Here is a 144,179-nt window from a genome sequence, read left to right on the forward strand (position 1 = left end):
GACGTGAGAGTTGGACTGTGAAGAAAACTGAGCACTGAATAATTGATGCTTTTGAAGTGTGATGTTGGAGAAGACTCTTGAGAGCCCCTTGGACTGCAAGGAGATCCAACCAGTCCATTCTGAAGGAGATCAGCCCTGGGTGTTCTTTGGAAGGAATGATGCTAAAGCTGAAACTCCAGGACTTTGGCCACCTCATGCAAAGAGTTGACTCATTGGAAAAGACTCTGATGCTGGGAGGGATTGGGGGCAGGAGGAGAAGGGGACGACAGAGGATGAGACGGCTGGATGGCATCACCGACTTGATGAACGTGAGTTTGAGTAAACTCCGGGAGTTGGTGATGGACAGGGAGGCCTGGCATGCTGCAATTCATGGGGTCGCAGAGAGTCGGACACGACTGAGCAACTGAACTGAACTGAATGTCATACTCAATGGTGAAGGATGAAAAGATTTTCCTCTAAGACACAGAAACAAAGCAAAGATTCCCACTTTCATAACTTCTATTCAACATAGTATTGGAAATACTATAGAGGTATTGGAAATATTAACCAGAGCAATCACATAAGGAAATGAAATACAAGGCATCTAAAGGAAGTAGGGGAAAAGTACAATTATCTCTGTTCACAGATGACATAATCTTATAGTTCAGTTCAGTTCAGTTCAGTCACACAGTCGTGTCGGACTCTTTGTGACCCCATGAATCACAGCACGCCAGGCCTCCCTGTCCATCACCAACGCCCAGAGTTCACTCAGACTCACGTCCATCGAGTCAGTGATGCCATCCAGCCATCTCATCCTCTGTCATCCCCTTCTCCTCCTGCCCCCAATCCCTCCCAGCATCAGAGTCTTTTCCAATGAGTCAACTCTTCGAATGAGGTGGCCAAAGTACTGCAGTTTCAGCTTTAGCATCATTCCTTCCAAAGAACACCCAGGGCTGATCTCCTTCAGAATGGACTGGTTGGATCTCCTTGCAGTCCAAGGGACTCTCAAGAGTCTTCTCCAACACCACACTTCAAAGGCATCAATTCTTCGGTGCTCAGCTTTCTTCACAGTCCAACTCTCACATCCATACATGACCAATGGAAAAACCATAGCCTTGACTAGACGGACCTTTGTTGGCAAAGTAATGTCTCTGCTTTTGAATATGCTATCTAGGTTGGTCATAACTTTCCTTCCAAGGAGTAAGTGTCTTTTAAGTTCATGGCTGCAGTCATCATCTGCAGTGATTTTAGAGCCCCAAAAAATAAAGTCTGGCACTGTTTCCACTGTTTCCCCATCTATTTCCCATGAAGTGATGGGACCAGATGCCATGATCTTCATTTTCTGAATGTTGAGCTTTAAGCCAACTTTTTCACTCTCCTCTTTCACTTTCATCAAGAGGCTTTTTAGTTCCTCTTCACTTTCTGCCATAAGGGTGATGTCATCTGCATATCTGAGGTTATTGGTATTTCTCCCAGCAATCTTGATTCCAGCTTGTGCCTCTTCCAGCCCAGCGTTTCTCATGATGTACTCTGCATATAAGTTAAATAAGCATGGTGACAATATACAGCCTTGACGTACTCCTTTTCCTATTTGGAACCAGTCTTTTGTTCCATGTCCAGTTCTAACTGTTGCTTCCTGACCTGCATACAAATTTCTTAAGAGGCAGGTCAGGTGGTCTGGTTTTCCCATCTCTTGAAGAATTTTCCATAGTTTATTGTGATCCACACAGTCAAAGGCTTTGGCATAGTCAATAAAGCAGAAATATATGTTTTTCTGGAACTCTCTTGCTTTTTCTAGAAAATTCTAAATATTACGCACTAATACTACTTCTAAATATTACTAATACCTAATACTTAATATTACACTGTTTGAACTTATACACAGATTCAACAGAGCTGCAGGACACAAAATCAATATACAAAATCAGTTGCATTTCTATAGACTAACAATGGGCAATATGAAAGGAAAATTAATAAAACAATCTCTTTTAAAATAGCACCAAAATGGTTGCCCGGCTAGCTCAGTCGGTAGAGCATGAGACTCTTAAAATAGCACCAAAAAGAATAAAATAACTAGGAATAAACTTAACAAAAAAGGTGAATTATTTACACACTGAAAACTACAAAACACTGCTGAAAGAAATTAAATATTTAAACAAATGAAAATGCACGTTCAAAGATAGGAAAACTTAATATTGTTAAAATATCCTTACCACCCAAAGAAATCTACAGATTCAATGCAAAGTCTATCAAAATCTTAACAATTTTTTTGCAAAAACGAAAATGTCTATCCAAAATCTCAAGGAACTCCAAGTAGTCAAAACAATCTTTTTAAAATTCTTTAAAAAAAGAATAAAGTTATAAACCTCACACTTCCTGATTGCAATACATATTACAACTATAGTATTCAAAACTGTAGTACTGGCATAATAGCAGACCAACGGAATATAACAGAGATCCCAGAAATAAACCCTCATATGTGTGGTCAAATTAATTTCAAAAAGGGAGCCAGGACTACACAATGGGGAAATAACTGCATCTTCATAAATGGTCCTGGGAAATCCAAATATCCACATGCAAAAGAACAATGATGGACGCGTCCGTACCTTACACAATAAACAAAAATGAACTCAATGTGAATCAAACTTTAAGAGCTAAAACTATAAAACCCCTATTAGAGTTTTTACATAAGAGTAAAGTGTCATGATATTTGGCAATGATTTCTTGGCTATAAGCACTGACAACAAAAGAAAAAATACATATGGTGGACTTCATCAAAATTAAAAACTTTGTGCATCAGAGGGCACTACCCACAGAGTGGAAAAGCAACTCATGGAATGAGAGGAAATATGTGCAAATCATATACCTTATAAGAGGTTAGAACCCAGAACACATAAAGAAGTACAACTCAAAAACAACCACAAAATATCCCACTAAAAATTTGAGAAAGGAGACTTCCAATGTTCATGAAAAACTTCAATTAATTTCAGTGCTAATTGAAAAATTAGCATCTCTCTTTGGATCCATAAGAGAGGTGGGTTCAAAGCTAAACTCTGTCCCCAAAATTAGAGAGATAGGCAGATAAAAAGAATCAAAGTGTACTGCAGCAGAAACTCACAAACGGAAACTGTGGTGAGAACCAGTGTGAAGAAGTGCAGGGACAGGAACAAAAACCTTTGCTATAATTAGTTAATTGCTAGAGACTTGTGTGGACAACTCTAGAGTTAAAAACTTCAGGGGGATCCAGTCATAGAGGGGCTCCCACACTTGTGAGTTTTACCTCCAGGAGAACCACCAGGTTCTTACAGTAAATAATGGAGAGAAATTCTTTCATGCTTCCAGCAGGGGATGCCTTAATAAAACCTTCCCTCAGGAGAAACAAGTTAGCCGGAGTTGAACCTGCTGGGGTTTAGCAGAGCTCAAGGGACCTGGAGGAAGAGAAACACCCAACTCCAGACCATTTGAGCCATTCTTTCCCAAATAAGGGGTGAAGATGGTGGGGAGAATTCAGAAACATTTATGAATTCATAGTCCAGGTACTGGAGAAGGCAATGGCACCCCAATCCAGTACTCTTGCTTGGAAAATCCCGTTGGCGGAGGAGCCTGGTAGACCGCAGTCTGTGGGGTCGCTAAGAGTCAGACACGGCCGAGCGACTTCACTTTCACTTTTCACTTTCATGCATTGGAGAAGGAAATGGCAACCCACTCCACTGTTCTTGCCTGGAGAATCCCAGGGATGGGGGAGCCTGGTGGGCTGCAGTCTATGGGGTCGCACAGAGTCGGACACGACTGAAGTGACTCAGCAGCAGCAGTCCAGGTACATAGTCTCACTAAAACACTGGAACATAATTGTAGGACTACAGAATGTTTTCCCTCCTCCTCTCATACCTTACCACCGTATTACTAAAGACCTACCACAGCAGTTTTTTTATCCAGTACATCATGTCTGGCCATCAAGAAAAGGTTAAGGTATACTCAAAGGTAAAAAACACAATTTGAAGAGACAGTGCAAGTATGATAACCAGACATAACAGGGTTGTCAGAATTATCAGACTGGAAATTTTAATCAACTATAACTAATATGCTAAGGGCTATAATTGATAAAGTAGACAGCATGCAAGAAAAGATGGGCATGTAAACAAAAAGATGAAAATTCTAAGAAAAAAAATTTTAAATGCTAGATACTAAAAACACTAACAGAAACTAACAAAAATGCCTTTGGTGGGCTGGATCCAGATGAGGTAAGAATCTCTGAGCTTGAGGATATATCGATAGAAATCCTCAAAACTGAAAAGTAAAGAGAACAAAGATCGAAAAGAACAGAATATCCAGGGACTGTGGGACAACTACAAAAGTTGTAGCATGACATATAATGAGAATACCAGAAGAAGGAGAAAGAGAACAAAAGAACAAAAGAAATATTTGAAAGAACAGTAATTGAGACTTTCTTAAAATTAGTGTCAGACAGCAAACCATAGATCCAGAGAGCTCTGAGAACACCAAACAGGGTACATGCCCAAAACAAAAACAACAAACAAAAAACTACACATGAGTATATCATTTTCAAACTACAGAAAATCAAAGAAAGAACCTAGGGGTGAGGGGGAATCTTACCTTATGAAGATAATCATTACATCCAACTTCTCAGAAAGCAGGCAACCAAGAAAACAGTGAAGTGAAATACTAAGTGTTGACAGAAAACAAAAAATCTAGACCTAGAATTTTGTACACTGCAAAACTATTCTTCAAAAGTGAAGGGAAAATAAAGACTTTCTCAGACAAACAAAAATTAAGAGGATTTGTTGACAGTCAACATGCTTTCCAAGAAATATTAAAAGAAATTCTCTTGAGAAAAAGGAAATACTATATGTCAGAAACTCAAATCTGCATAAAGTAAGAAAGAACATCAAAAAAGGGATTAGTGAAGGTAATTTTTAAATCATTTTTCTTATTTAATTGATTTATGAAAAAAATTCAAAATAATAATAGCAAAAATGCATTCAATTATGGATGCTTACATATATTTAACATATACATGCTATGTATGCTTAGTCACAAGTGAAATGAATGAAAGCAATAATACAAGGAAGGGAAGGGGGAAATTAAGATTAATTTATTATTATTTTAAGTACTTACACTACCTGTGAGGTGATAAATTGTTATTTGAAAGTAAAGTTGGATTGACTATAAATGTATATTGCAAACTCTAGGGTAATCACTACAAATTATTGAAAAATAAATATAACTAATATGCTAAGAAAGCAGAATCACATGATCATCTCAACAGATGCACAAAAACTATTTGATGAAATTCAATATCCATTTATGATATTAAAAAAAACTCAACAAACTGAGTACAGATGGAATGAACGTGCCTTAACATATTAAAGGCCAATATGATAAGCCCATAGCTAACATCACACTCAATAATGAAAATGTTCAAAATGTTACCTCTAAAATCAAGACTAAAATGGGGTTGCCCACTCTCACCACTTTTATTCAAAATAGTACTGTGAGTCCTAGCCAGAACAAGTAAGCTATAAAAAATAAAAATAAATAAATAAAAGGCATCAAAATGAAAAAGGAAGAAATTAAACTGTATTTATTTGCAGATAATATGACACAGAAAACCCTAAAGACTTCACTTAAAAATTGTTGGAGTTAATAAATGAATTCAGTAAAGTTGCATGATACAAAATTAATATTAAAAAATCAGTTGTGTTTCTATATACTAACAACAAACCATCAGAAAGAGGAATTAAGAAAATAATCCCATTTATAATTTCATCAAAGAATAAATATTTGGAATAAATTTAATCAAGGATGTGAAAGACCTATACACTGAAAACTGTAAGACATTAATAAAAGAAACTGAAGAAGACACAATAAATAGAAAAATATTCTATGTTCATGAATTGGAAGAATTAATATTGATAAAATGTCCATACCACCCAAAGCAATCTACAGTCTATGCAATCCCTATCAAAATTCCAAGGGCATTTTTCACACACACAAAAAAAATCCCCAAATGCATGAGAACACCATAAAAGACCCTGAATAGACAAAGCAATCTATAGAAAGCAGAACAAACCTGAAAGTATCACACAGCCTGATTTCAAAACTATATTACAAAGCTATACTAATCAAAACAGTGTGGTACTCACATAAAAGTAGTCACACAAATCAGTGAAACAAAATAGAGAGCCCAGAAATAAACTCACACATATATGGTCAACAAATTTATGACCAAGGGGCCAAGAACAACAATAGGGGGAAATAGTCTATGCAGTAAATGATGTTAAAAAAAAAAAAAAAAACTAGATACCCACATGCAAAAGAATGTAATTGGACTCTTATAATACACAAAAAGTAATCCAAAATAATTTAAAGCCTTAAATGTAAGACCTGAAACCACAAAACTCCTAGAAGAATACAGGGGAAAATCTCCTTGATATGGGTCTTATCAATGATTTATTGGATATGGCACCAAATGCACAGCAAACAAAAGCAAAAATAAACAAGTGGAACTACATCAAACTAAAAAGTTCCTGTAAACAAAAGAAACAATCAACAAAACGAAAAGGCAACCACACAAAATTCACAAAAAATTAACCTGAAATAGATCATTAGCTCTAAAAGAAGACATGGATAATTTTGAAATAAGTTGGCAAAATTTTTTTCAATAGGATACAAAATGCACAAATCTTAAAAGAAAAAAAAAGATAAAATTAAACTTCATCAAAATTAAAAACTCCTCCAGGGTTATGCAAAAATTCCTTAGATGTGCCTTCACTTTCCATTTCTGAAGTTCTTTGGAATTACTTGAGATTAACCCACCCAGAATGTCTAAGTCTCAGCCCTGTGCACTTGATGTGAAATTTGAGGCTGACATTTGCACTGTAACAGATGGCAATAAATTTTAAGGAAGTTAATAATACAGGCAAGGACTGCCGTTTAATTGGTTGCTTTGAGAAGAATGAATAATCCTTTTGGAATTTGTACATATAGTCATCCATGCTTAAATTTATTTTCTTCGCAAATGAATTTGTCTGCTGGTGGGTCTTTGAGGTCTTCCTCACATCTTATAGCTAGAAAGAGGGAAGCAAGGAGTTGCAGCAGGCAGGAAAAGACCCCAGAAGAAAGACGAAAAGAAGAGTGGAGACAGAGGACGGGGAAAGAGCAAATAAGTGTGATGAGACCCTTCATCACCTAACAGACCAGCAGGGGATCCACAAGGGGAAAAGGGGAAAGATGAAAATCAGTGTTTCCCAAGGAAAGGACCCCAGGCACATGGCCAAGAGGTGGGGTTCTCCCTGACTCCTGCTTATAAATGACAAGCATGTGTGCCCTGGTCTAAGGACAGAGAAAAACGAGGGACCCTTCTCAGTCGCAAGTCAGAACTCCTTGTGGACTTTGAGAATGGGAACTGTCAGCCTGCTTACCACAGTGCTAGGCAAGTAGGGCTGTGAAACTCACTACTATTCTGCAAATTCTTGGACGTTAAAACAGACAAGGAGGGCTTCCCTGGTTGTCCAGTGTCTAAGACTTTGCATTCCCAATGCAGGGGGCCAGAGTTTGATCCCTGGTCAGAGAACTAGATCCCACATGCTGCACTAGAGAGTCCATATACCACAATGAAGAGAGAAGATCGCACATGTTTCAACTAAGACCTGGTACAGCCAAATAAATAAAAATAAAAATAGACAAGGTCCCTGCCCTCAGAGACAGTCAAGCAGGGAAAGACAGATACACAAACCCACCAAGATAAGATTACAAAATCAGCACAAGTGCTAGGAGAAAAAGAAGAGGATGTTTCTATTTTGATTCACAGTGTCAGATGTTGCAAAGGTAGGGCCCCAGCAGGGAAGGAGCCTACCCTGCTGACCCAGGACTCATCTTTGGTCCCTCTCCTCTGCAGCCAAGATGTCTGGGCCAAGGCACTTCCTAGCTGGCATTACTGATCGGGAGAGAGTCAGGGGGACAGATGGCTCCCTCCCACACAGTGCCGTGAGACACTTACAGCAAAGGGGACTTGGCCAGAGGAAGACTGGGGACCAGGGCATGTTAAGTGACAAAATAAATAGCCTTCCCGCTTCTTAAACACCACAAGAAAATGTGAAAATAAAATCTTGAGAATCCACTTGGCAAAAGAAAAGAAATATTTTCACTCCTGCTCTTCTAAAGATATTTTTTTAAATGAAAGTGCAAGCCACAGAGTGAGAGAAAATACAGTATATATATTTGAAAAAGGATTAGTGTCCAGATAATGTTTTAAAGATCATGGCATCTGGTCCCATCACTTCATGGGAAATAGATGGGGCGACAGTGGAAACAGTGTCAGACTTTATTTTTGGGGGCTCCAGAATCACTGCAGATGGTGACTGCAGCCATGAAATTAAAAGACGCTTACTCCTTGGAAGGAAAGTTATGACCAACCTAGATAGCATATTGAAAAGCAGAGACATTACTTTGCCAACAAAGGTCCGTCTAGTCAAGGCTATGGTTTTTCCAGTGGTCATGTATGGATAAGGAGTTGGACTGTGAAGAAAGCTGAGTGCCGAAGAATGGATGCTTTTGAACTGTGGTGTTGGAGAAGACTCTTGAGAATCCCCTGGACTGCAAGGAGATCCAACCAGTCCATTCTAAAGGAGATCAGTTCTGGGTGTTCATTGGAAGGACTGATGCTAAAGCTGAAACTCCAATACTTTGGCCATCTGATACGAAGAGCTGACTCATTGGAAAAGACCCTGATGCTGGGAAAGATTGAGGGCAGGAGGAGAAGGGGATGACAGAGGATGAGATGGTTGGATGGCATCACCAACTGACTCAATGGACATGGGTTTGGGTGGACTCCGGGAGTTGGTGATGGACAGGGAGGCCTGGCATGCTGCGATTCATGGGGTCGCAGAGAGACAGACACGACAGAGTGACTGAACTGAATATTTTTTAAAATTCCTACAACTCAATAAAAAAACAATGCCCAATAAAAACTGAGCCAAAAAAAAAAAATGTGAGTAGACACACCACAAAAGAAGACATAAAAATAACCAATAAGCCCACAAAAAGATACTCAGTATCATTAGTCATCAAGAAAGTCCAAATTAAAATCAAAGATATCAGTGCACATTCAATAAAACAGCTAATACTAAAAAGACTGGGGACTTCTGAACTTCCACTGGCAGGGGATGGGCAGGGCGGGGGGCCGGGGTGCCGGGGCCGGGGGGCGGGGAGAGGTGGAGGTGGGGGCAGGGTCAATTCCTGGTCTGGGAACTAAGATGTCACATGCCAGTGCAGCATGGCCAAAACCAAATAAATAAAAGCAGGGCGGAATGGGGGGAGGGAAGACCGACATTACGCATCAACAGTATGGATATGGAGCAACCCAAGATTCTTATACATTGCTAATGGAAATGCAAAAAAATCTCCTTGGAATGTAGTTTGGCATTTTCCTTAAAGGCTACCTGTTATCATATGTCTCCTCGGTACCTACCTAAGAGAAACGGAAGTGCGTGCCCACGCAAAATCTTAAACAAGGAATGTTCATGACAGCTTCACTCATATTGTCTAAAAACCGGAAACAACCTAAATGCCTACCAAGAAATAAATGAATAAACAAATTAGAAAAATACAACGGAATCCAGTCAGAAACAAAATGAACACACAGGATCTATATGAGTCTCAAAACATGCTGGGAGAGGAAAGCCAGCCATGAAAGAGTACGTTATGCAGGATTCTCCTTACAGAAGCTCTAGAAATGGCAAATCACATCTTCAGTAGCGGAAAGGAGATCCGTGAACACAAGGAGGTGTGGGGTGATGTCAGTGTTCTATATCTGAGTATGGTGGCAGTGAACACCTGGGTGTAAACAGCGGCCAACGCCCGTGGAACTGCACACAGAGAAGGGATGCATGTTATTGTACAAATAGTATACCTCAATAAAGCTGGCTTTAAAAATATCTCAGGCCTGGAGACTTAAAGCATGATGCCACTGAAATAAGGAAGTCAGGAGAATTTCCTTGCTGAGATAAGAGAGTTGAAACTTGCCTCTGGCCCTACCTTCTCCTGCCAGCTCCACCCTCTGCTGGCCTTTTCTCCCAATGAGTCCAGATTTTCCAGACACCCAGACAGAGGAGTGTCTCATCCATATGATAGTCCTGCAGCCAATTCTCTAACAGTCCAGTGGTTAGGACTCTGTACTTTCACAACTGAGGGCATGGGTTCAATCCCTGGAGTTAAAGTCATATAATTCCAGTGGCACAGCCAAAAAAAAAGAAAAAAAAATAGTCTTGCAAATATGTAAAGAAAGGAAAATACTAGGTTGTAACAAGACCTAGAGTGAGGAATCAAAAGCCCCTCAGCATTAACCACCCACCACCCACCCCCAGCTGGGCAGCCTTAGTCAAGGAAGGCGCTTTACTCTGTGGCCCTTGGATTCTCGTCTGTAAAAGCCCTGGTGACTTGGAGAGGGCAGCTTGCTGGAGTGATGAGGCTGGAGCTGGACCAAGGGGACTGAGAAGGGAGGTGCAGGAGAGCACAGTGCTCTGTGTTCCCATCTCATCCAGCTTAACCACAGAACTCACAGTTCTTAATTCAGGGGATTAATACTGATGAATCCAGTCAAGAAAACAGGCCTGGGACCTCTGTGATGGGCCAGTGGCTAAGACTCTTCGCTCCCAATGCAGGGGGCTGGGGTTTGATCCCTGGTCAGAGAATTGGATTCCACATGCTTCAGTTAAGACCTGGCACAATCAAATAAATTAAATAAATAAGTCAATTCTTTTAAAAAAATAAAGAAAAGCAGACCTGTGGGCCCTTTGTCAATTGTGAAGAGCCTAGTGGCTCGAATGGTACAGAATCTGCTTGCAATGTGGGAGATCCAAGTTCAGTCTCTGGGTCAGGAAGATTCCCTGGAGACGGGAATGGTGACCCGCTATAGTATTCTTGCCTGGAGAATCCCACGGACAGAGAAGCCTGGTGGGCTGCAGTCCATGGGGTCCCAAAGAGTCAGACATGACTAACTGACTAGCACAAGCAATTGTAAGAGATTGGCATTTTGCCCCACTCCTCCTGCATTTTCTCTCTTAGCTTATTTCCTCAATGGATCTTGACAGGACAGTTTTCTCCTCCCTCGATGCGTGTGCCTGCACATGGAGCAGGCACCTTATTTCACAGGAATTCCCTTTCTAACACTCCAAGTCCTTTTCTTTGGCCCTGTTTCCTCTTTTCTGTATAATCCAGTCTATGGTGGAATTGGCAGTTTGAAGCAGCTTCGATACATTCATTGTATTCAATCATTTTAATATTCAATTTCATTCAGACCCATAAGCAGAGATGTAGCCCTTTGTGGGGGAGGGCACAACTTGACACTAAGCCTCTCAAACAGCCAGTCCTCAGCTCAGCGTTTCCCTGGCGGCAGTCATGTGAATATACCTTCCTTATCCTGCTGAACTGCTATTGCATATTTCCCTTGTATTGCACTTAGTCGCTCAGTCCTTTGCGACGCCATGGACTGCAGCACGCCAGGCTTCCCTGTCCTTCACCATGTCCCAGAGCTTGCTCAAACTTGTCCATTGAGTTGGTGATACCATCCAACCATCTCATCCTCTGTTGTCCCCTTCTCCTCCTGCCTTCAATCTTTCCCAGCATCAGGGTCTTTTCTAATGAATCAGCTCTTCGCATCAGGTGGCCAAAGTATTGGAGCTTCAACATTAGCATCAGTCCTTCCAAAGAATATTCAGGGTTGATTTCCTTTAGCATTCACTGGTTTGATCTCCTTGCAGTCCAAAGGACTCTCAAGAGTCTTCTCCAACACCACACTTCAAAAGCATCAACTCTTTGGCATTCAGCCTTCTTTAGGGTCCAACTCTCACATCCATACATGACCACTGGAAAAACCATAGCTTTGACTAGATGGACATTTGTTGGCAAAGGAATGGCTCTACTTTGTAATATGCTGTCTAGGTTTGTCATAGCTTTTCTTCCAAGGAGTAAGCATCTTTTAATTTCATAGCTATAGTCACTATCTGCACTGATTTTGGAGCCCAAGAAAATAAAGTCTGCCACTGTTTCCATGGTTTCCCCATTTATTTGCCATGAAGTGATGGGACCAGATGCCATGAACTTAGTTTTCTGAATGCTGAGTTTTAAGCCAATTTTTTCACTCCTCTTTCACCTTCATCAAGAGGCTCTTTAGTTCCTCTTTGCTTTCTGCCATAAGGGTGGTCAGTCAGTTCAGTCACTCAGTCATGTACAACTCTTTGCAACCCCCATGAACTGCAGCACGCCAGGCCTCCCTGTCCATCACCAACTCCCGGAGTTCACTCAAACTCATGTCCATCGAGTCGGTGATGCCATCCAGCCATCTCATCCTCTGTCATCCCCTTCTCCTCCTGCCCCCAATCCCTCCCAGCATCAGAGTCTTTTCCAGTGAGTCAACTCTTCGCATGAGGTGGCCAAAGTATTGGAGTTTCAGCTTTAGTATCAATCCTTCCAAAGAACACCCAGGACTGATCTCCTTTAGAATAGACTGGTTGGATCTCCTTGCAGTCCAAGGGACTCTCAAGAGTCTTCTCCAACACCACAATTCAAAAGCATCAATTCTTCGGCGCTCAGATTTCTTCACAGTCCAATTCTCACATCCATACATGACCACTGGAAAAACCATAGCCTTGACTAGATGGGTGGTATCATCTGCATATCTGAGGTTATTGATATTTTTCCTGGCAATCTTGATTCCAGCTTGTGCTTCATCCAGCCTTGCATTTTGCATGATGTACTCTGCATATAAGTTAAATAGGCAGGATGACAAGATACAGCTTTGACATACTCCTTTCCCAATTTCGAACCAGTCCATTGTTCCATAAACAGTTCTAACTGTTGTTTTTTGACCTGCATACAGATTTCTCAGGAGGCAGTTAAGGTGGTCTGGTATTCCCATCTCTTGAAGAATTTTCCACAGTTTGTTGTGATCCACACAGTCAAAGGTTTTAGTGTAGTTAATGAAGCCAGAAGCAGATGTTTTTCTGAAATTCTCTTGCTTTTTCTGTGATCCAACGCAAGTTGGCAATTGAATCTCTGGTTCCTCTGCCTTTTCTAAATCCAGCTTAAACATCTGGAAGTTCTTGGTTCACGTACTGTGGAAGCCTAGCTTGGAGAATTTTGAGCATTGCTTTGCTGGCATGTGAAATAAGTGCAATTGTGTGGTAGTTTGAACACTCTTTGGCACTACCTTTCTTTGGGATTGGAATGAAAACTGACCTTTTCCAGTCCTGCAGCCACTGCTAGAACAAAGTGAAGTTGCTCAGTCACGTCTAACTCCTTGCAACCCCATGGACTGTAGCCCACCAGGCTCCTCTATCCATGGGATTTTCCAGGCAAGAATACTAGAGTGGGTTGCCACTTCCTTCTCCAGGGGATCTTCCCAACCCAGGGATCAAACCCCAGTCTCCCACATTGCAAGCAGACTCTTTACTGTCTGAGCCACCAAATTTGCTGATATATTGAATGCAGCACTTTTACATCATCATCTTTTAGGATGAGAAATAGCTCAGCTGGAATGCTATCACCTCCACTAGCTTTGTTCATAGTGGTGCTTCATAAGACCCACTTGACTTTGGACTCCAACTAACCTAATTTTCTTTAAATCAACTTCATATCAATTTATTATTTTTTAAATATCAATTTATTTGACCACACCAGGTCTTAGTTGCAGCATGCAAGGATCTTTAGTTGCAGCATGTGTGATTTAATTCTCTGACCAGGAGTCAAACCCAGGCCATCTGCCTTGGGAACACAGAGTCCTAGCCATTTGGACAGAGAAGTCTCCAGTTTATTAGTTTTTAACTTAGTGTACTCTAAACAATAATAACCACGAAATCATGGGTATATGTGTTAATAACACATTTTCTCATTTTTCAAATAGAGCTTCCACTGTACATGCTCTGTCTAGACTGAGGTTTTTGCTTTGGGGGCTTATATTAGTCTGCTAGGGCTGCCATAACCAATTACCACAGCCTGGAAGGCTTAAACAACAGACGTGCATTTCCTCACAGTTCTGTAAGTCTGAGATCAAGTTGTTGGCGGTGCTGATTTCTCCCGAGGCCTCTCGCCTTGGTGTGTGGATGCCGCCTTCCTGTGGAACAGGGAGAGATTCTATGAGGTCAACAGCTCAAATAGTATTACCCACTGTCCTACAAACTCAGAAAGATCAGGTGAATGACTTGCCTGCGACTTCCAGGGTAGGAGAGAAGGGCACTCATGCCAGAACCCAGGTCTCTGACTCCTGGCCCAGTGCTCATGGTATGGCTCCAGTAAATAGAATAGCACAGGTCTAACAACAGTCTAAAATGTGGGGGTCTACACCGGAAAGGCCTCCTTCTCTTGCTACAGAGGGAATATATCAAAAACTGTTAGAACTGGGGACTTCCCTAGGGGTCCAGAGGCTAAGATTCCATGCTACCACTGCAGGGGGCCAGGGTTCAATCCCTGGCCAGAGAACTTGATCCCACATGTCTCAACTAAAGATCATGTGTGACAACTGAAGGAAAAAAAAAAAAAAAGATCCTGCATGCTGCAAAGAAGATTGAAGATCCTGTGTGCCACAACCAAGACCCTACACAAATAAATACATAAGCATTCAAAAAAAACAAACAAACAACTGTAAGAATTGTTTGCTCTGGAGACAGGCTACCCTGAGTTCCCTCCTAGATCCGGCCTTCACCTCCCAGGGAGCCTGAGCAAATCGCTTCATCCCTCTTCATCTCTGCTCCCGCAGCCCTGCAACATTACCTGTTGCAACAGTACCTGCTTCAAATAAGCTAATCCATGAGGAGGACTTGGCGCAGAGTATGACATATACGAAAGGCTCAGTAGGATGTAGCTATCAACTATCCTGTTATCACAGACCGACTTCATTCTCCCCAGTGGCATTCTGAGCGGTAATGCCAGGCTCTTGCCACAGGGTGGCACTCTTGTCTCTGGCCTCCGTTCTTTCCTGAGTCACAGTTAAAGCTTCATTTCTCAAAATGCCAGATTGGGCAAGGATGAAAGACACACAGAAAAAGATGAAAAAGTCTGGGTACTACAGCCAAAAGTGAAGAATCTGCTCACATCAAAAATGAAGAAACTGCTTCATTCATTTATCTCTGCTGGCTCTTACAACTATGTTCCCAAGACTGGCTGGTCCCCAAGCTTCAGAAAAGGCTGAAGGAGCTGGTAAAACTAGATGGTCCAGCCGCCCCCCGCCAAACACACACACCCCGTGGTGAGGGGTCAGGAGTCTGGCCTGGAAGGAGTCTGAGGGAAAAGGGTGACCGAAAGGGTGGCTGAAAAGGGCAACTGAAAGACACTGCCGCAGAGCAGACTCTCAGACTTTTCTTCTTCTTTTTTCCTTTTAATATTTACCTTTATTTATTTATTTGGCTGCGGGTTGAGTCTTAGCCATGGCACATGGATCTTTGTCGTGCCATGCAAGATCTTCCTTGTGGAATCTTTAGTTGCGGCATATGACTTAGTTCAGCATGCAGGATCTAGTTCCTTGACGAGGGATCGGACTCAGGTCCCCTACATCCGGAGCAGGTCCCCACTGGACCAGGAGGGAAGCCCCTCTCACAAACATTAATGCATATGCAAATCTCCTGGGGACCTTGCTAAAATGCAGGTTCTGATTCAGCTAGTCTGGGAATGGGGACCTGGAATTCTGCATTTCTAACAAGCCCATCAGTGACAGACTGTTTTCCTGGGCTCCAAAGTCACTGCAGATAGTGACTGCAGCCATGAAATTAAAAGACACTTGCTACTTGGAAGAAAAGCAATGACAAATCTAGACAGCATATTAAAAAGCAGAGCCATTCCCTTGCCAACAAAGGTCCATCTAGTCAAAGCTATGGTTTTTCCAATAGTCATGTATGCATGTGAGAGTTGGACCCTAAAGAAGGCTGAGTGCTGAGGAATTGACGCTTTTGAACTGTGGTGTTGGAGAAAACTCTTGAGAGTCCCTTGGACTTCAGGGAGATCAAACCAGTCCATCCTAAAGGAGATCAGTCCTGAATATTCTTTGGAAGGACTGATGCTGATGCTGAAACTCCAATACTTTGGCCTCCTGATGTGAAGAGCTGACTCATTAGAAAAGACCCTGATGCTGGGAAAGATTGAGGGCAAGAGGAGAAGGGGATGACAGAGGATGAGATGGTTGGATGGCATCACCGACTCAATGGACATGAGTTTGAGCAAGCGTCGGGAGACGCAGAAGGACAGGGAGGCCTCGTGTGCTGCAGTCCACAGGGTCATAAAGAGTCAGACACGACTGAGCAACTGAACAACAACAAGCTCTCAGGGGATGCCTACGTTGCTGGTCCTTGCACTGCTGAACCTTGAGTACCAAGACCCTAAAGGACCTGGCCCTTTGCCTGGAGAAGAGAGCAGCATACACTCTGAGCTCTTACTGTGTGTAAGCTCTTGATGGGTACTGATTCTTCAAGGCCTCACAGTAGCACCATGCAATCAGTACTACTGTCCCTCCTTTATGGATGAGAAACAAAAATGGTAACTCTCCCAGAGTCATAAGAGCTAATTAGCCCCAGATCCGAGGCTCGCAATACACTTTTGCTAAAGCAAAGTTTAAACGTGGCCCAGCTTTCCTCCTTCACTTTCCAGGACAAACAGGAGAGGCCACAGAGGCAGCAGAGCAGTGCAGAGCACGGATTCCGGAGCCAAACTCCCCAGACTCACAACCTCAGCTCTACCGCTTAGGAGCTGGGTGGCTTTGCCAGGTGGCCTGACCTCTCTGTGCCTCATTTTCTTCATTTCAAAACTGAGGCTAACGATAGCACCTATTTCAGGGAGTTGTTACAAGGACAAAGTGAGGCGCTTGAATAAGGTGCTGAGCAGGCACCCGGGACATGATCAGGGCTCAATGTCGCCTGTGCCCAGGTGGCTCCTCCAAAGCTGAGAGAACAGCAGGGACAACAGAGTCTCCACTTCAGGTCTTTAGGAGCTCACAGTTCAGCGGGAGCAGTGGAAGAAAGTGCTAGTGGAAGGGCCATCAGAGCACTCATGGAGTGACCCCATGTGGCACTGAAAGAGGTGGCACCCCAGCACGTCTGCGAGCAGTGTATATGAATTCACTTGCGTGCATCCTCCCCCTACAAAAAACCTTTAATACCTTGGGTGACTCCCCCCACCACCCCACCCAGCTAATCTCTGGCAGCCTTGGCCTGCAGTGGCTTAAAGCAGGATTCGATTCCTGGCCAGAGATTGAAGTCAGGCCAAGGCAGGGAGAGCACTGCATCCTAACCACGAGAACACCAGGGATCCACGGCCACGGACAAGACCATGACCCATCAGCTGTGTAGAGATGAAATTCCACGTAGAGATGGAAAGTAGTGAAACAAGTGTTTATTAGGAGGAAAAAGCGTACCCGTGGGTAGACTCACAGGGGTGGGCTCAGAGAAAGAGACTTGCCGCACCCTTGTGATAGTTTGAATCACTTGTATGGGCATTTCTTCCAGTTTCCTCTGGCCAATCATCTTGCTTTGCCTGGTCCTGAGCCTGTATTTGGTCTATCCCTGGTGGTTCAGACTGTAAGGAATCTGCCCACAATGCAGAAGACCCAGGTTCGATTCCTGGTTCGGGAAGATCTCCTGGAGAAGGGAATAGCAACCCACTCCAGTATTCTTGCCTGGAGAATCCCAAGGACAGAGGAGCCTGGTGGATTATACAATCCATGGGGTTGCAAAGAGTCAGACACGACTGAGCGACTAACACACGCAGGCTCCTCCCATGTGTGCATGGGCATCTCTTGGCCAAGACGGATTCTAGGAAAGAGGCCTATGAGTAGATTGGCATCACCTACTATGGGGTGGCACCTCCTCCCTTTTTGATCTTCAAGGAGCCTTTCTGCACTTTTGTGGTCAGGAAGGTCTCCTTGACTTTGAGAATGAAGAATATGTGGTCTTTTACCTCTTATCTGGGCAGGGCTGAGCTTTTCCTCCCTCCTGCTATTTTAGACAATCTGTCCACAGGGGATGAATTCTGGTGCGCAGCCTAGGACCCGTCTAGTTCCTGCCTCACAACAAGCCCAGAGAGAGCCTGAGATGGGGCCTGTGAATCTGCAGGAGCCTCTGTGGCATAAGCTTCTCATGGTGTGGGGTGACTGCACCGTGTGAAGACACTTGGTTTGGACCACAAGGTCCCTAAAGGCACAGCTGATACCCTATATCACGTGATCCATTCCAGTACTGGAGGAAAACCAACCTGGGATTTACTGAGGGAAGGGATCAAGGCTTGAACGTGGGCCTGTCCATTTTCAAGGGTGAGTCTAAACAGTACATTTTATTCTGATGTCATGGTTTAAACTCTGGGTAAGCTGAATGGGCTCCTTTGGGTTATTAGTTTCTTGTGTCTTCAAGAAACTGGAAATAACCTTAACGCCCATCGGCAGGGGAGTGGTGAGTGCAACCATTGTACAATGAGCAACTCTGAGCAGCTAACAAAGGCAAGGAGGTGCGGCATTATTTATTATACAATAGCCAAGATGTGGAAACAACTCAGGTGTCCATGGATGAATGGATAAAGGAGATGTGAATTTGTATGTACACAATGGAACACTATTCAGTCATTAAAAAAAAAGAAGGAAATCCTGCCATTTGACGTGGGTGGACCTTGAGGGTATTAGGTTAAGGGAAGTAAGTCAGAAAGACAAACATCATATGATCTCACTTATATGTGAAATCTAACACAGAAACAAAAACCACACCCATATCTGCAGAGCAGGGAGTGGGAGGGTGGAAAATACAGGCAGAGGGGGTTAAAAGGTACAAACTTCCAGTTATAAAATAGATGTCGTGGGGATATGGGGCTTCCCTGGTAGCTCAGACAGTATCTGCCTGTAATGCGGGATTCCCGGGTTTGATTACTGGGTCAGGAAGATCCCCTGGAGAAGGGAATGGCAACCCACTCCAGTATTCTTGTCTGGAGAATCCCAGGTGGGCTACAGTCCTTGGGGTCAAAAAGAATCAGCACAACTGAACATTTAATGCTTTCACTTTTCACAGGGGTATAATGTACAGCATGGCAACTCTAGTTAATACTGTACTGAACATATATGAAAGTTGCTAAGAGAATTAATATTAAAAGTCCTCATCACAAGAAATCTCTGTAAGGTGACGGATGTTAACTAGACTTATTGTAACTAACTTAGAGACTTATTGTAGTTAATGTATACAGATGTTGAATCATTATGTTGTACACCTGAAGCTACTATAATATGTTGGTTATACCTTAATTTAAAATTTTTCATTATTAATTAATTTTAAAAAGGAATGAAGGGCCTTGCTGTTCTGATTTACGAAGATCTCCAAGACATAGTGTCCCAGGACAATAACAAGATGCAGATTGGTATGTATAGTTTGTTATTCTTTGTGCAAAAAGGAAAGGAATAGGGTGTATTTGTATTTACTCCTGTGTGCTTTAAAAAGGAAAGATTTATATGAAACTGACAGCAATGCTTACCCATGGTGAGGGGTCACTAGACAACAGGGGACAATGGCAAGAGAGAATCCTTCCACAGAATGCTTCTTTTTAAAAATTGTGGTTTTAAAAAAAACACATATTAAAAAATAAATACATAAAAAGGAATAGATAAAAAAACACATATAAAATTCACCATCTTAAAATTTCCAAGCACAGTGGTTAGGACTGTTAAGTGTATTGACATTGCTTTGCAATGTGCTGAATACGTTTTAGTATTAATGCTTCAGAAAATTGCTGACGGCTTCCCTGGTGGCCCAGTGGTTAAAATCCTCCTGCCAGTGCAGGCGGCATGGGTTCGATCCCCGGTCTCGGAAGACCCCACAAGCCTTGGAGCAAGTAAGCTTGAGTGCCACAACTACTGAGCCTGCGCTCTAGAGCCCCAGGAGCTGCAGCCACTGAGGCCCATGCACCCTAGAGCCCGTGCTCCGCAACAAACGAGAAGCCCGCACACCACAACTAGTGAGCAGCCTGAGGAGGCCTCTCACTGCAACCAGAGAAAAGCCGGTGCAGCACTGAAAACTCAGCACGGCCATAGACACAGGAATAAATAAATCTTTTAAAACATTGTTGAACCACATACCTGTATTGCCTGTTTTAAAAACTAACTTTAAAATCATTATACCCAAATAATATGAATAAAGAAAATCACTGTATTGGGACAAGTTGAGGGAAAAGAACATGTGCCTTGAAATTAAAATGAACTGAATTCCAAGCCTCCCCCTGCCATTTACTGGTCTGGGGCAAATCAAGTAATCCTCTAAGCTTTAGATCTCCTCTTTCTTTAAAATGTACAGAAAGAAGGTGCCCACATAAAGGGCAGTTGTTGTTTAGTTACTAAGCCGTGTCAGACTCTTTTGTGACCCCGTGGACTGCAGCCCACCAGGCTCCTCTGTCCATGGGGAATCTCTAAGCAAGAATATTGAAGTGGGTTGACATTTCCTTCTCCAGGGGATCTTCCCCACACAGGAGTCAAACACGCATCTCCTGCACTGACAGGCGGATTCTTTATCACCGAGCCACCTGGGAAGCCCCTTCAAAGGGCAGTGGTGAGTTTTAAATAAAAATTCTCATAATGTCCTGGTGTACTACCTCGTAGGAAGTTTCCCATCCACAATCAGTTATTTTTTCACCATACCTGGAAGAAGCCTGGACAAAGAGGTGCCTTTCAGGCCAGTGCAGTGGTGTGCAAACTTTGGAGGACACTGCAAAGAATCATTGCAGGGGTGACTTCCGGGACCCAAACCCACTGCCCCATAATCTACGGGTGAGACCGGAACACTCCAATTCTAACGTCCGCCGCCCCCCACCCTCATTCCATCGAAATGCCAAACCCTCCCATCCCCACCACAACTCAGACCAAAGCGAGAGAACGCCTAAGGTGGAAAGCCAGTGCTCCTGGGGGCATCCCGGCCTACAGCTGCAAAACCTAACTGGACTTTGAGCTGTTTGCTCAAGTTACCACTAAGTGGAGGTGGTGGGGTGCTGGGGGTGGGGCTGGGGGGAGGGGGGCAAGAGGTGGGAGGCCCAGGCGGACTGAAATGGAGATGTCACTCTGGATGCAGAGAAGTTCCAGCCTGCTAGCTGAGGCTGCTAAGAAAGAGAGCTTTGGGGAACGATTTCAGTGCGTGTTGCCGGGGTGGGGGTTGGGGGGGTGGAGAGGGGGGTTGCCGTTTCTGTAATGCATCGCCTTCCTCTCCACTTAAAGTAGCAAAAAGAATGCACTGTCCCAATTAAATTCATTCATCATCCACTTACTGAGCTTCTGGTGCAGCTCCCCAGCTTCTCTCTCCACACGGTGGATGTGGTGGGGAACAGACCCAGTGCCCCCTTGCTTGCCTGCGGGTGCCAGGTGTAAGCGTTTATGTCAGAGAAAAGTACGGCGGGACGGGGCTGCTGCTGCTGCTGCTGCCGCCCACTTTTCTTCGGTTCCCTCCGAGGCCCGTCCCGCCGTGGGAGGCTTTTTTGCCTATCACCCGGATCTGTTTACTTTGCATTCCCTTTCGGCCTTGCCACCTGCTCCCAAAAGATCTGCGCCTCGGAATTTCCCTGGGATTTTCATCCTCTGCCTCCGCAGGAAGGGCGCTCGAAATTGGCGGTTGCACTGCGCCATAGAGACAGCAGGTGGCGCCCTGGGCTTTAGAAGACCTTGAGTACCAGCCTTTCCTAGAGAGAGCAGAGTTGCCCGGTGCGGAGGGACCTTATAAAGGAAGCCAGTGGGCATGTGAACCGTGAAGTCGGTTCCCGTTACACCGTCTCCTGGTCTAAGCTCTAGAGCTGGCAGGAGAGGGAAAGAAGGAGGCGTCGGCTGGAAGGGCGCCAACCTCCTCATTGCAGAAAAGGGGAACTCAGCACAGGGCAGGGAGGCTCAGCTGGGCCCCCAAGAGGAAGGGCAGAGCCCAGATTCCAGTTCTGGAGCTGGCTATACGACCCACCGACTGGGCTCAAAGATTTCCACTATTCGCCCATCTCTGCTTACCGGAAGGTGTGCTGGGTTCTGAACTAAGATGAGCATTTCCCACATCCAGCCCTTTACATCCCTCTTCGTGATTCTGGCCGTTATCTTCACATCACCCAAGTTATTATCTGGTTATCATCCGTCTTAAAATCAACTCACTTTTTAAAGTTAAATATAATTATACAGGAAACATTTTATTGCTATAATAACTAGAAGCCCAATATTTCTTGCCAAAACAGGACTGTAAAAATAAATACTTAACAATTATGATTACTTAGAGGTCTGGCTGTTCCCCAATGAAAATTTTTTGCCATAGCAGCAGCATCATGTTTTCCACACTTTAGGAAAAACTGAGATTCCAGCACAAGCTCTCCCAGGAATTCTGAATGAGAGGAGACAGAAGTAGGGATGGGGGAGAAGGAGGCAGGGGGAGCTGGAGAGAGAGGAAGCTACACTTTTTACCCGGATGCAGAACAAAGAGAGCCTTGATGGATAGCCCATGTCCTTCCTGCAGTGCACACATATTTCCAGAAACTGCAAGTTATTTTTTACTCTGGAAAGCTGGAGGAAAAGGGTGGAGGCCTGGCTTCCTGTGAGCCTGCCCCACCCTGGAGTTCTTATGGAAAGCAAGATAACATCTCAGGGTAAGGAGATCCTTAGAGTCGCCCAGCCAGAGTGTTAGAGTGGAATGAAGGCAGGCCTCCACCCTTCTGCTTCTGCAGAGAAGTCTCCAATATTCCAGACCTGCTCTGCCAGTTCTGTCTCTATCCGTTCCTCATGATGGAAACCAGACAAGTTCCTTCACCTAACTAAGTCTCAGATTCCTCATCTGTAAATGGGCATGATGCCTGATTCTTAGAGTTGTTTGTGGGGGCTAAATAGAATTGTTTGTGTAGAGTCAGCCAATCAACAATTTCCAGAACACCTACTATTTTAAGTGCTGAGTGCACAGCTCAGTTCCTCACGTAGGGTTAAGCATGCAAGAAGTATTTGGAAAAATAGCATATATAATATACACATAAGTTTGTGTAGTGTATCTTCCACGCCACCGCAATTTCGGCCAATCCCCTCCTCATATGTGGTCTGCATCCTCTGAGCGCCCCTCAGCACTCCCTCATGGTGGTGACAGCATCCTCCCTTCCACTACGGAGACATCAACTTCCCTCTCCTTCTCCAGGAAGACAAGCAGAGCCCACTTTAGTCATCGCTGCCTCCTCCCTCCCACCCTGTAGAACACCCTGAACATTACAGGCACTCATGTGAAGTTTGTTGTCTGAAATTCCACTGCCCATATAGCTCAGACCAGAGGTCCCACAGAGCAAACACCTTTTGTTGGGCCATTTTGTTCCGAAAGCCTAATCAGCCAGGTGTTAAACCTGATTAAGGTTGAGCACCCAGAGGCTCCCCATCCAACCCCCAACTTGGTGGCCTCCCCAGCACTTGAACCCTACAGCCCCTCCTACCTCCCACTTCCCGGGCTCAACCATGCCTCCCACAAATGGAAAATCTAATTACCAGGATGCTGAAGCCCTTGCCTCTGTGATTTGGAGACCTCATTTATCAAGGAATATTGATCATTCTCCGAAGACTTTCCATCTCATGTAAAATAAAATCCAACATCCTTCCCCGGTTCACTTGGCCCCCCATGCACCAGCCACCGCCCACCTTCTCTTCTCACCTTTACTCCCCAGCTTCAGGCACACGGGTCTTCTTGTTGCTCTGCAAACACACTAACCACTATCTCTGTCTAGAAGATAGATATCTGAAGCTCTTCTCCAGATGTCCCCATGGCACCCCCATCCATATTTCTGCTCAAATGTCAGCCTCTCCAAGAGGCCTTCCCTGTCCAGCCTGTGTGTTGTTGTTGTTCTGTCACCAAGTCGTGTCCAACTCTTTGCGACCCCATGAACTGCAACACGCCAGTCTTCCCTGTCCTTCGCTTTCTCCCTGAGTTTGCTCAAACTCATGTCCATTGAGTCGGTGATGCCATCCAACCATCTCATCCTCTGTTGTCCCCTTCTCCTCCTGCCTTCGATCTTTCCCACCATCAGGGTCTTTTCCAATGAGTGGGTTCTTCACATCAGATGGCCAAAGTAGTGGAGCTTCAGCTTCAGCATCAGTCCTTCCAATGAATATTCAGGACTGATTTCCTTTAGGATTGACTGATTTGATCTCATTGCTATCCAAGGGACTCTCAAGAGTATTCTTTAGCATCACAGTTCAAAAGTATCAATTCTTTGGCACTCAGCCTTCTTTATGGTCCAAATCTCACATCCGTACATGACTACTAGAAAAACCATAGCTGTGTAAATAGCACAAACACAGCTTCTCCTTTGCAGAATCCTTGTCACTGTCGGGAAACTCTTTTTCTCCGTTTTTATACTTCCATGTGGAGGGAGACCAGCAGACTATCTCTCTTGGCTTGTCGCCCTACCCGTCACTCCCTGTTCCCCACGGAAGGATTGAGTTGCCTGACGGATGAGTTTGGGGGAAGACACTGAGGAGGCCCGGCTCTGCCCCCTTCTTGGGGAGCCAGCCTTTCTGCAGGAAGCAAGCCCTCTTCTCTGGTCTCAGTCTCACAAAAGAGGCTTCCCACCTGCCCTGGATGGAGGGAGAAGAAGAGTAGGCTCGAGGGCATCCAGCCGCGCCAGCCACTGGACTCTGTAGTTCATGAGTAAAGCAACATCTAGACATAGCCTTCAGTCAACATTGCTAGTTATAAGCTTAAGTATCTATTGCTTTTATGTTGACCTGCCAATTGGTTGGATTTAGATGTGTTTGTTTTACCTATCACTGCACAACAAATCACCCCAAACTCAGGAGCTTAAATTAAGAATGTACTATTTTTCATGAGTCTGTGGGTTGACCAGATAGTTCTTTTGCTTCCCAGGTTGTCAGTTGGAATGATGGACCAGCTGGGAAGTCCAAAATGGCCTCACTTGCATGGTTGGTATTTGGCACTAGCCAGTAGCTGGAACTCATCTGGAGCTGTCTGCTGGGCCTGGAAGCGGGGCTGTGGGGGAGGGTCTTGGCTTTCCTCCATATAGCTGCTTGGGCTTCCTCTCAGCATGGTAACCAAATTCTAAGAAGGGCTGTTCCACAAGCAAGTGTTCAAATAGGAAGGAAGTAGAAGTCGACAATCTTTTTTTTTTTTTTTACGTATTTATTTGTTTTTAGTTTTGGTTACACTGTGTCTTTGTGGCTCTAAGCGGGCTTTCTCTAGTTGCAGTGAGTAGGGGCTCTTCTTCGTTGCAGTGCTTGAGCTTCCTATTGTGGTGGCTTCTCTTGTTGCGGTGCATGGGCTTAGTTGTCCCACAGCATGTGGAATCTTCCTGGCCCAGGGATCAAACCTGTGCCCCCTTCATTTGCAGGCAGATTCCTATCCACTGCGCCACCAAGGAAGTCTGCCAACACTCTTAAGAACTGGTCCTAGAAGCCCTGGATTATCACTCCTACTGAATTCTATGGGTCAGTGCAGTCACAGAGCCAGCCCAGAGTCTTGATGTGAAGAGCAGTCTATACATACAGTGAGGGAAGAGCCAGAATTGAAGACTGCTTACCACAGATGGGAGATGGAATATTGAGCCCGCCAAACTCCTACAGTTACTTCCCCACACAGTATCATTCAATAATTCATTCATTCATTGTCTCTTCCCTTCTACTAAGTTCATGAGAGCAGACATGTTGCTTTGTTGATTGCTGTAATCCCAGGACTCAGAACAATGCCTGACACATTGTAGGAGCTCAGTAAATATTTGCAGAATGAATGAATTAAACAGTCATTCAACTGCCCTCACCAACTACAGGAAGTTGAACAGGCCAATAAGAATTCACGAAAGAAGTGCGATTTAAGCTTGTATTTAAAGGCAGGTAGTCCTGGCAAGAACATGTTCTACAGACAGGTTGAGGAGATGCAATGATAGGAGCTGAGTTGCTCAGCCACTTGCCTGGTGGACACATGACTGACCAGAACTCTCTTGAACTCTGCTGTTCCACATTTGATACAGACAGGAGACCAAATTAAAAGGAACTCAGCGAGCTTTCATTACACTCGATGTGTGTGTGTGTGTGTGTGTGTGTGTCCCACAGGGAGTATGCAGAAGGCAGGAGGAGATGGAATCTGAATTTCCATTAGCTCAGCCCCAGAGACAGGGCTTTCCCTGAACTTGTTGTATAGCCCAGTCATTCTCATTAGAGGTACTTATGGGATTAGCACTCCCCCCCACCCCCCAACACACACACTCTTCCTCAGGCAATATATCTGGAGACACTTTTGTTGTGGTCACAAGTGAGGTGGGATGGTGCTACTGGCATCCAGTGAGTGAGGCCAGGGATGCTACCAAACATCTAATAATTCAAAGGATAGGCCCCCGCAACAAAGAATTAACTGCCCCAAATATTGACTGTGTCATTGTTGAGAAACCCTGCTGTAAAGAATGATGGGAAAATACTGTGAATTAGGAGCATCTGGGAGCTGGCAGGCAATATTTGTAGTAGCATATGGTCCAGAAATTGTGTTCCCACTTAAGATGACTGAGTTTTATAAATAACTCCTCCTCAATATTGTAGCAGTTGTAGCACATTAAATTGATGTTAAGGGAGCTTCAATAGCATAGAAAATAAAAATGCAAAGGAGTTATAGAGGCAGAAAAGTACATGATGAGAAGTAGCAGAAGCAGGAAAGAGCCCCTTGCACTTTAAAAATATATTTATTTTTATCTATTTATTGGAAGGATTGATGCTGAAGCTGAAGCTTTGGCCACCTGATGCGATGAACTGACAAATTGGAAAAGACCCTGATGCTGGGAAAGACTGAAGGCAGGAGAAGGGGACAACAGAGGATGAGATGGTTGGATGGCATCACCGACTCAGTGGACATGAGTTTGGGCAAGCTCTGGGAGTTGGTGATGGACAAGGAAGACTGGTGTGCTGCAGTCCATGGGGTTGCAAAGAGTCAGACATGACTGAGCAACTGAACTGAACTGATTATTTGGTTGCACTGGGTCTTAGATTTGGCACAGGGGATCTTCGATCTTTATTGTGGCACTTGGAATCTTTTGGGAACTTCCCTTGTGGCTCAGCCAGTAAAGAATCTGCCTGCAATGCGGGAGACCTGGGTTCAATCCCTGGGTTGGGAAGATCCCCTGGAGAAGGAAAAGGCTACCCACTCCAGTATCCTGGGCTGGACAATTCCATGGACTGTATAACCCATGGGGTCGCAAAGAGTTGGACACGACTGAGCGAGCTTCACTTCACTTTTGGAATCCTCTGGCTTTGGCATACAAACTCTCAGTTGCGGCATGTGGGATCTAGTTCCATGAGCAGGGATCAAACACAGGCCCCTGCATTGGGAACTGGAGTCTTAGCCCCTGGACAACCAGGGAAGTCCTGAAATCCTTTCATTTTAATGCCAAGATTCCACCACCAAAATCCCACTCAAATTCCCCTTCTCTGTCTCCATTCCAGTGTTCCTGGTCCAAGCCACTGTCATCTCCCTCCTAAACCCATGGCTTCCCCGCTGGCTCAGCGATAAGGAATCCGCTTGCAATGCAGGAGCCACAGGAGACATGGGTTTGATCCCTAGGAAGATCCCCTGGAGGAGGGCATTGGCAACCCACTCCAGTATTCTTGCCTGGAGAATCCCATGGACAGAGGAGCCTGGTGGGCTACAGTCATGGGGTCACAAAGAGTTGGATGCAACTGAATGACTCAGCAACTAAGCACAGCACAGCACAGCCTTATTTTACCTGTGGGTGCCCCCTGCCTCACAGCACACTCCAGCCATGAAGGGCTACTCACCATTCCTGGACTACCTCCAGCTCAATCCAGTCTCAAATCACTGCCCCCAAGAAACTGAAGGTCTGATGACACCTGGAGATGGGCATGGGCCAATCATGTCACACAAATACATGTAAAAACTGGTCCTAGTGCTGTGAGAGGGCCACAGTGACCCGGGAGTCTGGGACCAGGGGACTTGACTCATCAGAGAGACCAGTGAATGAATTATGGAACAAATCACTCCAGAACTGAGATCTGATGGATGGGCAGGAGTTAACTTGGTGGGAAAAAATGCTGGAGGAAGTAATGGCTTGTGCAAATACCCCCAGGAAGTGTAAGCTAGGCCAAGTGGAGAGAGGAGCAGAGGAGCAAGCAGATGGATCTTGCAAGTGCTGCAAATCAAGGTAAAAAATTTGAATTTCACTCTGAGCATATTGCAAAGCTCTTGTAAGGTCTTAAGCATGAGATTAACTGACGAAATTTGCTATTCGAGAAGAAACTCTAGACACAGCATCAATACTTGTAAATAATTTCTCCCAATCTTATAACAGTCATCGCTCCTGAAATTTAGAGACAGGCCAGGAAGAATTGTGAAGGAGACCCTACAACTGTCAATGGGAGAGATGACATGACTTGAACTAGCGACAAGGGAAATCAGAAACACTGAACAATTTGCCAATGTATTAAAATTTGTGTGTGGCTAAGCACAGTTGTATTCCTGTTTCTTACTCTCAAGTCCTGGGTGTTATTACACCAAAGTAAAGAACCCAGCAAGACCTGTCATCTTGAGTCTGTTTATCAGATTAGTGGGTGAACCAAGCAATATGACAGGTGTAAGTCTGTCTATTTTGACAGCATCCCGACGTAAGAAGGATCGAAACATTAGGGGGTTGGTGGGCTTCCCTGGTAGCTCAGACAGTAGAGAATCTGCCTGCAATGCAGAGACCCAAGTTCAATCCTTGGGTTGGGATGATCCCCTGGAGAAGGGAATGGCATCCCACTTCAATATTCTTGCTTGGAGAATTCCATGGACAGGGGAGCCTGGCAGGCTACAGTCAGTGGGGTCACAAAGAATCAGACATGACTGAGCAACTAACACACACACATGAGATTCTATTGTCTTCTCATGCTTACTGTCAAAGTGAAAAATATTTACAACCTAAAAGCTGAGGGTTAAGTTTCATTTGGCAGGAATATTTAGGACAGGCAGCATCTCAAGTAGCCCTGAGAGAACTGCTCTGAGGAGGCGAAGGCAGGAACCAAGTTATATAGAAGTTCTGCAACAAAGGGCAGGTAATGTGAACATCAAAAGATTGTTAATTAAAGGAAGATGCAAGAGTCGAGGCTCACTGGAATCATTTCTTTGACATGCACCTCACCTATCTGGGGTCAGTATCCTGTTTTCACATCCTGAATTTCCTCAGGGCTCACTGTAGGTCTGATGGCTTCTAGGTGGCAGGTATTCTTTCCTTCTTGAGTTCCCTCAGGGCTCACCATCAGTGGTGGCTGCAATCACTGAAGACGGTGATATCCTTGTCTACTGATATGGCAGGAAATACTTCATTTCTCATTACTTTTGCATAAGGGCAGAAAAGGGGGCCCATTGCACATAACAGCACACAGTACAGAGTCAGACTGCCTAGATTCAAATGCCTATTCCTACCACTTCACTTACCAGCTCTGTGGAACATTCCAGAATCTCTCTAGCTTTTCTTTCCTCATCTTTAAAATAAGCACGATAAAAATAGCAACCACTGCTGGAGTTTTTGGAAACCAATAAACACTCTTTCTACCCCTCTTGCGTTCAGAACTGAGAAATAAAAGCAGGTGTCAGGTAGAGATCAAAGAGTCGTCTTTACTACTGACAAAGCTGGACTGGAGGATGTGGCTGAGGTGACAATACTTCACCCAGTCACTGACATAGTGAGCAACCACAGACAGCAGACACACCCTCTCTGGGAGCCGAGATCCTTCTCGGAAAGTTGGCCATTGGTGGGGTCTGACAAGTTCTGCTCCTGCCCTGGTGGAGCATGGGCAAGCGGCACTGCGTCTGTTCTTCCACAGTCAATCCTGCTGGAGAAAAGTGGAATACACTGCCTCCCCTCCCGTGATAACGTGGCAAAGGGAAAGAAGTGATTCCCTCAACACCCTCTCATTGGTTGCTATGGAAACTAGAGAAAAACTGCTACAGCATCTGTAATGTAGAATAGAGACTCCATGAAGGTCTCTTCCCTGGTGCCAGTTGTCATGGGTGAGAGAAACCAGCCAGGTAGTCGAGGCTGACCAAGAGATGGAAGTTGTGGTTCAGAAACCGCAGGAAGCAAGGGAGTTTCTTAAAAGGGGATTTCTCTCTCTCCTTGTTCCCTATACTCAGGAAACCTTGAGAGTTCCCTAAAGGGAAATGCTGACCAGGATGGGAACTGGCAAGTCTTCTAACCAGGGAAAAAAAAAAAACAACCAAAGCTGTATCTCTGCTGATACACGAACCGAATGACTTCTGAACGGAGTCCAAATGCCCAACTTTCTTTTATGGTTGTGTGTATGCACTACTTAAGCTGTTTCAGGGTGAGTTTTGGTGGGGGAAAGGGAAGAAGCTGTAGTATGCTTTTCAAAGCAATGTCTCTCTCAGTCCTAACAAGCAATTAAGACTCACCAGCAGGGAAGTCGTTGGGAGCAAACAGGAACCACCCGGGGAAAGCCCTTTCAGATCACTGAACAATAGCAACTCCATTTAAGGTGAGGACACTGAGAAGACAGGAAATAACACGCTGTGCTGACTCCAGCTCTGAGTGCAGTCTATTTGGGAGGCCACTGCTCTCCACCTGACCTGCCTCAGCCAATCTCAGGTCATCCACCTGATGGATGAAGGTGGCGGGCTGTGCGGATACCTAGGGAAAGCCCAGGGGAGCAGGAAGTTGTGCGTCTGTTAAGCCTAGTGGCTCTCCTCCCTGTGCTGAGTCATCCTTCGGTGGGGTACCAGGGGGCCACACCTGTCTGAACTTCTGAGGCATATGGAAAACCCCAGCAGCCAGGATTCTTGAGAGGTTTTACCTTGGGTAATCCCTCTCACCAAGATCTTTCCCCTTTGGCCTTTCCAACGGCAACATGTTTAGATCCCCTTCTTTCTCCTCAAGGGGTAATCCATACAGAGCAAGGGGGCCCCCAGGCTCACTAATTCAATATGGCTGCATAATCCACACAAAGCTTTTCTGTGAAAATAGAGCCCTAAATATATTGCTAATTTAACAATAATAATAGCTAATAATGCATGCTCACTTAGGTACTATATTGATTTTCGTAACAGCAGAAGTACTGTTGCTATGCACATTGACATCTGAGAAAATGTGGGGTTAGACAAGCAATACGCTCACAGTCCCGAAGTCTCTATTATATGACAACATTTAGGACAGAGAAAGGAAACCACTTTATCTTCCACCTGGGAGCAACCCAGGTATCTAAAGCCCAAGAGGGTTTAGAGTGTTCTTGCCCACGTCCCACATTAAAAAATCACACAGGAGCCCCTAATCCCCCAGGTCTTGTACCTCTCCTTATAACACTTCCTCCTCCCCTCCCAAAAGAAAACACTGTTTTGACTTTTCCTTAATTATTCCTTTTTCAATTCTCCATACACATTATCCCCACTTTCTTCTCTTCCTGTTACCATTTTTACTGAAATAACAACGGAAAGAGGGAAAACAAAGGAAGCGGGGAGGAGGGGGAAGGAGAGGAGGAGAGAGGAGAGTGAGAGGAGGAGGGAGGAAGAGAGAACCATCTATCAACTCATGAGAAGCTGGATAACTCAATTTGCTAGAGCCCTAGGTTGGGCTTAAAAATGTCTGACAGCAAGCCAAATCCCTAGCGTGACACTGGGTCAGTCTCCCGTACTGTCTCGGGGCTCCAATTTCCCCATCTGAGAAACCATTAATTCACCAGCCACCAGGCCACTCAAAAGCCTCAGTGCTCTCACCAAAGACCACCCGGGGCCCTCTCGAGCGCCATCCTTATGCCAACAACAAACATGGCGACTGAGCGTGACGTCCACTTCTATCGCCTCCGCCCCCACGCCCACCCCCACCCCCAGGGGGTGGCGACTCTCAATGACGGCGGCGGGCGGGGCGCATGCGCGGCGGCGGGGCCCGGCCCGCGGCGGCGGCGGCGGCGGCGGCGGCGGCGGCGGCGAAGGGGCTATCTGCCCTCAGTTGCCCAGTTGCGGCGGCCGCAGCGGGATGGTGTAGCTGGCCTTTCGGCCAGGTGGCGGGGCGCGGGCCGGGGCTAGGCGGCCGAAACGGCCGACGCCGCCTGACGGGCTCGGGTGCAGCGGCAGCACGCTGAGGGGGCGTCGCCGCCGCCGGCCCCCGGCGCCGCCGCGGGAGGCCGCGCCCGCCATGGCGGCCCGGGCCGTGCTGGACGAGTTCACGGCGCCGGCCGAGAAGGCGGCGCTGCTGGAGAGGAGCCGGGGCCGCATCGAGGGCCTCTTCGGCGTGAGCCTGGCCGTGCTCGGCGCGCTCGGAGCTGAGGAACCGCTGCCCGCGCGCATCTGGCTGCAGCTCCGCGGGGCGCAGGAGGCGGTGCACAGCGCCAAGGTGAGTCCGGCCGCCGCCCCCGCGAGATCGCCTTCCCGGGCCCGGCCCCCTGCCGCGCGCGCGGCCTTGGGTTAATCGGGGGTTCCTTGGGCGCCCCACCCCCTTCTTCCCCGCGCGACCGTAGCCGGGCGCTGTTCTGAGAGCGCCGTTCCGAGCTTCGGCTCTCGAACCATGTGACCTTGGTTAGCGGTTTCATCCCAGGCGCCTCAGTTTCCCTGTGTGTAAACTGGCGTTGACGAAAGCACCTGACTCGAAGGGCTGTGGCGAGGATTCGCCTAGGCGATGTGCAGAGGCTGGCCCGGAGTGAAGGCGTCGAGAGTGTTGCCTGTTGTTCAGCCCGCGGGCTGGTGCGTAGGGCCTGCTGGCTGGGCGCGCGACCTCCGGGCCCACCACCTCAGCCACTTTTCTCTTCCCAGGCCTCCGCTACAGGGATTCTGACCCTTCGAGGGATGTCAGTCCCTTTGAGAATCTGACAAAACCATCGTAGTAGTGCAGTACTCAGAGAACATCAAAAAGAGAAGGGAATGTTTAATAATGGTGCTAAAAATAGCATGATTCCTCGTATTTTGTGTGCCACTAACATTTGTCGAATGGTTATAGCACATCAGACGTTATGTGTAATACCTCAGAAGGATTATCAGTTGCAGCCCTTAAAAAAAAAATCCAGTGAGGTAGATTTTATTATCTTCCTGTCTGTAACAGCTGGGGAAACTGAAACTTTCGGAGAGGTGACTCACCTTCTCTCTAAATCAGCATTTCAGACTTATACCTACTTTAGACATCTTCAGCTACTCCCTTCCCTCCGCAAGCCAAAATACTGCAAGAGTACATCCTCCCCTCACCCTTATCCCACCCCCACCAGCCAAGTTTCTCCAGTTTTTCCCATCAAGTAAGTGGGAGAGTCACAACTCGGACAGAGGCAGTTTGTCTCCAGAGACCTTGTTCTTGATACCATCTTCGAAATGATGAGCACTGGGGGTGGGGGGATCCTTTGTTCATGTCCTCCTTCAGAAATTTCACAATGCCCTTGAAGAATCTGATTAGCTGTAACTCTTGACTTTTCTTAGCTTAAAGAAAAAAAAAAAAACCTGGTTGCTTGCTTTTAATGTGTTTAGAGAAGATAGGACGTTTAACTGTGTGATTCTTCTCCAAGCTTAAAGCAGTGCAGATGTTGAATCAAGTTTACTTTGCTGTTCTTGATTTTTTTTAAATTACTTTACTGATTTCAGACAGCTGGTTTAACTTCTTCCCAGTCCTCTCCTGATTTTCTCCTCCAGCTACTCAGTTTCTTCCCACTCACCAGGGCTGAAAAGTTTGACATGACTAAGTCCTATTATGACTTCTGAAGTCTCTTCCATGCATTCATTCCTTTCTTTTCCATTACTTTTGCAGCAATTAAGACCTTCTTTCTTGGTATGTGCCCTTTCTATTTCATTGCCTTCCCTCTCTCCCCGCTACAACTTGCATGAGACTAATCTTCCCACAAGAAGTCTCCTATTGCCTAGCTCATTTCACTCTAAACTTTTCTGATTTACAAAACACTTATTAATCCAAGCCTACTTTATTTTTGCAGTTTTCTGCCTTAGCATCTCTCAGCTTAAAACTCAGCTGTAGTTTGACTGCTACACTGCTTTTATTGTGTACTCTGCCTGCTCCAAGTTCAGCTTCACTCATGGCTCACTGGAAAGTACTGCTTTTGCTCTGCAGAAAAGCCCTGCCAGACCCTCCCAGCTCCAGTCCTCTTGCCTGTCCCTGCTGTGCAACTCAGCATAAGCTAATTGGAAAAGGTGTGTCTTACCTTATCTTGGTAGTATGTGTCACCTGCCCGTTTATCTTTGTTATGTGTGTTGTGCATAATCCAGCCTTCCCACTTGTAAGAAATACTTTTTTTTTTCCCCCTTGAGAGTTATGGGTAAGAGTTGAATGCCGTTCTGAAAGGCTTTGTTCTCGTTAATTCGTTTTGGAGTTTGCTTTACCTTCTTTTGAGAAGAGAAGATTTGATTTTTAAAAAATTTGCTTCATTTCTAAAAACTAAGAACGAGGGACTTCCCTGGCGTCTCAGTAGTTAGCACTGTGTGTCCACTGCAGGCAGGGGCATGGGCTCATTCCTTGCCAGGGAGCTAAGATACTGCATGTTATGCAGTGCAGCCAAAAAAATTTAAGAATAGGAGAACAAACTTCAACATCTACAATATTTTAAGTTAAGCTGTGGAGGAAAAGATTTAGGGGAAGGCAGATTCAGGGGAAGGACTTTTTGAAGCTTTTTTAGCTGATATGTGTATGTGCTTAGTTCTGTCTGTCTCTTTGAGACTGTATGGACTGTAGTCTACCAGGCTCCTCTGTCCATGGGATTCTCCAGGCAAGAATACTGGGGTGGGTTGCCATTTCCTTCTCCTTGGGGCTTTTCCCGACCCAGGGCTTAGAACCCATGTCTCCTGCATCTCCTTGCATTTGCAAGCAGATTTTTTTTTTTTACCACTGAGCCACCAGGGAAGTAGAGTCTCTGATTAATTGCAACTTTCTGGGTCTCATCAAATGGTTCATGTTGTTTTCCTGCTTTAAAAATGTTAATTCACTACTCTTCAGCAAATGCTCAGGTAGAGGAGAATGTGGAGGTTTAGTTAGGGCTCCATGGAGAGGTGAGGTGTGGCCTCTGGTAGAAAGTGATAATGTTCTGGGAAGTTTTTTTTTTTTTTAATAAAGGCACATGCTCTAGGAGTGACCACTTTTGTCAAAGGGGAATTTGTTGGAGGAAGTAGCACTTGAGCTGGTCTTTGAAGAACCAGGACATTCCCAGGTAGAAATGGTTGCATGCAAGGACCTAGAAGCCAGAAAAACATGGAGTGTTTGGTTAGGAAGTGTCAAGGTGAGAGGTGAACCCTCCAGGGACCCAAATGCAGGCCAGTGGGCCTTATCAGTAGGGAGTCAGTGAGGATTTAGGGAAAGGAAGGATTTGCTTGAAACTCTGTATTTGAAGACAGTTAAGACCCAACTGTGGAGGGAACATTGTTCCAATTTAGAACTAGGCATGAATAGGTGAGGAGGTTTCACTAGGACTGGCAACTAAGTGTATGTAGGGACTGAGGGAGAGATTTGAAGCCCCAGTGCAGAAAGGATGGATGGCAGATACATTGTTTGATCTGTAGGTTGGTGGGATCAGCTTTCCCATACTTAAAACTTCGGTGCCAAGAAGTATGTTAGGTTGCCTCTTGACCTCAAGGAACCCACAGCCTAATAAGCCTAATATGGGAGATAAAGTTGGAAACATTATTAAAGAGTTGATGTGCAGTGTGTTACATTAATAGGGGAAAGGAAGGGTTGCTCTGCCCAAGGCGGTGTGAGGCCGTCAGATTTACATTTCTAAGCATTGCCTGCATCGTCAGTGTTTGTACTACTTGTTTTATGCTGCTTAGTACCACTTGCTGGTGGACAAGAGTTTAGCAGCTTTTATAGCAGTGTGACAGTACTACAGGGGCTAGAGAAGCAGTGTCTGAAGGTGAGAGGGAAACCAGAAGGGGCATTGTGCATAAGGGACCAGTGGGAGGGGACTGAGGTCCAAGGTGGCAGACATCATGGAAACAAAGGAGATTGACTTTCAGAGAGGAAGTGGAGGCACTGATACGAGCTGCCCAATTTACAAAGAAATCAAAGATGCAAAGCAGGGATGGGGTCCTTGGAGTCTGGCATTGGTGGGGAGAGATGAGGCTGAAGAGATCTCAGCTCCCGAGAGTGCAAAGAGTTAGATCCTTCCTTTAGATCAAAGAGCCCCTGGGACCAGGTGAGGAGACTGCATGGGGAAGTGGCTGGTTGGTAGGAAGGAACTGGTGAACCAGGGTGCTCGTGCACAGTGTGGGCCTGGTGATGTCTGATCTGCTCACCCAAAGGAAGCCAGATGTCTGCATTTCATAATGGGAAGTCTGTTTTAAGAGACAACTAATCTATGTTTTGAAAACCATACATGCTGTGAATTACAGCTCAATAAAAGTTCTACACCACTATATTTTTAAAGTACATATTCTGAAAAATAAAAATAAAAATCAATCTTGGATAACATGTCAGTGGACCAGGTTCAGCTTTTGGATTACATTTTTAGGACCTCTGCTTTAGATAGTAGGAGACAAGATGAATAAAGATACACATTTTTTTCCATTTGAGAAAGAGGGCATTTGAAGGCTTAGACTTCACTTTCATTTTTCACTTTCATGCATTGGAGGAGGAAATGGCAACTCACTCCAGTGTTCTTGCCTGGAGAATCCCAGGGACAGAGGAGCCTGGTGGGCTGCCGTCTATGGGGTCACAGAGTCGGACACGACTGAAGTGACTTAGCAGTGGCAGCAGCAGTACTGTCTTAGTAAAATAGGATGCCAGTTTACACCCAAAGAGGGAGGGTAAGAACCTGAAGACAGTGCAGTAAGTTAGCGTAGATGCAGTGGAACTGTTGGAAGTGCATTGGAAAGGAACAAAAAAAGTACTGGAATTGAAGTAAGGACCAGAGAAAATTAGATGGTTTGAATTTATTGTATCACTTGATCTAGAAATTCTCAAGTAGGTGATGATTTCTGGCACTCAGAATGTTGATGAAGCCAGCACATAAAGACTGCAGGAGTCTAAGGTGCAATTGAGGAAGGCTAAATGGGGCCCAGGAGAAGGCAATGGCACCCCACTCCAGTACTCTTGCCTGGAAAATCCCATGGATGGAGGAGCCTGGTAGGCTGCAGTCCATGGGGTCGCTAAGAGTCGGACACGACTGAGCGACTTCACTTTCACTTTTCACTTTCATGTATTGGAGAAGGAAATGGCAGCCCACTCCTGTGTTCTTGCCTGGAGAATCCCAGGGATGGGGGAGCCTGGTGGGCTGCCGTCTATCGGGTCGCACAGAGTTGGACACGACTGAAGTGACTTAGCATAGCATAGCAAATGGGGGCCCAAGAAGTGTTTCTGAATGATCATCTAGGACAGTCCAAGAATAATGTAAGACTTATCTTCTACTATCAGTGGACTAATAGCTTGAGACATTCAGACCAGAAAGGGGGGAGGTGAAGGCAGAAAGGACATAAAGAACTGTAAGAATCAAGGAAGGGACAGGACCTTCAACTGAGTCCCCTCCTAGACTCAGGGGATCCTGCAGGCAGAGGACAAGTTCAGTCAATGTCGAAGAATTCTAGAGGTGGTCGTTAGAGAGGCAGCTCAGAGATCAGAATCTTGGATATGGAAGATTTCTGAGGATGATTCTGAGGACCAAGGGGTGGTGCCTCAGTGGCCACGGGTAAATCGAAAGCATTCTTTTTAACTTAGAGAAAGAAATGAAAGGCTAAAGGATGATAGAGTGTGACATCTAGAGATAATGCAGTGCTGAGGGCACTGAGGTCCGTAGCAGGGAGTTGGGTGCTAGAGTTAGTTCGTGAGCTTAGGAGCCTGTCCTGGAGGTTAACACAGCAGTGATTGGAAGTAAACAGCATGGCTGCTTGTTGTATGACTTCTCCATGAGCCTTTATGGTACTGAATTTGCTACCTACAGCTGCCCATCAGTTGGTGTTATTTTAGGCATTACTTCATGGCGATGAATAGCCACCATGAAGCATAGCCAGTGACCTACCAAAACCATCAATCTGGAGGACTTATAAGGAGGGTAATTTGGAGGACTTACCAATCTTAAACACTGAAATTATTACTCAATACACCTGAGAAGCTGTGGTAAAATAAGCTTAACATCCAACCTGCTTTTAATTTGGGAGGAAAAAAAGAGAGAGTCTTATGAAGAGTTGGTGATTGTCTTCACCTGAGTTTTTGCTCACATATTTGTGGAGTAAGAGAGGAGAAAGATAAGGGTAAAGAAAATGCAATTCCAGTAGAAGTGGTGTATATTACTTCACTGACTTCAGAGGGTTAAAATGCACCCTGTGTTGTTTAATTTCCTTTTTTGTTAGAAGAATTTGGTATCTGGTTTCATGAACAGATTCTTGAACAGTAGATTTGTTCATGGAGGAAATAATCCATAGATGTAATAGTGGGTATGACAGATTTTGTTTCGATTTTACCAGAAAAGGAGGCCTTTTTGCATTTCCTGGAATGATCATTTTTAACTGACTATGGTTGTGAAAATCATCTTCTTAAGAAAAAGTGATTTGTTCATTCTCTTTTTAATGGTTAATATTTTGGGGTTATACCAGAATGTTGAAATAAGGGATACTCTCACTGCTCGTACTAGGGTCAAAGTGATTGCTTATGACTGTAGTTTCCTCTTCCTGATTTGTTTACCAGCTAGAGTATTGTAGGGTTTTAATTAAATCAGGGATATTTTGTTCGGTGAAGTTAGAAATCTTGCATTTCAAAAACAGTTATGGGGGAAGATCCTTACAGTAATTAAAGATCTGCTTTTTAAAAAATCAGTTATGTCTTATGGAAACAACATAGGAAAATCCTTTTGTTTAAAGAAACCAAATTATTTCTCTTTTTTTGGCTGCACTGGGTCTTGGTTACTTTGTATGCGCTTTCTCTAGTTGCAGTGAGTGGTGGCTTCTCTTCCTTGTCGCTGTGATGTGCCGGCTTCTCATTGCGGTGGCTTCTCGTGGAATACAGACTCTGGGTGCTCAGGCTTCAGTATTTGTGACTCGCTGGCTTAGTGGTGCACAGGCTTAGTTGCTTCTTGGCATGTGGAATCTTCCCAGACCAGGGATCAAACCTGTGTCCTCTGCCTTGGAGGAGATTCCTATCCACTGCACCACCAGGGAAGTCCAGAATAATTTCTTTTGTTAATTTAAGAGTTTCCTTTCAACTTAGAGAAAATTGTGTTCAGTTTTAGTGCTAATAGAATTAGTTATCTTAATTGATGAGTAAGAGCTGTGTGGATTCACATCTGAATTTTCTGTGTAAAAGTCAGTTGTGATTATGGCACCTTTTCTTCGAAGCTGTCTACCAGTCACCTAGGATCCATATCCATTCTTGAACCTGCGTGTTTAGTTCACAATGTGTTTCATTATTAACCGTATTTTTAGGGCATTTTTAAAATTAAGATAGTTTAGGTTAATGCTGATGGTATTATCTCTAATAGGCTGATAGATAGATCAAGATTTGGCTGAAGTGACAGAAATCTATACAAAATGGTTTAGTTTTCTTTCACACAACAAGAAACCTTAAACAATAGTTCAAGCTGAGTAGTAGTTAGGAGCTATCAGGGTCAAGGCCTCTGCAGTTCTTTTGGCCTTTCCCTTATGGTCACAAAATAACTGTGCAGCTCCAGCCACCACGTCTCTGTTTCAAGAAGGAAGAAAGAAGACACAATAGCTTTCAACAACATCCTAGCAGACTTTTCCTTATGTCTTTTGGCCAGGATGATGTCATATGGCCAATATGGAAAAGGAGCTAGGAAATGTTCAGTTTTAACTAGATACATTACTGCCCTGAACAAAATCTGGATTCTGTTGTTAAAGAAGCAGAACATGGATAGTGGTAGACAATAGGAAGGACTGCTGCATCATGTCATCTACTTCTTAAAATATGCCCTGAATCCCCAGTGTGTTTTTTAGTTTTGTTTTCATGAATAGGAATTTTTTAAGTGAGCACTTTAGTTTCATTTTTTTTTAAGTGTAATTTCTAAAGATACAAAGTGAGCACACATCAAACATTTATTTAACTTGTCTGTGAGGTAGCTAGCTGCATAGGAGAACTGGTTCAAGAATCAGAAGATATGATCAGAGGTACTGAAAAAAGAATGTTGGAATAAGACTGCTAGACTGGATACAAAACTTGTTCATATTGTACAGGATAGTGAAACTGTGATTTTGGAGGTTATCTCAGAAATCATCTGTGCCTTTATTGGACAAAAATCTGCAAGTTAATGTGTTCTTGCTTTTTTCAATATGATAGTATGTCAAAAAAACACATACTCCTAGAGCATACATACATGGGCAAACTTTTTCCATAAAGAGCCAGATAATAAATTTTCAGACTTTGTGAACCAGACAGGGTCTCTGTCTCATATTTTTCTTTGTTTTTGCTTTTTACAACCCTTTAAAAGTTAGAAACAATTCTTTGGGCCTGTACAAAAATACTTTGAAGTCTGGATTTACACTGTCCAATATGTGGCCGTTACCACATCTGGCTGTCTAATGAATGAAGTTAAATATTCATTTCCTCATTGTATTTCAGGTGCTCAATGGCCATACATAGCTAGTGGAATACCGATGTGGACAGTGCAGGTATCGAACATGTGTCACTACAGGAAGTTCTGTTGGATGGTGCTGCTCCAGCTATTAAATGACCCTTGACTGGACAGAACTGCTAGATAGCTCTCTGGTATGACATTGAAAGAGCTTGCAGCTATTCTTTTATCTTAATTCCAGAGTTTCTGTAATTTGTGTTATTTGTGCCCCTTTTAGTCATAAATAGCCTCAAGGATTACTTTTAATCACACACGTGAATGCATATACTTACAGACTAGCCTGATTGTATGTAGAGTATGGCAGGAGATATTGGCAACAGCTAAGACTAGAGAATTATCCTCTCTGGAAATTTCATAAGGAGCCTTAGGTTGCCTTTTCAGTAGCCGAGCACTTATCATTTGTTTTTGTTTTTAATTGCCCCTTTTGGCTCTTCTGTTTTAAAACTAGGAAGCAAACCTTACCAAAAAAAAATCAAGAAAATCGTTTCTGCGTATTTCACCTGTAGCCTTTATACATTTGGATGATTTCTTCTCTCCTCAAGATTCCCAAAATATGCTAGAATTTCTGGCTTACCAGGAAGGGATTTTTGTTTTTATATTGCATGTATGCCACAGTCCTTGTGTTTTAATGGTAACCTTGCCATACCTGATTAAATGAAATTTATTCTTAAATATGACCTTGTAGTTATGGCCTGGGTTGCATGATGAATTTGTCTGATTTTGCCCTAGTAGAAGGAAGGACAGATTCTTCACAGTCCTGTGCAAATAACTACATTGCCATGAAAGGTGAGGAGACTCAGTAAAAGTGGACCAAGTTTCCCTTTTGATTTGACACAGTTAATAAATGTTCGCAATTTAAGAAATTCCGAGCGCCCCAAAGAAAGGAATGGTTTTAGCATCCTTATGAGGTGAAAGAGAAATCTCTGTGATTGATTGCCTAGTGACCTTTGCGAAACAGCAAAGATAGTTTAGGTGTAGAAGACTTTCAGAGTGGTATGCTACAAAGTCACAGAAAAGAACAAATTACTCAGACATTCAGTAACATGCATGAATCTCAGAAATATTATGCCAAGTGAGAACAGTCTCACACAAAACAAGTGCATGCTAATTCTATATGTGTGACGTACTAGGCAAGGCAAGACTTAATTGTGTAATTATGGTGGGAAAAAATCAGACTAATTAGAGCAGAACAACTGGAAAAAGACATTAAATACAGACTGGGTATTAGATGATACTAAGGAATTATTATTCATCTTGTTGGGTACAATAATGACATTGTGCTTATATTAAAAAGAAAACATGTAGTGTGTGTGTTTAAACTATGCTTGGCGTCTCTCACTTGGAAATTAGCCATGTATCCAAAGAATGTCCATTAGGGAACCATTTACTGTTAGTCCAACCAGGGACTTAAAGTTAAGTAAGGATATTGGAAAGTATGCTTAAACTGACAAGTACTGAGCAACATATAACTTCTGATATATATAAAAAAGTTATAATTCAGTGTAGTTGAATATGTACATTTTTCTTCTGCATAATCAGTCTTTTCATGAAAGGAAAAAGAAAATCTTATGCATGCATTGTACTCTGCACTGGTAAAATCAGAGAAAGGACATCTGTTTTTAAGTTAGCATTAAAATGATCAAATCAGATAGATTTGTATAAGGATTTTTTTTTAGCCATGCCGTATGACCTGGATTATCTTAGTTTTCTTCCAGGGACTGAACCCAGACCGTGGCAGTGAAAGTGCTGAGTCCTAATCACTGGACCACCAGGGTTTGTTTTTCTTAAACATGAATTTATATTCTAAAAACAAATGCCTTTGGAGTTTCAGCTTCTGTGCATTTTAGGTTGTTTTTGTCGTTAAGAAGTTAACTCATTATAAGTTCAGATGTTTAGTTTCTTTATTTTCTAGGAGTAATATAGATTTATGTGAAAGCTTGTTGTTTTCTATAAACCAACTTGAACAGAAGTTCTTTAGGAATCTTTATTATCTACTTTATTAATAACTCCTGGAGATAGGAATATATTTCACATTCACACCATGAAGAAATAAATGCTTTTTCTCGTTTCAGTTCAGTTCAGTCGCTAAGTCGTGTCTGACTCTTTGCGACCCCATGAATCGCAGCATGCCAGGCCTCCCTGTCCATCACCTACTCCCGGAGTTCACTCAGACTCACGTCCATCGAGTCAGTGATGCCATCCAGCTATCTCATCCTCTGTCGTCACCTTCTCCTCCTGCCTCCAATCCCTCCCAGCATCAGAGTCTTTTCCAATGAGTCAGCTCTTTGCATGAGGTGGCCAAAGTACTGGAGTTTCAGCTTTAGCATCATTCCTTCCAAAGAACACCCAGGGCTGATCTCCTTCAGAATGGACTGGTTGGATCTCCTTGCAGTCCAAGGGACTCTCAAGAGTCTTCTCCAACACCACAGTTCAAAAGCATCAACTCTTTGGCGCTCAGCCTTCTTCACAGTCCAACTCTCACATCCATACGTGACCAATGGAAAAACCATAGCCTTGACTAGACAAACCTTTGTTGGCAAAGTAATGTCTCTGCTTTTGAATATGCTATCTAGGTTGGACATAACTTTTCTTCCAAGGAGTAAGTGTCTTTTAATTTCATGGCTGCAGTCACCATCTGCAGTGATTTTGGAGCCCAAAAAAATAAAGTCTGACACTGTTTACTGTTTCCCCATCTATTTCCCATAAAGTGATGGGACCAGATGCCATGATCTTCGTTTTCTGAATGTTGAGCTTTAAGCCAACTTTTTCACTCTCCTCTTTCACTTCCATCAAGAGGCTTTTGAGTTCCTCTTCACTTTCTGCCATAAGGGTGGTGTCATCTGCATATCTGAGGTTATTGATATTTCTCCCGGCAATCTTGATTCCAGCTTGTTTAGAGACACAGAAAACTTTTAGCTTTGGTTCCCTGATCTTAGCCACAGGTCACAAAGTAATCCAAAACCACAAAACTGGTGCAGGTTTCATAAGAGCTATTCTGTCAGTGGGCCTGAAACATGTTCTTGCACAAACAGAAGAACAAAAAGCTAAAACCAGATATTCCTGTAGTCTGTCATGCCACAAAAAGTGGCTCCCTGTTACCTCCTGACAGGTTGCCACATGATCAGATTGTAAAATCAGATTCCTACAGACTAGATTCATGTGTGAAACTGAATAGGTAGAAATGCCCAGGGGATAGTCTGCAGCCTGACAGTATTAAAGGCTAGAGATGGACATTTGGAGTTACTGCCAGAGAAGTAAAAGTTATCTTTGGAACATAAAAGAGCCTATTAGAGTATAATTGAGGGAGAGGCCCAAGATAGAACCTTATGTAATATCTGCATTTAAGGTACAGTAGGGAAAGGCAGCAAAGGATTTGGGGGGATAGTCAGAATGATAGGCTTTAGTCATTCAGGAAAGTGGTTTCAGTTTGAATGGGGGCAGAATCCAGATTTCAAGGGGTTGATGGGGAATGGGGTTTGGGATACTTTTTCAGAAAGTGTGAAGAGGAAAAGACAGAGTGGTTCTATGTATGCGCAGTTGGGCTGAAGGAAGTGGTTTTTTTTAGGATCAAGGAGACCCACGCTGGTTTGTAGACAGAGGGACATGGGTGGGTAGATGAAGGGGGAGTGACGAATCAAGGTCTAAGAAAATGGCATGACTTTGAAGGAGAAAAAAGGAGAAGGGTTTATGAAAGGTAGAATGTTTAGATGAAAGCAGAGAGGCAGTCAAAGGAATTCATACATTCCCGGCTCATTTACTAAGAGTAAGGATAGTGACAGAAATGACATTGGAGACCCAAAGAGCTTACTTGGTTAAGAGTGAAGATTAAATTGCTCAGGAGAACTGACAGTTTTGGAAGCTGTAGCATTTGAGAGACTTACAGTTGTAATGGGGGTGAGCACTAGGGTGAATGTGGCTCCTAGCACTGTCCCTAGAAGTACACTCAGAGTGAGCATGCAAGGAAGTCTTTGCAGGGCAATTCAGGTGCTCCTCCTGGGGAAGAACTTGTAGACATTTCAGAAATCAAATTGAGAAGAAAGATGGAATGGAAAGCAAATGTTGGAAATGCACTGGGAAAAATGGTTAAAATGGTTATTTTAATTCTCTAGCAGTATTATTAATGTTGCTCATCAGATAGAGACATGTTATCTTAACAGGTTAAAATGTTACCTTAACCTGTTACAGATTTGTCAGTCAGTTCAGTTGTTCAGTCGTGTTTGGACTCTTTGCTACCCATGGATTGTAGCACACCAGGCTTCCCTGTCCATCACCACTTTGCAGAGCTTGATTAAACTCATGTCCATCGAGTCCTGATGCCATCCAACCATCTCATCCTCTCTCGTCCCCTTCTCCTCCTGCCTTCAATCTTTCCCAGCATCAGGGTCTTTTCCAGTGAGTCAGCTCTTCATATCAGGTGGCTGAAGTATTGGAGCCTCAGCTTCAGCATCAGTCCTTCCAATGAATATTCAGGATTGATTTCCTTTAGGATTGACTGGTTTGATCTCCTTGCAGTCTGAGGGACTCTTGAGTCTTCTCCAACACCATAGTTCAAAAGCATCAGTTCTTCAGTGCTAAGCTTTCTTTATGGTCCAACTCTCACATCCATACATGACTACTGGAAAAACAATAGCTTTGGCTAACTAGATGGACTGCACTGTCTAGGTTTGTCATAGCTTTTCTTCCACGGAGCAAGTATCTTTTAATTTCATGGCTGCAGTCACCATCTGCAATGATTTTGGAGCCCAAGAAAATAAAGTCTCACTGTTTCCATTATTTCCCCAATTGTTTGCCATAAAGTGATGGGACTGGATGCCATGATCCTAGTTTTTTGAGTTGAGTTTTAAGACGACTTTTTCACTCCTCTTTAACTTTCATCAAGAGGCTCTTTAGTTCCTCTTTGCTTTCTGCCGTAAGGGTGGTGTCATCTGCATATCTGAGGTTATTGATGATTCTCCCGGCAATCTTGATTCCAGCTTGTGCTGCTTCCACCCTGGCATTTTGCATGATGTACTCTGCATATAGGTTGAATAAGCAGGGTGACAGTATACAGCCTTGACGTACACCTTTCCCAGTTTTGAGCCAGTCCATTGTCCATGTCCAGTTCTAACTTGTTTCTGGACCTGTGTGCAGATTTCTCAGGAGGTAGGTAAAGTAGTCTGGTATTCCTATCTCTTTAAGAGTTTTCCACAGTTTGTTGTGATGCACACAGTCAGAAGCTTTGGCGTAGTCAATAAAGCAGAAGTAGATGTTTTTCTGGAACTCTCTTGCTTTTTCAGTGATCCAGCAGATCAGTTTGATCTCTGGCAATTTGATCTCTGGTTCCTCTGCCTTTTCTAAATCCAGCTTGAACATCTGGAAGTTCGTGGTTAACATACTGTTGAAGCCTCGCTTGGAGAATTGTGAGCATTACTTTGCTAGCGTGTGAGATGAATGCAGTTGTGTGGTAGTTTGAACATTCTTTGGCATTGACTTTCTTTGGGATTGGAATGAAAACTGAACTTTTCCAGTCCTGTGACCACTGCTGAGTTTTCCAAATTTGTTGGCATACTGAGTACAGCACTTTAACAGCATCATCTTTTAGGACTTGAAATACCTCAGCTAGAATTCCATCTAGCTTTGTTTGTAATGATGCTTCCTAAGGCCCACTTGACTTCAGACTCCAGGATATCTGGCTCTAGATGAGTGATCACACCATCTTGGTGATCACACCGTCTTGGTTATCTGGGTCATTAAGATCTTTTTTTGTATAGTTCTTCTGTGTATTCTTGCCACCTTTTCTTACTATCTTCTGCTTCTGTTAGGTCCATACCGTTTCTGTCCTTTATTGTGCCCATCTTTGCATGAAATGTTCCCTTGGTATCTCTGCTTTTCTTGAAGAGATCTCTAGTCTTTCCCATTCTATTGTTTTCCTCTGTTTCTTTGCATCGATCACTCAGGAAGGCTTTCTTATCTCTCCTTGCTATTTTTTGGAACTGTGCATTCAGATGGGTATAGCTTTCCTTTTCTCTTTTGCTTTTACCTTCTCTTCTTTTCTCAGCTGTTTGTAAGGCCTCCTCAGACAACCATTTTGCCTCTTTGCATTTCTTTTTCTTGGGGTCTTGATCACTGCCTCCTGTACGGTGTCACGAACCTCTGTCCACAGTTCTTCAAGCACTCTATCAGATCTAATCCCTTGAATCTATTTGTCACTTCCACTGTATAATTATATGGGATTTGATTTAGCTCATACCTGAATGGTCTGATGTTTTTCCCTGCTTTCTTCAGTTTAAGTCTGAATTTTGCAATAAGGAGTTTATGATCTGAGCCACAATCAGCTCCTGGTCTTATGTTTGCTGACTGTATGGGGCTTCTCCATCTTCGACTGCAAAGAATATAATCAGTCTGATTTTGATATTGACCATCTGGTGGTGTCCATGTGTAGAATTATCTCTTGTGTTGTTAGAAGAAAGTGAAAGTCAGTCAGTCATGTCCAACTTTTTGTGACCCCATGGACTATACAGTCCATGGAATTTTCCAGGCCAGAATGCTGAAATAGTTTGCCATTCCCTTCTCCAGTGGACCACATTTTGTCAGAACTCTCCATCATGACCCATTAGAGATTTGTACGTATTTGTATTAAATGTTTGTTTTCCTCAAGGCATTTTAATGCTTCTAATTTACATATATTCTGTAGGAATCATGTGTCAGTGTCTAAAAATATTACTCTTCCTCCCTTCTTTTCTCTTACAGATAACATACAGCACCATTTATGCAGGAGCATCCTGAGTTACAAGAAATCTTTAGAATCCTTAAGTGTACAGCCAAAGTAGAGAACTGCTGATTGGAACGATTTTAGAGCTCTGCCTGTAGTATATTAAAGCTTCGTTGCCTGCATAGTTTCTCCTTCCTCACTGATGTGTGGTTGACTTGTGTATCTTCTGTTATATTGTGCCAGGGTACAGTTACACTCCTGGCACCTGCCAGAGTGTGTCAGCTCTGCACTCATGACAGATGATCCCACGTTGCTACGTTTTTCAACCGTTGTGTCTTCCTTATTTTTGCACCTGTGCTGTCAATTATTCGCTGTTGCGTGCTCTGCAGGTAGCACCCTATGCTGTTCCTTTTATACTTTTATTCAACCGTATGTGATTTGGGAGACAAGCTGATAAAGTCCTTCAAGTGTGTGCCCATAATAAGAGATGGTAGCTGGTGAACAGTGGTGCCAAGAACCGTTTCCCCAGGGCACACATACTCTGGAACAGCCACTTTGATCCTTTCTGTTTTTAGCTGTTGTGAGTAGCAGGGGTTGCCAGGAGCTTCTCCGATCCATGAATTGTTATGATCGAGTTAAGAAGAACTGAACTTGTAGAAAGTAGAATAATAGAAATCCATTTTGCCATATGCAAGGGAAGTTACTATTGTATATATTATTATATTATATACTCTTCCTCCCCCCCCCCTTTTTCCTTAAAAGCCTGAGTAAAGTAAAACAGTATTAACACTACAGGATGGAAGAAAACAGTTTTTGACTAACACTGAGATATTCGGATGCCAAATACAGTCAAATGGAAATGATGACTGCTTGGATCCACAGAGTCTTTCTTATCAATACAGCTGATGGCCAAACGTCTAGAATGTGATAACACTGTATGCCTGTATACATTATTTCTCACTCCTGGAGTATAAAAATCAATTGTTGCTACTTAGTAATTTCCCAAGAGTAAATTATTTATGAAAAAAAAATTGAGTCTGAATCTCAAGGATAGCTACTCATTCCTCTTGGGAAACACCCAAACAGAAAGGAGTTTTGGGTAGGTGAAGCTATCACATTAGCTCCTAGCACAGTTCTTCCTCAAGCCCATGCAGTTAGTCTTGCATTAATAGTTTTGGTTATTTGGGGATAATGTCAGACAGCTCTACTTGTATTGGCATGTCTCTGCCAGCCTTCCTAGCGCTTACACAACAGGAGCCCTCCTGAGGCCCTCTGTAATCTTGTCATACAGCATCTGAGCATGTTATACATCCACTTTTAAATTTTTGAAATAAAATTAGGAAGAAGGGAGGGTAATAAAATAATATTTGCACATGGGTAAAATAAATCAGATATTACTGAAAGTTTTTATGGTGAAGAATAGCAGTCTCTTTGTTTCTTCCCTACTCCCAACTTCCTAATGGCATCTACTGTTTTTAGCTATTTGCTCTGATGTTTACCTAAATAATTATGAATAATATACTGCTATTTCTTATCAGTATTGGACATTATTCACTTTCTTTAAGAAAAATGATGAAGCAAAAACCAGATCCATTTGCTCAGTTGCTCTGGTCTGAATATTTGTGTCTCCTCAAAATTAATGAATGTTGAAATTCTAATGCCCGCTATGATGATAGGAGAGAGGCTTTTGGCGGGTGATTGGGTCATGAGGACAGAACCCCCATGGATGAGATTAATACCATTAGACAATAGGCCTGAGAGAGCTCCACTGCCCTTCGCCACATGAGGACACGAAGTCCACAGTCTGAAAGAGGGCCCTCACCTGACCGTGGTGGCGCCCTGATGTTGGACTTCCAGCCTCCTCCAGAACTGAGAGAAATAGATTTCCGTTGTTTATAAGCCACCCAATCTGTGGTATTTGTTACAGCAGCTCAAACAGACTAAGACACCAACTTTTTTTTTTCTTTTTTTTTTTTTCACTTAAAGCAAGCTTATATAATTATGATATATGAATACTACTCATTGCAAGGGCAAGTTCTATATATATTACATTATGTTCTCTTTCTGATTTAGCCTTTTTCTTAGGATTTTTATCTGTCCCTTTCTCATCTACTTAGGAAATTTGCTTTAAGCGCATCTCTAATAGTTTATAAATATTCCTTTATAGCAACTATTCTTTGAGTCTCTTTTTCCAGGAGAACACCCCTAGAGCCCTTTTCCCTCCTCCAGTCAGCTGGTTGCACATCTTATCTGCTGCACGGCTGTAATCTGTGGACTTCTATTCTACTCTTGGATGGAATTTACTAATTACTCCATCTCCCATGTTTTTGGTGGCCTTCATCTTAAAATAGTTTCTCAAGAAAAGAATCTGTGGGAGTAATTTTTTCAGCCTGTAGCATGCTAGAAATGTTTTTATTCTGCTTTATATTTGGTATGTAATGTGGACATTATAGACTGAAAATCATTTTTCCTTAGAGTTTTGAATGCACTGTTAACCTTTTCCCCCTGATTTTCCAGAATTGCTATTGAGAATTTGACATTCTGATGGTCATTCTCTTATGCATGTCCTGTTCCCACCCGGCACCCAGGGTTTTTCTCTAGTGAACCTTTAAAAACTCATCATGTTTGGATACTCTTTGGACCCTTTCAAAGTGGGGTTTGGGTGCATTGGCTTCCAAACAAGACTTAATGTAATTTTTTGACTAATTTTGCCTGGGGTCTTCTATAGTTCAGTTCAAGGAAATGATTTGTGTTATTTCTTTATTAAGTGTCACCCTGTCTTTTTGGAATGCCAGTTGTTCAGATTTAGGATATCCTTGATAGACCTTTAAAGTTTCTTTTCTCTCATTTTTTTCTGATACTTTTGGAGGGTTCTCTTCCACTTTGCCTTTCAGTTCTTCTATTGACTCTGTTAATATTTTGACCATTACACTCTTTTTAAAAACATTTGACTATTTAATTGGCTGCACTGGGTTTTCTCTGACACACAGGCTCTAGGCGCACAGGCTCAGTAGCTGCAGCATGTGGGCTCTCCAGTCGTGACACAGGTTTAGTTGCCCCTCAGCATGTGGGGTCTTAGTTCCCCCACCAGGGATCAACCCACGTCCCCTGCTTTAGAAGGTGGATTCTTAACCACTAGACCACCAGGAAAGTCCCTGGCCATCATATTCTTAATTTGCTAATGCTCTTATTCTGATGATTTTTCTTTTCTTTTTTTTTTAAAAACATTTGATTCCTGTTTTGTGAATTCATTATGATCTTACATCTGTTTGAAAGCACTAATTAAAATTTTGTTGAAGTTTTCTTTTCTACCCTGAATTACCTACTTTCTCTCCATTTTGTGTTCTACTTTATTGGTTTCAGTCTTCATGTTTGCCAAACTTTCTTCTGACAGGTTTTTTGTTTTTTAATATTTAATATTAAATCTGAAAAACCGATTGGAAGCTTTGTGTCTGGGCAGAATCTGTTGATAAGCGGCCTTTTTAGATCAAGTAGAGAATCAGCCCTTGTTTAAGAGGGTATTTGTTTTAGAAGTCTGTTATCTGGAGAAGAAACTTCTCTCCAGGTTGATTCACTGTTGCTGAGTGGATGTAACCAACTTTTTCTTATCCAGTAGCTGCATAGTAGTCTCAGCACATTTGACGCCTGTGAATTCAACCTTACTTATGCTAAATAGGCAGCAGCATTTACATATTAGCAGGCAGCAGGGAGCAACTCCAGTTCTGAGTAAGACTCCACCCTGCCACTCATAACTGATACAGTGATAAAACTTGGACAAAATGCACTGAGCAGCTGCTTGAGAACTCTGAAAAGTAAACAGCAGGCAGAGCAGGAAAGAAGACCATGGTTCACAGTACAACCAAACCATTGGTGAGTGTACCAGTTTTACCCCTCTGTCATGCCTCAGCCTGGACTCAGTACAGCCTAACCTGGAAGCGGAAATGGGCACTAGGGCACAAAAAGAGCACCAGGAGAAGCCCTCCAGTTTGAACTCAAGGGACAGTAAATAGAGTATCTATGATATGTGAAGGTCTATATCATAGATACTCCAATGTTTTTCTTCATTCTATTGGATACCAGGTTCTGAACATCCATGATGGTGGCAGTAGCTTGCAGAAGCCAGAATTCTGGGGGAGGAGAACCTTCCCCTCTGATTGGTGGGGTTGTCGTCCTGAGAGGATAGGGCCAGTCCTGTTGCTTTTTCTCCCTCTCTGTCCTTTGGCTGGACCCAGGCACAGTTGCAGAAGTGCAACCAAATGGGGTAACCAAAGCCCTAGCTTTCTGACTGGAAGACTGAAAAGAGGAGCCCAGGGAACCAGAAAGCACTAGAAAGATGGCAGAGAGGGAGGAGCTCAGAAAAATGACTCCCTAATAGTTGTTTGTGATCTCCCAGGCTCATCCCCAAGCTACACACATGCGTGGATCTACTCCCTGTCAGCACAGCAAAGACTTTCGAGTACTGAACTAATAGGAAAACCACCAGCCAGGTCCCCGATTGGCCACTGGGTACCACACCTGTGGGACAGATACAAAGAGCACTGCAAAGGCTTTAAAAAATGAACTGATACTGGAACCACAGCTCACAGAAGACTGGGTACCTCTTGCAGCCTGAGTCTAACTAGATTGAATACCTGCTAGAACAGAAGTACTGACTTCCATCACAGATTTATTTAAATGAGCTAGAACTCAGTATTGAAAATGGATACAATACAAAATTACTTGGCATATGAAGAACCACGAAAATGTCAGCTCTCATGAGAAAAGTGGAGAAGGCAATGGGAACCCACTTCAGTACTCTTGCCTGGAAAATCCCATGGACGAAGGAGCCTGGTAGGCTGCAGTCCATGGAGTCGCAAAGAGTCGGACACGACTGAGCAACTTCACTTTCACTTTTCACTTTCATGCATTGGAGAAGGAAATGGCAACCCACTCCAGTGTTCTTGCCTGGAGAATCCCAGGGACAAGGGAGCCTGGTGGGCTGCCGTCTATGAGGTCACACAGAGTTGGACATGACTGAAGCGACTTAGCAACAGCAGCAGCATGAGAAAAGACAGAGGACATCAGTGCCAAGACAACACAGGTGTTGAAATTATTTAACAAAGAATTTAAAACATGTATTATAAAAATGCTTCAACAGGCTAATCACAAGTACTCTTAAAGCTATTAGAAAAATAGTTTCAGCAAAGAAGTAGAAGACATAAAGAAGAACCAAATGAAAAGGTTAGAACTGAAAGCTACAATAACCTAAATAGCACCTCTCTGGATGAACTTAGATTTTAAGTGGAGATGACAGAGGAGTTCCGTGAACTTTGTAATCTGAACAAGATGAGTAGAGGACAAAGTGTGGTTCTAAAAAAAATATTTGGAGAAATAATAGCTGAACACTTCCCAAATTTGGCAGAAGATGTAAACATAATGATTCAAGAAGTTGTGAATGCAAGCATAATAAACTCAAAGAATTCCACACCCAGACATGCCATAACCACACTGCTGAAAACTGAAGACATATTAAAAATCAAAAAAGCATCGAGACAAAAAAGTTCAGGGAACAACTATAGTGAGTAAATGATCAGAAACCAAGGAGGCCAGAGAAGTAGCACATTATTGTTTAAGTGGTGAAAGAAAAGGACCAAGAATTCTCTGTTCAGTGAAATTATTCTTTGAGAATGAAAGTAAAATAAAACATGATAAAGCATTCTTGGCTGAGGAAAAAACTAAGAAATCATTGCCAGTAGCCTGCTACAAAAGAATTGCTAAAGGAAGCTTTTCAGACAGAAATGATAACACTGTATCTGGTAAATATAATAGATTACTGTCTCCCCTTGAGTTCTTTGAGTTAGTGGTTGAAAGTGAAATTTATGACATTGTCTGATAGGATTTCAGCTTTATACTTGTGTAATTTATGAGATGGCTATAACATACAAGAGAACAAGGAGGGTAGACCAAGGGTAAAGGAACTCATATGATGAGTTCCTGTAGGAGTTTGAGTTAGGGAGGTGACAGAGTGATGGCATGGAGAAGTCAATGCTGTTAAAAGAAGATTTTGATTACTTACATTTTCCAAGAAAAGAGAGCATGTCTCCCCCTTGCTAGGCATTTTTGGTTGCTGCTGTTGTTCAGTTGCTAAGCCGTGTCTGACTCTTTGCGACTCCATGCAACTCCAGCATGCCAGTCTTCCCTGTCCTTCACTATCTCCTGGACTTTACTCAAACTCATGTCCATTGAGTTGGTGATGCCATTAAACCATCTCATCCTCTGTGGTCACCCTCTCCTCCTGCCTTCAGTCTCTCCCAGCATCAGGGTTTTTTTTCCCTATTGAGTCAGCTTTTCACATCAGGTGGCCAAAGTATTGGAGCTTCAGCTTCAGCATCAGTCCTTCCAATGAATATTTGGGATTGATTTCCTTTAGGATTGACTGGTTTGATCTCCTTGCAGTCCAAGGGACTGTCAAGAGTCTTCTCCAACACCACAGTTCTAAAGCATCGATTTGTTGGCACTCAGCTTTTATGGTCCAACTCTCATATCCATACACGACTAGTGGAAAACCGAAGCTTTGGCTATATGGACCTTAGTCAACAAAGTGATGTCTCTGCTTTTTAATACAGTGTCTAGGTTTGTCATAGCCTTTCTTCCAAGGAGCAAGTATCTTTTAATTTCATTACCGCAGTCACCATTCTCAGTGATTTTGGAGCCCAGGAAAATAAAATCCATCACTGTTTCCACTTTTTCCCCATCTATTTGCCATGAAATGATGGGACCGTATGCCATGATCTTTGTTTTTTTGAATGTTGAGTTTTAAGCCAGCTTTTTCCACCCTTATAAGAGGCTCTTGAGTTCCTCTTCACTTTCTGCCATTAGAGTGGTATCATTTATATCTGAGGTTGTTGATATTTCTCCTGGCAATCTTGATTCCAGCTTGTGAGCCATCCAGCCCAGCATTTCACATGATGTACTCTGCATGTAAGTTAAATGAGCAGGGTGACAATATCCAGGAGACAGAATCCCAGGTGCCACAGTGGTAAAGAACCTGCCTGCCAATGTAGGAGATGCAGGTTTGATCCCTGGGTCAAAAAGATCCTCTGGAGAAGGAAATGGCAACCCACTTCTGTATTCTTGCCTGGGAAGTCCCATGGACAGAGGAACCTGGCAGGCTACAGCTCATGGAGTCACAGAGTTGGTACAACCACGCAACTGAGCACACATGCGGAAGCAGGAGTGAGGGGAAGACAGCAGGACTGGCGAGTCTGGATAACTCCTCTTGGCTTTGGGGCATAGCAGCTGTCCTTAGTTGTTTGGTACCTGGCCTTGGATTGTTACAAGGCTTGGTATATGAATTAGATAAGGAAAATGGGCCTGTGTATATGAAAAGGAAGCTCTAAGCAGGCTGCCCACAACTCCAAGGAATCAACTAACCCTGGCTGGAGGTGGGGGAATCTCTCCCCATGTCTGAAAGGCCTCCCAAGATGTCAAAACACATAGAGATACAGGAAATAAAAAACAGTATGGGTGTAAGGCTTATACATTCTTCTTGAAGTGGTAGAATGTTGATTTTAAGTGGACTGTGAAAATTAAGTGTATATTGTAGTTGACATAACTATTATAAAAACTATGTAAAGAGATACAGTAAAAAAGAATGCAATAAATTAAATTGTAGTACTAAAAAATGTTTGTATAAGGCACAAGAAGTCCAGAGAGGGGAAAAGGAATTAAAAATAGAGAACAGGCTGAAAAAAAACTAATGGTAGGCTTAAATCCAAACTTACCAATAATTTCATTAAAATTAAATAGTCTAAACATACCAATTTAAAAAGAGATTGTCAGAATGGATTTAAAAAGCAACCAAATTATGTGGTGTCTTGGATAAACTTGTTTCATTGATACAGGTGAGTTAAAATTAAAAGGAAGGTAAAATATACTGTGTAAACATTAATCAAAAGAAAGCTGGAGTGGCAATACACAGATAAAATATTCAGGCAAAATACCCTTCAGAGTGAAGAGTCAGTTCACTGAGAATACATAGCAGTGCTAAATGTGTATATTCCTAATAATATAACTGCAAAATAAAGATGAAAAACTGGTAGAACTGAAAGGAGAAATTGACATATTCACAGTTATAGTTGGAGGCTTCAACATGTTTCTCAACAAATGATAAAACCAATAGACGGAAAATCAGCAAGAATATAGGAGAACGCAACACCGTTAACCAGCAAGGTTCTAATCAGTGTTTATAGAGCATTCTGCCCAGCAACAGCACAGTACATGTTCTTTTCAAGGCCTACAGAATGTATATCAAGATAGACCTAATCTGGGCATAAAACAACTAACAAATTTGAAAGAACCAAATCATATGGAGTCTGTTCTCTGATCACAAAGGAATCAAACTAGAATAACAGAAAGATAATGAGAAAATATCCAGATACTTAAAAACTCAATAACAGACCTCTAAATATTGGATATGGAGAAGGCAATGGCACCCCACTCCAGTACTCTTGCCTGGAAATCCCATGGACAGAGGAGCCTGGTAGGCTGCAGTCCATGGGGTTGCACAGAGTCGGACACAACTGAAGTGACTTAGCAGCAGCAGCAAATATTGAATCATTTGAAGAGAAATTTTAAAATACATTGAACTGAAGAGAAAATGAAAATAATATATATCAAAATTTGTGAGAGGTAGCTAAAGTGAAAGTCGGTCAGTCGTGTCCCATGCTTTGCGACCCCATGGATTGTAGCCTGCCAGGTTCCTCTGTCCATGGAATTCTCCAGTCCAGATTACTGGAGGGGGTAGCCACTCCCTTCTCCAGAGGATCTTCCCAACCCAGGGATCAAACCCAGGTCTCCTGCATTGCAGGCAGATTCTGTACCTTCTGAGCCACCAGGGAATCCCAAAGAGAAAGTCTGTTTCCACCCAGTTTCAAACCGGGGACCTTTCATGTGAGGCAAATGTGATAACCACTGCACTATGGAAACAAGGTCTGTGTAGCTAAAGCAATGATGAAGGAAATACAACACATAATTAGAAAAGAAGAAAAGTCTCAAATCAGTAATCTTAACTTTCACCTCTAGGAACTGGAAAAAGATGAGTAGAATAAACCCAAAGTAAGCAAATGGAATGAAATAAAGAGTGGAGATCAATGAAGTTGAAAATAATAGATAAACTTGATTAAATAACAAGCTTGTTCTTGGGGGAAAAATCAATGAAACTGACAGACTTCAGCAATACCGAAGAAGACGTAAATTACTGATAGCAAAATGTCAACTACAGTCCCTGCAAACATCAGAGATAAGGAAATCCTATAACTTTACATGCATAAATTTGACAACTTAGATGAAATCAGCCAATTCCTAAAAAAGTATAAACTACCATAACTTACCCAATATGATAATAGATCATTTGAATAGACTTACAGCTATTAGGGAAATTGAATTAGTAATATAAAAATTCTCATAAAAAACATTACTGGGCCCAAGTTGTAGCAGAGAAATCTGCAAGGTGTTTTTAAGAGTTAACATCAACTCTATGCAATCTTGTGCAGAAAATACAAGGGGAGTGAAGACTCCTATATTCATTTGCAGTCTGTGTTTTCTCAATACCCAAACAAAGGTGGTACAAAATAATAGCAAGCAGAATCCATCAACCTACAAAAGAATTATACATCAATGACCCAATGGTGATTATCCCACGATGCAAGGCTGGTTCAGTATTGAAAAATCAGTTAATGCAATCTATCATGCTAACAGGCTGAAAAAGTAAATCAGGACATGATTACATTGGTGCATTTAGTAAAGCATTTAACAAGTTTCAACACTTGAGTTTCATGTTCATACTCATAGCCAAGTAGGAATATAGGATACCATTATATCTACTACTGTGGGCAAGAATCCCTTAGCAGAAAAGGAGTAGCCTACCTAGTCAACAGGAGAGTCCAAAATGCAGTACTTGGGTACAAATCTCAAAAGTGACAGAATAATCTCGGTTCATTTCCAAGGCAAACCATTCATCACAGTAATCCAAGTCTATTCCCCAACCACTAATGCCGAGGAAGCTGAAGTTGACTAGTTCTATAAATACCTACAAGACCTCCTAGAACTAACACTAAAAAAAGATGTCCTTTTCATATCATAGGGAATTGGAATGCAAAAATAGGAAGTCAAGAGATACCAGGCCTTGGAGTACAAAATGCAGCAGGGCAAAAGCTAACAGAGTTTTGTCAAGAGAACACATTGGTTGTAGCAAAAACCCTTTCCCAGCAACACAGGAGATCCTTTTAGAGATGACTTCACCATCACCAAATAGTCAGTACTGAAATCAGATTGATTATGTTCTTTGTAGCCAAAGATGAAAAAGTTTTATACAGTCAGCTAAAACAAGACATGGAGCTGACTGTGGCTCAGCTCATCAGCTCCTTACTGCAAAATTCAGGCTTAAATTGAAGAAAGTGGTGAAAGCTACTAGGCCACTCAGCCTAAAACAAATCCTTTATGATTATACAGTAGCTGTTGTTCAGTTGCTAAGTGGTGTCTGACTTTTTGCAACCCCATGAACTGCGGCACACAAGGCTTCTCTGTCCTTCATTGTCTCCCTGAGTTTGCTCAAACTCATATCCATTGAGTTGGTGATGCCAACCAACCATTTCATCTTCTGTCACTCCCTTCTCCTCTTGCACTCAGTCTTTCCCAGAATCAGGATCTTTTCCAATGAGTCATCTCTTAGCATCAGGTGTCCATAGTATTAGAGCTTCAGCTTCAGCATCAGTCTTTCCTGTGAATATTCAGGGTTGATTTTCTTTGGGATTGACTGGTTTGGTCACCTTGCTGTCCAAGGGACTGTCGAGAGTATTCTCCAGCACCACAATTCAAAAGCATCAGTTCTTTGGCACTCAACCTTCCTTACAGTCCAGCTCTCAAATCTGTACATGACTACTGGAAAAACCATAGCTTTGACTACACAGGTCTTTGTTGGCAGAGTGATGTCTCTGCTTTTTAATACACTATCTAAGTTTGTCAAGAGAAGTTGCTCAGTCGTGTGCGACTATTTGCAATCCCATGGACTGTAGTTTACCAGGCTCCTCTGTCCATGGAATTTTCCAGGCAAAAGTAGTGGAGTGGCTTGCCATTTCCTTCTCCAGGGAAACTTCCCTACCCGGAGATTGAACCTGGGTCTCCCACATGGCAGGCAGACACTTTACCCACTGAGCTACCAGGGAAGCCACCAGGTTTGTCATAGCTTTTCTTCCAAGGAACAAGCGTCTTTTGTGTCTGCAGTCACTGTCCGCAGTCATTTTGGAGCCCAAGAAAATGAAAGCTGTTACTGTTTTCTCTTTTCCCCAATATGTTTGCCATGAAGTGATGGGACTAGATGACATGACCTAGTTTTTTGAATGTTGAGTTTTAAGCCAGCTTTTGCACACTCATCTTTTACCTTCATCAAGAGGCTCTTTAGTTCCTCCTCACTTTCTGCCATTAATGTGGTATCATCTCTGTATCTGAGGTTGTTGATCTTTCTCCCAGCAATCTTGATTCCAGTTTGTGCTTCATTCAGTCCTGCATTTGCATGATGTATCTACATAGAAGTTAAGTAAGCAGGGTGACAATATACAGTCTTGATGTACTCCTCTCGATTTTGAATGAATTCATTGTTCCATGTCCAGTTCTAACTGTTGCTTTTTGACCTGCATACAGGTTTCTCAGGGGGCAGGTAAGGTGGTTTGGTATTCCCATCTCTTTCAGAATTTTCCACAGTTTGTTGCAATCCACAGAGTCAAAGACTGTAGCATAGTCAGTGAGGCGAAAGTAGATTTTGTTTGGAATTTCCTTGCTTTTTCTGTGATCCAGTGGTATTGGGAGTTTGATCTGCTTACCCTGCCTTTTCTAAATCCAACTCGTACATCTGGAAGTTCTTGGTTCATGTATTGTTGAAGCCTAGCTTGAAGGATTTTGAGCATTACCTTCTAGCATGTGGAATGAGCACAGTTGTGCGGTAGTTTGAACAATCTTTGGCATTGTCCTTCTTTGGGATTTGAATGAAAGCTGACCTTTTCTAGTCCTGTGGCCACTGCGGAGTTTTCCAAATTTTTTGATATATTGAGTGCAGCACATTAACAGCATCATCTTTTGGGATTAGAAATAGCTCAGCTGGAATTCCATCATCTCCATGAGCTTTGTTCTTTGTGAGGCTTCCTAAGGCCCACTTGACTTCACATTCCAGGATGTCTGGCTCTAGGTGAGTGATCACACCATTGTGGTTATCTGGTTTGTTAAGATCTTTTTTGTACAGTTTCTTCTGTGTATTCTTGCCACCTTTTCTTAATGTCTTTTGCCTTTCTCAGGTCCTTGCCATATTTCTGTCCTTTATTGTGCTGATCTTTGCATGAACTGTTTCCTGAGTATCTCCAGTTTTCTTGAAGAGATCTCTAGTCTTTCCCATTCTATTGTTTCCCTCTATTTCTTTGCTTTGTTCACGGAAGTCTTTTTTTATCTCTTTTTGCTATTCTCTGGAACTCTGCATTCAATTGAGTATATCTTTCCCTTTCTCCTTTGCCTTTCACTTTTCTTCTTTTCTCAACTATTTGTAAGGCCTCCTTAGAAAACCACTTGACCTTCTTGCATTTCTTTTTATTGGGATGGTTTTAGTCACCACCTCCTGTACAGTGGTACAAACCTCCATCCATAATTCTTCAGCACTCTGTCTACCACGTCTAGTCCCTTGAATCTATTTGTTACCTCCACTGAATAATCATAAGGGATTTGATTTAGGCCATACCTGAATGGCCTAGTGGTTTTCCCTACTTCTTCAATTTGAGCCTAAATTTTGCAATAGGGAGCTGATAATCTGAGCCACAATCAACTTCAGGTCTTATTTTTGCTGACTGTATAGAGCTTCTCCATCTTTGGCTGCAAAAAATATAATCAGTCTGATTTTGGTATTGATCATCTGGTGATGTCCATGTGTAGAATCATCTCTTGTGTTATTGGAAGAGGGTGTTTGCTATGACCGGTGCGTTCTGTTGGCAAAACTGTTAGCCTTTGACCTGCTTCATTTTATAACTCCAAGGCCAAATATGCCTGTTATTCCAGGTGTCTCTTGACTTCCTACTTTTGTATTCCAGTCCTCCATGATGAAAAGGATATCTTTTTTTTTTGGTGCTAGATCTAGGAGGTCTTGTAGGTCTCAGAGAATTGTTCAACTTCAGCTTCTTTGGCATTGCTGGTTAGGGGATAGACTTGGATTACTGTGATGTTGAATGGTTTGCATTGGAAATGAACTGAGATCATTCTGTTGTTTTTGAGATTGCATCCAGGAACTGCATTTTGGACTCTTTTTGTTGATTATAAGAGTTAGTTCATTTCTTCTAAGTGATTCTTATGCACAGTAATAGATATAATAGTTATCTGAATTAAATTTGCTCATTCCTGTCCATTTTAGTTCACTGATTCATAAAATATTGATGTTCACTCTTGCCGTATTCTGTTTGACCACTTCCAATTTACCTTGATTCATGGACCTAACATTCTAGGTTCTTTACATCAAACTTTTACTTTCACCACCAAACACATCCACAGCTGGGCATTGTCATCGCTTTGGCTCAGCCTCTTAATTGTTTTTGGAGCTGTTTTCTTGCTCTTCCCCAGCAGGTTCGTCCAGTAGCATATTGGACACCTACCAACCTGGGGAGTTCATCTTTCAGTGTCGTATCTTTTTGCCTTTTCATGCTCTTCATAGGGTTTTAAGGCAAGAATACTGAAGTGGTTGCCATTCCCTTCTCCAGTGGACCACGTTTTATCAGGCCCTGACTAGCAGGGACATGCCTTTTAGCTACTCCACGTAGCTAGATGGCATGCCTGGCACACTGGTTGTCCCACTGCCTTATTGAGTGTGTAAACCTTCACTGGCCATTCAGTGTTGGTCAGTGTGCCACCTAGGGGCCGAGGCAGAGGCCCTGCTGGAGTCGCTGGGAAGGGATCCCGAGAAGGCTGGAGCCAATATTGGAGGACGCCCAGGAGCAGAGGGCTCCCCAGCCCCACAACTGCTGCTGGCCACCTTGGGCCATTCTGCTCCCCAGCAGCAGAGGGCACCTCACCTCTTCACTGCCGCTCGCTGCTTTAGGACCAATCTGCTGCCCAGGAGCAGATGGCACCCCAGATTATACAGTGGAGGTGATGAATAGATTCAGTGGATTAGGTCTAGTAGACAGAGTGCCTGAGAACTATGGACAGAGGTTTGTAGCATTATACAGGAGGTGATGACTAAAACTGTCCCCAAGAAAAAGAAGAGGTGGCAAGAATACACAGAGAAACTATACAAGAAAGGTCTTAATGACTAGGATAACCATGATGGTGTGGTTGGTCAGATAGAGCCAGACCTGGAGTATGACGTCAAGAGGGCCTTAGGAAGCATAATTACAAACAAAGCTAGTGGAGATAATGGAATTCCAGATGAGCTATTTCTAATCCAAAAAGATGATTCTGTTAAATTGCTGCACTCAACATACCAGCAAATTTGGAAAACTCAGCAGTGGCCACAGAAATGGAAAAGGACAGTTTTCATTCCAATCCCAAAGAAGGGCAATGCCAAAGAATGTTCTATTGTAGAGTTGCGCTCACTTCGCATGCTAGTAAGGTTATGCTCAAAATCCTTCAAGCTAGGCTTCAACAATACATGAACTGAGAACTTCCAGATGTATAGGCTGGATTTAGAAAAGGCAGAGGAATCAGAGATCAAATTACCAACATTCGCTGGATCATAGAGAAAGCAAGGGAATTGCAGAGAAACATCTGTTTCATTGACTCCCCTAAAGTTTTTGACTCTGTGGATCACAACAAACTGTGGAAAATTCTGAAAGAGATGGAATCCCAGATCACCTTACCTGCCTCCTTTGAAACTTGATGCAGGTCAAGAAGCAACAGTTAGAACCCTACATGGAACAACTGACTGGTTCCAAATTGGGAAAGATGTACAACAAAGCTGTAATTATTACCCTGCTTATTTAACTTCTATGCAGAGTATATCACACAACATGCTGGGCTGGATGAACCACAAGGTGGAATCACTATTGCTGGGAGAAATATCAGCAACCTCGCATATGCAGATGGTACTACTCTAATGGCAGAAAGTGAAGAGAAACTAAAGTGCCTCCTGATGAGGGCAAAAGAGGAGAGTGAAAAAACTGGTTTAAAACTCAACATTCAGAAAAATAAGATGGTACCATCTGGTCCCATCACTTCATGGCAAATAGATGGGGTGAAAAGTACAAATAGTGACAGATTTTCCTTTCTTAGGCCCCAAAATCACTGTGGATGGTGACTACAGCCATGGAATTAAAAGGCACTTGATTGTTGGAAGGAAAGCTATGACAAATGTAGACAGTGTTTTAAAAAGCAGGGACATCACTTTGCCAACACAAGTCCCTCTAGTCAAAGCTGTGGTTTTTCCAGTAGTCGCGTACGGAACACCATAAAGAAGGCTGAGTGCCGAAGAATTGACACTTTTGAATTGTGGTGCTGGAGAAGACTCTTGAGAGTCCCTTGGACTGCAAGGAGATCAAATCAGTCAATCCTAAAGGAAATCAACCCTGAATTCTCATTGGAAGGTCTGATGCTGAAGCTCTAGTATTTTGGCCACCTGCTTCAAAGAGCTGACATTGGAAAAGACCCTGACTATAGGAAAGATTGAAGGCAAAAGGAGAAGAGGACGGCAGAGAATGAAATGGTTAAATGGCATCACCAGCTCAATGGACGTGAATTTATGCAAACTGGAAGACAGTGAAGGACAGGGAAGCCTGGTGTGCTGCAGTCCATGGGATCAGAGAGTGTCAGACACAACTTAGCAACTGAACAGCAACAGTCCTTAATATGATAAAGAATATGTACAAAAATCTAACTTAGTGGTGAAAGACTGCATGTTTTCTTTATAGATTGTGATCAAAAGAAGCACGCCACCTCTCATTACTGCTCTTTGGCACAGTGCTGAAAGTTCTAGCTAGGACAGCAAGGTAGGAAAGTAAAAGGCATATAGATGAGAAAAAAAAAAATCTAAATGATGTAACTGTCTAACTGGAAAACCCCAGGGAATATAGAAAACTCCTGGAATTAGAAATCGGATCAGCAGGGTCACAGGATATATGGTCCTGTTTATTAGCAGTGAACACATAGCAACCAAAATTAAAATGCAGTGCCATGTTCAGTTACTCAAAAACATGAAAAGCTTGGGTGTAAACCTCACAAAACATGTATAGGACTTGTATGCTCAAAACTACGAAAAACTGATGAAAGAAAGCAAAGATCTAGAGAAATGAAGAGACAGCATGTTCATGCAAGAGTCTACAGATGTAATTTATCCTCAAAGTGCAAATTGAACATAATTGCTAAATAAGATTAAGTTAAAATTTGATATGGAAAGGCAAAGGAAGTAGAATAGCTGAAAATAACTTTTAAAAGAAGAAAAATGTGGGAGCAGTCACTACCCAATTTGAAGACATTGTATAATTACAGTAGTTGATACTGTGTGGTATTGGTGCGATGTTGGTGAAGGGATAAATTCATAAGTTGATGGAACAGAATTGGGAACCCAGAAATAGCCCCACACAAGTATGGCCAGCTGATATTTGACGAACACACAAAAGCAACTTAACAGAGAAAAGATAGTCTTCTCAGGAAATGATGCTAGAGCAGCTAGATATCCACAACCAAAAACATGAACCTTGGCTTAAACCTTGCATTTGATACTAAAATTAACTCTAAATGGATTCTAGATTTAAATGTAAAACCTTCAGATGCTAACACACAAGAAGTCTTTGGGACCTAAGGCTTGGTAACGGAAAAAACCAATAAACGGACTTCATTAATATGAAAAATGTTTCCCGTCACAAAAGATCCTGTTAAGAGGATGAAACACAAGCTATAGGAGAGAAAAATGCCAGCCTCGTACTTCACAAAATATTCATGTCTAGAATACATGAAGAACTTTCAAAGTTCAATAGTAAAATCTACACAGTCCATTTTTAGAAAGTGAACTAAAAGAAATGAGCAAACACTTCACCCAAGAGGGACTATAGATGGTAAACAGAATATGCAAAATGTTCAACATCACTTGCCACTAGGGAAATGGCAAAGACCATGATGAGATACACTGCACTCTTACTGGTTTGGTCTAGTTGCTAAGTTGTGTCCGACTCTTTGGGACCCCATGGACTGTAGACTGCCAGGCTCCTCTGTCCATGGGATTCTCCAGGTGAGAATACTGGAGTGGGTTGCCATGCCCTCCTCAAGGGAATCTTCCCGATCCAGAGATCGAACCCAGCTTGCCTGCGTTGCAGGCAGATTCTTTACTAACTGAACTACATGGGAAAAACTCTTACTAGCATTTTTAAAATAAAAGCTAGTGGCAATATCAAATTCTGGGAAGGATGCAGAGAAAGTGGATCTTTTATACATTGCTAATAGGAACATAAAATGGTTTAGTCGTTCTGGAACATACTTTGGCAGTTCCTTGTAAAACTAAACATGTACTTACCATACCACCCAACAGTTGCACTCCTGGGCGTTTATTTCAGAGAAATGAAAATGTAGGTCCACATTAAAACCTGTACATGATTGTTCAGAGCATCTTTATTTGTAATAGCCCCAAATAGGAGTAACTGAAATGTCCCTCAATAGACAGATGATTAGAAAACTAGTTAAGAGGACTTCCCTGGTGGTCCGTTAGTTAAGAATCTGCCTTGCAATGCAGGGGAGGTCCACAGAGCAGCTAAGCCCTGCATACGCCAACTAGAAGAGTCTGTGTGCCGCCTGAAGCAAAAGATCCCACGTGACATGACGATCCCACGTGACATGACGATCCCATGTCCCACGGCTGAGACTCGATGCAACCAAGTAAATAATCCATGTTGTAGAGTAGTACTCAGTGGTAACAAGAAATGAACTGGTGGTACATGCACCAACTTGGATGGATTTTAAAGTGTTACATTGAGTGAAAAAAGCCAGTCTCAAAAGTCACATATGGTGTAAGTCTTTATTCTCAAAATCACAGATTAATGGTTGCCAAGGGTAGGGATAGTAGATGGAAGTACAGTACAGTGTGATTATGAAAGGATAACATGAAGGAAATCTTTGTAGTGATAATTCTGTATCTTGATTGAAGTGGTGTTTTCATGAAATCTATACTTGTGAATTAAAAGACGCTTATTCCTTGGAGGAAAAGCTGTGACAAACCTAGACAGTGTATTAAAAAGCAGAGACATTACTTAGCTGACAAAGGTCCGTATAGTCAAAGCTATGGTTTTTCTACTAGTCATGTATGGATATGAGAGTTGGACCATAAAGAAGGCTGAGTGCCAAAGAATTGATGCTTTCAAACTGTGGTGTTGGAGAAGACTCTTGACAGTCCCTTGGACTGCAAGGAGATCAAACCTAAAGGAAGTCAGTCTCAAATATTCATTGGAAGGACTGATGCTGAAGCTGAAGCTCCAATACTTTGGCCACCTGATGTGAAGAGCTGACCCAATAGGGGGAAAAACCCTGATGCTGGGAAAGGTTAAAGGCAGGAGGAGAAGGTGATGACAGGGGATGAGATGGTTAAATGACATCACTGACTCAATGGACATGAGTTTGAGCAAACTCTGGGAGATAGTGAAGGACAGGGAAGCCTGGCGTGCTGCAGTCTATGGGATTGCAAAGAGTCAGACATAACTGAGTGACTGAACAGCAATACTTGTGATAAAATGGCATAGAACTATATGCACTCACTGTATAAATGTAAATGTCCTGGTTTTGATTTTGTACTGCAGTTATTAATATGTATTATGTAATAATTGGAGGAAACTGGGTAAAGAGTACACAGAACTTGTATGTACTATCTTTACAACTTCCTCTGCAATTTCAAAATAAAGTTATCTTTGCAATTTCAAAATAAAAACTTCAGACCGCAGTCTACATGCAACATAAGTTCAAACAAGTGATAGTAAAATGTTGCCCATTTGGAAATCTTAAAAAGACGCTCACATTAATATTTAACACTGCTTGTACATCTAGGGAAAAAGGACAGTTGATAACTGTATTTTGTGTTTAACACAATTACCATGGTACAAAAGTCAGTTCAGTCACTCAGTTGTGTCCGACTCCTTGCAACCTCATGGACTTCAGGACGCCAGGCCTCCCTGTCCATCGCCAACTCCCGGGGTTTACTCAAACTCATGTCCATTGAGTCGGTCATGCCATCCAACCATCTCATCTTCTGTCGTCCCCTTCTCCTCCCGCCTTCAATCTTTCCCAGCATCAGAGTCTTTTCCAAGGAGTCAGCTCTTCACATCAGGTAGCCAAAGTAGTGGAGCTTCAGCTTCAGCATCAGTCCTTCCAATGAATATTCAGGACTGATCTCCTTTAGGATGGACTGGTTTGATCTCCTTGCAGTCCAAGGGACTCTCAAGAATCTTTTCCAGCGCCACACTTCAAAAGCATCAATACTTCAGCACTGAGCTTTCTTTATAGTCCAGCTCTCACAAAAGTAGCTCTAATAAATTGTTCTTTTTTTTTTTTAAGGCTCCTCTGTCCAGCATCAGCTATTTTTATTCTTTACTAACAAGCCCACAAATATTCCAGGCTTATCCAAAGGAGCCTAAGGAAGTAAAGAACTCATGACTGAACATTATACTACTTGGGTCGAGCTTTTCCCCTTGTTGTTTTCCTTGTATTCCTTATGTTTCATCTCCTCATCAGGAATTTTGTATTCTAATTGTTTAAGCATGGAATATGTACACATTTGTATATAAATTATAGTAGAAGTTATGTGGCCGTGGTAACACGTATACATGGTAGGTGCGGGTTTGTAAAGCCTCATAACTACATAGATTGAACTTTTAAATGGCATCATTTTGGATAACACCAATCTAATTTTAGTTTAAAGTTTAGATTGGGTATCCCCAGGCTGTCTGTCCAGAAAGCTTTCACTGGTAATTTAAAGTAACAGTGTTTTTACTGTTTGGAAAGCACTTATGACACCCTGTTGTTAGAACTTTACATTCATTATTAAATTGAATTTCTTCACAGACCTCTGAAATTGCACTAGTCTCTCTCTCTCTCTTTCTTTCATAGTTGAAGAAACCAGGCTGAGAGGGGTTAGGTAACTTGAGCAAGGTCACCAGTTGTATGGCTGCAATTTGAGCCTGGGAACTGACTCCAGTGCCCAAGTTACTAACAACTGTGTTCCACTGTGGGTCTGAGGGCTCACATGTTTACTTGATTCACACTTCTCCCTCCACTGGCAACCAAATTGCTCAAGAATCCAGTTCCCTTTCTTACCTCGTACAGGCCTCTTTCAGTACCAGATTTCACTAGAAACTATAGCTTTATATCTGAGAATGGTGGTACTAGTCAGCATTCTCTGGTTCTTTATATTTAGATCTACATCTAATAATGACAGAAAACAGACATAAAATTACATAGGGTATATACATTGTTCCAGCCAGCTAGAAAAATTTTTGTTGTTAAACTGATCTTGTTTTAAATGCCTTCAAAAATCAGTCTGTTTTATCTGGAAACAATAGTCGCAAAGAAAAAGCCAAGGTTTGTTTTAGAGTAAATCCTTTGACTTAACTCCTTTCTGAATTATGTCATAGTAGTAATAAATGACAGCTTGTAGCAAGCAAAGATGTTTATTCTTTATAGGTGTAAATAAATCCAGTCTTGGTCATTATCAACTGTGCAGCTGGGCAAACTCCTAAAGATTGCATTGCAAGATACACTATTGAAAATGTTACAAATACCTGCCTTTTACGCTTAAATGCAGAGTTTTCAGTTCCTCTGAAAACAATTAAACAGCTTATATCTTTTATTTTAAAAACATGGTATTTTTTTCAAAGATATTAGCAGGCTTTTGACTTTTGTAAGGTTTGGTATTTGTATTTTGTATGTAACATAATATGTGCTGTAAAGTGGTTTTATAAATTGATCTAATTTCTTATCTTCTCTTTACAGGAATATATTAAAGGAATCTGTGAACCTGAACTAGAAGAAAGAGAATGTTATCCCAAGGCCATGCACTGCATTTTTGTTGGGGCACAGAGCCTGTTTCTGAAGAGCTTGATTCAGGACACCTGTGCCGATCTCTGCATTCTCGACATCGGTCTCCTTGGCATCAGGGGAAGTGCCGAAGCTGTGGTCATGGCTCGGAGTCACATTCAGCAGTTTGTAAAGCTCTTTGAGAATAATGAGAACCTACCCAACAGCCAGAAAGAATCAGAGGTAAAAAGGGAATTTAAACAATTCGTTGAAGCCCGTGCAGACAGTTACACAATGGATTTGTTAATTTTACCCACTTCCTTGAAAAAAGAACTCTTGGCACTCACCCAAGGTGAGGAGAATCTATTTGAAACAGGAGATGATGATGTTGTTGAAATTAGAGATTCTGCACAAGCAGAGTTTACACAGAATGCTGCCACAGGGCTGACTATTTCCAGAGATGAAATTGTTGTGCAGGAAGATGCAAGAAATAAAGCGGGGACTCCCGTTTCTGAGCTCACAAAACAAATGGACACAGTCTTTTCTAGTTCACAAGATGTACTTTTTGTTCCAATAAATGGTGTAACCCCAGATGAAGAGGCACTTTCCAAAGACAGAGTTTGTCACAAGAGGAGGTTTTCTGATTCTGAAGAAAGGCATACCAAGAAACAGTTTTCTTTGGAAAATGTTGAAGAGGGAGAGCTTCTACATGATGGTAAGACATTAGCTGGAAGTGTAATCATTGACGTCTCTGATTCTTCTACTGAGGCCGAAAATTTAAGTCCAGACGTAAAAGACACTACTGAGGAAATGGAGTACAACATTCTCGTGAACTTTTTTAAAACCATGGGCTATTCCCAAGAAATTGTTGAAAAGGTCATTAGGGAGTATGGGCCATCTACTGAACCGTTATTACTCTTGGAGGAAATTGAAAAAGAAAATAAAAGATTCCAAGGAGACAGAGAACTTTCACCTGGTACTGTGTATCCAGAGACCAGCAGAACCAAAAATAAAGGTGTCTGTAGCAGCATAAATGAGCTTACAGCAGATTCCACTCCAAAGAAAACACAAACTCACACACAGCAAAATATGGTGGAAAATTTTTCTCAGTTACCATTCAGAGTTGAATCAAAACCATGTACCTCAAATTGCAAAATTAATACTTTCAGAACAGTGCCAGTAGAACAGAAACAAGAAATCTGGAGTTCAAATCAGAACTACATTTGTAACATAGACCTTGAGACCGATGGCCCTTTACCCGCTGTTGTCCCTTCAAGTCCCAAAGAAGTTGTCAGTTTTGTTTCAAGAGGAGCTTCAAGTCACCAGCCCAGAATTCCGGTTTTTCCTGAAAATGGTTTGCAGCAGCAAGCAGAACCTTTGCTTCCAAATAGTATGAAGTCTGCCTGTGAAAACCGCTCGAGGTGTTGTAGCTCTCCTCAGTCTAAGCCCGGCTGTCCACCCCTTTCTCCACCGATGCCGCTCTCCCAGCTGTTACCTTCAGTTACTGATGCTAGGTTGGCGGGACCTTCTGAGCATATTGATTGCTCAGTTACGGGGGTTCAAAGATTTCGAGATACTCTGAAAGTGCCCTACAAGCTGGAATTAAAAAATGAACCAGGGAGGACGGATTTGAAGCACATTGTTATAGATGGAAGCAATGTTGCGATTACGTAAGTCCACTCTCTTCAAATTATAGCTTTCAATAGGGCTCTTGGCCGTGTCTCAGAATTGCAGTGTTTATAGGAACTATCCTGTGTGTAGTTGACCCCATTCTCTGGCATTGTAGACTCTTTCTTCACTCTGCTGAGCCTATATTTCTGAGGACAGGGAATGACAGAAAATTTGGCTTTTCACATTGCATTTCCCAGTGATAAGCAGTATAGAGACTTAAATCCTCAGGTTCTTAATGCTGTCTTAACACCACTGGGTTCTGAATACAAGGATGAAGCTTAAAACAAAAATGAGATTTCTTTTTCTTTTTCTGTACAACATGCCAGGTCTTTACCCTAGAATGTGCAGTGATAATAGGCATGATGTACTTCTGTTATACTTTTGTTGATAAGAGTGACAGCAGTTTCCTTTCAAAGGAATTCTTCAGTTTGTGTTTCTTTATGGGCCTCTGCTCTTACTGAAAGTTTGTATAGTTAAAGAAGTTAAATGATCATTTCTATTTAGCCTGTCTTAGAACTCTAAGGGGCAGTGTGATATAAGGAGAATGTAGGGGTCAGAGTTTCCGCCCACTGGGAACCAGCTGTTTGACCTCAGATGGGTTTCAGCCTGCTTGGTTTCACTTGATACAAGTTTTTGCCCTGAGATAAAGGACATCTTTATCATGCTGTTTCAACAACTGCTAGGTAAAAATCTCTCTCTGGTTTTCAAAACCAGTCACTCTACTGATTTTGAAGATGTCTTTAGTTCAGTTCAGTTCAGTCACTCAGTCGTGTCTGACTCTTTGTGACCCCACGAACCACAGCACGCCAGGCCTCCCTGTCCATCACCAACTCCTGGAGCTTACTCAAGCTCATGTCTATTGAGTTGGTGATGCCATTCAACCATCTCATACTCTGTCGTTCCCTTCTCCCCCACCTTCAGTCTCTCCCAGCATCAGGGTCTTTTCAAATGAGTCAGCTCTTCACATCAGGTGGTCAAAGTATTGGAGTTTCAGCTTCAACATCAGTCCTTCGAATGAACACTCAGGACTGATCTCCTTTAGGATGGACTGGTTGGATCTTTTTGTAGTCCAAGGGATTAGCATTTTAAGTAGCTGCAATTCAAGAAAAGGGGCACCTGGACATGGAATGAAGGAGAAGTTGAAATACAGTTGGCCCTCTAATGATGTGGGGTTGGGAGCCGTTGACCCCCTGCATGGTCAGAATTAACTTTATTGTCAGCCCTCCATAAAGCTGTTCTGTATCTTTTAGTACTGTAGTATTTACTCTTGAAAAAAGGTCCATGTTTAAGTGGACCCTGTGTTCAAACTTGTGTTGTTTAAGGGTCATATGTACTTTCCTGAATTGCTGGATGCTTGTATGACCTCTTTCCTAGGAGTTCTAAAACATCAATTAATCCCCTGATTTTTCAGGAATACTTGATAAAATTGAAAAATGAATTGAAAACTATTATTAAATTATGCATTTATTACATACTTGTTATTTTTTGTTACAATTTTCAGAGAAATTCACAAGAAGATGATATGATGAATTCCACACATGTTGGAATTCACATTCATTTGAGATTCGCATGTGCCGTCTCCTAGCTTCAGTGATTATCAGCTCAGGCCTGTCTCGTTCTGTCCTTTCACTTTGTTTCATCTGTGCCCCACCTGCTGCCTTTCACCCATTTTGAAGGAATTTTCAGATATCTCATTTCCATCTATAAATATTTTAATATTTTAGTATCTATTTTTAAATATAAAGATTCTCTTGATTTTTATTTTTTGAATGGTGCTGTTCTTTGCTTTCAAAAATAAGAAAAGAAAATGCCAGCACTTCACATGTAAAAGTGAATATAGGCAGTAAAAATATGTAATCTGGTTGTCTTCATTTCCAAATAATGCTGTTTATTGCCATCTCACTTTGTCTTTTGGCAGTTCTTTTGGGGGGAACCCAGCAAATGGCCCACAACTGTATGGCATTATCTAAGTAAAAATGTAAAGTACAATTTCAATTACTCACAGCCCAAGCCCTACAGCAGTTCCTCATTGTTACAATTTCTTGAGCCTAATGATGATATAAAATTTAGGTCACGATTATGAGTAATATTAATCCATTTTCATTTTTCTGTATGTGGAGAGATTTCCCAAATTGGTGTTCAAAGACTAAGAAATGCAAATTAAGATAGAATGAACAATGATAATGATACTTTTAAAAAGCCTTTTTGTAGTAACTAGTGTACTTCTCAGAGGAGTTACTGTTGAAATTTATAGTCACACTGGCTGTACAGAACAGGATGTTTTTGCATATCTGGTCCCTCCTACTTTGCCCATAATGCCCCCAAGCCATTGTGACACCCCAAAACACTGTTACATAATTCCTAACCTCGTTCAGTACAGTGCCATTTCTTTTGAAAACCACTGGATTAGTGCACTAAGGGAAACTACAGGCTGATTGAGAGGATTTTAATTTACTTTGAATTCATAGATGTCTCAATTAAAAGCAACTCTTTTACAAAGGATATATTATCCTAGGCAGACAGACTTATACTTAATTTGATGGAGATTGATCTCAAAATGTCAGTAATTAAAATTAACTCTTATTCTGGGAAGAAACTGTTTAATGGGTACAGGGTTTTTTTTTGGAGTGATGGAAATGTTTTGGAACAAGATACAAATGGTCACACAACATTGTGAATATACTAAATTCACTTTAAAATGATTATTTTACATTGTGTGAATTTCACCTCAATTTTTTTGAGTCAGAAAAAAAATTATCATTCTAAATCAGCTGCTTCAGTTTAAATGGGAATTACAGACTATAAATTCCATAAAAGTGATTCATGTGTATTCGGCTCACTGAACTATCCCCAAGTTCCATGGTGCCTGGCACATAGTAACCACTCGGTGACAATGTGTTGAATGAATGAATGAATTAAAGACTTAATGAAGATTAGGATTATTTAAATGACTTTTCACCACCTATTTATAGCTTGGTCTTCCAGTTGCTGTAGTAAATCAATTTGGATTACATTTCAACAAATATTTGGAATCTTAAAACTGAAACACTTGTTATATATCAGGTACTGACTTTATCTTTGAAAACATAACCTTTACACCAGTTTTGTGAGGTAAAAATTATCTGTAATATACATAACATGAAATGGCTTGAAAGTCTTGTCCAAGATTATGCAGCTACAAAATTTTGACCCATGATACAGTTCTCCAGAGCCATCGTACACCCCACCTCTTCCCACAGAAGTTGAGATTAAATTTTTAGACCTTAGAGCCATTGGATACATTACTCCTGAGTTGCTTAAGCACTGCTGAGTAAACCTCACTAGCTTGACCCAGCTAGTTGGGGAAGTAGTTAAAAAGGAAACTTGAGTATTTGAGCAATAGGTTTGAACCCTTTCTTAAAGCCACTCAAGCCCACTCATCCCTGGGTTTCTGCAAAGCCTCATTTATTTGCCAGGCCAGTGTGATGTCTGCAGTTTCTAACACACCGTGAGAAATTCCGAAATACCCCATTTAATGCTGCTGATTATGCATATCTCTACTTGGTTTTTCCCCTTTGTCACCATGAATGAGTCAAACGATGAGTAAATGGAAATTGTATGTGGTGTATGGCTAGACATCACCGCAGTGGCCAGATAACATTTGGTCTCTGTCAGTCTGAAACTTCAGCAAAGAGCACCTGACTTATCTGAATAGATCATTTTCCATGTAGATGAGGTTTGTCCGTTCACTTGCCTATATATTGTAACCATTTTTTCATGGTAGTCTTATATATCAGGGTTCCATGGCTCTTGTTATTAAATGGAGGCTACAGAAAAGAATTCCTCTTTCCTGGGTAACTCAGAAAGGGTTTTTCTCTGTTTCCGCACACTGCCCTGCCTGGTTCTGTGATGGCCCTGCATTTTAATCTGTTTTATCAGGTATTTATCACCCATCTCCTCTCTGCTTTGAATCCTTTTCTTTCTAGTTGAGTGTCTGCTACAATACAGAAGAGGAAAACAACACAATGGTGTAACTTGTCTCCAAGTATATGGAAACAGAAGTTTAAATCTCCCTTGAGAGCCTGCACATCTGGCTTCTCAGGCTTAATATCTGTTAATTCTCTATTTGCATCTGGGAGCCCTAGAGCTTTGGCCTTCACCAGGGTAGAGAGGTATTATTATATGTGTACCCTTTGTCTCTGAGTCAAAAAAGACATTTGGTCTGTGTTTACCTGTCAGCAAGTTGCTTTTCTGTGATTACAGAGAGGCTAGGAGACAGCACATTTTTTGCTTGATTATAATATGAAAATAAAAGTGGGACCTTATTATTTTAAATTCAATAATTTGGCTCTACTTGATTTTATTTCTGTTGTTTTGTCTTCTGAATTAGTCCATATGTTCTTTACCGGAAGTTTGAACTGCTATTTATTCCTGAATCAGCTCTAGAAATTTTTCAGGGTATTAAAAATGTTTTGCTCTAATCACTGAGGATAACTAACCCTTTGAATTTTTTTTTTTTTCATTTATTTTTTAATCTGTGCTGATAGGCTTTGCTGCGCAGGCTTTTCTCTAGCTGTGGACAGCAGGGGCTGCTCTCTAATTGCAGTGTGCAGGCTTCTCGTCATGGTAGCTTTTCTTGTTGCGTTAGAGCACAGGCTCTCGAGCACACAGGCTTCAACAGTTTTGGCACGTGGGCTCAGTAGTTGCGGCTTCCAGGCTCTAGAGCACAGGGTCAAGAGCCTAGTTGCCCCTAGGCTTGTGGGATCTTCCCAGACCAGTGATCAAACCCGTGTCTTCTGCTTCGTCAGGTGAATTCTTTACCACTTAGCCACCAGGGAAGCCCCTGGAATTTTGTTTTCGTGCTAATGTTTCTAGAAATTCCACTTTCCCCCTCTAAGCTTGGGAGGAGTTCCAGGGCAGTAGAATTTTATCTACTGTCATTTCCCTCCTTTTCCTTCAAAAGCTTTAGTCGCTTGATCGTGTCTAACTCGTCATGACCCTGTGGATTGTAGCCCACCAGACTCCTCTGTCCATGAAATTCTCCATGCAAGAATACTGGAGTGGTAGCTATCCCTTCTCCAGGGATCTTCCTGTCCCAGGGATTAAACCCAGGTCTCTTGCATTGCAGGTAGATTCTTTACCATCTGAACCACCAGGACCCAAAGGAATGGACTGAGACTTTATTTCCACTTAGTTTCTGCTGTTGCTGTCAACAGAAACATTTAAGGAAAAGAGGAAAAAGAGTTCATATACATTTGTGTCTGATGAATTAGCTAAGAAGGCACTTAATAAGCTTTTTTAGTGCATGTCTCTCAAGACTAAGACCCTCTGTACAAAAACTACCTGCCTCAAGCCAATTTTCCAGTAACAAGTGTCATATTGCTACATTCCTGCCATATTTAAACGCTTTTAGATAAACAAGCCACTGCTAAGTTATTTCATCAAGAATGGGTTTGTTTACTTGTGTACATTTCCTGGAGTGGAGCTGATGCCTGTGGAGTCTGATTTATGATTGACTGAGAAGAGTGGGTTTTAGCCTCTAAAAGGAGGCATTTCTGAGCCACTCTTCTGGATGTTAGATGCTTGTTACAGGTCCAGCCCATTCTTGCTCCATGAAAACGTAGATTTAGCTGGGGACCATACCGCTGGGGCTAGTTGAAAGGGTTAAAACCTCTGCTTTTCCTTAACTGCTGGAGAATAATTTTAAAATATTTTTCTTCATTTGTTTTGAAATTGGTTTTGGGGTGGGGAAACAGTTTTTAATCCTCTGTACCATGAGTTACAAAGTAAGGGCCCGATCTGGCCACCATGTTCTGGTAAACATGGAATGTAGCTCCAGCCCCTCTCTTAGAGTTGGCAGTTCTGTGGTGCGGCATGTCTGGCGCTCACTCATGTTCAGTACTGTCCCTTATTTAATTACTTTCCCCTTGCTGTCTGCTTCCGTCACGAGAAGCACGTGCCATGGCCCCCAGGTAGTTCCATGTGAGCCTTGCCATCAGCTCGTTTCCTGGAAGCTGTAAACTGAGTTGGCTTCCCAGTTGTCCAGAGAGGGGATGCAGCCCTCCTGGATGGAGGCAGATGTATTTGAAACCCCTGGAAGCTGTGGTGGTGAGAACATGTCATGGGATCGTTCTGATCATAGCTGCTTCTGCTGCGGCCACAAATTCCTTCTAACATTCATCAAAGATTCTTGGAGGCCAGTGGACTAGGACTCTCTAGAATGGGCTCTTCATCTAAACCAAACATAAAAGGTGTAGTAAACAAGTATAGCCCCGAAGCTCAAACTGCCCTCTACCACAGAAGCACACTCAAATCAACTAAATAAAATACAACCGAAATCACGAAGCTGTTGAGTCACATCTCCTGTCGTGGTTTCTCTTGGCTTTGCAAAGCAGCAAACTATTAAAGGAAATATTGTCCTAATTGTTTTTGTTGTTTGTGGATTTTACTTTTTCACTTTATCCTGGTAAAACTTAACATGCTTTAAACATGCTTTCAACTGAAATAAATTTTACTTATTTTCATATAGCCATGGTCTGAAAAAGTTCTTTTCTTGTCGTGGAATTGCAATTGCGGTTGAATATTTTTGGAAGCTCGGCAACAGAAACATCACTGTATTTGTTCCACAGTGGAGAACAAGGCGGGATCCTAATGTCACAGGTGAGACAAACTGATTTTTCCAGTTTACTAATAATTAGGTAATCAGTTGGCTCTTAATTGCAACACACACTACTTAGAATAGTGCCATGTGCCATAGGCAGCAGCTTTAAAAACAAAACTAAATTTGTTGCATCCAGTTTAAAAAAAAAATCAGTTGAGAGTTTTATAGCATAAGACATACTTGGGGGAGGGATGGAAAGTTTAATGGATGTTTATATAAAAAGTTATGTTAGTCTTCATTATATATCACAAAAATTTTCTTTGACTTTCTAAAAAGTTGATTAAATATGTCTTTCTACGAGGCTAGGTTTCTTCCTCTTTAAATAGTATTTTTGAAAATGATCATTTGATAAATTTGGAACCCTCCCATAGGATGTCTTTTTAACAGTTTGTTTAATAGCTTAATATAAGTCATTTATGTTCACTGTGTGGTACTGCATGGCTGACCTGCAGGCCACACACGAAAGATTTGAACTTATTGTGGATCCTGAAATATCCAGAGAAAGTTAAGGTTTTTCTTTTCTTGGGTCTTAATAGGAAGATTGGTGAAAGGGCTGTGCCAAGCAGCTTGATGCATCAGACTACCTGGAAATAAAGGTAGACTGGGAGGAGGAAGGGTGAGAACAGGACCCACCCAGCACATTCAGCAGGAAGTAATACAACTTAGTCGCTGTTGAGGTAGAAATGGTAAAAGGACACTTCCCAGGTATCCCAACTTCCCTCCTCAGGGGAAGTGTATTTGTCCTAGCAGAGGGTCCTTGAGAATGAGGCAGAACTACTCATTTCAGTCATTTTGCAGTAGGATCCCTGAAAGAGTCTTGTAAGCCTTATGTGCTTGCATTTCTAGAGCCATAAAGCACTGTGTTAGGACATTTCAGCCTAAGTCAGTGGTGAGTACCATCATAGGGAATGCAGTAGTGATTACCCTGAGCCTGTAGCTGCTATTTTGCCTATTACTCGTTTGTGGCTTTGGCCCTCTTTTATTCTCTGTCATGACCCACTCCCATGAAAATCAGTAAATATTTGTACCAATAACAGAGAAGAGTTTAGATAGGGTAGCAATCAGAGGGAGATTTGACAGACTCTTGGAATAGGGACCAAGCAGACCTTTCTTGTGATCAGGACAGAACAGTCTGTCTGCCTCTCTGGCATCCCTCTTCTATTCCAACCTCTGCCCTCTCTCAGGGACTTGGCCCTCACTCTGTTTGTCCTCTGTTGCTTGTAATGTAGCGGAGAAAAAGTTCTTAATAGTAAGATCCTTTATGTATAGGTTTATGGTTTATTCTTCTTACGAAGCAGATAAGTTGAACATTTTTAAGTTTAAAAAATAGCTAAAGTCAATTTTTACATTACATTTGTTTTGGAATATGTCTTCCTTGATTTTCCCCCCTTCCCAGTAAGTTCATAAAATGCAATCTTTGTGAGTCAATAGAAAAAAAGTTACCCACAAGTCTCCAAGTGAAACATTTGGGATGCTTTCATTTATTCAAACATCTGGGTAGATAGCCTTTTTCTGAATGTGTATTCAACTTATTCCATAAACAGAACAGCACTTCTTAACCCAGCTCCAGGAGCTTGGAATATTATCTTTAACTCCTGCACGGATGGTCTTTGGAGAAAGAATTGCTTCTCATGATGACAGGTATGAAAGGCTGTTTTCCTTTCTAAAGTGGGTGTGGGGTGGTGAGGAGCCAGCCACCTGCTCCACCAGACAGTTCATCAGGCACCTGAATCTACCTCTTAAAAGGACATGCTTGACCCGAGTTTGAGAATTTTAACATTCATAGTCTTTAAGGTTATACTAATACACTCAGGGACATTACCAAAGAAGCTATTGAGTTAAAAAACTTTTTTAATAAAACATGGCTGAGAATCTGTAAGTAAAAAGCCCATATTGAGTTGTAGTCTTTTTAAATACTTCCTAGAAGTAATGTTTGTCTTGTCTTAGTGTGGCAGCCTCAAGAGTGCTTTTTACACTTCCTCTGTCTCCTCCTGGTTATATCTGGCTGGTGACTTAGTCTGTCATTGTGATGCCTGAGCCCTCAGTATTTCTTCCATATAATAGAAGATGGTCTCAGCTGCCCCTCATGTTAAAGGAATAAGCTGCGTTTCTTAGGTTGGTACACTGCTCAGAGAGCAGGTGCTGAGACGAGTGTCTGGGAACTGAAGTGCTGGCCTCCTGCTCTTTACTCTCCTGCCCTCACCCTTTTTCATCTGACCTCCAGCACTTACAGCTCCCTGGTGCTTTTGCCTCATTGTTCTACCGCAGTGCTCCCTCACGTTGAAGACAGTGCTTAGCTTGTAACCCAAGGTAGTGAATGATGGTCAGATGGGTGAGAGATGAAAAGAGGAGCTTGGCAGGGGAAGAGAACTTGGAGTGAACAGACATTCAGCAAAAGGTCCAAAGGGCCTCCTCACTGACAACCCCTTGCCCTTCACCAGGCTGGTATGAGAGAGCAGATCTGGGGAGAATCCGAGATGGCATGAAAGAATGCAGGAGGAAGCACCTGGGGGTAGGGGCGTAGGTGAGAAAGTATTGGGAGATTGGGGTGGAGGGACTACCCTTGCTCCAGAGATTCTGGGCAGGGACCCTGGAGAGCTCACGTGAAAAGGCAGGTTGGACTGCCAGGCTCACGAAGCGCCTTCAGATGGTTTTAACGCAGCAGCTTCCTTCTCACACCTACAGAATTTGAATGCATACACAAGTATGTCAACTATGTTTTCACTTAATTTATATGGCTCTCTGGGTTTTTAGCGGATGTGAACATGTGTCCTGATTCACAGTACACGCCCAGAAGCTTTACTGCCTATTTTCGTTAATACTTGTGGACAAACATTACTCCTCACTGTTCATGCCAATTAGAAATAATTTAAGATACTCATGCTAAATCATATTTACTTATCAAGGTTCCTAAGATTTCTGAAACTAATGAGGCTTTTTTGATCTCCTTTTAAGTACCCCCTACTGATAATAAAAGCAGTTGTTTTGCACCTTTAATTCAGTGATTTCACTTATTTATTGTTTCATTATCTGCATTGCCTCAGACAAATGTGGTCATCCTGACTAGGGGATGAAACTCATATTGTCCTCACAGATCTCTCATTGAGAGGGTTTGAACATGAATAATCTCGAATAATGAAATAGAATTCTCTGTAATGTTTACTTGTTACACTTTTTGATCACCATATGAAAGTGAAAAGTGAAATTGAAGTCACTCAGTCGTGTCTGACTCTTTGCGACCCCGTGGACTGTAGCCCACCAAGCTTCTCCGTCCATGGGCTTCTCCAGGAAGGCATACTGGAATGGGTTGCCATTTCCTTCTCCAGGGGATCTTCCCAACCCAGGGATCGAACCCAGGTCTCCCACATTGCAGGTAGACGCTTTAACCTCTGAGCCACCAGGGAAGCCCATATGATCACCATATATCTTCTCATAATTTGCATTTGCATGGATCTATAACTTGGACTAAACCTAATGGCAGTTCTGGACATCTCTTAAGTCAGGGCAGAAAATGTGCATTAGGCTAAAAAAAAAAAATGGAAGGCTGACTGTGGCAAGGCTAATCTTAGAACCAAAGTACCATAGCTTAGCAACTGAAAACTGAATAGTGATTTCACAGGCATCAATTCTGATTCATTCCTTCTCTAGTCCTCATGCATTATCATATTACCACTCTATTGATAATACAACTTGTCTAGAAAAATGTATAAATTATGCTTAAGATTATTTTTTAAAAAGATTTTATGAAAACCAGGCCTTCATTTATAATCATTCTAGTAATTTCAGGTGTTCAGTATTTCAAGTTGATGTTCACTTGACAGGGGCTTAACTTTTCTGCATCCCAGCCTTGGTTAAATTGTTTTATTTTTCTGTGAAGAGGAAATGCTTTTGTTTTTTATAGTAAAGCTACTCTGAACCAGGGCTGCCTGCTTGCCTGTTTTAACCACTCTTATATTACCATAGGTTTCTACTACACTTAGCGGACAAAACTGGTGGCATAATTGTAACAAATGATAACTTCAGAGAATTTGTGACCGAGTCAGTCTCCTGGAGAGAAATAATTACAAAAAGGTAATACTTTTTTCTTTGTCTTTGGTCAGAGATGTTTTTTGTTGTTTACTGTTTGTTTTTTGTCCACCTTGGAAGCAGTTCAGGAGACCAAAGGTATCATAAGACTATGCTTCCAATCCACAGGGTAGCTGGCCCCTGTCAGGAAGCGGGAGGACTGAGCACAGAGCAGCAACACCAGCAAGTGATGTGTGAACGTGCTCTGGTGCCCACAGGTGTCTTCTGTAGACCAATGTCCCCTGGCAAGAGGCGTATCTTTGTGGTCCAGTTAGCTCTGTTAACTGTGTGATGGAGCAGAAATGACTACCTAGTTTGACCATGGCCTGATGCCGAGGGACACTTGAGCAAGTCATTGGGCCTCCCCCAGGCTTTACTCAACAGTGAAATATGAAGGCTAAGTTTGATAACAGCTGTGATTTCAGCAAGAGGATAGTCCCAAAATCAGTATGCTGACTGGGTTTTCACTTTGGGGAAAGGAAAGAATATTTCTAGTTTTTAATATCTGATACTTTTCTTGAGCATTTTACCATCAAAGTTTAGTCATCTGAATTGAAAGCACATTGAATATCCAAAATAACAAAGTTTTCTGTTTGTGATGACACCCTGAGTGTGTTCAGCTACATTAAGATCAGTGAGCACAGGCTTCCAGGACTTTCTGTAAACAAGCATCATCTGACAAGTACTTACCAAAAACCAGTAGTCTTATGGTAGTGCCAGGGATGAGTCATAAATGCCGGAAATCTAAAAGACATACCTTGAGATTGTGTATAACTGGTATATAACCAGTGTAACTACATACTTAACCTGTCTAGGGGGTTTCATGGTTGCCTCTTGTCTGATATTTATGTTTTTTGAATCATAAGAGGGTTTTAGAATATGATACCCAGGTGAAAGTTAGTTACTATATGCATTTGACCCATATGCTGTTAAGAAACTTTGGTGATAGCTGAAGTAAGAATTGGTCTTTGACCTTCTGGGCACAGTTAACAAGCCATTAATCTTCTAGCACATGTTTCTGTTGGATTTGTGCCCTGAGCTCATTGTCAGTATTTATCAGACATTCATCTGTGTATGCATAGAAGGTTTAAGTGCAGTGAAGAATCAGTCACACACCAACCCATTGCCTTCAGAAGTCATAAAGCAAGGCAGAAACCAAGATCCAGGCAGCAAATCAGGCATTTGGACTTTTTTTAAAACATTTTTCTAGACTTGATAAATCATATTCAACTGACCTTCAGTATTTCTTCATACACTAATTCCCTTTTTTAAAAGAACATCAGTAGGTTTGCTCATGAGCTCATTTATTGAAAAATTAAACCTTTGTTGAGCACCCATTGTATCCTAAGGTGACAGTCTTTCCATCTTGTTTTTCAAAGTTATATTGAACATTATATTAGGAAAAGAAGCTGCTTCCCAAGCCCAGATAAAAATCTGAAAGTCTTGGTAAGAAATAAGAGGGCCAGTAGGTAAAAGTTTCTTACTCTGTTGTATTTGTATGCAAAAGAGAAAGTGGTTTCACTGGGGTGTGTTTGGTTTTCTTTGCTTTAGTGGTTAAGTGAAAGTCTCAGTCACGTCCAGCTCTTTGTGACCCCATGCACTATACATATACAGTCCATGGAATTCTCAAGGCCAGAATACTGGAGCGGGTAGCTTTTCCCTTCTCCAGGGGATCTTCCCAGCCCAGGGATCAAACCCAGGTCTCCCACGTTGCAGGCAGATGCTTCACTAGCTGAGCCACAAGGGAAGCCCAAGAATACTGACAGAAGGGAATACTGATAGAAGAACACCCCAAGAAGGGATGGGCAGCCTATCCCTTCTCTAGGGGTCTTCCCGACTCAGGAATTGAACCGGGCTCTCTTGCGTTGCAGATGGATTCGGTTAAGCAGTCTTTTAATTTACTTTTTTCTCCCACACTGTAATTATTCTCCCTGTTGTAGATTGCTCCAGTATACCTTTGTGGGGGACATATTTATGGTTCCTGATGACCCTCTGGGAAGAAGTGGACCTCGATTAGAAGAATTTCTTCGGAAGGAAGTCTTCCTTAGGTATTTGTTTCCTTTTCCAGATTGTCTTGTGTTTACAAATTTGTTTCAGTTGTTTGTGCTTCAAGTGCAAGTGCACTCTCTCCCTGAGTATTATAAATGGTATTTTATTTTAAAAACTAGCCGTAAATTTAGTGCTGGTGAAATACAGGTGGAATGTCTTCCAGAGACCAAATCTTCATTTGTGGTCCATTTGGTTTTAATCCCAGAAGAGAGGATGGAGAGCCAGACTTTCTGTAGGCCAAAGAAGACAGAGCAGATTTTGCTAGTGGTCACTTACTAGTGAATGCTAATTAGGTTCTTTGTGTGTGTGAGAGTATCTTTTTCAGTTCATTTTGCCAAGTCATTTACTTTGAATGTTTTATGCTTATATGAATTTATTTACTATTCAGGAGTCACTACCTGGGAAACTGTTGCTATCTACCTCACTGAGTAGAGAAGCAAGTATTCTATGTTTGTCTGAAATTAATTTGATAGCTTAGGTTTTCTTTCTTGTAGATTGGGGTTTTTTTGTTTGTGTTTAAAGACATGTTTCCATTTTCAGAATTCTCAAGAATGGACATTGTCCATTCTTAAGTGGACAGATCGTATTCCCCAGTGATAGGCCTTTTCTCTTTTTAAAAAGTGAAATAAGCTACATTTCTGTGTATTTCTCAGCTGAAAGGGGTGTAAGCTGAAAGAAGTGAGAGACAGCTCCCCCAGCGTTTCAAGACAGTGAGACTTCAGAGCTGATCCTCTCCGTTTATGACAGGGCCTTTGGGGGATTCTGGGTTTGGATTGGAAAGGGCAGGTGGCTCACACAGAAGTGTCTTCAGCACACGAGACTGGCATGATTTCACTCCCAGGTCTTGTGAATCATTTCTCTTTTGAGCCTTTGTGTTGTATTACACACTCCGTTCCCACAGGTCCTGCTTCTCTACCTACCTCCACCAAGAGAATGGCAGCCATTTTGAACACCTGCTGAATGGCCATACATCCTATTTTTTCTTCCAAAGTCTTAACTTGGAAATTCTCTGCTAGGCTTTAAGACCTCAGACCTGTGTGCAAGCATCAGGGTCCATGGGTCAAACTTAATGGAAGGAGAGTTCTGTCTCCTTCTCCAGCCTCAGCAGCCTGGCAGCAGGGTCAGTCTTGCCTACTCACATAAGACGCATTGAATACAAAGTTAGTCATTGCACCCTCTGCCGCACCGCTCCGCCCCCGCCCCCCCCCACCCCCCGCCTCCAACGGAGGGACTGAGCTTTTGAAGTTGGGAAAAGTGTTCAGCAGCCCCATTTCTCTACTGCAAGCAGAATCAGGTGGGGGGCTTTTTAATGGTAGAGATGCCCTAGACACACTCATGTGCATTCAAGTTGTGGACACCAACATCTCACTCAGACTTGAGGGGCTGGGGAGGCAGCCTCTCTGCCCAAAGATCCCCATCAGCCTGGCCCCACAGAGAATCTGAATCTGCAAGAGAGTATGGTCCTGAGTCCAGATCTTTTGAAAGCTTCCTGGTACACCCTGGTTCAGAGCCAAGCAGCTGGATGGGGTCAGTCCTCACAGCAGCAGGCCAGGAAATGGAGTGGCTCATAAAGAGCCAGCATTCCCTGTCATGACTGGGCTGGAATTGGTGTTAGCGGCATCCCCACAGGCCTGTCTGTGGGTGGTTGCCCTCCCTGCCATGGCTTGCAGTCTTCTCTTGCCTTCAGAGGCCAGGGAGTAGCTCCTTGAGTTTTGGAGTCAGAAGCAGATATTTTTAGACAGATTTCTTGTTTGTCTCCTAACCTAGCTCACCAGGGCTTGCTTCCATTCACAGAGATATGCAGCCCCTACTCAACGCCCTGCCAAATGTGGGCATGTTTGACCCCAGCTTCAGAGTCCCTGGCGCCCAGGCAGCCAGCACCAGCCACCAGCCTCCGACCCGGATTCAGGGCACCCCACCCAGCCACTGGCTTCCTCAGCAACCCCGCTTCCCACTTTTGCCCAACCTTTCCAACATCCAGCAGAATCTGCCCATGCCAGCACAGAGATCTCCTGCAGAAACCAACGAGCTGAGGGAAGCCCTTCTGAAGATCTTCCCTGACTCGGAGCAAAAACTGAAAATCGACCAGATCTTGGCAGCTCATCCATACATGAAAGACCTGAACGCACTCTCCGCCATGGTATTGGACTGAAGGCTGTTGGGAACTGGGGCTCTGGGCTGAAGACACACACTCAAGCTAGTATCTGCATGTGCCAGCAGGAAGTGACATAATGTGAAAAAACCAATTTCCCAGTGGAAATGCTGTTGTAGTGTATAGGAGAAAAAAAAACACAGATGTTTTGTGTATAAAAAAAATCTGGGTTTTCAAAACCAGCTTTTTTATATATATACATTATGCTGCTATTACGGATTTAACATTTTCTGTAAAAGGAAAGTCTACATTTTCTGCCTGTTCAGAACTGTTTAATAGCAGTTACTCTTGAGTGCACTTACATTTTTATGTTTTTTAAACTATTTTCCTTAATGCTGAAAATATTGACAAATGGATATGATTAGCCTTTCTTAAAAAAAAAAAAAAGTTGCTTTCTTAGGGAAAGCAAGAACTCTTAAAGTATATTTTCTTGAGATGACTATGTCACGTCCACTGACATGAAGTGTGCTCACCCTCCTAGCCTCCTCTACCCTCGCCCCTGGAATTAGAGTCCGTGTGAGTTAATTTTGCTCCTCTGGGGTCTTTGATTGGAGCCATTTGTGAGAGTGGACAGGTGATGCCACTAGGTGGCACCTTGTGCCTAGCCATCGTTAATGACCAGGGCAGAGCTAGACGCACGGAGTATCCGGCTGGGAGAACCTTGAGAGCCCACGTAGTCCAGCCCTTCCTCCCTTCCCACCGGGCAGAAGAGGGAACTGAGGCTCCAAGTGCCCTCTGTCTGGACGCGCCCAAGTCCACAGCTGTGAACTGGATCCCTCGTGCATGGCTGGGACACGCAGCACTCAGTCCCTGACTGGCTCTAGAAGTCCCATCTCAGCTTCTGAAGATGCTAGTGGGACGTGAGGAAGTTCAGTGAAGAGCGTCATTATTACAGTAGTTTGGTGTCCACAGCCTTGGGAGATGCCCCATGTGAAGTTTGTGCAGCTTTGCCAAAAAACTGGTTTTCTATTCTCAAGAATGACCCAAGCCAATAAATAGCATTAGTAGCTTCTGTGGGGGCCCAGAGCCCTGTATTTATTTTTCCTGTGTTAATCTCTTTAGTGTTCTCCTAAGCTGCCCTTCCTATGGGTCTGTCTCAGAATTGATATCTTAGTATCGTGTTTTCAGTGTTGCCTAAATTCTGTGTCAGTGAAAATTCTTTTTCTGGATAATTAACTGTTAACATCTTTCTTGTTCTCTGGACCTTCAAAGGGCTTTGTATTTAATACTTGCTCTTTCCCCAGGCTGCTCACAATCAGTTTCACATCTGCCTTGTAGATCACATCTCTTGTGGCCCCCAGAAACAATTCCAGAGGACTCAGTACCAGTTCGTTCTTCATGGTGAAGGGACTTAGTTAGCCATGAGCAGACCTGGCTGGCTCCCCCCAGTGCTCCCTCTAGGCACATATGATCCTGCATCCCTCCAGGAATGAGTCCAGAGTCCTCAGGTGGCCAGATTCGGACTTCAGTCACTTTTTCTCTTGGATGCCTTTAAGATGCATTCTGGTGTGGAGCTGGTCGTCAGCTGGGGGTAGGATACCCAAGTCATCCAGCTGTGCACGTGGAGGACAGAAGGCAACTTCAGTCACAGTTCCTGTGCCTCAGCTTCACAAATGATGGTTTTAAAAAACAACAGCAGAGGTGTGAGGCCTGGTCCCCCTCACAGTGACTTTACCTTCCAGGTCAAGTGGCCGTGCCAATCCAGCACTGCTGCTGTTCAGAGAAGGACCCGAGGGGCATGCCTTGATTGCCAGGACTTACCCACTGGTCTTCCTGGGAGGGGGGCTGAGGCGCCACTGATGCTGAGTAGAGCTGGCTAGGCCTAGAGGTCAGGAGTTTTCTAGGCTCTAGAAGTGACCTGACCTTTGAATTACATAAGCCTCTGTGATCTTAGTATTGTCTCTGAGAGCTCCACCAGCCCTTTCCTCTTTCTTGGGTGCAGGAAGGAAGAGTGCGGAAGGTAAGTGGGAGGAGTTTCAGAAAAGCATTACTGACTTACCTTGGTAAATTATAACATGAAACAGAATCCACAGTTCTTTCTGAAATCTGTCAAGTATAGTTAAATTTAATATTTTAAAGCTCAATTCTCAAACCATTATTTCAAGAAGTCATGACTTGTTCTCAGACTCCTCTTAATACTAGGCTCAGTGTTGATACTCCCGGTCTACCTCCCCTGGTAGGTTTTTGGAACCACCTTGGGGACTGTCTGTAGCAGTGTTTCCTGTAACTCCTCCAGGTGACTCTGCATCCTGTATTCCATGGCATTCCTGTGAAGCAGGAGGCAGGGCAGAGGGTGCCACCCTCCTTCAGTAGACTCGGAGAAGTTGTCCAGAAAAGAATAAGTAGGCAGTGATGCTGAATGATCTCTGGGCCTACATTCTTCCCCACACCCCAGACTGCCACCTGGGAGCAGAAAGACTGGTTTGGTCTTTCTGTCAAGTAGCCAGCGTTTGAGACCCTACAGTCCAGTGGCTAGAAAAACAGTAAGAAGGCTCGGCCGTCCTGGATGAAGGGTCAGCATTGTTCTGGCAGGCTTAGCAGGGTGTGACTGTCACCAGGGACTCCGCTGACCTGTTGTAGCTTTTGGTGTCAGTAGGAGGAGGATAATCTTGCTTTATTGCTTAGGCTTATTGTGGCATTTGTGGAATATGATCCACACATAGAATCCATGATGCTCTGAACCCCCACCCCCACTGAGTCTCATGCCCTTCCCCCCACCATGGCAAATGGCACTGGGCCCCCTGGAGTTGGGCCTTGGCACCACTCCCACCTCAGGCCCAGCCTGCCTCCCACACATGTCTGAGACACAGCCTTCCTTAAGGAATTTCTCCCCACCTCTACCTCCCCAGCAACCCTCTATGTCCCCACCTGTCCTCTTCCATCCTGTGTCCCTTAGCCCATCTCCTCTCATCTCCCAGCTATAGTTTGTTTGGTTAGTTACTCTGACTACCCCATTTCTTCGTTATCTACCTCTCTCATTATTCCCTACATATTTCACATCCTGAGATTAAAACAACCTGATTTCCCTAAGGATCTCTGTTCATTGCTACCTTCCTTCCCCTTCCCACTTTTCACTTCTGTGTCTGCAAACTTGGCCTCCACCCCATCACATGGGATGAATCGAGGGAAGTCATTGGAGACCAGTCAGTTTCCAAATTCGGAAACCTTTTCCCAATCCTGAATCTGCATGTCCACATTCAGTAACCATAGCATGACATTGTTGACCCTTCAGTTCAGTTCAGTTCAGTCGCTCAGTCCTGTCTGATTCTTTGCGACCCCATGAATCGCAGCACACCAGGCCTCCCTGTCCATCACCAACTCCCAGAGTTCATTCAAACTCATGTCCATCGAGTCAGTGATGCCCTCCAGCCATCTCATCCTCTGTCGTCCCCTTCTCCTCCTGCCCCCAATCCCTTCTAGCATCAGGGTCTTTTCCAATGAGTCAACTGAAGAGATGGCCAAAGTACTGGAGTATCAGCTTTAGCATCATTCCTTCCAAAGAACACCCAGGACTGATCTCCTTTAGAATGGACTGGTTGGATCTCCTTGCAGTCTAAGGGATTCTCAAGAGTCTTCTCCAACACCACAGTTCAAAAGCATCAATTCTTCGGTGCTCAGCTTTCTTTACAGTCCAACTCTCACATCCATACATGACCACAGGAAAAACCATAGCCTTGACTAGATGGACCTTTGTTGGCAAAGTAATGTCTCTGCTTTTGAATATGCTGTCTAGGTTGGTCATAAGTTTCCTTCCAAGGAGTAGTTCAGTTCAGTCACTCAGTCGTGTCCGACTCTTTGCATCTGTTGACCCTTACTTTCCCTATTTTCTGAGATTTCCCTCACTCCTAAACAGTCTTCATTCCTTTTCCTTCTTTTACTTAAAGGCCAGTTCAGCAGAAAGACCAGCTCAACAGGTGGTTTCCAAACTTCAGACCAGCTATGGGACGCATGATGGGGAGGGCAGTTCTTAATACAGATGACTGGGCACTACCCAGAGGTTTATTTAGTAGCTCTGGCGCAAAGCGTGGAAATCTGCCATTTCAGCAAATTCCCTGGATGGTTCCCACACAGGTGGTCCATGGACCACATTTTGAGACACACTCACCCTTAGAGATCAGCACACTTCCTTGACTCGAACCGCCCCCTCTTTGCTGAAGTGACTCCCAGCTCCAGCCCTGCCCCTTATGAGTGCATATTTAGGTCTACCTAGAAGCCCTGAGACATCCCCAGACCCACTGCCCCCCAGACCCTCTGCCTGCATCTGTTCTCTTGTCTTTTCCCACCCACTCTGCCACAAGGTCCCCGCATCCACCGTTGTCCCTTTTTGGCCATTGCCCCCCACCCCGCATCTTGTGCTTATGGCCTCCCTGTGGGCATCAGCCTCTGACCTGTCAGCCCACCTCACAGCTTTCCCGCCTCTAACTACCCCCTTGAGACTGCACAGCTGCTAGATTTATCTTCTGAAGATACGCTTCTGCACACCCCTGTTCTTGCAGTGACCAGTGGCTCTCTTGACCAGAGTATCAAGTTTAGACCTTCCTGAGCTTAGTATCCTTGGCAGTCTACCTCCCAGTCGTACATGATGGCCCACTCTGTATAGCCCATCTGTCCACTCACTGCAGCCGCACAATTTCCTCAGTTACCTGTGGGCTCCCACTCCGAGTGAATCTCTTCTCTGCTAAAAATGCCCTTTCTCCCAGATGGCTTCCCCCTCAAAGGCCCGGCCCTGGGTCCTCTGTACCCTTGCCTAAAGCTTCTGAGCAGAAGCAGCCTCATGGTGTCTTGTGACCCCACAGCACTTGTCTTGCTTTCGGCACTTGCCGCTCTGGTTGGTGTCGCTGCGGCTGATTGTGTGCTCTGTCTTACCTCTCTTTCTAGACTGTGAGCTCCTCGTGGGCAGGGCTTTCTGTGTTCACTCTCTGTGTTTCCCACGGCACCTAGCGCAGTGCCTTGCACTTAATAGGTGCTCAATAAAGTCTGCTCAATTGAACTGGAGGATGGTGCCTTCTTGACAGCGGCATCTAGCAGCCAGCAAGGCCTTCAAGTATCAGATTCTCTGCAGTTGCTCCCTGGAACCCACTACTCTTCATTTTTCCTTCTTGTCAAGTCTCTAACACCACCAGGTCCGGGAATGGGCACCTGCCCCCGGCTGAGCCAAGCAGTGTGCTCTGACTTGCTGCCCACACGGTGGCCAATCTAGGCCAGTCAGAGTACGCCTTGTGATTGCCCCCTCTGGTGGTGGGGGCTAAGATGTGTCATGCTCAGATCTGATGTAGGCTGTTTTCTGCCCTGGGTGGGAGGCAGGGTGGAGAGAAGCGGAAGCATGACAGTGTGATTCCTGTTGTCATGGAAACATGATGGCACTCACACTCTTCCCCAGAAGCCTGTTACCCTGACACACTTCACTTTTTCTTTATGTTGGGTTTATATCCCTTGAAATCAAAGACTCTTAAGTGAAATACATATCAGTGTCCATACACTTGGCAGATTAAATAAGGGAGGCTCATCACATCTTTAGGGAGATCCCAAAGACCAGTGCTCCCCAGGTGGCTCAGTGGTAAAGAATCCACTTGCCAAGCAGGAGACCCGAGTTTGATCGTGTGTTGGGAAGACACCCTGGAGGAGGAAATGGCCACCCACTCCAATATTCTTGCCTGAAAATTCCATGGATATAGGAACCTGGCGGGCAACCGTCCATGGGGGTCACAAAGAGTCAGACACAACTGAGCGACTGACCACACACAGCAAGACCAGTGCATCGGTGCTGCAGAAGTGTCCCCCTGGTCAGTTTTCAAGGAATCTCAGGAGACTCCACCCCCACACTCAACACAGACTGGCTCCTCCCAGGCATCTTCATCCTCTTGCGGTTGTGTCTCACAAACGCCTTCATGTAGATTTCCTTGCTCTGTCCCCTATCTGGACAGAGGCCAGGCCGGCTGCTTGGGAGTTAGGCCTTCCACATTCTGCCATGCCCTCACTGGTAAGACAGCCGTGACAAGGCCAGCCCTGCTAGTCCAGGGCTGCCGCGAGGAAGAAACGGGCCTAGAGCAGCGCCTGACAGAACCACCTCAGTGACAGTCACGACCGGCTCTGCCCCGCAGCCCGGCGGACACTTCACACCCTGTAGGCCATCCCAGAGGCAGAGACCTTGTCTTCCGGATGCTGAATGTTCTCTGTTCTTGCCAACTCATCCTGAGTGTGGTCCAGACCCTCCTCAGGGCCGCAGAGGTCCTGCTGTCCCCCGGGCAGGACGTCAGTCCTCTGATAACGCTCGATGCCCTTGAGTGCCTGGTGGGGTCTCGGCAGGGAGGGACCCAGGAGGATGCCAGCAGAACTACTGCTTGGCCACAGAGTGAGGGAGCGCTGATCCCCTGGCTGACACAGCCCCTCCAGGCTGCGTCCTGACTCATCCGCCCCTCCCACGCTCCTTTGAAGTCTCCATCTTGGAGGCTCGTGTGTGTGTCTCAAAGCAAGTGTGTGTGTGTGTGTGTGATGTGTCTGTGTGTCCAGGATGCAGGACTTGAATTCCTGCAGGCCATTTCAGACTCATCTGTGTGTCTCAAAGCATGTGTGTGTATGCCCAGGATGCAGGACTTGAATTCCTACAGGCCATTTCACCTCCCCAAGAGGCAGACTCCGCCAAGGTGACTTGGCCACCAGAATGGCACCCGAGATGGACTGCCTCCCTCCATCCAGTGACCAGAGTAGAGGGCTTGTGACCTGGGTCAAGGTGGTCAGCCCGCTGGCCAGAGGGAGGCTGTGGAAGGAAGCTGCCTCCCCCATTCCTGAGACATGGGGCCCTTGTCCAGCCTGGTTCCTGTGGGAGGTGCTGGGAACACATTGTTTTTTTTTTTTCTTAAGTTGACCAGCACTGTAGAAGCGCTGTCTGGAGTACGCCTCTGTGTGCGTCATACCCTCCTTTCTTTTCCTTTACGGGGACGCAGAGCAGTAGAATGACCTTTGATGGTTTTTGAAACTGAAAGCAGCCTTTTTTATAGCTCGGGTTCCAGTCTCGTGTCATATGTGGTTCCAGGGCTGGTGACAGTCATCGGGGAAACGGAGCCTGGGCAGGCAGGGGGTTTGCCCAGAAACTGGTCATCAGCGCGCAGAATAAGCCCTGGAGCTGCAGCACCCGAGCCCCAGGGCTTCTGGAATCACCCCCCTGCCACCTCCTCCCACAAGACTCCGCGCCGCAGACGGTGGCCTCTGGGGCTTTCCTTCCCACTCCCTCCACTGGTCCCCAGCAAGCCCGACTTGGCCTCGAAGCCTGAAACCCAGTCTGGGGTCAGGCCTGGGCAGGCCCTGCCCTCTCCCCTCGCGGCTCTCAGAGAGAGGGGGAGGGGGCCTCCCCTGAAAAGAATGCGCTTGTCTGCCCGCCTGTCTGGCTCCGGGATCAGTCTAGGGTTTCAGCCACCAAAAAAGGCTGCAGGAAGGAGAGGGCCTCCTGCGGCTGGCCGGGAGAAGCTGCGGACACTGGATCACACGACCTCCCAGACCAGAGGGTCCCTCGACGGCGACAGCAGGTCCCACCCCCACCTTGCAGCCCCTTCCCACTGAGGTGGTCAGGGCCCTGCCGCTTACTCCCATTTTAAGGCTAAGGAACCTGAGGCCCAGTGGTAAGTGGTGGGTGGAGGGCTGGAACCCCAGCACCAAATCCTCTGCTCTGCTTGCCAGCCCCTCTCCCCCGTCACCCAGCTGTCCCGAGCAGCCGCTGCGTGCCTGGGGCAGTGCTGGGGGAGGGGAGGAGGCCAGAAGGGCCCTTTCCAAAGTACCCCATGCTCCCCCAGCCCTAGCAGTGAAGGTGTGTGGGCCCTGGCTCTGGCCCTTCTTGCTGTGTGATCTAGAGGGAGTTACTCACCCTCTCAGATGAGGCCAGTCCCCTCATCTCTGAATGAAAGTGAGGGCGCCACCCTCACAATGGGTGGTTTTCAATCCTGATGTGCATCAGAGCCACCTGGAGGAAGGGCCATAAATACGCTGGCGCCCAGGCTTCACCCGGACTGGGGAGATCAGTGAACAGAAGCCCAGGGATCCCAGCGAGCCCCTGACTGAGAACCGACATCCCATGAAGAGTTGGTCCCACCAGGATGAAATCCCAAGACAAGGGCCTGGCCCCTGACAGTTCTTCCCTTTCCTGACACCCACCTTCCTTACCTCATGTGGCTCCAGCAAGGGCTCGTCCTCAACGTCTCATCCAACTTCCGGTATTTTACAAATCCTCGTTCCCGCAGAGGCAACACTCGGAGCAGGAGAGCAGAGGGAGCAGGGGGATGGGGCCCTCTCTCCTGTGACCAGTGGCTGGAGCTGGCTTGGCCATTTCTCCCACCACCAGCTCAGCTGTGTGTCCTCACTTCCCGGCTCTACTTAAACCTGGGGACGGTTTTGAACGAGGACAGAGTGGAGCTCCTGGTGACCTCCTAGCACATCAGCCTCTTTTCTACCAAGCAAGGGGCTTCCTGCCACCCGTTACCCACCCTGTAGACCCCTGTCACTGCTCCACACGTGCTGACAGGGCCTTGGAGCCCAGCGGGGTCAGTGCATGCCTTGAAGACAGGAGGAGTCCACCACATGAAGACCTCCTATTTCAACAAGCAGAGGCCAGCGGGCTTGGGCTCCAGCAGCCCCCAGGCACTAGGTGAAGCAAGCTTTCATCCAGATCTAGTCTGCTGCCCCGCTGGGAGAGGTGGTGTCTTCCTTCAGAGTGTTTCTAGTCGTCTGACACTTCCAGCTGTCTTGGCCCAGGGCCTGAACATGAGCACTGAGCATCACCAGCAGATGGAAGTTGTGCTGTGTGGGGACAGTGGAAGGTGACTGGCTGATGGCATAAGCCAGCTGGTGGGAAGAGGCCCTCATCTGCCACAGCGCTGGTGGCATCAGGGGGCTTCCTGCCTCGGAAGTCTCAGCACCCAGCTCGAAGCCGTCTGCCACTGCCACCTGAGAATTACTGTCAGAATTACTGTCCCAGCTTCACCCACCTTGGGGCCTCCATATCCACCATCACTGTCAAGGTGACTCCCAGGAAAGTCTGAGGCCTGGGGTTGAGAGCCCTCCCAACAGGAAGTGACTTGACGACATGAGCCTCGACCCTCTCCCTTCCCCACGGCCCCATCCAGACTGAACCCAGACCCCATTTGTCTGGTCTTTCCAAGTGTCCTTCACAGTCCCACCCACAGCTGTTCACCATCTTCCTACTTGGGTGGGTCTCTACAGCTCCCCAGTGGGGCAGGCAAGAATGATTCCCCTATCCTACAGATGTGAAAACGGAGGCAGGGCTGTTCTGAGACGAGACCTGCAGGGCCCAGACTTGAACCCTTGTGTCCACACGCCTGTGAATAACTGTCCAGTGAATGACTGTCCAGTGAATGATTCCGGAAGCCACAGTGGGGTGTCCATGCATCCACTCACTGATGTCAGTCTCTAGTCCCTTCTGAGTACGATTTTTCTGCTGGGATGGGCAATGATAGGGGGCTGACCGCCTACCTGGGCGAGGAGACCAGAGACAGAAGTGTGAGTGTGGTGGATGGGGGTCAGCCTGGTGGAGGGGGTGGGGCTGTGGATGGAGAGCGCTCAGGGCAGGGGAACAGCAGCTAGAGAGGAAGACCATAGGGGAGGCTGGAGACGTCAGGGAAGAGGGCTTGATTTGTCCTAAGGGATGTGTTCTGCCTTCTTATTTCTCTGAATTTGGGGCCAGCTGGGGTACACAGTCCACTCTTTGGAAAAGCCTTTCCCAAGCCTGTTCCCGCACCTTGCAGACATCCCTTGCCCCAGCCTTTCCTGGCTCTTGGAACGGAAAGTTGGCCTAAGTTTCTGGCTGACCCAGCTCTGCTCCTGCGGTGGGTAGAGAGGGTCACTGGAGATGGGCTCCACCCAAGGAATCCCCACTGGGCTCCCAGGAGACACCCCGGGAGCCCCACCTGTTAGCAGCATGTGGTGGCCTTTCACCAAATGCTCACACCTAGATCTTCCCCCAAGACGGCTGGGCAGCAACACCTCGAGCCCTCCATTTGTCGCTTCCCTGAAGAGCGGGGACCGAGGGCTGTTTTGTCCAGTCGCCTGTGACTGCAGAGTTGCAGGGCCTTCCCTGGTATAAGAAAGGCACTTTGGCTCCTCTCTGGGAAAAGGGCAATTTGGCTTTTCTAGGGGCAGAGATTCGTTCCTAATCACGACAGTGTATAACCTCCCTAACTCCTGCATGCCTTGGTTTTGGTCATCTCCACTTTGCAAGATAATGCCTGTTGTCTGCCTTATATTAATCAAACAGACTTAATTCCTTTGTCCTTTATTTAAACTTTTTGTTTTAACCAAATTCATTTGTTTATTAAGTTATTGGGTTTTTATTATGTGCCAAGCAGCATGTTTTGCTAAATTCAGTATAATTCATGAGGGAAATAAAAAGCTCAAGAAAGAGATCACTGTAATTCATAAAGCAGTTTCATTGCAAAATTTGCAAACCAAGTGATTTCAGATAAGCTTTTGTTAATAAAATACTTTAAATCTGATTTTTTTCATGTTGAAACTTTATTATTTCTTTTAAATGAAGCTAACATTTATTGATTTAACTCAGGCCTTGTTTTTGTTTTTTTTTTCTTTTTTCTTTTTTAACTGTTTGAAGTGTGGTTGACATATAGATAAGCACACAAGTCATAAACAGGCAGTTTGCTGAGTGTTCCCAAACCCATCATACCATGCCACCAGCATCCAGACAAAAAACAGAACATGTGAGCTCCCAGGAGCCCCGAGTGCCCTCCCCATCCCACCAAGGTAACCACGACCTTGACTTCCAGTGGGCTTTAAGAAGGCATCACCCTCTTCCTTCTGTACAAGGTAGACCAGGACCCTTAAAAAGAAGGGGAGAGAGAGCAGAAAGGCGGCTTCCAGGATTCCTGTGCACTCTCGTGCCCTGGAGCTGGTTGGGGCCCCATGGACTCTGGGGCTTTTCCAGCCAGCTGAGCTCAGGAGTACCCAGGAGTCCCCTCTGGCAAGTGAATCTACAGAAAAACACTTGTCCATTGCTTTCCAAGAAAAAGCACTTTTTTCTTGTTTTTAAAAATTGTATGAGGTCTTCAGAATCACATGCCCAATTGGTGTGGACCAGAGAAAAGTAGCAAAGTTTCATTTTTTTAAAAGCTGGAACATTCAAGGAAGAGCCATCCAGCTGGCTTGCATTCCAGGACATTTTTTCAGCACCCTGCCTTCCGTCACCCTTCTCTGAAGGCAGGGCGCCCCTCGCCTGCCTGTCGTCCTGCCCTTGGTAATTGCAACCAGCTGTCCAGAGCGGAAATTCACACTTCCAGGTCCATGCAGGCTGCTCTCGGTGTCTATGAAGGCAGAAGTCCCCTGCCACCCCCAAGCCCATCTCCTCTCAGGTCAAGGAACTCCACCACCACCACCACCACCACCACCAGTTCTGGTTCCAGCTCTTCTGTGAACTCCCTTGGGCTTGTCCCTTTGCCTCTTGGAGTATCAATATCCCCAGATGTAAAACAAGTGAGCCCCCACCCTGCTACTGGACTGGTCTTCTGTGAGACAGACCCATGGAAGTAAGATTGCTGCAAGATTTGGGAGGGATAGTTCTCCAGGCATCAGCTCCATGCCCACTCTTCCAGGAAGTCTCCCAGGAAGGCCCCTGTCCCTCAGCACATTGGCGTCTGGCAGCTAGTCCTGTGTACTCAGCAGGTCCTACATGCACTGCAGGGAGAGCACACCTGTGCACAAGGCGGTATGGCGTCTGTCCTGCTGGAGCTGTGACTTGGGTCTCTTACCTGGCTGCATCTCCCATTACTCCTTCTGGGTGAGTGTTATGTGAGTAGTAGGCCGGAGCTTGAGCTTGCAATTCTATTCATATATTTCTCTCAAGAAACCTGGTTCCAAGAACAGATGCGCTCAACCTGGCTGAAAATAGGAGCAAATTTTTCAGGAGCTACCAGTCCCAGGCAGCGCTAGTGGTAAAGAACCCACATGCCAGTGCAGGAGATTAAGGAGACCTGGGTTTGACCCCTGGGTCCAGAAGATCCTCTGGAGGAGAACATGGCAACCCACTTTAGTATTCTTGCCTGGAGAATCCCATGGACAGAGAAAGAGGAGCCTGGAGGGCTACAGTGCATAGCTTTGCAAAGAGCTGGATATGACTGAAGCGACTTAACATGTAAGCATCAGTCCAGTTCTGGCTCTTCAGGTCTCACCAGGCTTCCTTGGACAAACTTCACCCCTCCCCCACTTCAGGGTGAGCAGTGGGGAGCTGACCTCTGAAAACTCCTCCAGCTCTGATCTTTGCTGATTCTTGGGATCTGTTTTTCTCGTCCAGAGAACAGGAGGCCAAGAGCAGAAAGAATAAACTGAGACTTCTTTAGAAAGCAAGCAGAAGTTTCTTAAAAGTTAGATCAATGTCTACCTTATGGTCCAGCAATTCCACTCCCAGGTATTTACTGAAGAGAGTGAACACATATGTCCACAAAAAGGCTTGTATAAGAACATCTATAGCAGCCTTATTCCTAATCACCCAAACAGGAAGCAGTTCAAGCGTCCAAGAGGTGACATGACAAACCAGTTGTGGAACATCCAGACGATGGAATATTACTCAGCAGATACTCAGACAATACCATTCTGGCTGTACAGGTGATGCAGCAGGATGTATGAATCCCACAGTCATTACACTGAGTGAGAAAAGCCAGATGGAGTGTACATGCTGCATGAATTACATATAGAAAGTTCTAGAACAGGCAAAACTACTCTATGGGAGTAGCCATCAGAAAGTAGTGGTGAAGGGAAGCCCTGAGGGAACTTTCTGGGGCAATGGAACTCTTTTTTTTTTAATATTAATATTTATTTGGCTGCCCCAGATCTTAGTTATGGCATGCAGGATCTGACCAGGGATGGCACCTGGGCCTCCTGTATTGGGAGCTCGGAGTCTAAGCCACTGGACCACCAGGGAAGTCCCCTGGAACTGTTTTATATCTTGTTTTGAGTGGTGGGTATATAGGTGTATACTACTGTCAAAACACTGACTGAACAATTAAGATTTTTACGTTTTAATGTACATAAATATTGCCTTAATTTAAAAATTAATTAAAACAGGAAAAGAAAAGAAGGAAAAGCAGCTAAAACCTTTAGGTCAGGCAGGGAGGCCGCAGGCTGGGAGTCCAGTTTGTCTTGTTAGAAGTTAACAGTTTGCAGGCTGGAGACACGAGGATCCTGGTGGGCCATTTTCACAGGCACAATGTCATCAAGTGAGACCAAGAGGGTGGGGGTGCAGGGGAAGCAGGGACGTGAGGAGCAGCTTAAAGTTGCATTAGCTACAGCCCAGGAGAAGGGCTCATCTGTCCTTGAATTGGACGCTCACTGAGCTCTCCCCATGCAGACACCATGGCAGGCACTGAAGGTACAGCAGTGACCAGAAGACGTGGTCCCTGCCCTCTGGGAGCTCTGTGAGAGAGAGACCTTGAGCTGCGTGAATCATACCAACAAGCCCCTCAGCCCTGGACCGAGGACTGAGAAAGCACAGGGAACTCCCAGATCACCAGCCTCGAGTCCTCCCCCTGTTCAGGTCCAGAAGAGTCACTCAGGAACCCTGAGTTTAGAGCTGAGTTCTGAACGACTGCAAGATATTAACCAGATGCAGAGTACTGAAGAGGGCATCTTTCCCCAAAGCCAGAACTTAACGCAGGAACCACAGACCCCAGGGCCGAAGGGGCCAGGCGGGCAGCAGCACTGCTGGAGCAGAGCATTGGACAAAGCAGCGGCGACCGTTGCCGTGCGGCAGTTGTTACAGGCCTGGTGTGGTCCCATTTTCCTATTTTTGTGTTTCAAGAAAACCTAGAAATCTGGAGTTTTTTCAATGTGAACTCAAATCAGTTTTCAACTCTTGTCACATTTTAAAATCACTTTTATAGATTTATCACTTCTATAAATCACTTCAGAGCAGCTGCAATCAAACTTCCAGCAGGATTTTTTTGGTAAAAAATTTGCAAACTGAGGTTAAAACTTATGTTGAAAAGCAAAAGAACCTAGAATATCCAAAAACAATCTTGGAAAAGAACAACCAAGTTGGAAGAATCTCACTACCTGATTTCCAGATTTAGTAGAAATCTACAGTCTCAGGACATTATGTTTCTGGCCAAAGGACAGATGGGTAGATCAGTGGAATAGAAGAGTGTCCAGAACTAGACTCACACAAATACGATCAACTGATTTTGGACAAAAGTTCAAACAGAATTCAATGAAGAAAGGATCATGTTTTCATTAAATGATATGACAGTGTGACAGATGGAGTCTTAGGTGGCCCCTCATGACTCCTGCCTTCTCATGTTCACAGCTTTGTGTAAACCCCTCCTCTTGAGTGTAGGTGGGACCTGTGACTTGCTTCTAACCAATGGAATATGGCAAAGTGATGGGATGTCATTCCCATGGCTACATCATGTTGTATGAGGTTCCATCTTGCTGCCCACTTGCTCCAGAGGCTCTCCCTGATGACTTGATGGAGTAGGCAGCTGTGTTTGGAAAGCCTGCAAAGCAAGGAACTGCAGGAGAGAGACTTCTAGGAACTAGGTGGCCTCTAGGAGCTGAAAGTCACCAGCAAGATGAATTCCCCCAACAATTTGGATGAGCTTGGAAGCATATTCTTTCCAGTCAAGCCTCCAGATGAGAACATAGCCCAATGAGACCCTACGATGACCCAGCTAAGTTGAGCTCAGACTCCTGACCCGCAGAAACTGTGAGATAATAAATGTGTTTTGTTTTAAGCCTCTAAATTTGTGATAATTTATGATGCAACACAGAAAATCCATAAGCCAAAAAATAAAACCTCTGGACTTCCCTGGTGGTCCAGTGGTTAAAAATCTACCTGCCAATGCTGAAGACATGGGTTCCATCCCTGGTCTGGGAAGATCCAGCATGTCTGGGAATAGCTAAGCCCGTGACCATAACTACTGAGGCCACACGCTGCAACTGCTGAAGCTGTGTGCCTAGAACCTGTGCTCTGCAACAAGAGAAACCACCACAGTGAGAAGCTCTCACACAACAAAGAGTAGCCCCTGCTCCCCGCAACCAGAGAAAGCCCATGCAGCAACAATGATAAATGAATTTTTAAAAATAAAACCTCTACCTAAATCTCATATCATATACAAAAATCAACTCTCAATGCAAAAGCATAAAACTTCCAGATAAAACAAACACTGAACACTGGCCAGACAGTGGACAAGGTAGGAGCCACGGGGCAGGACAGAGGCAGTGATGGAGGGAAGTGCAGTTGTGACCCACTAGGACTCAAGGTCCAGAGCTGCCCAGGTGTCACGTGAATAGCAGCAGCTTCAGCCCTGGGATCTCTCTGGGGGCATCTCTGGTCTCCTCTTGCTCCCAGCTGCCCAGTCCTACTGCTTTCTCTAATGTAGTCCAAATCTGATCGGTTTCGCTAACACCACCCCGACAGGTCAGAGTTCTTTGCCGCGTCGTAGGTGACTGACCAACCTATGGATGCACAGTCCTGGCTCAGTGCCACCCTAGTTCTTTCAGTTTCCACCCCTGAGCTCAGCCAACCACTGCCACCTCCCAGTGGGGCCGCGGGAGGGACACTGGATGATGCAGATGCTGTGACTGTCTCATTAGAAAGACACATTTCTGTGCCTAAGTCCCTTTGTGCCATGGTTCTGAGGTTCCCTGGAGAGGGACACAGACCAGAGATCCCATGGTCCTCTGGTGCCCTCCCATGCCCTTACTCCTGCTGCGCTGCAAGCTCAGGCGAGCTGCAGCTGCTGGAAGCCCCGCTGAAAAGGCTGGGAAGCGACCCAGAGACAGGTGTTAGAAGCTGGGGCGGGGGTGGTGCAGAAAGCTACCCGGGAAGGGCAGGGCCATCCCTTTCTAAGAAGATGCTCTGGGGAAATAGGCTGCCCTGAGTCACCACCGCCAGCCGGCTCCCAGGGGCCTCTGGGCGGAGTGAATTCAGCAGCACGTCTGTGTGCAAGAGCGATGCAGGGCCCGGGAGATGGGAGGACTCAAGTAACTGAAGAGAACCGGCTCAGGAGCCAAGCAAGAGTCACCATTTGTGGAGGGAAGAGCAAGAGGGTCCTGTGGAACCAAAGTTAGGTAGAGGGTGCTGGGCTCCCCATTTAAGAGGGGCTGAGTTTTACACTGCTTTGGGTAATCTACCCAGATCAGTCCCTGACACAGCCCCGCAACAAACACCCTCCTGTGTTTTTTCATTCATGGACAAACCCCCTAGGGTTCTCAGAACACTCTGCCTCCCTCTCTCCCAGGCTGGTGATTCAGTCAAGTCTGTATAAGCACAGCCTTGAAAGAACAGAATAGAAGGATTAGCTGGCTTCCTGATGGGCAGTGGGTGGCAGCAGGGTGGGGTGGGGACCATGACTCCTCCTCGAATGTCCAAAGGACACAAAAGCTGTCGCAACGATCACAAAAAGTAAATCTCAGTTTGTTTTTTCCTGTGGCCTTCATCAAGCTAGGAAAGTAGAAGAAAGAAAACGGGGACTATGCAGGAGAAGGGGTCACCGTGCTCTCCCTGGTCCTAAACAAGATGTCAGGCAGGCATCCAACCATTCGGAAGACCTTGGAGGTAAGAGATGGGGCAGAAACCTCTGAGGACAGATGGAGGCAAAGGCCTGTGACTCCCAGACCTCCTGCGATGCTGTTGTTGCTTGTCATGAGATGCAGGTTGCCATGGTGATAGGGGGATGCAAGGTCCAACCGAGGAGAGGAGACCTTTCCAAACCGGAAAATGTCTCAAGGGAAGATGCTGGGGGAGGCTATTTTCTTGTTGTGTACCCCACAATGGTCTGAGGACTTTACCCGGCCTCCCCTTAGTGTTGACCAGGGGCCACTGGGTGCATGAACCATCCTGTGACAAGCGACAAGGGTGATCCAAAATATAAGGGACTCCATGGTGGGAGGCTTCCTGGAGGAGACACATGTAGGTTGGGCCAGGCTGTAACAGCCATGGGCTGTGGGAGCGTGCAGAGGGACAGAGCACTCCAGGGTGAGGGGGCACCAAGGCCCCTGCAGGAATCAGCAAGTTGTGTGCAGTGCCCTGGGAAGAGACCAAAGGATCCTCAGCCATGAGGGGGACCTGCCAAGAGGACCAGAGCCTGAAGTCCCTCAGCTCCAGTGGCCATCAGGGTCTGCCGTCTGCTGCCACCCACTGGTCCCCAGCCATCCTGGGGCACCTCCTCACTCACTGTCACCTGCCGGTGCCCAGGAGATTCCTGGAAGCATCGGCATTCTGCCCAGAGGTTGCTGGAGCAAGCCCCTGCCTCTCACCAGCTTCGTTCAAGCCTCATGTTGTGAACACAGAGACAAGCACTGTGCCCACTGCGGGGACAAAACAGACAAAGCAGACAGGGTTCTGGCCTCGTGGAGCTTACGTTCCAGTGGGAAAATGAAGCATCGCTCACAAAAACATGCAAATAGCCATCATGACAGCGCTGCTGTGTGCACGTGACGGGGAGGCAGGACCACGGAGTTGGCCAATGCATCTGTTACTACATAGCAAATTACCCTCAAATGCAGTGGCTTAAACAGCAATGATCTTTTACTATCTTTCATGGTTTCTTTGGATCAGAAATGTAGAAAGAAAGGACCCAGTGGGGGTGGCCTATCTCTATGATGCCTGGGGACTCAGCTGGAGGACTTGAAGCCTGGGTGCTGGAATTACCTGAACGCTCACTCACTCCTATGTGAGCCTGTCTTGTTGGTTAGGACACTCCTGTGGTCTTTCTCTGAGGCCTGGGCTTCCTCACAGCATGATACCTGAGTTCTAAGAACAAACAGCCCAAGAGAGAAAGAGCCAGGAGGAAACCGCATGGCTTTGAAAGGATCTTCAGAAATCATATAGTGTCACTTTGACATTTTCTTCTGGTTGAAGCAGTTATAAAGATGGAGCCAGGTCCAAGTGCAGAAGACAGAGACTCTGACCCCTTGGAAAAGAAGCATCGGTGGCATCTGGTAAGAACCTGAGGGATGGGTATATATAATACATAGAGCATGCTCATGCCTAGTTATTCAGTCTGACTCTTTGCAACCCTTTTAATGGCAGCCTGCCTGGCTTCCTGTCCATGGGGCTTTCCAGGCAAGAATACTGGAGTGGGTTGCCATTTTCCTCCTCCAGGAAATCTTCCCAACCAAGGGATTGAACCTATGTCTCCTGCATATAAGGCAGATTCTTTACCAGCTGAGCCATCAGGGAAGCCTATTTTTATATATATAATATTAATATATATATGTATGTATATGACATATAGACGCAGCCTTCTTTGGAAAATAGTCAATACATCCCAGAAGCAAGCCTTGCAGGATGCTCTGGAGTCAGCCAGATTCCAGGAAGGAACACTCCAGGCAGAGGGAGAGCATAGGGACCACTCTGAGGTAGAAAGGAGTCGAATGCATGTGAGCACCAAGGAGAAGCCCTGTGTTCCTAGAACAAGGGTGTGCGGGGTCAGAAAGTGAGGCCAGGAAGGTGGGTGGGGCAGAGAACACGGGGATCTGGGGTCGGGTGTGTGGGCTTGGGCTCTGAGCCTGAGGGCACTGTGAAGCCAGGGAGTGACCCAATCAAACAAATGTTCCAACAGGCTTCATCTGCTGCAGAGTGGAGATGGGCTGGATGGGGCAAGACTGGGTGACAGGAGACAGAAGCATCCGTGCCCCTTGGTCTGAGAACCACCTGCCTAGAGGTAGTGGAGTGAGGACTGAGCCCACCCAGGGGTGTGAAAAAGACCCCCGGAGAAGGCAGGGGGTGGGACACCAAGGTAGTGCCAGGCAAAGAGGGAGATCCCAGAAGGGAACCTAAGCTAAGCATGAGCTAACAGCAGCCCCGAGAAACCCCCTGACCTGGATCTGGTGAAGAACCTGGTAAAATCTCTTTGACAGGTGCAAATCCCCCAAGGCCCTCTGGGTAAAAGGAATACTGTATTTCTTGGCACTTCGTGATGACATCTCTTGGTCTTTCTAAATAAAATTAAATCCTTTTGGGGCCCCATTTGCTAAGGTTGCAGAGACCAGATTATCTGCCATGATTCAAGGTGTCTTCCCCTGCCTCTGGTTGTGCAAAAACTGCAGAATGTTGCCATCTGGATCCACGGGGACAAGGTCCCACTACCCAGCTGGGGTGTTCCTTGCTGGGGGCCCTGGTTTAGGAAGATGAGGGCCATTCAAAGACAGACCCACATCTCTAGACCCAGGTCTGCATGCCAAAAACAGTGCGGCCCCGCAGTAGGGCCACAGAGGACCAGCAGCTTCCTGGAGCTGGTTCTCCAGGATGAGGGGAATACGCCATCCTCCAGAAGTCTGGCTTCCCATTCTGGGGACCCTCCCTCTTCCTCCTTCAAAGCCCACAGCCCAGCCCCTCCCCTCCTTGGCCGACCGTCTGGCGCAGTCCTGCCAAAGAGCCCCCTATTCATCCTCAAAGCCTCTCTGAGGAGCTCTGCCTGGAAATCAGACAGCCACTCATTTCCTCCCCTGGGCTTCAGGTGAGTCATGGACCCAACCTTTGCATTCTGGGGATGCTTAGACATCCTCCAGTGTAGACAGCAGTGGAGAGCAGACCCCAGGCTACATGTTTACATAAATCCTCCTGCTGCTTTGCCCTTAGAGGACAGCATGGTGGGCCCTCAGGTTTTCCAAGGGTGGAGGGAATTGTTGGCCCATCTGATCTCAGAGATCCCCTCCAGCCCTGCTGCTCTGAGATTCCAGGACAATAGAGCCACATGCAGAGGCCATGGCATCAAAGGGAGCCCCTCCCCCAGGCCTGCTGGGCAGGGCTGCAGACAGCACCCCCAGGGGCTCCCAAAGCTCAGACAGCCACTGCCCAGGGAGAGTTCGCCTCCCCAAAAAAGGCTGCCATTTCTTGTCTTCCCACACGCGATCCCAAAACAAAACAAAATCCAACAGGCTCTTTCCAGCCACCTGGTTGCCCCTGCAAGTCACCTCCCTGGATGCCAGACAAGGCGGCCTTCCCTGGAGGCCCTAGGGATCCCAGAAGACCTGCATCCAGCCAGGCTGCTCTGGAGTGGGGAGTCAGGGCTCCAAGCTGGTGGGAGTCAGGCCGGCAACAGCATCCCTGAAGCTGGGTGAAGCCTGGCAGCAGAGGTCACTTGAATATTTCCCTGCCTAAGACGAAGGGCAGCTTAGTTCAGAGCCAGGAGCCGGGGGCTACCCTCCCAGGGCCGGGTCTGTCTTCAGCATGGCGGGCCCTGAGCTGGAGTTCTGCTCTGGACTCCTAGCCAAGCCTTACTGTTAGGACTGATTTCCCAGAGCCCTGAGCTGCTCCGAGGTTCTGAACAGTTTAGAGCCCAAGGCTCCTCTCTCCCCTTGACCTTTCATTCATCCTTGTCACCTCTCCTTTAATGGACTGATCGCCCCTCTAGGTAACTCCCACTCCACCCTCAACCAAAACTCACCCTCCCACCCAGTGCTTCTGCCTGGAGCCCTGGTGTCTTTCCAACTGGGGATCTTGGAAGTGCTCCTGGCTTTCAGGGCAATGCCAGCACCCTCAGACCCTCTCCTGGGACCAAATAACAGACCCTCATGTCTCAAGTGCCTCTCATGTGTCTGATGATCAACAAAGTGATGACCACTTATGTCTTATGAATTCCTGTTTCACCCGGCTCAGGGGGTTAAGTGTTTCTCCCAGGAAGACACAATGGGAATTCAATTCAGGTCTGTCTGACCCCCAAAGGCCAGGCTCCCTTTCTGTCTCTCTTCTGCACAGCCTTTCCTCACTTCAACCCACCCCTGAGCCTCAGCTAAGTCCTAGCCCTCTGCACCCCAGCTTGGCTATTATGGTGGCCAGGTGCCTCCTTTGGAGAAAGCAGCACCCCCTGTAGGTTAGGACAGGCTCCAGGAAGAGCTGTCAGCCAGATAATCTGCAGCCACCAGGCCCTGCTGGCTTCCAGGTGGCTTTTCCACTATGCGGTCTGGTTCCCTCTGCTACTGGGCCCTGCCCTCCTGCCCCCGGGGAAGGCTGGTGGTGGGGGAACGGACTCCCACTTCATTCCCTGCACACCACGAAACTCTGTTCCTAACTTCCCTTCCTCAAATTTGGAAACCAGTCTCCTGCCAGGTCCCTATTACTTTTCTATCTCTTTTTTTAAATTTAGTTTTTACTTTATATTGGAATATAATCGATTTACAATGTTGTGTTAGTTTCAAGTGTAGAGCAAACTGATTCAGTTATATATCTACATATATCCCTTTTGAGATTCTTTTCCTATATAGATTATTACAGAGTATTGAGTAGAGGCTCCTGTGCTATACAGTAGGTCCTTGTTGATTATCCATTTTCTATATGCATGAGTGCGTGCTCAGTCATGCAATTATGTCCGACTCTTTGCAACGCCATGTACTGTAGCCCACCAGGCTCTTCTGTCCATGGGATTCTCCGGGCAAAAATAATGGAGAGGTCCTGACCCAGGGGTCAAACCCGAGTCTCCTGCATCTCTTGCATTGGCAGGTGGATTCTTTACCACTTAGCCACCTGGGAAGCCCCATTTTATATATAGTAACGTGTGTATGTTAACCCCAAACTCCTAGTTTATCCCCACCCCACCCCCATGTTTCCCCTTTGGTAACCGCATTTGTTTTTGAAGCCTGTTTCCTGTCTGTGTTCTGTAAATAAGCTCATTTGTGTGCGTTTGTTTTTGAAGCCTGTTTCCTGTCTGTGTTCTGTAAATAAGCTCATTTGTGTCCTTACACCTGAAAGTGAAAGTGAAGTCACTCAGTCGTGTCCAGCTCTTTGCAACCCCATGGACTATAGCCTCCCAGGCTCTTCCGTCCATGGAGTTTTCCAGGCAAGAATACTGGAGTGGGTTGCCATTTCCTTCTCCAGGGAATCTTCCCAACCCAGGGATTGAACCCGGGTCTCCTGCATTGCAGGCAGACGCTTTACCATCTTAGCCACCAGGGAAGCCCAATTACACCTGAGGAACTTTAAATACTGATGCTCAGATCCCACCCCCAGAGATTCTGATCCAGTTGTTCAGGAGTGTGGCCTGGGCCTGGGCAGCTTCAAAGCTCTTCAGGCGACTAGAGTGTACAGCCAGGACTGAGAGCCGCTACAGCACACTGGAGCTGATCCATGTTGATCTGTCCCAGGGCTGGCACTTCAGTCTCATTCAGCGTTGGCTGGATGAATGAGGTGGCCCCCATAGTCCAGGGAGTTGGGGTGGCTGCTGCTAGTGCCCTGAGATGGGACAGTACTGCCTGTCTCTCCTCCTGCACCTTTTCGCTCTCCCCGACCCCTCCTCCTTCTTCTATCAATGAATAAGCTTCATGTCTTAGAGCAGCTTATGTTCAAGGCAAAATTGAGCAGGAAGCACAGAGATTTCCCATATACTCCCTTTCCCTACACACCTACCTATGCCCCCACCAGAGAGGTACATATATTACAATCAGTGACCCTAAATTATCACCCAAAATCCATAGTTCACTCTTGCTGTTGGACATTCCATGGGTTTGGACAAGTGTATAATGACTTGTGGGGGTCCCCAGGGACCATTAATTATAAAGAACTTGCCTGCCAAGACAGGAGACATAAGAGATGTAGATTCAATCCCTGGGTTGGGAAGATCCCCTGGAGGAGGGCATGGCAACCCACTTCAGTATTCTTGCCTCTGGAGAATCCCGTGGACACAGGAGCTTGCCTTTGGAGAATCCCATGGACACAGGAGCCTGATGGGCTACAGTCCATAGGGTTGCAAAGAGTCGGACGATTATCTTATTGATTTTAAATCTTTATTCTTTTCTAAAACATACATCCAATGCTATAAATTTTCCTCTAAATACTACCTTTGCTGCTGCTGCTACTGCTAAGTTGCTTCAGTCGTGTCCGACTCTGTGCGACCCCATAGACGGCAGTCCACCAGGCTCCCCCGTCCCTGGGATTCTCCAGGCAAGAACACTGGAGTGGGTTGCCATTTCCTTCTCCAATGCATGAAAGTGAAACGTGAAAGTGAAGTCGCTCAGTCGTGTCCGACTCTTAGCGACCCCATGGACGGCAGCCCACCAGGCTCCCCGTCCCTGGGATTCTCCAGGCAAGAACACTGGAGTGGGGTGCCATTGCCTTCTCCGCTACCTTTGCTACTTCCCATACATTTTGATAAATTGTGGTTTCATTTTCATTTAGTCCAAAATGTTTTAAAATTCCTCTTGAGATTTCCTTTTCGACCCATGTGCTATTTAGAAGTGTGTTGTTAAATCTCCAAATACTTTGGGATTTTCCAACTATCTTTCTGTTATTCATTTCTAGTTTAATTCTATTATGGTCTGAGAACAGACATTGCATGATTTATACTCCTTTAAATTTGTTAAGTTGTATTTTATGGCCCAGAATGTGGTCTATCTTGATTAATGTTTCATGTGACCTTGAGAAAAATGTAAAATCTGCTGTTGTTGGGTGCATTAGTCTATAGATGTCAATTATATCCAGTTGACTGATGGTGCTGTTGAGTCCAACTATGTCCTTACTGATTTTCCTCCTGCTGAATCTGCACATTTCTCTTAGGGAGTGATAATGTCTCCAACTATAGTAGTGGATAATCCTTTGCTCCTTGTAATTCTATTAGTTTTTGCCTCACATGTTTCAATAATCTGTTGTTAGATTCATATACCAGAAGATAGCTGTGTCTTCTTGGAGAACTGACCTCTTTATCATTATGTGGTACCCCTCTCTATCCATGATAATTTTCCTTGCTCTGAAGTGTGCTCCTTCAGAAATTAATATAGTTACTCTTTCTTTTGATTACTGTTCAGTTTTTTCACTCTGTCGTGTCCAACTCTTTGCAACCCCATGGACGGCAGCATGCCAGGCCTTCCTGTCCATCACCAACTCCCAGAGTCTACCCAAACTCATGTCCATTGAGTCGGTGATGCCATCCAACCATCTCATCCTCTGTCGTCCCCCTCTCCTCCTGCCCTCAATCTTTCCCAGCATCAGGGTCTTTTCAAATGAGTCAGCTCTTTGCATCAGGTGGCCAAAGTGTTGGAGTTTCAGCTTCAACATTAGTCCTTCCAAAGAACACCGAGGACTGATTTCCTTTCAGATGGACTGGTTGGATCTCCTTGGAGTCCAAGGGACTCTCAAGAGTCTTCTCCAACACCACAGTTCAAAAGCATCAATTCTTTGGCACTCAGCTTTCTTTACAATGCAACACTCACATCCATACATGACTACTGGAAAAACCATAGCCTTGACTAGATGGACCTTTGTTGGCAAAGTAATGTCTCTGCTTTTTAATATGTTGTCTAGGTTGGTCATAACTTTCCTTCCAAGGAGTAAGCACCTTTTAGAAGGGTATAACTTTCTCCATTCATTTACTTATAATTTACATGTATTTTTATATTTAATGTGGGTTTGTTGTAGACAACATATAGTTGGGTCTTGTTTTTTTACTTCACTCTGATAATCTCTTTTAATTGATTTATTATATTTAAGTCATTGATATTTAAAGTGATTACTGATGTAATTGGATTAATATCTACCATATTTATTACTGATTTCTATCTGTTGCCCTTGCTCTTTGTTTCTATCTTTGTCTTCTATACTTTTTCTACCTTTTGTGGTTTTAATTGAGCATTTTATATAGTTCTATTTTTTCTCCTTAGCGTATGAATTATACTTCTTTTTTTAATGGTTGGCCTAGGGCTTGCAATATATGTTTACAATTAATTACAATTAATCCAAGCCCACAACACTACACCACCTCACCTAAGGTACTGCAAGGGCATTATAATGTTTTTATTTCTCTCTCCCATCCCTTGTATCATTGCTGTCCTGCTGCTTCTGCTTAGTCACTCAGTCATGTCCAACTCTTTGCGACCCCATGGACTGCAGCTGGCCAGGCTCCTCTGTCCATGGGATTGTCTAGGCAGGAATACTGGAGTGGGTCTCCTGCAGTGCAGGCAGATTCTTTACCACTGAGCCATCAGAGAAGCCCCAGTGCTGTCAAAAATATATAATGTGTGTGTGTGTGTATATATATATATATATATTCAAATGCATTGTTGTTATTATTATTTTGAGCAAGTTGTTGCCTCTTAGATCAATTAAATAGTAAGTTTTTTTTACATCCACCTTCTCATTCTGGCTCAGAGGGTAAAGCGTCTGCCTGCAATGCAGGAGACCTGGGTTCGATCCCTGGGTAAGGAAGATCCCCCAGAGAAGGAAATAGCAACCCACTTCAGTACTCTTGCCTGGAAAATCCCATGGACAGAGAAGCCTGGTAGACTACAGTCCATGGGATCCCAAAGAGCTGGACACGACTGAGCAACTTCACTTTCACTTTCTCATTCTCTAATGCTCTTGATTTATGTAAGTCAGAACTTCTGACCTATGTCATTTTCCTTCTTATGACAAACTTCTTTTAATATTTAAGACAGTTCTATGATAACTAGTTTCCTCAATTTTTATTTATCTGAGAAAGTCTTAATCTCTTTTTCACTTTTGAAGAATAATTTTGCAGGACACAGAATTCTAGGTTGGAGTCTTTTCTCTCTCAACACTTTAAATATTTAACTCTACTTTCTTTTAGATTGCATGGAGAGAAGTCAGATGTAATTCTTATCATTGCTCCTCTGTAAGCAGGATTTTTTCCCTCTGGTGTCTTTCAAGAGTTTGTGTTTGTCTTTGATTATCTTAAGATTAAATATGATAAGCCTAGGTGTAATTTTTTTGTGTTGTTTTGTTTTGGCATTTATCATGCTTGCTGTTTTGGGAGCTTATTGGATCCATGGTTTATTGTCTAACATTAATTTTGGAAAAGTCTGGGTCATTATTGTTCATATATTGCTTCTGTTCCTGTCTCTTTCTTTTCCTGCTAGTCCCATTGCACTTTTTAAGTTGTTCCACAATTCTTGGATATTTTGTTCTGTGGGTTTTTTTTACGTCTTTTTTCTCTTTGCTTTTTAATTTTGAAAGTTTCCATTATCATGCTTTCGAGCTCAGAGATTCTTTCCTTAGCTAATGAGCCCATCAAAGGCATTTAGCATTTCTGTTACTTTTTTTTTTTTTAATTTCTAGCATTTCTTTTTGGTTCTTTCTTAAAAACTACATGTTTCTGCTTACTTTACCCACCTGTTCTTGCATGTTGTCTACTTTTCCCATATTTACCATAGTTTTTTTAAATCCCTGTTCTAGTAATTCTAACATTCCTGCCATATCTGACTCTGGTTCTGATGCTTGTCAGTATCTTCAAACTGTGGTTCCTGCCTGTTAATGTGTCTTGTATTTTCTTTGTTGAAAGGCAGACATGATATACTGGGTAAAAGGAACTGTGGTAAATAGGCCTTTAGTAAAGTAGCGGTGAGATGTAGGAGGAAAGTATTCTGTAGTCCTGTGATTAAATCTTGGTCTTTTGGCGACCCTGCGCCCTGAATTATGAACTATCAGTGCTTCTCATTTGTCCCCCACCCCCTGCTTAGGTGGCACAATGGCTGGAAGGGGCTGGAGTTGTGTGTTTCGTTTCCTCCGAATGGAAGGCTAGAGTGGGCCTGAGACAGGTATTTCCCTTCTCCCAGGTTGGTGGTTGCTGTTCAGTTGCTATGTCATGTCCAACTCTTTGCAACACTATGAACTGTAGCATACCAGGCTCCTCTTTCCTCCACTATCTCCTGGATACATTGATTAGGTTGATTAGGCTCTAATAAAACCCCCAATTCAGGGTCTGGCAAATAGAGTCTCCTTGCCTGTTGAGAACAGAGTGCTGTGGTATGTTTCAAAATGATGTCTTTTCCCTTCCCCCTGCCAGGAGCACAGGGGATTTTTTATCTCCAACATTCACTGTGAGACCCTGATAGAGCTCCTGGAGATAAAATTCACAAAAGCGTGGTAGATCCCCCATGACAGGGTCCCCCTGGAGTTTTTAACCCTCAGAGTTGTTCACATTGAGCCTCCAACAATTCACTAATTACAGTTCAGGTTTCCTTTCCTTGACACTGGTTCTTGCAGACATTTCTGCTCTAATAAGTTGTAATTCTCTGTATCCAACCTGTCTGAGTCTCCAGTTTTGCAACCTCACTTCTCTGATGGTCTTAAGAAGAGTTGCTGATTTTTCAGTTTGTTTAGTTTTTTAACTTGTTGTTAGGACATAGTGGCAACTTCCAAGCTCCTTCTGTGCCAGACTAGAAACCCAAAGTTCCTTCCTCTGCTTTCCAATGCCTTTGTTATGTTCAGTCACTCAGTCATGTCCAACTCTTTGAGAGCCCATCACACCAGGCTCCCTGTCCTTCACCATCTCCTAGAGTTTGCTCAAATTCATGTCTATTGAGTCAATGCTGCCATCCAACAATCTCATCCTCTGTCACCCCCTTCTCCTCCTGCCCTCAATCTTTACCAGCATCAGGATCTTTTTCAATGAGGCAGTTCTTCACATCAGGTGGCCAAAATATTGGAGCTTCAGCTTCAGCATCAGTCCTTCCATTGAATATTCAGGGTTCATTTTCTTTAGGATTGACTGGTTTGATCTCTTTGCCATCCAAGGGACTCTCAACAGTCTTCTCCAGCATCACAATTTGAAAGCATCAATTCCTTGGTATTCAGACTTCTTTAGGGTCCAACTCTAACATCCATTCATGACTACTGGAAAAAACATAGTTTTAACTAGACTGACCTTTGTTGGCAAAGTAATGTCTCTGCTTTTTAACATCCTCTCTAGGTTTGTCATAGCTTTTCTTCCAAGGAGCAAGCATCTTTTCATTTCATGGCTGCAGACACCCTCTGCAGGTGGAGTCCAAGAAAATAAAGTCTGTCACTGTTTCTGTTGTTTCCCCATTTATTTGCCATGAAGCGATTGGGACCAGATGACATTATCTTAGTTTTTGAATGTTGAGCTTTAAGCCAGCCTTTTCACTCTTCTTTTTTACCTTCAACAAGAGGCTCTTTAGTTCCTCTTCACTTTCTGCCACTAGAGTGGTGTCCTCTGTATATCTGAGGTTATTGATATTTCTCCCAGCAATCTTGATTCCAGCTTGAGCTTCATCTAGCCTGGTATTTTGCATGATATCCTCTGCATATAAGTTAAATAAGCAGGGTGACAATATATGGCTTTGATGTACTCCTTTCCCAATTTTGAACCAGTTCATTGTTCCATGTCTGATTCTAACTGTTGCTTCTTGAAATGCATACAGGTTTCTCAGGAGGCAGGTAAGGTGGTCTGGTATTGCCATCTCTTTCAGAATTTTCCAATGCCTGCCCTCCAGCAACTCCTCCCTGCTTATGGACAGGCCATGCAGGTGAATCTTTGGGGCCTCAAGGGTAAAAGGGAAGAGCACTTGCTGGGGAGGTTACATCTAACCAGAGAGATGGACCGGCAGGTGGTACACAGAACAAGCACCACGCCCAGTCCCATTCCACTCTCCATCCTTGGGCTCCACTGCCTTCCTCTGGGAGGTACTAAGTTCTAGGACCTGTACATTCTCAGTTTAAAGTACTCTGCACACACACTCACCCACCCCAGGCTCCCTCCTAACTTTCCTAATTAGCTCTGACTCAGCCTCCAGAATAACTCAGATTGGACCCCAACCTAGTTTGGGATTTTCTGATACACTGTCATGGAACAAAGCCTGACTGAAGAAGGCCTTCAATAAATCTTTGTGGCAGAGGGACTTCCCTGGTGGTCCAGTGCTTAAGAATCCACTGTGCAATGCAAGGGACATGGGTTCAGTCTCTGGTTGGGGAACTAAGGTTCCCCATGTGGCAGGGTAACTAAGTCCATGTACCACAACTTCTGAGCCCATGCCTCAGCATGAGAATCCATGTGCCTCAAACTAACAGAGCCCATGCGCTCTGGAGCCCGCCTGCCACAACGAAGATCCTGTGCACCGCAACTAAGACCCGCTGTGCTATGCTGTCGCTCAGTCATGTCCACCTCTTTGCAACCCCATAGCCTGCCACACTCCTCTGTCCAGGGGATTCTCCAGGCAAGAGTACTGGAGTGGGCTGCCATACCCTCCTCCAAGAGATCTTTTGAACCTAGGTCTCCCACACTGCGGGTGGATCCTTTATCATCTGAACCACGAGGGAAACCCAAGAATACTGGAGTGGGTAGCCTATCCCTTCTCCAGGGGTTCTTCAGAGCCCAGGAATTGAACTGGGACCTCCCGTATTTCAGGCAGATTCTTTACCAGCTGAGCTACTAGGGAAGCCCAACTAAGACCTGACACAGCCAAAATAAATAAATAAATATTTTAAAAAATTCTTTGTGATAGAAATGAGTGCATAGAACTGTGTTTCCTTCCTTTAGTGGGTGTAGCTCCTGCTGTAATCAAACATTCATTGAGGTTATTATATATAATGTCCATCTTTCCCTTTAGGCCATGAGGATTTATTTTTTCATCATTGAACTCTCTACATTTAGCCTGATGTGGTATGTATTAATAGTAGTCAATCAACAAATAGTTCATGAGTGGATGGGTGGATAAATGATGAGAGATGAATTGAGTCCTCATGGAACAGAGGAGTTTAAACGTGTTTGGGAGGCGATGTCACATACACAGCGGCAAGGGTGGGAAAGCACTGTTTGGGGATGAACTCACTGGTGTTCTGGGGAGACTGTCAGCAAGACAAGCTTGCACCTGGAGGCCAAATACCTTGTGGATTATGCAAAAGCATTTTTTGGTGGATGTGTTGGGGTGGTGGAGAAAGGAAGTGTTTTACCCCAGTCTGCAGCTCATGTCAAAGGCAGGCTAGGGGAGAGCAGGCAGGCCCGGGTGGAAGAAAGCTTGTTGGGACCAAACACCGAGAAACCAGTCAGTGTTCCCAGCAGCCACTGACTCATGGGCAGCCTCTAGGCAAGCGGCAGAAATGGGCCCCCCAGATCCAGCGTCTGGGGTCCTGCTTTGGTGGGGAGTTTCGTATCCTAGTTGGCTGTAGGAAGCAAACGTTGACAGGATGATGAAGGCTCATGGGGGCCTTAGGATCCTGGTGGGGGAGGCTGAGGTCAGGAGCAGGTCCTCCTTGGGGGGTCAGAGCCCTCAGAGGGAGGAATGGAGGCCGGGCTCTCACGGAGCTAGTCTAGACTTCTGCCAGCCCGTGGATGGAGCCCCATGCTGTGGACTGCAAGGTTCTGGCTCTTCCCATGTATGAGACCTCAGATTTGTTGTGGCAACACAGAAGCCCAGAGACCCACAGGCTCAATGTATAGATGGGAAAACGGGCCTAGAGTGAGTAAGACAAAGTCCAGGGGGCCACAGGAAGGCAGCAGGTAATCTGAACCTGGTTCCAATGTCCCAGGACACCAGGGCCACCCACTTACTACCTTTAGAAGGTTGCCCTAACCTCTCTGAGCCTCGGTGCACTCATCTATAAAATGGGAATAATATCTACCTTAGAGGACTGCTGTATCAAATGATTCCCCCATTCAATAAGTATTTACTGGGGTCGCACAGAGTCGGACACGACAGAAGCAACTTAGCAGCAGCAGCAGCAGCATGGCAGATTCTGCTAGTTATTCTCCCTAGACAGAACCCCTCTTTTAGCTGGGAACACAGCTGCCTGGCATAGATTACATTTCCCTGGCATGTGTGGTGATGAGACTTAGGAAGGTAAGTGGAAGTGGTGTATGAAACTTCTGAGAAGCCTGACAAAAGAGCATGATTTGCATTCCCTCCTCCTTGCTGGCTAGAATTTGGCCGTGATAGCTAGAGTGGCCATCATGGACCATGGCACTGAAGTCAAGGTAGAAGGTGCCTGGGTTCCTGACCAACATGGGGTCACCATTCCACAATCATGGTGTAAGCAATGGGACTCCTTACCAGCAGCTTTTGATCACATGAGACAAGAATGAGTGTATATTTCTTTAAGTCACTATTATTCTGGGTTTTCTGTCACTCACTGTTAAACCCAATCCTAGTTGACATGAGAGCCATTTACACACCAGACTTAGGACTTGGGGATAAAACAAAGTAGAACTGCATGCAGCCCCTTCCCTCCTGAAGCTTCCGGTCTGGCGGAGGCCAGAAACAATGAGAAAAGCACACACAGAAGTGAGAGGTACAGATGTGCCCAGAGGGTGGACGATGCACGATTTCTGAGGGAACCACACGGAAGCAGCAATCTGCAGGATGAGAGGATTCACCAGCAAGTGGAGAATTGAAGATGGTTGCAGCATAAAGAAACACCGTGCGGCAGGAGGGGCCATAGAAGAGGGACAGGGAGGCCACGGGCAGAGCTGGGACCGCCCGACGTGAGGCGAGGCAGGGCCAGGCCACACCAGCCACTGCAGATGCAGCGTTGCTCCTCAAAGCAATACGGAGGACAGTCCCTGGGAAGGGGTGCGTGGTGCGCGCGCAGCAGCAGCCAGGCTGTCTGCAGTGTGTTTTGCGAGGATGGGACGGTAACAGGAGAACTGGGGTGCAGGAGAGCCCCAGCCCAGCAGAGTGAGGGGAAGACATCAGAGCATGAAGAGGACAGGCCTGGAGGAGGCGAAGGGGAGGAGCGGGGAGAGGGCCAGGAAGGCCCTTGGTCACTTTAAGGGCTTGGGCTGTGGCCCCTGTGTGACCCTTTCTCTTGATGCCTCGGACAAGCTCTCACTCCTGAGCCCTGGGTGAGATTGTCCTTTTATCTTTTCGCACAGAAACTGACAAAGGGCTTCTCTGAGGTCCCCAAAGTGCAGAAGAGAGACAGCAGACAGAAGGGACAGCCAAGGCCAAAACCAACCACAAGAAAGTGAGGCCTCTGGGAATCTGCCCCAAACTCGAGAACACTGGACTCCCCAGAGCATGGTGGGGCTGTGAGCTGGCTTGTCTGGACCTCAGAGGCCAGATGCCCCCTCCCTGCTCACAGTCAGTGATGCAGCTCTGAGCTGCCTGTCTAGTAGGTGGGGGTTGAGGGTGAGTCACTGGCTGGGAGAGGGATTTAGGAAAACTTGAAAAGCCCCGGGGCCAGACTGATGGAGCGTTTGGTCCTCTCAGCACTCCTGAGTCATCTACCTGCACTGGCTGGACCCCCAGCCCTCTGGGCACCGGGGGTGCAGCTTTCCCAGGCAAGGTGAAGGAGAACGCCCAGGATACTGCTGTAGTTAGGATGGACATGCTGAGTTAAGGCTTCATCAGGCCCCTGAACACACCTGCCCTGGGGTGAGAGCCCAAGATCAGGACAGCTGAGGCACCTCTGAACCTCTGAGGACTCATCTGGCAGGAAGGGACCCGGGCCTCCCTGCCTCTCACCTGAGACAGCTGATGGATGAGCTGGCTGGTGTTTGCCACTGCATTAACTTTAGATTTCCTTCCTCCCTTCTGTCTTCCTTCATCTGCCCCCTCCTTCCCTTTCTTTCTTCCTTCCCCCCTCCTCTCTTTCTCTCCCTCTCTGCTTCCCTTGCTCTCTTTCTCCCTCCCTCCCTTTCTTTCTTTAAGTTTTAAAAATTTAGTATAAAAAATACAAAAAAAAAAAAAACCCAAAAGAATAAGGAAGAAAATAAAAATCTCTTAATACCCACCCTCCCTGAGATAATTACCATTCTGGTGACAATCTTATTCTTTTAAAAACCAGCATTTTTTTTTAAATAAATTGTTCAAAAATGGATTTAGATATTCAGAAAGTCTGTAATGATAATCCAGATAGTTCCTATATATTGCCCCTGTCTTGGTTTGGGATGGTATAACAAAAATATCATAGACCAGTAGCTTAATCAATAAACATTTATATCTTACAGTTCTAGAGGCTGAAGAGTTTGAGATCAAGGTACTGGCAGATCCAGTGTCTTGATGAGGGCCCTCTTCCAGGTTGCAGACAGCTGTCTTCCCCTTGTAGCAGAGCTGCTGCTGCTGCTGCTAAGTCGCTTCAGTCGTAGCTGAATCTGTGCAACCCCATAGACGGCAGCCTACCAGGCTCCCCTGTCCCTGGGATTCTCCAGGCAAGAACACTGGAGTGGGTTGCCATTTCCTTCTCCAATGCATGAAAGTGAAAAGTGAAAGTGAAGTCGCTCAGTCGTGTCTGACTCTTCAAGACCCCATGGACTGCAGCCTTCCAGGCTCCTCCGCCCATGAGATTCTCCAGGCAAGAGTACTGGAGCTGGAGAAGAGCAGAGACCATAAACAAGCTGTGTCTTCTTATGAGGCACTAATCCTCTTCAGGAGGGCTCCACCCCCATGACCTAATCCCCACAAAGGCCCCACCTTCTAATATCATCCCATCTGGGGAGGACACAAATATTCAGTCTATACACTCCCACAAGCAATTGCTCCTATTATCGTTAATATCTAACTTGTATGTTTCACACATTTGTTACAACTAATGAGCCAACGCATGATTAACTAAAGCCTATACTTCCCTCAGATTCCCCCCCTAGTTTTCCCCAACTCCTATTTCATTCTAGGATCCCATCCAGGATTTACCTGCCATGTTTCCTTAGGTTCCTCTTGGCTATGATAGTTTCTCAAGACTTCCCTTGTTTTCAATTAACTTGAGAGTTCTGAGAACTGGCCATACTTATTATACAATGTCCATCAGCTGGGATTTGCCTCAAGGTTTTCTCATGATGAGGCTGAGGCTATGGGGTGGGGGTTGAGCCCCTCTGGAAGAGGCAACATCTAGTAGGTAGAGGAAAACCAAGAACTGGGACTTCCTTTAAGAGAAGGAGCTTGTCTGGTTCCTACTGACGCTCCTGGTACCAGCTGATTTCTCAGACCAGCAGAGAAGAGGAAAAAGGATGCTGCCAGACTGGAGATCCCCCAGGGCAACATCTGCCCCCAACACTTCCTTCCCAAGCGACTCAAGTTCATGACCTTAAGTTGATTATTAATAACGATGGATGGCATGCGTGCAGCCCTTCAGAGCTTACAAAGGGTTCTTATTAATAACAAAATGAATCACTAGAAAAGCTGCCCCAGAGCCCAGCACTGAGGTCAAGTAGCTATTGTGAGTAGCCCTGGAGCAGGCCAATACATGCCCATTTCACAGATGAGATACGGGCTTACTGACGCTAAGTGACTCGTGCAGTCACAAGGTTGAGAAATGAGAAAATGGAGATTCAGAATCCAGATATGACCTGACTCAGTTCCAGGCTTTCTCTATTACACAGCCCCCTATGCACATTAACTTACAACCACTGGTGTCATGTATACAGATGAGGAAACCCAGGCTCACAGTGGCCCAGACCAGCCTTATCAACGCACCTGGACAGAGTCCAGGTGTCCTGATCCACCCAGGGTCAGTGTTGGGGCACTGGGGTGTGGTCTGAGGGGCAATTGGCAAGCGGCCCACCAGGTGGCATTCATGGGCAAGGCATATATGAGTGGAGCCTCATTAGTTTGGTGCTCCTGTCCCTCTGCTCCCTGCAGGGCTGCCCAAGTGTGGTCAGCGTTACCAGCCACACCTCAGCAGCAAAGGAACCAGAAAGGACCTTTGCAGTCACCTCTCCCCAGACCCCGGAGAGCCTAGGGGTGTCAGTCTGCAGCTGCTCCCTCAGCACAGCCCGAGCCTGGCGCAAAGCAGTGCGCACAGTACTGAGGCGTGAACAAGTCAATCCACTGCCTGCAGGCTGGAATGCCAGCCTCCCTGGCCCCGGTGTGCCACCAATCCCTCCTCCTTCCTAGAGATGGGGTGCTCGCTTCCCACTCTCAGAGCACCTGCCTCTGCTTTTGCGGGGTCCAGTCTCTTAACTTGGGCTTCCCAGATGGCGCTAGTGGTAAAGAACCCACCTGCCAACGCAGGAGACATAAGAGACACAGGTTTGATTCTTGGGTCGGGAACATCCCTGGAGAAGGAAGTGGCAAGCTGCTCCAGTATTCTTGCCTGGAAAATTCCATGAGCAGAAGAGCCTGGTGGGCTACAGTCCTTGGAATAGCAAAGAGTCGGACACGACTGAGCTCACATACACACCTCTTAACTTACAGGTTTCCCTTTAATTGAACCCAAACATTCTCCCTTCGGCTTTAGTTCAACTTTCTGGAGCCACACACAACAAAAACGTCTTTTCTTTTAAGGCTCAGGTGGGTGCCCCAGCCTCACCCCCAGCTTCCCTGGCTTCCCCTCCAGGCCCCGCCTTCCCCCTGTCCTCTCACCCTAACGCACTTCCACCTCCCTCCCCCGTCCTTCCCGTTTCCCTTTACAGGCTAAATTGCATCCTCCCATAACCATCCTCTGTTCGTTGTTTGGCCTCCCCTGGTGGCTCAGACAGTAAAAGAATCTGCCTGCAATATGGGAGGTCCCAGCTCATTCCCTGGGTCAGGAAGATCCCCTGGAGAAGGTAATGGCAACCCACTCCAGTATTCTTGCCTGGGGAATTCCACGGACAGAGAAGCCTGGCTGGCTACAGTCCATGGGGTCCCAAAGAGTCAGACATGACTGAGCAACTAATACATAACTGATATAGTGATGTCCCAACCACCAGTACCTCAGAGTGTGACCTTATTTGGGAATAGGGTGGTAGCAGAGAAAGTGAATTAAGACAAAGTCATTAGGGTGGTCCTAATCCAATATGCAATGGCAAGCCACTCCAGTACTCTTGCATAGAAAATCCCATGGATGGAGGAGCCTGGTGGGCTACAGTCCATGAGTCAGTTGCGACTGAGCGACTTCACTTTCACTTTTCACTTTCACGCAATGGAGAAGGAAATGGCAACCCACCCCAGTGTTCTTGCCTGGAGAATCCCAGGGTCAGCAGAGCCTGGTGGGCTGCTGTCTATGGGGTCGCACAGAGTCGGACACGACTGAAGCGACTTAGCAGCAGTAGCAATCCAATATGACTGGTGGCGTTATATAAAGGGGAGATTTGGACCCAGAGGAGAACACACATAGAGGAAAGGGGCTTTGAAGATTCACAGGAAGAAGACGCCAATCTGTGAGGCAAGGAGAGAGGCCCGGAGCAGTGCTTCCTCACTGGCCTTAGAAGGAACCAGCCCTCCGACTCAGACTTGACCTCAGGCTTCCAGCCTCCAGGAGTGGACTGTGTTCCTGCTGTTTAAACTCCCAGTGTGGTCCTTGCTATGGTAACTGCAGACACAAACACACCCTGTCATTCATTTATTCAAAAACACTGAGCCCCTGACGTGTGCAAGGGATACAGCAGTGAAGATTAACATAAGGGGCAAATGATAGATAACGTGAACGGGTTGCCTTCAAGGAGCTTACGTTTCATGAGGCTTACACAGGAAGATAATACATATCTTAAGATGAAATAATTCCATACTGATAAAAGCTCTGAAGGCAATAAAATGTGGACTCCTTTGGCTCTTCATCACTTCTCTCCCCATCAGCCCTTTAGCCTCTCCTGAACAAATGGCTTAAGACTCTCCCAATCTAAGAAGTTCTTTGCCCAATCCTGCCTGCCCAGCCATCCACCATCCCATCTCTGGAGAAACCCTTGAGAACATGCTCACGACTCCTGGTGCCTCCGGTTCTCCTACATTCTCTAATCTCCGAGACTGCAGCGTCCTTTCCGCAGCCCCTCAGTTTGCTCTTCAGTTGCCCCCCACCTTCCCACCTACCTGCAGCCTTTGCTGCCTTTGTGGACTCACGTCCCCTCTTGGCTGCCAGGAGCCGGCCCTCTCCCTGCTGCTCTTCTCCTTTGCTGCCTCCTCTCACTATTCCCCCTTCTTTTCTTTAACTTTTCATCTGGAAGAATTTCAAGTCTACAGAAAAGTGGCAAGAACAGTACAGTGAATACCTGTATATCTTTCATCTAAATTCACCAATTGTTAACATTTTGCCTCTTTGCTTTATCTCTACATGTGTATACTTACTACTAGTATGTGCTGAACCATTGGAGAGGAGGTTAGAGCCATCATGACCCACCATCGTGAAATGCTTCAGCTGTATCTCCTAAGAGCGGAAATTCTCTTATGTAATCACAATTTAAATATTAATTAAGGGAATTTGATATTGAAACTTTACAATCATTGAAACTATAGTCCAAATTTAAATGTCATTCAGTTCAGTTCAGTCACTCAGTCGTGTCTGACTTCTTTGCGACCCCAGGAACCACAGCACACCAGGCCTCCCTGTCCATCACCAACTCCCGGAGCCTACCCAAACTCATGTCCATCGAGTCGGTGATGCCATCCAGCCATCTCATTCTCTGTCATCCCCTTCTCCTCCTGCCCTCAATCTTTCCCAGCATCAGGGTCTTTTCAAATGAGTCAGCTTTTCGCATCAGGTGGCCAAAGTATTGGAATTTCAGCTTCAACATCAGTCCTTCTAATGAACACCCAGGACTGATCTCCTTTAGAATGGACTGGTTGGATCTCCTTGCAGTCCAAGGTACTCTCAAGAGTCTTCTCCATCACCACAGTTCAAAAGCATCCATTCTTCGGCGCTCAGCTTTCTTTATGGTCCAACTCCCACATCCATACATGACTACTGGGAAAACCATTAATTGCCCTAATTCATGTCCTTTGAAACATTTTTCTCCTGATCCAACAGCCAACCTGGAACCTCACATTGCACTGAGCTATCATGTCCTGCTCCCCTTCAGAGAGCCATCAACGCCGAGGGCAGCCCAGAAGTGGCTTCAGTCACATGGATGTGTAAACGGCCCTGGGTTTGAACCTGCACCATGATCTCTGGCCCTGCTTTGCCCCCTTCTCTATCTCATGGTTATTCACTGTTCCCTGCACTGCCAGTGCCCTGGGGCAGGGATCTGAGTCATCTTGTTATCCCCGCTGCCAGACCGGAGCTTGAGAAGCACATCAAGAAGAGTAGAAGAAACACCTACCTGGAGTCAGCCAGACCTGGGTTTAAACTGTGGACCCACCAGCCTCTGCCATCATGCCCTCCATCAGGTTATTCAACAGTAGCTCTGAGCAGATAATACAACCTACCCTGCAGGAGCACTATGAGTATTGACTTAGGTACTGGCACATAATGGCCTGGAAGGAAGGCAGGAAATAAAAAAGGGAGGGAGGATTCGAGGGAGTGAGAAAGAAGAAGGATGCCCAGTAGAGCTCACAACCTAGGCATGCAATGGAGTGTCAACCCTGATCACCTCAGGGCTCCTGGATTCACACACACTCCCACTCCAAACCCCTGGCTCTAAGCAGCCTGATGCTCCCAAGCTTGGTGGAGAGAGAGCCTTGCGTGAAAGAAAGCACATTGAATGACACATGAGATCAAGCTAGTTGCACTCCTCTGGTGGTCCAGTGGTTTAGAATCCATCTGCCAGTGTGGGAGACATGGGTTTGATCTTTGGTTTGAGAACATCCCACATGCCACAGAGCAACAAAGCCTGTGGCCACAACTACTGAGCTGGTACACCTAGATCTTGTGTTCTGAAACAAGAGAAGCCATCACAGTGAGAAGCCCGAGCACTGCAACTAGAGGGTAGCCCCCAATCTCTGCAACTAGAGAAAGACTGACCAACAACGAAGACCCAGTGTGGCCAAAAATAAATAAATAAAAATTAAGAAAAATACGTATTATATATGTAATATATATAAGATTATAAAGATAGTGGAATTTTAAAAAAAAGAAATAAGAAATCAAGCTGGTCTGGAGCTGACTCCCAAGATGAAGAAGTGAGATTCAATCACCTTTGAAAGAGACCAGCCCATCATCTTGACCAGATACTTGATGAATATGATAACCTGGCCATATACCAGCCCAGCTGGGGAACACTGCCCACAGAAGGAATGACCCACATGGGGTCCAGTGGGCCCAGGGTCCTCTAAAACTACCAAAACTGGGCTGCAAGCTCAGGGCTGCCCTAGGAACACATTTGTTAATATCAGATTCCAGGGCAACAGCTGGACCCAATTTAGCTGTGGAACATCAAGGGAGAGGCCTGGCTGCCTGCCAGCACCCTGCAGGAGGCCTGAGCCTGCCATTCCCTTTTCCACGGAGATAGAGTTGCTAAGGGCTCACCCTGACCCACCTAGCCGCCTTGCACCTTCCCAGCAGCCCAGGGAAGGAAAGGGAGCAACCAGCACTCACTGGCAACTCAACCTTTGTCTTCTACACACTGATCTCCCTGCCTGCCTCCCAGGTTTTCCCAAACACTGAAGTGATTGCCATGGCTCTCTGTCTACACGGATTTGGGGGTTTCTGGGAGTAACAGCTCCATCCACCCAGTGCAAAAGGACCCACGTATACTCATTATCCCCGAAAACACACACACACACACAGGTGCACCATGCCAGCCTCTGGCATTGGGCTTCCATCACGCCCTGCACTTGGCAGTCCCAGGTTCTCAGAGGAGGCAACACATCTAGCTCAAGCCTCATTGCCCAGAGACGGGCAGGGACTTGGCAGAGGTCAATCAGCAAAGCAGGTTCAGATCCCAGTGTACTCCACTGTAAATAAATACTATTAATGAGAAAATAACATCATTCTTACTGGGTGCCGAGTCTAAACCAAATCTCCTGATGAGTATTTGAAATACAGCCATTCTTTTAAATTAATCCTCAGAATAACTGGAGGCTTGGTGAGATTAAACATTTCTCCCAAAGACACAAACTTTTAAAAAGTGGCAAAGCTAAGACTCAAACTCAGGGCTGCCTGACATCAAATGATCAGGTTTCCTCCATGGCAGTTCTGATGTCTGAAATTCCACGAGTTAGCTTTCTCAGGTCTTGTGATTAAAATGTAAATGGGAAAGGTCCCCCTTAAACCATTCCCAGCCAACCTGGGATGGGGAACAGGAGGGAAGGTCACCAGAAGGGGACCTGCTACCTCCCACAAAGAGGTGAAAGGGTGTGAAAGGCTCTTGTTCCAGCCTCCCCAACTTGTCAGCCTCAGAGATGTGAGGTGAAGGTAGAGAGACTCCTGAAAATGGCTTCCTGGGAAGAGACCAATTCTGTGCAACACTTCTTGCTAGGCTTAGATTACTACGTACACTCAATGTTCAATAAATATGTGAAAAAGACCATGTTACAAAAAGGTATATAGAGACTGTTCCCAAAGATACATCTGTCTAGGGACCATGAATGTCTTTCATGTTCCCAGCATGTCCTCAGTTCTTCTCCTTGTTTTTTAAGTAGATATATATAAAGCCAATGTTCTAGTCTGACATTCATCCCCACCCTTTTTGATAACTCAACCCTGGTTTCCCTCCCACTCAGTCAGTTCTTGTATTCCAGGCACGTGACCTGGGTACGGCCAATCAAGATCCTCTGACTTGGCCACAGTGATTAGTTCATATGACTTGAACTAAGCCAAGGGGATTCGATTTTGAAACTATTGGGAAAGAGGGCTTCTGTAGGGCTTCCCTTGTGGCTCAGCTGGTAAAGAATCCACCTGCAATGCGGGAGACCTAGATTGGTCCCTGGCTTGGGAAGAGCCCCTGGAGAAGGGAAAGGCTACCTACACCAGTATTCTGGCCTGGAGAATTCCATGGACTCTATAGTCCATGAGGTCGCAGAGTCAGACACGACTGAGCGACTTTCACTTTCTTTTTCACTTTCGTTGGGAAAGAGAGGCTTGTTTTCACAGTTGTTACGAAGCTAGCAGGTGAGCCTGGTGCTGTCCGCAGCCAACCTGACACTCATTCCAGGTGTGTGTGTAGGGGGGTTACCCTCTTCCTCATTATGAGGGCTGCTGTGCGAAATGGGAGCCAAATTCTGCCCGACTATTAACCACACCATGGGACATTCTACCATCATTTTTCCTGTGCCTCATATAGGCTTTCTAGACTCAAATGGCGATGCCCTCGGGAAGCATTATATGGGTTAGTGACTAAAATAGACCAGAATCCTCCAATCTGGGCCTGCTTGCTGTGGTGTGTGATGAAAATAAGACCAAGGCAGGCAGTGAGGTTGGCAGATGAGGGACCGATTGACAGCATCCGAGTTCCTCGGTCTATCCCCTGTAACTCCTTGAGAATATGAAAAATTCCCTTGGGTGGGTGGGGGTGGCAAAGGCACATGAGAGTCAGGATGTTTAAAGAAAGTAGAGAGAAAATGTGAGACTGTGATATAAAAAGCAGGTTGAATGAAAAAAAAAAAAATCTTGCTGGGCCTGAAGATTTAAAATGGCACAGACTGACTTCAGGGGAGTCTTCATCCATGTTAGAAGCCAGAGATTTTTGCTCCTCACTCTAAGCAGGGAGTCGTTTGTGCTTCTGGGTTGGGCAAACACCAGAAGTAGCCAGGAGAAACTAAATCTACATCTGAATCCATTTGCTTTAGGTTCTACTTATGGATGTGGCAGAAGTCACAGGGAGACAGAATCAGGGGTGAGGGGTGAGGAGAAACACACCCTCCCACTCCATGGTCACTCCCAGCCATCAAGCATTCAATCAGCTGCTGAAATCATAGGGTATCTTATGAAAGTGTGTCTTTTTTTTTCCTTCTAGAATTGCAGCTTGTAAGAAGTTCAGGCTGTGAATTCATTAAGGATCAATTGATTAAAAGCCTTGGATTATACAACTTCCATAGTTATTTGCAGGGGCAAAGTACCTTCTTCAGGAAAATAGATCGCCCAGGAGGAGCCTGCATTTTTGCTTTGACATCTGCAGAGGTCTGTCTTTAATGTCCACGTACACTGGTCCTTACTGGTTTGGAACTGAGCTCTGGATTGGGGTGATAGGTTTTTGCTATTCAACATGCTCTTTTTAAATTTTTGTGTAAAGCAAGAGATGTGGAGTTTATTTTTGAGTTAGAGATTCACTTTTTCTCCATTGTGAAAAACATCGTGATAGTCATGGACCTGAAGAATTACAAGTGTGTGATTTTAGTTAAGAATGTGCTTTTTATTTTCCTTAGACGCTTTCTTAATTTGAAGCTAGTTTTCAGTGTCTGACACCATATTGGCAGAGACCAGAGGGAAAGGAAAGGGATGTAAATTGGCACCCTGCCTGGAAATGAGAGAAAATTCTTCCTTACTAGAGTCACTAGCTTAGCCAAGTCTATAAAGAAAGAAATATTCTTATGCCACTTTTTTCCTTTAAATTTTCTTGTACCAAAGTAACACAAACATGTTAAGGGAAAAAAAAAAAAGATACAGAAGGTCTAATAATGAAAAGCAATTGTTTCTTGCTCATGCTCCTAATAAAAAATTACTTTGAAGTCTGCCTTTCCATGAATCCTTCCATATCTCCAATACTTCACTTACACAGCTTTTTCTGTTCTTGTTTTTGTTTTGTTTTCTATTGACACACAATTCACATGTAACAAAATTCACTGTTTCAAAGAGTACAATTAGGTGGGGTTTTTTTTGTATATATGAAATGTTGCGTGACCATCACCACTATCTGATTCTAGAACATTTTTATCCACTCCCCCCAAAAATTATTCATTAGCAGTCATTCCCAATTGCTCCACTCCCCAACTGCTGACAAATAATAATCTCCTTTATGTGTCTATGGATTTGATTCATCTGGACATTTCATAGAAATAGAATCACACAATATATAATATTTTATTATCTGGCTTCTTTCACTTGGCAAAATGTTTTCAAGTTTCATCTATGTTGTGACATATATATTTCATTACTTTTTAGGACTGAATAATATTAGAGATACCAAGAGAACATTTCATGCAAAGATAGGCACAATAAAGGACAGAAATAGTATGGACCTAACAGGGGAGGAAGATATTAAGAAGAGGTGGCAAGAATACACAGAAGAGCTGTACAAAGATCTTATGACCCAGATAACCATGACGGTGTGATCACTCACCTAAAGCCAGATATTCTGGAGTGAAGTCAAGTGGGTCTTAGGAAGCATCACTACGAACAAAGCTGGTGGAGGTGATGGAATTCCAGCTCAGCTATTTCAAATCCTAAAAGATGATGCTATTATAATGACATATTGACTCAATATGTCAGCAAATTTGGAAAACTCAGCAGTGGCCACAGGACTGGAAAAGGTCAGTTTTCATTCCAATCCCAAAGAAAGGCAATGCCAAAGAATGTACAAACTGCCACACAATTGCACTCATTTCACATGCTAGCAAAGTAATGCTCAAAATCCTTCAAGCTATGTGTCAACAGTATGTGAACTGAGAAATTCCAGATGTAGAAGCTGGATTTAGAAAAGGCAGAGGAACCAGAGATCAAATTGCCAGCATCTATTGGGTCATAGAAAAAGAGAATTCCAGAAAAACATCTAGTTCTGCTTTATTTACTGCACTAAAGCCTTTGACTCTGTGGATCACAACAAACTGGAAAATTATGAAAGAGGTGGGAATACCAGACCACCTTACGCAGAGAACAGATAACAACATACAGGGAAACTTGTACACAGGTGTGGGGAGAGAGGAAATTGGCCAAGATGGCATGTTCAGGCTTTCTTGCCCCACGTTTTGTAAATAATGACTATGTAACAGCTGAGATCATTTGTAGCACTGCGTATGTGTGTCACGAGGTACTCACTTGGTTGTGGGCTACTTTGTGTGGTACCCCTGTACCAGCTCCACCCATAAAGCCATGGGAATTACTGCTTTATTATAGCTGTGTTTGTTGCGTCAGCCAGGAAAGGAGAGAACACAGCGTGTTTGCTGCTATGGCTGCTGTGTCAGCCAGGAGAGAATAAACGTGCCTGCAGCTCCTATGGCTCCTTGAGTCTCCCAGCCTCTTAAGCTCATGCCTTGCCTGCCCTGGCTTCAGTGAACAGTGTGGACAGTGAGATACAGCAATACAGCAGGTCAAGAAGCAACAGTTAGAACCAGACATGAAGCAAGGGACTAGTTCCAAATTGGGAAAGGAGTACGTCAAGGCTGTATATTGTCACCCTGCTAATTTAACGTATATGCAGCATACATCATGAGAAAACACTGGGCTGGAAGAAGCACAAGCTGGAATCAAGATTGCTGAAAGAAATATCAATAACCTCAGGTATGCAGATGACACCACTCTTACGGCAGAAAGCCAAGAAGAATTAAAGCCTCTTGATGAAGGTGAAAAAAGAGAGTGAAAAAGCACTTTGTGAATGAAAAAGAGAGTGAAAAACTTAAAACTCAACATTCAAAAACCTAAGATCATGGCATATGATCCCATCACTTCATGGCAAATAAATGGAAAATAATGGAAATGGTGACAGACTTTATTTTCTTGGGCTCCAAAATCACTGTGGACAATGACTGCGGCCATGATATTAAAAGACGCTTGCACCAGGAAGCTTGGGTTTTACTGGTGGCTCAACTGGTAAAGAATCTGCCTGGAAAGTGGGAGGCCTGGGTTTGATCCCTGCATTGGGAAGATTCCCTGGAGAAGAGAATTGGCTACCCACTCTAGTATTTTGGCCTGGAGAATTCTATGAACTGTAAAAAGAAAGCTGAGTGCCAAAGAATTGATGCTTTTGAATTGTGGTGTTGAAGAAGACTCTTGAGAGTCCCTTGGACTGCAAGGAGATCCAGCCATCCTAAAAGAAATCAGTCCTGAATATTCATTGGAAGGACTGATGTTGAAGCTGAAACTCCAATACTTTGGCCACCTGATGTGAAGAATTGATTCATTTGATAAGACCCTGATGCTGGGAAAGATTGAAGGCAGGAGGAGAAGGGGAAGACAGAGGATGAGATAGTTGATGGCATCATCAACTCAATGGACGTGAGTTTGAGTAAACTCCGGGATCTGGTGATGGACAGGGAAGTCTGGCATGCTGCAGTCCATAGGGTTGCAAAGAGTTGGACACGACTGAGCAACTTTCAATTTTCTCCTAGAAAGAAAAGATATGACAAACCTAGACAGCATATTAAAAAGCAGAGACATTACTTGGCCTTCAAAGGTCCGTATAGTCAAAGCCTTGGTTTTTTTCCTGTAGTCATGTATGGATGTGAGAACTGGACAATAAAAATGCCTGAGTGCCAAAGAATTGATGCCTTCAAACTGTGATGCTGGAGAAGACTCTTGAGAGTCTCTTGGACAGTAAGGAGACTAAACCAGTCAATCCTAAAGGAAATCAACCCTGAATATTCATTGGATCAACTGATGCTGAAGCTAAGGCTCCAATAATTTCGCCACCTGATGGGAAGAGCTCAGTCATTAGAAAAGACCTTGATGCTGGTAAAGACAGGAGGAGAAGGGGATAACAGAGGCTGCGATGGTTGGATGGCATCACTGATTCTGTGGACAAGAGTTTGAGCAAGCTCTGGGAGATGGTAAAAGACAGAGAAGCCTGGTGTGCTGCAGTCCATGGGGTCACAAAGAGTCGGACACAACTGAGTTAGTGAACAACAATAATATTCCATTCTATGGATATACCATTCTTTGTTTATTCATTAATCAGTTGATGAAGAACATTATGTTTGTCTCCTCTTTGGGGCTATTATGAATAAGGCTCCTGCAAACATTCAAGTACAAGTATTTATATGGACACATGCTTTTAGTTTTTGAGATACATATAACTATTTTTGATGTATCCCTTTAGACTTCCTATTATGAGAGATGAGTATTTAGCTTGTTTATACTACTCTTTCTCCTCCTGTGCCCCATCCCACCAATATAGTATTAGACGTTTTTACTTCCTGTCTTCATTACATTTGAAACTATAGCAGCTGTGATTGCTTTTCACTTAAATAATAGAAACCTGACTACAGTGACTTAAATGCATATGGAGATATTTTTCTCACTTAATAAATCCAGTTTATTGCTAGTTCAGCTGCCAAAAACTGCCAGTGGGGGCCCAGGTTCTTTAGCTTTCCTTTCTGCTATACTTAATAGACTAGTTTTTACAGTCAAGCTTATCTCTTTTTGATTACAAGATGGCTGCTGCAGCTCCAAACATCACATCTGCATACAAGCAAGAAAGAAGAGACGGGATGAGAAACAGAAGTTATGTTGGTTGCCTTTTATCAAGAAAGCCTACGATTTATTAGACCTCCTCCCACTAGCAAACCTCTACTTAAATCTCATTGGCCAGAACGGTATTACAAAAGAAGAGGGTGGCGGAGAATGAGATGGTTAGATAGTATCACTGACCCAATGGACATGAATTTGAGCAAACTCTGAGAGATAGTGAAGGACAGGGAAGCCTGGTGTGCTGCAGTCCATGGGGTGCCAAAGAGTGGTACACGACTTAATGACTGAACAATAGCAACAACATCACGTGGCCACGTCCTACTGCCAGGGAGTTACAGAAACCTGCAAAAAAAGGGATTGACATCATTATTTAGATCAGTGGTTCTCAACATTAGCTGCGTACTAGAATCTTCTAGGGATATTTTAAGATGTAGTGATGTGTACATGGTCTTACCCTAGTTTAGTGGTTTCCAACCACTCCCCCATGGGACATTTGGCAATGTCTGGTGCTATATCTTATTGTCATGATTAGGGGTGCAGTGTTCCTGATATTTCATGGGGAAAGGCTAGAATACTGCTAAATATCCTACAATTCACAGTGCAGCCCCCCACAGCACAGACTTATTCAGTCCAAAATGTCAGTAGTGTCAAGATAAGAAACTTTACCTTAGGTCAATTAAATTATAACTGGTAGTTCCAGTATGCAACCAGTGTTGGAAGTCATTGCTTTGTGAATGACCCATGGCCTGTGGCTGGGCACACTGACACTGTGAATAAAATTGGTATTCTGTTACTAAGAAGCAGAGGGGAGTAGATATTGGTTGCAGGTCAGGAAGCAACAGTTAGAACTGGACATGGAACAACAGACTGGTTCCAAATAGGAAAAGGAGTTCGTCAAGGCTGTATATTGTCACCCTGTTTATTTAACTTATATGCAGAGTACATCATGAGAAACGCTGGACTGGAAGAAACACAAGCTGGAATCAAGATTGCCGGGAGAAATATCAATAACCTCAGATATGCAGATAACACCACCCTTATGGCAGAAAGTGAAGAGGAACTCAAAAGCCTCTTGATGAAAGTGAAAGTGGAGAGTAAAAAAGTTGGCTTAAAGCTCAACATTCAGAAAACGAAGATCATGGCATCCGGTCCCATCACTTCATGGGAAATAGATGGGGAAACAGTAGAAACAGTGTCAGACTTTATTTTTCTGGGCTCCAAAATCACTGCAGATGGTGATTATAGCCATGAAATTAAAAGACGCTTACTCCTTGGAAGGAAAGTTATGACCAACCTAGATAGCATATTCAAAAGCAGAGACATTACTTTGCCAACAAAGGTTCGTCTAGTCAAGGCTATGGTTTTTCCTGTGGTCATGTATGGATGTGAGAGTTGGACTGTGAAGAAGGCTGAGCGCCGAAGAATTGATGCTTTTGAACTGTGGTGTTGGAGAAGACTCTTGAGAGTCCCTTGGACTGCAAGGAGATCCAATCAGTCCATTCTGAAGGAGATCAGCCCTGGGATTTCTTTGGAAGGAATGATGCTAAAGCTGAAACTCCAGTACTTTGGCCACCTCATGTGAAGAGTTGACTCATTGGAAAAGACTCTGATGCTGGGAGGGATTGGGGGCAGGAGGAGAAGGGGACGACAGAGGATGAGATGGCTGGATGGCATCACTGACTAGATGGACGTGAGTCTGGGTGAACTCCGGGAGTTGGTGATGGACAGGGAGGCCTGGCGTGCTTCGATTCATGGGGTTGCAAAGAGTTGGACACAACTGAGCGACTGATGTGATCTGATCCGATGTCTTCTTTGGCAACTTTTAGTCCTATACTGACACTTTCACCTCTAATTCCATTAGTTACATAGTCACATTAGTTACATATCTTTTGGGTCTTTCTTTGTGAGATGAAGTTAGCCCCCTCACTTTGCATTCTTATTCCCCCTTCTGCCTTTCAAACTTCTATAATTTGTACTTTTACATTGACAGTATTAACAGCATTTATTGTCTTTTCTGTAATCAAATTTATATCTGTATGTTGTCTCTCTGTAGCTTCTAAACATTGAAATTTAATAAACGGATTTATATTTTGACAATATGAAATTTCACTGAAGAATCAAGAAATGTTTTATAATAACTTTTTTCCTTTATCAGTTTTTGTTTTCCTGGAGTTTGTAGTTTCATTTTCCCCTTGCATCATTTAACTTAGGCTGTTTTAAAGGATTGTTCATATAACCCCATTTCTATCTGGTATTAAAAAAATGATCAAGGAAGAGATAAGCATGAAAACTGATCAAATTCCTTGAGAACAGAAAGATTTCACAATCAATCTCAACTTTCTATTACATGAAAAAAAATGACTTAGAAATCTAATTAATGTGAAGTTGGGGAATACAGAATTGAATGCTAATATGTATTTTATGTATCTTATGTTTAATCTTTAGGATTTGAAATAGCTCAGCTGGAATTCCATCACCTTTGCTAGCTTTGTTTGTAGTGATGCTTCCTAAGGCCCAGTTGACTTCACACTTCAGGATGTCTGGCTCTAGGTGAGTGATCACACCATTGTGGTTATCTGGGTCATTAAGATCTTTTTTGCATAATTCTTTTGTGTATTGTTGCCACCTTTTCTTATTATCTTCTGCTTCTGTTAGGTCCATACCCTTTCTGTCCTTTAGTGTGCCCATCTTTGCATGAAATGTTTCCTTGGTATCTCTAATTTTCTTGAAGAGATCTCTAGTCTTTCCCCTTCTATTGTTGTCTTCTGTTTCTTTGCATTGATCACTTAGGAAGGCTTTCTTATCTCCTTGTTATTCATTGGAACACGGCATTCAGATGGGTATATCTTTCCTTTTCTCCTTTGCCTTTCACTTTTCTTCTTTTCTTAGCCATTTGTAAGGCCTCCTCAGACAACCATTTTGCTTCTTTGCATTTCTTTTTCTTGGGTATGGTTTTGATCACTACCTCCTGTACAATGTTATGAACCTCCATCCATAGCTCTTCAGGTACTCTATCAGATCTAATACCTTGGCCACCTGATGCAAAGAACGAATTCATTGGAAAAGACCCCGTTGCTGGGAAAGATAGAAGGCAGGAGGAGAAGGGGATGACAGAAGATGAGATGATTGGATGGCAAAACTGACTCAATGGACATGAGTTTGAGCAAACTCCGGGGGATGGTGAAGGACAGGGAAGCCTGGTGTGCTGAAGTCCATGGGGTCACAAAGGGTCAGACACAACTGAGTGACTGAACAACAACAAATGTTTAATAAGTATTTGGTGAATGTTGTTAAATATTTGCATCCATTTAGAATGTCATGAATGCTTCTAATTAAATAGAAGGAAAATCTGTTAATGCATTTGTCAGAAATAATAACACATGCTTTTATATATCATGCAGGGTGACCTAAGGATATAGTGATGGATCAGCTAGCAGTGGAACAACCGCAAACATTCTTATCTGCAATGGTTATTTGTCATTACCGACTGCTGTACAGCTGACGAACTTTAAGTGAAATTACGTTCAGACTTCCTGTGGCCAGGAAGCAAGTTCCCTACTATTGTGAGTGTCTGCAGCAGGAACATGCTGTGACCTCCAGGCTGCTGACCGTCTACCCTGATTGCAATTCCACATGTGAATTCCTTCTGGACCTCAGTGGTCATTTAAATAACTTTATGATATACTTCCAAGAGCTCTACACAGCAGTGTAGATGAATATGTGGACTCCCAGAAGCTGTGTAATTTAACTTAGCCTATAGGTAGTGCAATATCACATTTCCATAGATTATTTTAGTATGCAGTACAGTTACATTTTTTTGTTACTACTGATTGGCTAATTTTTATTAAGATAAAGTTTACATACAGTGAAACACAGATATTAAGTACATTCAAGGGATTTTGACAAATGTGTACACTTGTGTTATCGACATCTTAATTGGCTAGTTTTCCCTTTGGTGAATTTAGGGTTATTTTGAAATAATGTCTAAAGATCTCTGAAAAGGATTTTTTTTCCTTTTGCTTTCTAGGACAGTTTTTTTTCAATTGTGTTAAAATATACATAACATAAACTTTATTATTGGTGACATTCAGTGCATTCACAGTGTTGTACAATCATCTCCACTATAAACTTCTAGATCATTTTCATCACCCAAAGAAAAACTGATACACATTAAACAGTTACTTCCTATTTCTCCCTCCCCCGGCCCCTTGTCAACCACTAATCTGCTTTCTGTCTCTATAGATTTGCCTCTTCTGGATATTTCATATGAATGGGATCATACAGTATATAGCCTTTCGTGTCTGGCTTTAAAAAAAATATATTAGTGTAAGTGGAATTCCCTGGTGGTCCAGTGGTTAGCCCTTTGATGTTTCATTGCCAAGGACGCAAGTTTAACCCCTGGTCAGGGAACTAAGACCCCACATGCCATGTGGCATGGCTATAATTAATTAATTAAAATAAAATTAGCATAAGGTTTCTAAGGTCATCCATTTTGTAGCATGTATCAGTGCTTCATTTCTTTTGATGCCTGAATAATATTCCCTTGTGTATATATACACCATAGTTTGTTTACCCGTTCATCTGTTGATGGACATTTGAGTTGTTAACACATTTTGGTTCTTGTGAATGGGACTGCTATAAACATTTGTGTATGAGTTTTGTTTAAACACTTGTTTTCAATTCTGAAAAAGGTATTTTATTTGTCGTCCAAGTAGCCCAGATCCAGTAAGTATCTTTAAGATAAAGAGAGGCACTGGGAGTAGGCTGTTTTGTTCTCTCACTGCCTGTTACTTCCGCTACAACAAAAGAAAACAAAATAAAAAGATCAAATCCGTGGTGAAACCACCAAAGAAGAAAAGGTTGCTGTTTGGTGTGATTTTTGACGACACCCTCGACCAGTGCACAGGAATGTGAGAGTCACAGGAATGTGTGAGTCACAGGAAAGGAGAACAGAAAGGAGGCATTGGTGTGCTTTTAGTTATCAAAGTCACAAGTTTTCCTAACATTTTGTGTGAAAGGTTTTGGTTCCCACACCTGCATCCAAAGGGGATTGCTGTCTGAACCACATGACTTCTTAGCAGCTAATTGTAAACCGAGTTGAAACGTGTGAAAACAGTAAAAGTTATTATTACTCAGCAGGTGGTCCTGGCAGTGGTTGTTAAGCTTGCACTGCAGTGTGGGGACATTAGGAAGGAGGGTGGAATGGGAGAGAACATTTGTTCAACCCTGTAAAAGTGTTACCCAAGGTGGGTGCACCCTGCAGGTTGAGAATACTATTAAGTTTCCCCTGCCCTCCAGCCTTCCAAACCAAAGTGATTCCCCCATCCTTGGCATCCAGGCAATTCTAGAGCCATGAGAAAGGGATAACCCCAAGTGCAATGACCCTGTTGGATCAGTACAGACAGTGGATGGGAGCTGGGGACTAGCTGAAGACCAGTAGCAGCTCAGCCCAGCATGCCCCAGGGTAAAAGTCCCAGGAACCTGATGGAGACCCAGCCAGACATTTTATTCTATTTCCATCAGCCTAGCAATGGCACCCCACTCCAGTACTCTTGCCTGGAAAATCCCATGGACGGAGGAGCCTGGTAGGCTACAGTCCATGGGTCGCTGAGTCGGACACGACTGAGCGACTTCCCTTTCACTTTTCACTTTCACGCACTGGAGAAGGAAATGGCAACCCACTCCAGTGTTCTTGCCTGGAGAATCTCAGGGACGGTGGAGCCTGGTGGGCTGCCATCTATGGGGTCGCACAGAGTTGGACACGACTGAAGCTACTTAGCAGTAGCAGCAGCAACCCACCAGAATTGGTCTGCCTTCCCTTGTCAGTGACTGCCTCGGGGTACATCAATTCCTTTACAACCTGCCTCTGACTCTGCGATCTTGGGTGAGTTAGTTCATACATCTCAGCTTAAGTTTCCTCAGTAAAGTGGTGTCCATCAAAGGGCCTACCATTTAGGATTGAAAGAATTGAATTAATCCAAATAAAGCACTGAGCAGAGTTTCAGGCAGATCACTCGTGGAAAAAAAATTATTCTGCTGACAGAATGAGAAGCACAGGAGCTCATCAGATGTGATACAAACTGCAGGGGCACCTGAGCCCCTCCTTAAGGGCCTAAAAATGGGAACAGGCTGGTAAGACAGAAGAGTATATCCAGATCTCCATATACCATGGACCAAGAGAAGCCAGCTCGGCACCTTGACTGCTGACTGTGACCCACAGCCTGTCCTGAAAACCACTGTGGTTCCGCCCGGGTGAACATGTTCAGCTGATTAAAGGCCTTGTGATTGTACTAATTCTGCAGGTACATTTAAATCTATAAAACTCCCTCTAATACACTCTTTCATTCACTCAGTAGCCATTCACTGATCTCCTCCTGTGTGTCAGCAACTGTCCTAGAACCTGGAGAAACAGCAACAAATAAGACAGATAAACATTTATGCTCTCATGGAGCTCTTGTTCCGGAAGGGCTTTTTGCCACATGATGCCGGCGTCCTTAGCTTCTTGTCAATGGACTTTTCTACGCTTCAATTTCCTAATCTGTAAAATGGAGATAATAATAATAGCTACCTCATAAAGCTGTCATGAGGCTTTTGGTCGGGGGTGGGGTGTTATTTGTCTTTATTGAAGTATACTCGACATATAACATTTTCTTAGTTTCAGATGTACCACATAATGATTCAATATTTGTATATATTGAGGAATGATCACTGCAAGAAGTGCAGTCAACATCTGTCACCAGAGGTAGTTTATATATATATTTTTTTCTTGTGATGAGAACTTTTAAGGTCTATTTGCTTACTAACTTTCAAATACACAATAGAGCACTATTAACTAAGGTCTTCATGCTACAAATTTCATCCCCATAAATTAGTCATTTTATAATTGGAAGTTTGTACCTTTTGATTCCCTTCACGCATTTCATACAAACCCCAACCCCTGCCTCTGGAAACCACTAATCCGTTCTCTGTATCTATGAGTCTGTGTTTTTTGTTGGTTGGTTGGTTAGTAGGTTGGTTTTATAATCCACATATGAATGAGATTGTATAGTATTTATATTTCTTTGTCTGATTTATTTCATTTTTTATAATGCTCTCAAGATTCATCTGTGCTGTTACAAATGACAAACTTTTTCTTTTTTATGGCTAATATTCATATATATCTAGGAGAAGGCAATGGCGACCCACTCCAGTGTTCTTGCCTGGAAAATCCCAGGGACGGAGGAGCCTTGTAGGCTGCTGTCTATGGGGTCACACAGAGTCGAACATGACTGAAGCGACATCGCAGCAGCAGCAGCATATATATCTATCACATTTTTTTCATCCATTCATCCACAGATGGACAATTAGGTGGTTTTCATTATCATGATTCTTGTAAATAATGCTGCAGTGAACATGGGGATACAGATCTGTTTCAAGTTGGTGCTTTGCTTTCTTTGGATAAATACCCAGACGTACAATTGCTGGATCACATCATAGTTCTAGCTTTGAGTTTTTGAGGACACTCCGTACTGTTTTCTATAATGACTATACCAATTTACAATCTCAGCAACAGTGCACAAAGGTTCACTTGTCTCCACATCCTCACCAACACTTGTTATTCCTTGTCTTTTTGATAGTAGCCATTCTAACAAGTGGTACCTTATTGTGGTTTTGACTGGTATTTCCCTGATGATTAGTGATGTTAAACATCTTTTCATGTAGCTATTGGCCATTTGTATGTCATCTTTAGAAATATATTTATTTAGATCTACTTCCTATTTTTAATCAGGTTATTTGTTTCTCCTAATGGGTTAATATCATAAAGCACTTGGAACAGTGCAAAGCATAGAATAAGCACTGGGTAAGTGCTACCTACTATTATTTGGGTTAAGTTCGAAGGAAAAGCAGGTTTGGGAGAAGATCAGCAGTTTCTTTGGGGTGCTTGTTAATGCTGAGATGCCTGTTAAATATCCAAGAGAAGATTGTTGATCAGGAGCTCAGATATACACATCAAGATGTCAAGGGATGGGTCTGAGTTGAAGATGTAAATCTGGGGATAAGTGGCATAGAATTGATTCAGATCGGCAAAGGAGCAGAGATGAGACATCCCGAGGACCGAGCCATAGAGCACTCAAAGTTTGAGAGTTGAGGATCTGAGGAGGAATTAGCAAAGAATACTGAGAAGGGGCAATCAGAGAGGTAGGGGGAAATTGGGAGAGTGCAGAAACCCAGCACCCCAGTGAAGCAAGCCTTGCAAGCAAGGAAGAGGGAAGGTGTGCTGCGTATGGTCCTGGTGGGTCAGGTGAGATGAGGATTGTGAAGTGGTCATTCAATGGGGCCACGGGAAGGTCACAGGTAACCTTGCAACAGTTCTGTTGGAATGGTGGAGACAGATGTCATTTTAGAGTATGTTTCAGAGAGGATGGGAGGACATGAATTAAAGATCATGAGTATAGGTATTACTTCTGAAGATATTTCTGTAAAGAAGAACAAAGAAATGAGAAGAAAAAGGGAAAATGAGGTCAAGAACATTTTCTTGCTTGTCTTTATTTCTGTAATAGGCACTTTATTTGCAGTGATATGAAAATATATTTGAAGTATTCCTTTGTGATACTTTTTGGCTGCAGTATGTGGCTGTACTGTGTAGCTCCCTGACCAAGGATTGAACCTGGTCCCAGCAGTGAAAACACCAAGTTCTAACCACTGGCTGTTGTTGTTCAGTCAGTAAGTCATGTTCAACTCTTTGAGACCCCATGGACTGCAGCAGGTCATGCTCCTCTGTCCTCACCATCTCCAGAGTTTGCTCAAATTCATGTCCATTGAGTCAGTGATGCTATCTAGCCATCTCCTCCTCTGCCACTCCCTTCCCTTTTGGCCTTCGATCTTTCCCAGCATCAGGACCGTTTCCAATGAGTTGGCTCTTTACATCAAGTGGCCAAAGTAGTGGAGCTTCAGCTTTGGCATCAGTCTTTCCAATGAACATTCAGGCTTCCCTTGGGGCTCAACTGTTAAATAATCTGTCTGCAAGGCGGGAGGCCTGGGTTTGATCCCTCGGTTGGGAAGATCCCCTGGAGAAGGGAAAGGCTACCCACTCCAGTATTCTGGCCTGGAGAATTCCATGGACTGAACAGTCCATGGGGTCACAAAGAGTTAGACACAATTGAATGACTCACTTTTCATTTAGGATTGTCTCATTTAGGTTTGATCTCCTTGCAGTCCAAGGGACTCCAAAGAGTCTTCTCCAGCACCACAATTCAAAAGCCTCAATAATTCAGCACTCGGCCTTCTTTATGGTCCAACTCTCTCATCTGTACATGACTACTGGAAAACCATAGCTTTGAACTTTTTTGGCAAAGTGATGTCTCTGCTTTTTAATACACTGTGTACATTTGTCATAGCTTTCCTTCCAAGGGGCAATCATCTTTTAATTTCATGGTTGCAGTCACCATTTGCAGTGATTTTGGAGACCAAGAAAATTAAATCTGTCACTGCTTCCACTTTTCCCCCTTCTATTTGCCATGACATCATGGGACTGGATCCCATGATCTTAGTTTTTTTAATGTTGAGTTTCAAGCCAGCTTTTTCACTCTGCTCTTTCATTCTCATCAAGAGGCTCTTTAGCTCCTCTTCACTTTCTGCCATTAGAGTGGTATTATTTGCATATCTGAGGTTGTTGATATTTCTCCTGAAAATCTTGATTCCAGCTTGTGATTCACCCAGCCCAGCATTTCACATGATATACTCTGCTTATAAGTTAAACAAGCAGAGTAACAATATACAGCCTTGACGTACTCCTTTCCTGATTTGGAATCAGCCAGTTGTTCCATATCTGGTTCTAACTGTTGCTTTTTGACCTGCATACAGGTTTCTCAGGAGGCAGGTAAGGTGGTATGGTATTCCTATCTATTTCAGAATTTTCCACAGTTTGTTGTGATGCACATAGTCAAAGGCTTTAGTGTAGTCAATGAAATAGAGGTAGATGTTTTTCTGGAATTCCCTTGCTTTCTCCATGATCCAATGAATGTTGACAATTTGATCTCTGGTTTCTCTGCCTTTTCTAAATCCAGTTTGTACGTCTGGAAGTTCTCAGTTCATGTCCTGCTGAAGGCTTGCTTGAAGGGTTTGGGGCATAACCTTACCAGAATGAGAAATGAGTGCAATTGTGCAGTGGATTGAACACTCTTTGGCATTGCCCTTCTTTGGGATTGGAATGAAAACTGACCTTTTCCAGTTCTATGGCCACTGCTGAGTTTTCCAAATTTGCTGACATACTGAGTGCAGCACCTTAACAGCAGCATCTTTTAGGATTTGAAATAACTCAGCTGGAATTCCATCACCTCCACTCCACTAGCTTTGTAGTAATGCTTCCTAAGGCCCACTTGACTTCACACTCCAGTATGTCTAGCTCTAGATGAATGTCCACACTATTGTGGTTATCCAGGTCATTAAGACCTTTTTTCGTATAGATCTTGTATTCTTGCCACCTCTTCTTAATCTATTCTACTTCTGTTACATCCTTACTGTTTCTGTCCTTTATTGTGCCCCTGCTTGAGTGAGATGTTCCTTGATATCTCCAATTTTCTTAAATATATCTCTAGTCTTTCCCATTCTATTGTTTTCCTCTATTTCTTTACACTGTTCATTGAAGAAGGCCTTCTTATCTTTCCTTGCCATTTGCTGGAATTCTACATTCAGTTGGGTATATCTTTCCCTTACTCCCTAGTCTTTTGCTTCTCTTCTTTCCTCAGCTTTTTTTTTTTAATGATTAATGTATTTTAATTGTAGGATAATTACAATATTGTGGTGGTTTTGGCCATGCATTAACATGAATCAGCCACAGGTGCACATGTGTCCCCCAAGCCTGAACCCCCCTCCCACCTCTCTCCACACCCCATCCCTCTGGGTTGTCCAAGAGCACCGGCTTTGAGTGCCCTGCTTCATGCATTGAACTTCACTGGTCATCTATTTTACATATGGTAATATACATGCTTCAATGTTATTCTCTCAAATCATCCCACCCTTGTCTTCTCTCACATAGTCCAAAAGTCTGTTCTTTATATCTGTGTCTCTTTTGCTGTCTGGCACATAGGTTTGTCATTACCATCTTTCTAAATTCCATATATATGCATTAATATACTGTATTGCTGTTTTTCTTTCTGACTTACTTCACTCTGTGTAATAGGCTCCAGTTTCGTCCACTTCATTAGAACTGACATTCCTTTTTATAGCTTTGTCATCTATTTGTAGAGTCCTCAGACAACCACTTTGCCTTCTTTCATTTCTTATTCTTTGGGATGGTTTTGGTCACTGCCTCCTGTACAATGTTACGAACCTCTGTCCATAGTTCTTCAGGCACTCTGTCTACCAGATCTAATCCCTTGAAGCTATTCATCACCTCCACTGCATAATCATAAGGTTTTTGATTTAGGTCATACCTGAATGGCCCAGTAATTTTCTCTACTTTCTTCAATTTAAGCCTGAATTTTGCAATAAGGAGTTCATGATCTGAGCCACAGTCAGCTCCAGGTCTTGTTTTTGCTGACTGTATAGAACTTCTCTGTCCTTAGTTGCAAAGAACATAGTCAATCTGATTTTGGTATTGACTGTGAAGAGTCATCTCTTGTGTTGCTATGCCAGTGTGTTCTCTTGACAGAATTCTGCTAGCCTTTGCCCTGCTTTGTTTTGTAGTCCTAGGCCAAACTTGTTGTTACTCCAGGTATCTCTTGATTCCTACTTTTGCTTTGTAATGCTCTATGATGAAAAGGACATCTATTTTTGGTGTTAGTTCTAGAAGATGTTGTAGGCCTTCACAGAACTAGTCAACTTCAGTTCTTTGGCATCAGTGGTTGGGGACTTGGATTACTGTGATATTGAATGGTTTGCCTTGGAAATGTACCAAGATCATTCTGTTGTTTTTGAGATTGCACCCAAGTACTGCATTTCAGACTGTTTTGTTGACTATGAGGATTATTCCATTTATTATAAGGAATTCTTGCCCACAGTAGTAGATATCTGAATTAGTAGTCAGCTGAATTAAATTTATCCATTCCATAAATGGACCACCAGGGAATTCCCTGTGAGACATTTTAATAGGATAGTTTTATCAAAGAAAGGCACAAAACCCTAGGAGAAATTGTCACTGTTCTATGTCACTGTTTCATGCATTTCTAATACACTGAGTAAAGTTCAGTTCAGTTCAGTTCAGTAGCTCAGTCGTGTCCGACTCTTTGCGACCCCATGAACCGCAGCACGCCAGGCCTCCCTGTCCATCACCAACTCCCGGAGTTCACTCAGACTCACGTCCATCGAGTCAGTGATGCCATCCAGCCATCTCATCCTCTGTCGTCCCCTTCTCCTCCTGCCCCCAATCCCTCCCAGCATCAGAGTCTTTTCCAATGAGTCAACTCTTCACATGAGGTGGCCAAAGTACTGGAGTTTCAGCTTCAGCATCATTCCCTCCAAAGAAATCCCAGGGCTGATCTCCTTCAGAATGGACTGGTTGGAACTCCTTGCAGTCCAAGAGACTCTCAAGAGTCTTCTCCATCACCACAGTTCAAAAGCATCCATTCTTCGGCGCTCAGCTTTCTTCACAGTCCAACTCTCACATTCATACATGACCACTGGGAAAAACCATGGCCTTAGGGATGTTAATTCAAGAGCTTGATAATAATATAAGCCATATGTGTATAATAACTGATGTTACAGAATCATTGCAGAGCCTTGTAACTAATACCCTGCATACAAGTAATTCAATGTGACATATACCATGGTATCTAAAGAGAAGAAGAAAGCTGGGAACATAGAAGGAAGAAATAAAACCTGAAAAGTTCTTATATAAAGTACAATGGGAAAGGCTTTAGTGAAACTCCTATACTGTCAATGAAATAAAGCTGTGTGGTGGCTCTGGGGTTACCCAGTCAGAGCAGATAACATAAGGTGCACCCCCAGGACCCAGAGTTTAGGCTTATAAACAAAAAACTTTTGCTGTAATTAAACCATCAGCCGCTGCAGCTATCTGCCACAGCATGGCCTGAGGGGAATTCAGGATGGAGAAAAACAGACTACTGGCCCTGAATAGTTATGATGCATATCAAAGCAATAATTTCAAGAAGCCTGGACCCTTGCATAGTGTTTTAGAAAAACACTAAAACTGTTGACTTGATATGTCTGTTTTTTATGATTAGCAATAATATTTTGATGTTCAGCAACATGATTGTTTTTGTTGTTGTTTTTCAGAAAAACTGTATCCTGGCTCCTCCCCTATCTTGTTGGAACAGTTTCTCAGAGCTATCTGAGAGGCTGATTCCCAGACTATAGTCCTCAGTAAGAGCCCTGAATACAACATAACTCTCAAAATTTAGGTTGTGCATTTTTTTAAAGTCCACAGGACTCTGATGCCATCTTTTGCCAAAAGGAATCAGAGCCTTCCTGATGGGAGGTGGGGGTGGATGGGACTTACCAGACAATTAGAAGCCTTGAAGCATCTTGTGGTGAAGAAGCAAGGATGCTTTCAAGACCCGAGGGTTCTGTGGAGCTAGGGAAAGAGGCCAGCCTGGGGGAGGACGCTCACTTGGAAGGGTAACCATGGAGTGAGGAGTTCAGAGGGAAAATTCATAATCTCAGCCTTTCTGAAGAAGCTGAGACTGTAAAAGTTATCGAGTCCTGAAAAGGAAATGTTAGCATGGTATGTTTTATAAGGTAGTTATAATGCCTATGTGAATTTTCAGCATTGTTTACTAGACAAAATGTTATATATTGATTGAACCAAAGTATGTACCCATGGAAATGTTGTCTACTAAGATAGAGGGCAATGGCAACTCACTCCAGTGTTTTTGCCTGGAGAATCCCAGGGAC

The 144,179-nt window shown here is 44.3% G+C and overlaps 1 protein-coding gene across 2 annotated transcripts; it reads left to right on the forward strand.

Moving 5' to 3' along the window:
* The first annotated feature begins 31,879 nt into the window (after positions 1-31,879).
* On the forward strand, positions 31,880-89,740 carry N4BP1 (NEDD4 binding protein 1). 2 transcript variants are annotated; one of them, XM_070388466.1, is made up of 8 exons: positions 31,880-32,325; positions 33,718-33,738; positions 68,145-69,838; positions 76,348-76,478; positions 78,024-78,120; positions 80,443-80,550; positions 82,485-82,592; positions 84,388-89,740. In XM_070388466.1, the coding sequence occupies exons 1-8, from the start codon at positions 32,128-32,130 to the stop codon at positions 84,743-84,745; spliced, it is 2,715 nt and encodes a 904-aa protein (XP_070244567.1). In that variant the 5' UTR covers positions 31,880-32,127; the 3' UTR covers positions 84,746-89,740. The 2 variants fall into 2 exon arrangements, with proteins under 2 accessions (XP_070244567.1, XP_070244568.1); XM_070388467.1 differs by lacking the exon at positions 33,718-33,738.
* The last annotated feature ends 54,439 nt before the right edge of the window (positions 89,741-144,179 follow it).

This window comes from Bos mutus, chromosome 18, assembly GCF_027580195.1.
Source record: "Bos mutus isolate GX-2022 chromosome 18, NWIPB_WYAK_1.1, whole genome shotgun sequence".
Lineage (NCBI taxonomy): Eukaryota > Metazoa > Chordata > Mammalia > Artiodactyla > Bovidae > Bos > Bos mutus.

Coding starts and splice junctions, on each gene's coding strand:
- N4BP1 (XM_070388466.1), top strand. CDS start 32,128: ATGGCGGCCCGGGCCGTGCTGGACGAGTTCACGGCGCCGGCCGAGAAG. Junction 76,479..78,023: donor GCGGGATCCTAATGTCACAG/GTGAGACAAACT, acceptor TTCCATAAACAG/AACAGCACTTCTTAACCCAG. Junction 78,121..80,442: donor ATTGCTTCTCATGATGACAG/GTATGAAAGGCT, acceptor ATATTACCATAG/GTTTCTACTACACTTAGCGG.